Below are 123604 nucleotides of genomic sequence, written 5' to 3' on the forward strand. Positions count from 1 at the left end.
GTGTGAGCGAGTTAGAGTGTGAGTGAGTGAGTATGTGAGAGAGTGAGTGTGTGAGAATGAGTGAGAGTGCTTGTGTGTGTGTGTGAGTCAGTGAGTGAGTGTGCGAGTGAGTGAATGTGTGAGTATGCGAGTCAGTGACTGATTGAGTGTGTGAGTGAATGTGTGTGTGAGTGTGTGAGTAAGCGAGTGAGTGAGTGTGCGTGTGTGGGTGAGTGAGTCTGTGAGAATGAGTGAGTGAGATGTGTAAGCAAGTTAGAGTGTGAGTGAGTGTGTGTGTTAGAGAGTGTGTGAGAATGAGTGAGTGTGTGAGAATGAGTGAGAGTGCTAGTGTGTGTGTGTGTGTCAGACAGTGAGTGAGTGAGTGTGTGAGTGAGTGAATGTGTGAGTAAGCGAGTCAGTGAATGAGTGTGTGTGTGAGTGAGTGTGAGTGAGTCTGTGAGAATGAGTGAGTGAGATGTGTGAGAGAGTGAGAGTGAGTGAGTGTGTGTGAGAGTGAGTGTTTGAGGATGAGTGAGTGTGTGAGAATGAGTGTGTTAGGGAGAGTGCTAGTGTGTGAGTGTGTGATGTGTGAGAGAGTGAGAGTGTGAGCGAGTGAATGAGTGTGTGAGAATGCTAGTGTGAGTCAGTGAGTGAGTGTGCGAGTGAGTTGGTGTGAGTGAGTGAGTTTGTGTGTGTGTGTGTGAGTCTGTGAGAATGAGTGAGTGAGATGTGTGAGTTAGTGTGTGTGTGTGTGAGAGAGTGAGTGTGTGAGAATGAGTGAGTGTGTGAGTGAGAGTGCTAGTGTGTGAGAGAGAGGGGGTGTGCTAGTGTGTGAGAATGAGTAAGTGAGTTTGTAAGTGAGTGAGTGTGCGAGTGAATGTGTGAGAATGAGTGAGTGTGCGAGTGAGTGTTTGAGTGTGTGTGTGTGTGTGTGCGCGAGTGAGTGTTTGAGTGTGCAAGTGAGTGTTTGAGTGTGTGAGAATGAGTGAGAGTGCTAATGTGTGTGTGTGTGCAAGTGAGTGAATGTGAGTGAGTGTGTGAGATGTGTGAGCGAGTAAAAGTGTGAGAATGACTGAGTGTGTGAGAATGAGTGAGAGTGCTAGTGTGTCAGTCAGTGAGTGAGTGTGCGAGTGAGTGACTGAATGAGTGTGTGAGTGAGTGTGTGTGTGAGTGAGTGAGTGAGTGTGCGGGTGAGTGAGTCTGTGAGAATGAGTGAGAGATGTGTGAGCGAGTTAGAGTGTGAGTGAGTGAGTATGTGAGAGAGTGAGTGTGTGAGAATGAGTGAGAGTGCTAGTGTGTGTGTGTGTGTGTGTGTGTGTGTGTGTGTCAGTCAGTGAGTGAGTGTGCGAGTGAGTGACTGATTGAGTGTGTGAGTGAATGTGTGTGTGAGTGTGTGAGTAAGCGAGTGAGTGTGCGTGTGTGGGTGAGTGAGTCTGTGAGAATGAGTGAGTGAGATGTGTAAGCAAGTTAGAGTGTGAGTGAGTGTGTGTGTTAGAGAGTGTGTGAGAATGAGTGAGTGTGTGAGAATGAGTGAGAGTGCTAGTGTGTGTCAGACAGTGAGTGAGTGAGTGTGCGAGTGAGTGAATGTGTGAGTAAGCGAGTCAGTGAATGAGTGTGTGTGTGAGTGAGTGAGTCTGTGAGAATGAGTGAGTGAGATGTGTGAGAGAGTGAGAGTGAGTGAGTGTGTGTGAGAGTGAGTGTTTGAGGATGAGTGAGTGTGTGAGAATGAGTGTGTTAGGGAGAGTGCTAGTGTGTGATGTGTGAGAGAGTGAGAGTGAGAGTGTGAGCGAGTGAATGAGTGTGTGAGAATGCTAGTGTGAGTCAGTGAGTGAGTGTGCGAGTGAGTTGGTGTGAGTGAGTGAGTTTGTGTGTGTGTGTGTGAGTCTGTGAGAATGAGTGAGTGAGATGTGTGAGTTAGTGTGTGTGTGTGAGAGAGTGAGTGTGTGAGAATGAGTGAGTGTGTGAGTGAGAGTGCTAGTGTGTGAGAGAGAGGGGGTGTACTAGTGTGTGAGAATGAGTAAGTGAGTGTGTAAGTGAGTGAGTGTGCGAGTGAATGTGTGAGAATGAGTAAGTGTGCGAGTGAGTGTTTGAGTGTGTGTGTGTGTGTGCGCGAGTGAGTGTTTGAGTGTGCAAGTGAGTGTTTGAGTGTGTGAGTTAGTGTGTGTGTGAGAGAGTGAGTGTGTGAGAATGAGTGAGTGTGTGAGTGCTTGTGTGTGTGTGTGTGTGTGTGTGTGTGTGAGAGAGTGAGTGAGTGTGCTAGTGTGTGAGAATGAGTGAGTGAGTGCGCGAGTGAGAGTGAGTGTGCGAGTGAGTGTTTGAGTGTGTGTGCGAGTGAGTGTTTGAGTGCAAGTGAGTGTTTGATTGTGTGTGTGTGTGTCTGTGAGTGAGTGTTTGAGTGTGTGAGTATGAGTGCAAGTGAGTTAGTGAGTGTGCGAGTGAGTGTTTGAGTGAGTGAGCGAATAAGTGTGAGTGTGAATGAGTGTGTGAGTAAGTGTGTGTGTGAGTGAGTGAGCGAATAAGTGTGAGTGTGAATGAGTGTGTGAGTGAATGTTTGAGTGAGTAAGTGTGTGAGTGAGTGAGCGAATAAGTGTGAGTGTGAATGAGTGTGTGAGTGTTTGAGTGAGGTGACATGTAACCAAGTAGGGGTCACTCACTCAAACTGTAAATAATTGATCTTACAAAAGTAATTACAAAGCTAAATTATAAAATGATTTCGATTAGAAACAATCTACATATTTATTTGTTGTGAAGCTGTGTAGTAAGTGACTGTGGATTCTACAAAGACTGTATATTGTTCCTCACTTACATCGCTTTCAACTGACCAGTGCTTGTTTTATGATCCAGACAGGCCCTTCTCTCCAGTGAACACCTGTCTGTTTCCATTACACAGGTGTGTGTGCTTCAGAGGCTTCAGTGTGGTGTCTGATGTCCTCTAATGCTGTTTGATGTAACCATCTTTTCAGTCTCATTCATTTGAATTCAGGCAGTTGTGCAGCGTAAATACAATACTCCTACTAGGAATACATTCAAGCATTAAAAGTGCTATGGCACAGTGAAAAAAGGCAGACATTACCATTACAGTCACATCGCAGTCATGTTTCAGTGCTTCAGTACTGTTACAGCAGCTCCTGTGCAAAGCTGATTATGTTGTTTATACCATTTAGAACAACTGTGATCCACATTAAAGCCTTCACAGACCTTTTTGCTTCATGCAGTTTTAACCTGCTCTTTCTTTTTCACACAGCAGTGTGATATGGTTAAAAGCTTGCTGTTTTTAGTGATTTGTTTTTCTTACGAAATCACCTTTAGAGTCAGTGCAGTTTTTGAGGATTTCCCATGCAGCTGGGTATTAAAAGAATCTGTGCATAGTAAATAATTGAATCCACCATAGTGTGTGGTTCACAAGCTCTGTGTAGCATGAAGGCAAAAACAATTTCCACTAAATCTGGGTTTAAAAAGAAAAATCTGGTCTTTCTTTTATGATGAGCAGCAGAATGGCCAAAGCAAATAATGGTACAGTACTACATGCACTATTTTATGTACAATAGTATGCATTATTTATTGTAACAATATTCATTATCTCCATATATTTGCTTTAAAATGGCTTTGCACATCTGAAACAGCTGAAACAGGGCTGGAAATATTCTGGGGCCTGTGGCAAAAAATGTCACAAAAATGAACCAAAATGCCTCACAAATTCAAGGTAAAGGGGCAAAGATGCCCAAGTACAATTAAATTAAATATAATACTTGACCCTGGACCACAAAACCAGTCTTAAAGGGGTCATGATGTGATTTCAAATTTTTCTTTCTCTTTGGAGTGTTACAAGCTCTTGGTGAATAAAGAAGATCGGTGAAATTGTAAAGACTGAAGTCTTAAATCCAAAGAGATTCCGGATAAAATTTCCGTCTCAGGCTTGAGGCATTCAGCCAATCACAATGTGCTGGATAGCTGGCCAATCACTGCACACCTCACTTTTCAGACCGATGAGCCTTGTAAAAATCGACCTGAGGAGAAACAATAATGTACAGTCTGTGGAAGATAATCTGTTTTTTTTAATAAACCGTATAAACATATTTCATTACACCAAATACACTAAATAATGTTCTTTTTAGCAGCATCATATAACCCCTTTAAGTCTCTGGGGTATTTGTATATCAATAACCAAAAATATATTGTATGGGTCAAAATTATATTATATTATATGCCAAAAATCACTAGGATATTAAGTAAAGATCATGTTCAATGAAGATATTTTGTTAATTCCCTACCATAAATACATCAAAACTTTTTTTTTTGATTAGTAATATGCATTGCTAATAACTTTTTTCTCAATATTTAGATTTATTTATTTTTTTGCACCCTCAGATTCCAGATTTTCAAGTATCTCAGCCAAATATTGCCAGATCCTAACAAATCATCTATAAATGGAAAATTTATTCAGCTTTTTTTAATTTATTCACCCTATTCTGAGGACGTATAAATCAAAATTGTGAACAATTTTCACTTAAGACTTTTTTTTTGTTCAAAGGTTTTGTGGTCCAGGGCCACATATGGCTGTTGTGATGTAAAAAAAAAAAAGGGGGGAAAATGTATGAAAAGTGTCAGGACTTCCCGTCAGGGATCGAATAAAGAAATGGACACCAACACCAACCTAAATGTCTATACCTCTCATTCAGCAGCTGCCAGGAAGGGCAAATAATAAGGCTGCAGATCGTTGTCTATAATTAATGAAAGGTCTCTAATCAATCTACCAAGCTGCTAAAGAACTGAGACAAATGGAAAGCCAATTTTCCAGTGGTCAATGCTGTAATGAATCCTCTTCAGTGACCGGAGTATGCTAAAGGATTCAGCAGGAAGAAATAAGCATTAGTCTAAACTATATATGAATCTGGATGGAACCGAAAGGAGATTTGAAGCTGGACACGCAGTGCACAAAAATGCTGAATGAGTCTGGAATCATCTCGAGTCTTTCTGCAGGCTGCGTTGATATGCCAATAGTTGGCGATAAGTATATTTAGTTAGTAATTGAATCATGAATCATCGCTGAAAACACTGATTCATTAAGGAATCAAACACAGCACTACTATGTCCAATTCCAAGATGCAATGGGTATGACATTCTACACAGCTATGGCTTTTTCATTGACTGAGCAAAACAGTAAGTAGCTAACAATTTTATGTCAAAAAATTCAGTTACATTTTAGACTTTGTTTATTTAACTGCTGAAATAAAAGCAGGTGCATTTTTTTTAGCCTTTCACATGCCCTGTAATGAAATGTGTCCCCATATTTCTAGGCCTTTACTCCTTTTTTTGATACTATTATGGATGGATATAAAATGTCTTTATGTGCAGTTAGTCATTCAGAAGGTGCAATGAAGAGATGCATTGTTGCCAACAACTGAGAGATTGGCAGGTTTTGTTTGCGATGGATTGCAGGTAAATATCCCATTATTATTTCGGTAGCAAATGATCCAGTGTGTAAGATTTTTTCTAACTGTACTCTCCTGTTTGAATGAATCAAACTACATGATTTCAGACCTTTTTTTACATACCCGTTTGACTGATTAAATCAAAAGAATGATTCATTCACGATCTTGCATCGCTAAATCTGATTCTATACAGATGACAGAAAACACACATGATATGAATACAGAAATACACACAGACTCCTGTATATATCACCTTTGATATCATCAAAATAATAAGCCTATTTAACGATAGTAAGAGTAATTTCCAAACACAAGCATTCAAATAACATTTGAAAAGGTAAAAGTACAGTTTCATCATTGGTTCTCATTTATTTTTTAAAATAATTTTGTAATATGGTTTAGAAACCACATGCTATGGTTACAATTAACAATTTGCACAGTGTGATTTTTGGTCGAATGAATTAAAACCACACCGAAAATAATAATCATCAAACTAAACAATAATTCATTGCAATAACAGTATATGGGACCCTTAACAATTGAAAAACAAAAACTTTCAAAAAGGTCTATAGTCTTTTAATTCAACAAGATTTGAATGATACTTTGACCACTGAAATAGGAAAATGCTTTCCATTTCAGAAATCTGGTCACCTTATCCACGTCATTCGCATTTAGCATTTTATCTCTACAAAAACAATCCATTAGGCTGCATGATATTACAAACTGCCATTTGGTGTCATATTAGTTTTAAGTTATTTTAGTAATCATAAACACACTCTGGTTAGAAGCACAAATAGTGTTACGGTCTATTTTTTCCAGTCATTTACCTATAGCATACATTAATAGAAAATATGCTTGCTTTTACATTGCAAAATAGGTTGGATACGATAAAGATCAGATAAGTCAGATAAAGATTTATCAGTAATATTCAGGTAACATGAAATGCCCCTGTATACTGAACAGGCAATTAAAAACTGCAACAGTTTTGGCACAAATATACAAGAAAAAAAATAATGTTTTTGACAATTACAACAACTAAGGACTGTTGCTAGGTGCTTGTACCCACCCACTTAAGAGCACTGGACCCTCATGACCAGCAGTGGGCACTCCTGCATCAGCACTGCCGCTCCATGGCTAGAGCGACGTCATACGACGCAAAAAACCACACATCCATGAATCATAGTAGGGTCTGGAGGTGACACTGCAAATATGTAGAGTTCAAAACGCTTGTTTAAAATAGCTTTATTTGTTTTAAAATATACATCAGTTTACAAATTCAGAAAATAAAATTAATCCAGTCATAAGAATTTAGTTTTTAGGGGAAAAATATGTGCATGGTACATCTACACAACCATGGAAGCTTTACCTGATCAAGTAAAAGTCAAAATAAATTATTTTTAACCATGGTGAAAATGACAAAACTAATGTATGACAAGGGAAAAAGCACCATGTTGCTACAGTTGTAAGACATGTAAGACTGGCAGACAATGTGTGCATCAGAAACCTGTTTGAGGAATTATGGACAAATTCAGAAGACAAGAAGCATCAGGACCGTAAGATCAAGTATCACAAAACTTAAACTTCAACAATTTAAACATAAAAACAATGCAGCGGTTTAACAAAATAAAGTCAATGAATCACAACCAACAAAGCAGTATCCAGGTTTTTTTCAAAGAATGGCAAGGACTAACTCATTTTACTTGCATGATGTTACACATTTTCAAGAAAAACAGGATATACAACGACAAAAATTAGGGCAGAACTTCATTTTGCCATTCAGGAATTGATTGGGTCGACAGGGTTGCCAGGTTTTCACAGCAAAACCTGCCCAATTTCTACTCAAAGCTAGCCCAAAACTAGCCCAATCGCTTTTCATGGACGAACCCCGGTAAAAAAAATTGCATTCCAGGGGTAAAATATTAATTGTTTGGTGTTCCTCCCCTGGTAAAAATCACGTTCCAGGTGCTAAATATCACGTTATTGGGGTCACTTCAACCCACGGACAAGATAAAAAACATCCCGTGGCAACAGTGTTAAAGTAGCCCAATCCCACGGGAAAACCTGGCAACACTGTGGGTCGAGAATAGTCATTCCATACCAGAATGAAACCTGAATGCATGTTTGGTTAACAATGGCTACTGGTTAATATTAATGTCAGTGGAAAAAGGAAAGTCAGTGTAAAGTGGGAGTGAGTTAATTATGTTTTGATGAAAGATTTCCGTGACAGTAAAACCAGGAATGTATATTAAAGTAAACGGGGTCAATTATTCACTTTAATACAAGTGCATTAGTCTATAACAATGGATAATTTAAGATTTTTCATTTTGTTGATGACTACATGACAGTTGGCCTACCGATGAATAAAAATGTTCATATCAGATCAAAGGAAAAGGAGCACAGATTACGCTCCGTCAAGAAGGTTAAAAAGAAGATAACATGAATTGAATACACTTTTCCATCATAGAGACGTCAGCTTTAGGTAGAAGACAGATTGGAGTGTTGGTTGGAGGATAACCTTGACATTTTTTTTTATTCTCTATGATTTCAGCATGACTTGTGTGCACAGCCTGCCAGAGGGTCACCTTGGATTACAGAAGATGTGCACGTCTCTTATGCGTACGATTAAATTTGAGTTATTAAAGTTGCATGAGAGCAGAGGAGAAAGGCTTATTTATGCACTCGGTGTATTGCACATCCTGACCATTGTCGTGTCTTTTTTGTATTTATTTGCATGACCCAGGGTCCATGTAACATCTGACAAGACTGAAATATTTAAGAGAGTCCATTTCGTCATGTGAGACCCCCACGGGTGTACTCTGCCACTTTAAAGCATCACAGAACTATTTTAGAACATGATAAAATATTAATTATTCAGCATGGTGGGTAGTTACACTTCAATTAATCATGGGATATTAATGGTAGTCCAATATATTGGAGAGCAAGACCAATAACTACATACGAAGACCACAGAAGAGGAATTGTAGACTTCGATCGCACACTCTGTCCTTCACTGAGTTACATATAGCTGAATTATTCAAGGCAAGGAGTGCTGTGGCAGACCAGCTATGAGGTGAATATATATACAGCAAGCATTTTACAAAAGTCTGATGTCCTTCCTGGAATACCGTTAAAAAGTAATACATGCTGCTGTACCTTCCGATTCGATGATATGCTCATGAATAACAGACAAACCCTAAAAATCATACTCTCTCATATGTGTATCACCAGTAGGGCAAATGTCAGTATGGGTGGAGAGAATGGTGAGTCCACTTACTAAAAAATACACTGATTTTTAAAAGTACACTACTGCATGAAATACTTGACCCAGGGTGGGACATCTGGATAATGACTGGTCAACAGACTAAAACTAATTAGAAATAAAAAAGAACACAAAGCAAGCACTTAAAAAGGCAACACAGAGTTTAATCGTCTCTAAAATATATTCATCAAAAAAAAAGAAAAAAGAAAATGAGGATGCTTGTAGTTGTTGCATTTGAAACTCAATGTTTGAAAAAATCTGATAAATGTTAAAATGCTATTTGAACAAGACTTGAAATGAAATGACTGACAAAGAAAAACTAAACTTGTAGATTGTATCTTCTGGACAGACTGATCATCCCTAACCATGAGAAATTAGATTTCCACACAAAAATACAAACAGCAAAATGAACCAAATGATGCACATTTACCTTAAAATACATACAACAGTACGATCGGCTAAAGAATAATAAGGAATCGCTGAAAATAGATGCGGCATAAAGATGATTACATTCGTTCAGATCAAAACATGGCTTTTCTTAAAATCAGGGTTTAAACAGAAATCATGTAAATAATGTGTTCTTGTCAGTGCCGCTCTCCAAAAAAGGCATGTTTCTGGCTGAAGTCTCGGCTTTTTAGCTCGTTTTTATTTATTTTTTAAGAAGTCAGTAATGTAATCATAACAGACAGAAAACTTCGCCAAGTTTTTGTGGTGATTTTATACAGTACTATATGCATAGTTTTTGAAATGTTAATATGCCCTGCCAGCCGTCAGCAGCGAGGGGACACATTAACACCACTCTAAATTGGAGGACATGAAATACCAATGACACACATAAATGTTTTAGAATTACTTATAGATTATTTTTGCTCCTAAATACTGATATATATATATATATATATATATATATATATATATACCTTTTCCAGATTAATATTTAAAATGCCAATACAGCACTGGTTGCATTTCTGTTGTAGTACTGTGTAACAACTACTGTGTAAAAATGTACGGGATTGAATACCATGTATATAATTTCATGACAGGATTCAGTAACCTGAGCACTTCTTATACACTTCTGCAAGTGCTTAACTGCTTTGAGGGAAGTAATGGGACACTTTAGACCAGCAAAAGAGAAATAAATACAGACAAAAAACTCTAGATATTTACTTAAAATCAGTTTTAACTACCATTAGTAAAACAGGTGAGAATGAAAATCAGGAAATACATCCAAGTTCTTGATCATTAAAACATATACTGAATACATCAAAATCAAAATTATTTCATAATTCAAATTAAGTATAAAAGCGGTCTTTAGGTTGGGTGTTGAAATACAATGGTAGATCAATAAAGAGAGGTAACTGAAAAATTGAGGTGAAGGATCCCCTCAGTTTATGATGACAAAATGTTCTTTTAAAGGGTGATGGAGATCTCCCTCTGTCAGAGCAAGGGTTAGGCACTGATAATTGACAAGAGAGTATCTTTGAACCTGTGGCCATTTGGTGCCATCCCAATTTCAACAAAGGACTTGTACTGGGATACTGGAAAGATGTCATTATCTGGGTAGAAAACTCCTACCCGAGGGCAAAAGCAAATGTCAAAACATCCATTACGCGTTATGTTCCATGTCCGCACAGTGCCACAAGGATCAATCCTAATGCTGCTCAATCCTGTTGCCTCTGAAGAACTCTTTCTTCTTCAGAAGTGTGATTGTATGGTTATATCGTGCTGTTGCCCACTCAATCAAGTCACATCAAACAGAATAAAGTCATGTACTGGTGAAAATCACCTTAATTCAGACTATGACATTCTTTTACGATCTCTGAAGCACCATCCACTCAAAGCCAGACTGACTGAAGTTGCAGCTGGCACTTCGCCACAGTTTCCATCAATACTATAGGTTCCACAGATAAAAGAGCTCCATGTCTCAGAGAGAGGACAGAAGAGTTACAATGATGCCCCAGCAACAGCAGCATGATCAGGGATAACTACAGCAATGCTGATCCGATCCCTTCCACTTGTTGGTTGTGTGCTGCTATGCCAAGTGATTGCTAGCAAGACGAAGAGCACTCAAGGTCAAACAAACAAAAAACAAGAGAAGAATAAGCCTGGAAGTCTCAGTCCAGCAAGTTTCCATGCTCTTGAGCTCTGGTAAGGCTGTCTTTGCGGTGTAAATGATGAACCCCCATTCTCTTGGGGCTCTTCAGAGGTCGTGAGTAGCCAGTCAGAGGGGGCTGGTCTGCATAATCCTCAAGGGCAGCTAGGACCCTTGAGCCAATTGCAGGAAAGTCCTGGGGTAGGATATCTCGCTCCTCAGCTGAACTTCCTGCTGAGCCAGAATCTTCAGCAATCTCTTGACACTTAGCAGAGGCTGGACTGCTCTCAATGGTGACCATAGTATCACCACTAGCACCATCATTCTCAAGTGGATCAAGGGCCATCAATAGGTGTTCACCCTCTTCCTGGAAAAAGTCACCACCATATTGTGTCTTTTTTGCCCGAAGGTCTGCCATGCTGCTGGTGTCTGTATCCAAACTGGACTCTCTACTTGCTGTCCAGCTCTGGGCTGAGGATCCCTCCTCACCATCAGAGTAAGCACCTCTCAGAGCCCCTACTCCTGATTTTCCATTGTGACTTCTTTGGAGATCTTTTACCGTCTCACTGCTGAAGGACGTGCGGTTGACAAGGCAGCCTTCTGTCGATGGTGCCATTTTTTCTACTAACATGCGCTGCCAGTTGGTCAGTAGGTCTTCCTCAGAACTACCAGAGCTTGCAAAGGCGCTTGGGGGCTGAGGGGGGCTGCTAAAGGGACTTGAATGACTGGAGAGGGTGTCCGTAGCATCCATCTGTGGAAGCGTGTGCTGGTGAGAAGCATGTCCTCCACCAGAAGATGAGGAGGTCCCAGAGCGCCAACCCCCATCAGATACAGCAGGGCTACTAGGCACAGTGCGCTGCCGATCGGCTGCCTCTTCTTCGTTCTGTACAAGACTGAGAGAAATGGCCTGACGAGTAGCATAGGTGCAATTGGGCAGTGGGCTGTTTTTGGGAATCTTGACTTTGTCATCAGAAGAGAACTCAATCACTTTGCGACCAGGGTATAGCGGGTTTGGTGGTGGAGGTGCTGGGTAAGGATTCAACTTTTCAAAAGAAGGGGCTGCCCCATCTTCTCCATTTGGACCATCCAGGCTGCCCTGGCTTCGACACATGCCGTTTACATGCTGTTGATCAGAGCCAGGTCCCACAGGAGACCTGGCATGAACAGGGCCCCCATTTTCACGGCCTCCATTATCGTCGTGGGGTCCAGTCATGTCCACGTGTACAAACACATCTTCAGCCACTGGCCGACCTGCACTGGTGCTAGACTGGGCTGAGTTGAGCACCAGGGGCTCCGGTTTCTCAAGAACACGAGCGATCACCGAAGTGGGCACTACATCTGCAGGAGTCAAGCTTAGAGTGTCAGGATCCTGGGCTTGAGCTCCCTGAGAGCCCTGAGTCTTGTTAGGCAAGCTGCTCTTCATGTGCTTGTTCACCATGTCCTGTAGCTCATATGGCAACTGCAAAACATTATGTAGAAAATAAACACAGACAAATGTGAAAGTGTTTTTTTTTTTTTTTTTCGGCAGTAGAGTTTTTGAAATTCAAAAAACTATTATGTATAAAAAAAAATGAAAATGAAATGTTATCCATCAACCTGAAAAAATCCTGGATAATGAGAAATGTATTGTAACCAGCAACAGGCATTCAAATGGCTTTATTTGAATAGATAATCGGGGTTAATTTATTTTCTAGGCATAAGACTTTTTGCAGACCAGCATTAAAATATGAATGCATAATTCTTACATCAAGTAATTTGGAGTCAAGCTCCAAAAAGGATAAAAAAAGTCCATAAAATTTTCTGCTCCCAAGAAAGTACGTTTGGAATAGGTTTGGAATAACATCAAGGTAATTAAACGATCTCAATCTTTTTTTTTTTTTTTGGGACAACATTTGTTGTTATGAAATCAATGTAGCTTGCAAATTTTGTGGATGAATAATTTTTTGCAAGTATTCTTAAAAGGTGCAATTTCACTAAAATGCACTGGGATATAAATAGGATGTTTAATGAAAGCTATCGGCCATGCTGCCCGAATAAAGGTTATCTCAGTCTTGATCATGAAAAGCAGAAAATAGTGTTTTTTCATTTAACACCATCCAATGTCTGCCCTCCCTGATGTGGGAAAGAAGAATAAAGAGTAAGAACCTCACCTTAAATTAGATTATTATTGAGGGGTGAGACAGACAGAGAAAGAGAGAGAGAAAGACTAAAAGAAAAGAGGCAGATGACGAGGCCTTTATTTCATTCTGTAGTGTGACACAATTTAACGAAGCCAGGCCAAGTCATTGATTTGTGGAAAAAAGGTCCTGTGGGGCAGCAATTACCCACCAAGCCCTAACTTCCTCTGATCGTGGGGCATGGGAGAATTGATCTGTCCAGACCACACTACCAAACATGAACCCCTCATGGCCTTCTAGTTTAGAAATCCACATGATGCTCCCTAAATTAATTGTTCCAGGAGGCAGAGTGCATTTGTATCCCATGAGCACAGCAGCATCACATGCTAGTGTGGAAAGTCAGATGTTACACAAAGTGCTGCAATACTCCAGTTAGAGCTTAGATCGGGCCCAACAAATCAAGCCCGACCCTACCCGAGCCCGAGCACGTTGTGTCCGAGCCCGGCCCGACACGTTCACTGTAATTATGAGCCCGATTTAAACCTGACCATTTGTAATATGTGGTCCGTTATAACCAGGGGCGGCGCCAGATTTTTTTTTTTTTTTTTTTTTTACCGCAGGTGCTGCTGTGCTAGATCATTTAGGCTACGGGGGAGCTGCGCAGTTGCGTGCCGCATTTAATGCACGAGACAAAGCCAACACATATGTTGTCACTCCCCACGACTAGTTTAAAATGTTTCCATACCTCCGATTTTCCTCCAGACTTGCTCAAAGTTAATTCCCGTTTTAATTTTTTTCTTTGCTTCTTCAAGCTCCATGTTGCACTTATTCTACTGAATAGTACAGCACGCACAGCAGGTGTGATGCATCACGCATGCGAGACTGCGAGTGGACGAGACGCTGCGCATGACACGTGACGTGCTTTATCAAGGGCCTGACCCGGCCCGAGGACGGTGGCGGGAAATATCGGCCCGGCCCGCGGGTCGGGTCGGGCTCGGGCTCGGGGTTTGGGCAGAGAATCTAAGCTCTAACTCCAGTCACCAAGGTACGTAAAACAAGACTTCTTTCTCCCACAGAAAATGAGGTTGTGCATGTGTGACCTAAGTGTACAATTTACACATTGTTAAAAATCCGTCTGCGTGCATATCTCTGTATGCATACTCTTCCATACACAAAAACTTAAGCATACTTTCAATCAAACACGTGGTTCTTGGCCAGAATAATCTTCAATATGGACTGGACTTTATCCTGTATGTCAAAAGCCTGACTACATGAGACTTTATACAAGCTCAGCTGTATTACGTTTAGGTCTACTAGCTTAGTCCTCTTCAGCTAGTGGCATGCTAGTTGTCATCTTTCTAAGCTACCGTAACAAAGAAAAGCCATCTTTAGCTAAAGATAGAGAATTGCTACATGAGAGCCACTATAATAACTCTCAGTTTCCCCAACACTAGACTGAAGCATAATGGCTCTCATGTTCTCAAAGCATTTCTAAAGCTGTGACAGAATACACAAGTGGCCTGTTTGATGCATATGCATTTCGAGAGCAGATTAGTTTGACATACATTTAAAGAATTTTCCAAATTATGTTTCACAAGTGGATATTTTACAACAGTGACATTATGTTAGCAGTACCAACATGCTTTTGGTTAAAATAATCAAAGAAATAGTCTGTGGTCTCTGCATACAGAGAAATGAATTACAGAGTTCACGAGAGCGGGGCAAGAGGATAATCTGGACAGTGAATCAAATATCTTCTAAAAATACCATGGTTCCAGTAAGCTCACTGTATCACTATAGTTCTCCTAGAGAAATTATTCTACAGATTAGTCACTGCTGTCAATTCAATAAATTAAAAAGGAGGAAGAAAGATCCTTTGTTAATTAATTGCTGCCAAGAAGGAAGATCCAGTGCCCACACTCACTCACTCACTCAGCCAATATGAATTTAATGCCATCTTTCTCCGCATAACCAAAACGTTTGGACAAACATAACGGAATTTCTCATGATCTTCAAAACCCGTTTTCATTTTAAGAATCCTGCTAAAATGTGAAAACTAGTTTAGAAAAGACTAATACAAACTGTGTCTGTTAATGTCTTTAAAAACCTAAAATTGTAATAAATAAATGCACATTTTAAATGTACAAGTTGGATCCGTAAAGGAAAAGTGGGAAACAACCGTCCCAATTTCAATATTGCTCGACTTGGCTGAGAGAATGATCATTTCAATTTTATACCTCTAGAAAAAAATTGAATAAAAGTAACTAAATATATAAAAATGTGCCTAAAGTTAATGTATTTAAAACAAGAGCTAAATAGCAAATATGCAAAAAGTGTTGCCCTCGGGTTTGATAAGGACTTAATGCTGTTTGCAGAATAAAACAACAGGGCAGACAGAGTGATAGATAGATTTAATGTACAGTAGATCGCAGGCCACAGGTGATAATGTCCCGATGTGTTCAAAACCCATATGCCTATGAGGTCAAGCTGTCTTATCATACGTCTCTGTTCTTGTACCCACAGCCTGAAATCTGTACTATTTTCCCCCACGGACAGACACAAAGGCCAAACAGACGGTTGTGTCTGGAGTTTGGCACCTTGTCAATATGGTGCCTTTTCTCTGCCAGCGAGATCGTCCGTATCCAAAGACCAACCATGTCTCGCAGCACGACTGCCCTAACAGACACTCTCCATGCTAAACACTGTCATAAAGCACATCCTGCGGACATGGCTAATTATTCATTTTTGTCAGTTAGTTGTGTTGCATAAATACTCATTGACTTTTTGGTTTGGGTGTGTTTCTCACACAAATGGCTTCAGAAGATTATAGAGTACAGATAAATGGACTTCAATGGTAATTCTGTTTTTGGTTTGTTTTTGGAGCATGGAAACTATAAAAGTAATCAGTTTTCGTTGAACAGAAAAGTGATGCTCAGACAATGTGCTTAACATAACCTGCTGTTCTTTACAAAAGTCTGAGAGGGTGAGTAAATTACAGAATTAGAATTTGGTGAACGGTTCCTAAAAATGTTGGGGGGGGGGGGGGGTTGATTTACATATGAGAAACAGATTCTACTACTTACATCAGCAAACTTGTGGTTCCTGAAATGCGATTTATTGCACTTCAACAGCTGCACAGCCAAATTGCAATCTTGCCGATACCGCTCCTGCATGAGGAGAGGAAATTGATATAAGAACAGGCCTAAGGGAAACAGATATGAGAATACATCAAATAAAGAAAAGAGTTATCATCATCCACTGTTTGGAATGACACTTTCCTTACATTCATCTGAAATCATCATTTATGAAAGAAGAACAGCAAATACACACAGAGTCTATGTTTGGACATACATATGCTTCACAAGATCCTTACAAATCTGCTGAATTAAAGGCTTATTTTTTTAAATCTAGTATGCAGTTTGAAATCTAGTATGCATGTTGTCACGGTTCGTGAATACACCGTCTCCAGCTGTAGTCATGTTATGTCATGTTGATTGGTTCATGTGGGTTCATTGGTTCTCATTCCAACCGCCTATTTAACGCCCTGTCTTTCGTCTCCTGTTTGTCAGATCGTTGTTTGAGGTCCTTGTGTTGATGTCAGTTCGTGTTCCTGTCCTTGCCTTGTTTCCTGTTTCGGTCTCCTTTGGATTATCACAGTCACTCACGGATTATCACCACGGATCACCAATCTACCACCACCGTCATCGCTACCAACGCACTCAAATCACCTACTCACCTGTCTGTGCTGCCATCGTGGTTCCTGCGTCACTCACCAGCATTCATCCATCACAACTCCTGTCAATAAACCTTCTTTACTTGCATCTGCCTCCTGTCCTCCATTGTTAGCGTCACAGAACGATCTGACCCAACATGGAGGCAGCGAGTAATCAATCTTCCTCCCTCGAAGAATTCCTCAGCGCCAGTGTTCGGAGGATGGACTCCCAGGAGCGGACTCTTAACGACACTGGTCGCGCGGTTCAGGCTTTAGTGATGCAGGTGTCCGAGCTCACCCAACAGTTCCAGCTATTACGAGCTCCCACTGCGCCACTCACACCGCCTGTTCCACCAGCACCATCGGAGGCCCCCTCCCAGCCGGAACCACGCCTCCCGATTCCGGAAGCGTACTCGGGTGAGCCCGACTATTGTAGAGCTTTCCTTAACCGTTGTGATATGCATTTTGCCCTCCAGCCTAGAACTTTCGCCAGTAAGAGGGCCAAGGTGGCCTTTGTTCTGACCCTGCTCTCTGGGAGGGCGGCATTGTGGGGAACAGCGGTGTGGGAGAACCAGGACCCATGCTGCGCCTCGTTCCAGGCGCTCTCCACCGAGATGAGACGGGTCTTTGATCAGGCCGCCGCAGGACGGGAGGCGGCCAGGAGGCTGGCGGAGTTACGCCAGCACGAGAGATCCGTCTCGGATCTTCCCCTGTCGCTCAATGGACTTATTGAGCTGGCCCTTCGGGTCGATGCACGTCTGACACGGATGGAGAGGAGGGGGCTACTCAACACCCCATCCAGGGGACCGGCAGACGTGCGGTTCAGCGGCGGGGACCTGGCCAGCCCCGTCTACAATCACGAGCCCATGCAGGTAGGGCAAGCTCGGCTTTCCCGGGAGGAGAAGGAGAGGCGGATGTCCCTGGGCCTTTGCCTTTACTGCGGGGGAGCCGGACATCAAGCCCACGCCTGTCCGGTAAAAGGCCAGGCCCGGTAGTACGTATGAGGCTACTATCGGGTGGGATCTCCGCCGAGAAGACCTCATCATCATCATCACCATCATCTTCTACGCTCCTCTCGGTATGGCTGCGGTGGTCAGCAGACACATCACTGTCAGGCACTACTGGATTCCGGGGCAGAAGGTAACTTCATGGACAGCACATTAGCCCACAAGCTCCACATTCCCCTCAGACCTCTTCCGCACCACATCACGGTTCACGCCCTCACTGGTCAGCAACTTCCCACCATATCATACATCACTGAAGACATTACACTGATCACCTCTGGCAATCACTCCGAGACCATCTCTTTTCACATCCTTGACTCTCCCCTGGCACCCATTGTCCTCGGACACCCTTGGCTCCTCCTCCACAACCCTAGCATTGACTGGCTCTCTAACTCCATTTTGTCTTGGTGTAAAAGGTGTCATGAGTCTTGTCTAGTGTCTGCCTGTCCGTCTGTGTCTGTGTTGCAGGAGGAGGCGGTGGATTTGTCTAACGTGCCCGCTGAGTACCTCCATCTAAAGGAAGTGTTCAGTAAGTCTCGGGCTGCTTCTCTTCCTCCTCATCGTCCTTACGACTGTGCCATAGATTTACTATCAGGTAAGTCTCCGCCTAAGGGCAAACTCTATTCACTTTCTGTTCCAGAGAGGGAGGCTATGGAGAAATATATTTCTGATTCTCTAGCTTCTAAATTCATCCGCCCTTCCTCTTCTCCTGCGGGGGCTGGGTTCTTTTTTGTGGGAAAGGACGGATCTCTGCAACCTTGTATTGATTACCGGGGACTGAACAACATCACGGTAAAGAATACTTAACCTTTGCCGTTGATGTCTTCGGCCTTTGAGAGGTTGCAGGGAGCGTCAATTTTCACAAAACTGGACTTACGCAATGCGTATCATTTGGTTCGGATCAGGGAGGGGGATGAATGGAAGACCGCTTTTAACACCCCCAGAGGGCACTTTGAATACTTGGTTATGCCCTTCGGGCTCTCCAACTCCCCAGCGGTCTTCCAGGCACTCGTCAACGACGTGCTGCGAGATATGATCGATCAGTTCATTTATGTCTACCTGGACGACATATTGATTTTTTCTTCTTCTCTCCAGGAACATTTGCAGCACGTCCAACGAGTGCTTCTAGCAACTTTTTGTCAAGGCGGAGAAATGCGAATTTCATGCACAGTCAATTCCATTTTTGGGGTATATCGTGTCGACTGAGGGAATACGCATGGATCCAGAGAAGGTTAAGGCTGTGGTAGAATGGCCAAGCCCAGATTCCCGTAAGGCCCTACAGAGGTTTCTGGGGTTCGCTAACTTCTACCGGCGTTTCATTCGCAACTTCAGCCAACTAGCCGCACCTCTGACCGCCTTGACCCCTGCCAAGACTGCGTTCAGGTGGTCAGACACAGCTGAGGCTGTGTTTGCCAAACTGAAGAGCCGTTTCATTTCAGCCCCTATTCTGATTACCCCTGACCCTACACGTCAGTTCGTGGTGGAGGTCGACGCATCAGAGGTGGGGGTAGGAGCGGTGTTATCTCAACGTTCTCCCTTAGACAACAAGGTCCACCCTTGTGGGTATTTTTCATATCGTTTATCTCCGGCAGAACGAAATTACGATATTGGTAACCGAGAATTGTTGGCAGTTAAGATGGCATTGGAGGAATGGCGACACTGGTTAGAGAGATCGGGGGTTCCTTTTATAGTATGGACTGACCACAAGAATTTAGAGTACATTAGCACCGCCAAGAGGTTGAACTCCAGGCAGGCTCGGTGGGCACTTTTTTTTCGGACGTTTTGACTTTACTATCTCGTACCGCCCGGGTTCCAAAAATATCAAACCCGATTCTTTGTCGCGTATTTTTGACCATTCCGAACGCCCGTCCACTCCCGAGTGTATTTTTCCTGAGACATTAGTGGTCTCCACTCTCACATGGGAGATCGAATCGAAGCTCAGAACGGCCTTAGAAGGGGTAACGCCTCCGCCCGGGTGCCCACCGAACCGTTTATTTGTGCCGGAGGGATTAAGGTCCAACGTTATCCAGTGGGGACATTGCTCGAATGTAGCTTGCCATCCAGGGGTTAACCGTACTAGATTTTTAGTCAAGCAACGATTCTGGTGGCCACTTATGGCTCGCGACATTCACAGTTTTGTTTTGGCTTGCTTGGTTTGTGCCACTGGTAAGACTTCCAATCGGCCCCCTGATGGGTTACTCCAACCGCTGCAGGTTCCTTCGAGACCCTGGTCCCACATCGCTCTAGATTTTATTACCGCCCTCCCGCCCTCCCAGGGCAACACGGTAGTTTTAACCGTGGTGGACCGGTTCTCGAAGGCGGCCCACTTTATTCCCTTGCCCAAATTACCCTCAGCCAAGGAGACAGCGTTGACCGTCGTAGACCACGTCTTTCGTTTACATGGCCTCCCGATAGATGTGGACAGGGGACCCCAATTTGTGGCAAAATTTTGGCGAGAATTCTGTAGACTACTGGGAGCGACTGTAAGTCTGTCCTCAGTGTTTCACCCCCAGAGCAATGGTCAAACCGAGAGAGCCAACCAAGATTTGTAAAGGGTGTTGCGTTGTTTGGTCTCCAAGAATCCTTCCTCCTGGAGCCAACAATTGTCTATGGTGGAGTACGCCCACAATACCTTACCAGTATCAGCTACGGGCCTATCTCCTTTTGAGTGTAGTGTAGGTTACCAGCCACCTATTTTTCCCAGTATGGAATCCAAAGTTGCGGTCCCCTGCGCTCACGCCTTCGTCCAGAGGTGCCACCGCACTTGGACCAGAGCCCGTGCGACTCTACTCCCAAGTGGGGGCGCGCACCAAGGCCAAGGCCGATCGCCACCGGTCTAGGCCTCCCGTATACGTCGTGGGTCAAAAGGTGTGGCTTTCAACCAAGAATATTCCTCTCCGGTCCGTATCTAATAAATTGGCTCCCAAATTTATTGGCCCGTTTACTGTCACCAAAATCATTAGTCCGGTGGCAGTCTGCCTTAAACTCCCTCCTACGTACAGGAGAATTCATCCCGCCTTTCATGTGTCCAAAATTAAGCCCGTATTTCATTCTCCCATTAATCCGCCTACCCCGGTCCCTCCCCCGCCGCGTCTCGTAGATGGGGAGACCACCTATTTGGTAAATCGAATTCTGGACTCTAGAAGGAGGGGACGCGGATTTCAGTACTTGGTGGACTGGGAGGGTTACGGTCCGGAGGAGAGAAGTTGGGTACCTGCTAGGTACATCCTGGATCACTCTCTTATCGATGATTACAATCGACAGGTAAGAGATTCTGGGGACGCCAGGAGGCGTCCTTAGGAGGAGGGGTACTGTCACGGTTCGTGAATACACCGTCTCCAGCTGTAGTCATGTTATGTCATGTTGATTGGTTCATGTGGGTGTTGCCACTGATCGCCTGATCAGCGGCAGGTGCATCTCATTCCAACTGCCTATTTAACGCCCTGTCTTTCGTCTCCTGTTTGTCAGATCGTTGTTTGAGGTCCTTGTGTTGATGTCAGTTCGTGCTCCTGTGTTCCTGTCCTTGCCTTGTTTCCTGTTTCGGTCTCCTTTGGATTATCACAGTCACTCACGGATTATCACCACGGATCACCGATCTACCACCACCGTCATCGCTACCAACGCACTCAAATCACCTACTCACCTATCTGTGCTGCCATCGTGGTTCCTGCGTCACTCACCAGCATTCATCCATCACAACTCCTGTCAATAAACCTTCTTTACTTGCATCTGCCTCCTGTCCTCCATTGTTAGCGTCACACATGTGAACTCCAACACGGTTTAAAACGCATCCCAGGATGTTGATTGAGCAGAGTATAGACAAAGAATAATTCCGATACTGATTAATATTTTATTGACTTACTGTTACTCTAAAATGTAAATGTAACTGAAATAAAGATTAGAATTAAAACAACTGAATTTATACAATCCCAGAAGTTTAAGGAGCTTAATATTCTTCCTACACTTTTTAACCAATGAATGAACCAGTCTTCCAGTTGTTTGTGAAAGTATTTCAACCAAATAAAATCTTTTACAGCTTGGCATACCTAGTAAAATATAGATTTGTTTTATAAAAATGCCCATAACATTTTAAGATTCTATTATTTTACATAACTTTTCCAGGTCTTACAAAATTAAATAATAATAGCAATTAAAAATTATATATATTATTTTCAATCATTAGAAGTCACCTTGAGGTCCCCTTAAAAGTTTGCTGAGACCCCTAGTGGGCTCTGGACCCCTGGTTATGAACCACTGCTCTAATACGTTGAAAAAAAATGTATGAGTAGTTCGATCCAAACCTTTGACTGACACTTTATAACTAAAACAAGAAAAATGGCACCCAAGGTAGCAGTCTTTAGGATTAATAACTAAAAAGCCCATAAAACGGGTTAAAAAAAATGGTCCTAACATCAACCTCAGAGGAAAGAGTTATGATTGATCAATGCTCTATCTGTCTACGGAGATGAAGCGCTCTCTTTAAACACAGCTAACAGATGGCTATCAGTTTCTTCACTGCTATAATTAGTTCCCCGTGGCACTGTTTCATACATGTGGTGTAATAAAGGCACATTTCAGAACAACCTGCATTCTGGTGCTTTGTTATTCCTTGTGGAGTTACGCAAAATCTTAAAAAAAAAGGCATTGTTAGAATATGAATCTGTCTACTTATTTACACTCATGTGTCACTTGAATGCGAAGAGAAGAATACAATGTTTATATAAATCAAATTTCTCATTATGAATAAAAGGCTTCCTCATGCAAATAGTCCCACAAATTATTTAAAAGGCTGTTTTTCCTTCTAAAAATGCTAGCCTTGTGGGAAGTGTGTGTTGAGTGTTGCTGTTTATGTGCTGTTGACTCAAGATTGAATCTTAAAATGAGAAGTAAATTAATAAGGAGACTTCCCCTTGTTCTGCAGTAAAGCTCCAAAAGCCAGATATCATTTCTGGAATCTGACAGTAGACTTCAGTGAAATCTCAGCACAGATCCTCCTCATGCAACTTTCAATTTTAAGCACCAGTAGTTATCAATCCCTGTAACACTGCAGCACTGACAACCCGGATCCAAGACGTGCTTCAAACACACACACACACACACACACACACACACACACACACACACACACACACACACACACACACAGCTCTGATATCACACGTACATTCAGTTCCTCCAGCTTGTCGATAGTGTTTTTGGCATCCACGAGTTTATTTGTGAGCTCCACTATCTCTTGATCCATGGTTTTCTTGTCTCTTTCCACTTTACGGAGCTGTAAGGAGAAAAAAAAAAAACATTCATATAAACTTTAACGTGAAAGGTCTCAGATGAGGTTCAACCTCTCTCAACAACAGTTCAGTCCTTCAGTCCTAATTTCATTGCTGACATGGCACCAGCTGCAAAGAAAAAGTCATCCAAAGAGCCTGGGAATGTGGCTGAGGCAGAGCCCATGAGGAAAACAAATAAAGCAGGTAAGGAATCAGTTTGACAATCTCATTGCAAATAAGCATCACTCTCTCTTGACATGTCTCCTTCTCTGTATCTCCAACATTTCTGTCCAATTAGGTCTGTCTTTGATAAACCCAACTTTACTAAATGAAAAACTTCAGTCAGTTTTTCCATACAGCAACAACATATTCCTTCAGAGGACCTGAAACGGTGCACACATCAGATAGAACATTTTTATGCTACTTTTACTATTTTCTTTGGTCCTCAGCAATAGTTAGTATGAGCTGTTGTCCTTTGCGTTGTGTGGAAAGAACAAAAGCATCAGACAGCCAGTGAATGTGGGCTGTCCGACTGAGGCCGAGACTACTCCAGCTACATCTATACACTTAAAACACCTTCTGTCTGTCTTCCTGTCCAAGATCAGGGTTTTTCTAATTGAGGAGTGAAGGAGTCTGAAGACACTTCACTCCTGATGTGATGGCAAAGTCACAAATGTCTTTGCACTAAAATGACTGAACAAAAGCTCTTGGAAGAACTTTAAAGAGGACAAACTTAACAGAAGCTTTGATACTTAAGACACACTTCAGCCCTGCCGGCTATTGGTTTAAATGGAGACAGAGAGATACAAAGAGAGACACTGTGACCCTTAATCTGAAGCTTGGCATGTCCATAACAAAGCGTTTATCTTTATAGTCAGTGTTTGACTGAAGTGGACAATGTGGACCGACAAAAGAGAGATAAGGAGGGGGCAGCCTTTCAACACAATGCAGAGTCCACATGTAATAACAGCAATGCAACAGCCAGTAGAATGCACAGCACATCTGAAGGAAACAGGGATAGAAAGAAACTGTTTTTATCAGTTTAACAGTGGGATTCACACCATCCACAGTTGTAGTCAAGCGGTCAAAATGCCAACACATGTCAGCACTTTGTTGCTACTCTAAAAGGCTTTGTTAATGTTTTATGTCTTCATTTGATTACCGCTCTTTTTATAATAAATTAGCATTAAATCATGAATCCTGAAAATTTTAAACAGACAACAAAATATTTCTAAATTAAAAAAAATAAATAAAAATTTCAGGGCCCTATTATTGTTCAGTTAATAATAATAATATAATAATAATAATAAAAACCAAAATACAAAAATTTTATAAAAAATTTAATAAAACTATTAAATAGTTCATTTAAGCTTTATGAATTTTATTGATTAGAGATATTTGATTATTAAAATTGTAGCTATTTATTAGAAGTACAGAACATTTAAACCGAAAACATGGAATTTAGAAAAAAGAAAAAAGATTTCCTCGGGCGAAAGGTGACTAGACTAGAGGTTTGGTTTCTTTAAATGAAAGTGGGTGGTCTGACTGTTGAGCTTTGCCATTATTGGCTGATCTCTCTTCAGGATTATGGGTAATGTAGTGTGTGTCCATTCTTACAGAAGACTTCACTAATGGTCTTACAGAAGAGATTTTTTATTTGCTCACTTTCACAAAAAATGGCCTTATATAGTGTTTCTATCTCACAGTGGCCTTAAATTGTGTAGAAATATAATTTGTAATTCACAGTTTTTAATGAACATTTTCTTTTCTTACCGTGTTTGCAAAGTGCTGCTGTGCATTTTAACCACTGTGGTAAACATTTCGACTGCAATCTATTGCGTGACATCTATCCCAGAGTCCCTGTCCACACACACACACACACACACACACAATCAGGCATGGCCATAGCTATATCCAGCCATCTACTGCAGGAAGAGAGGAGAGGAGACAGGAAGGAGATGCAATGAGTCATGGGAATGATATCCATGGCGATACTTATTGGGAGAGCAGACACAGACAGACAGAAGGAACTAGATTAATAGTAAAAGACTGAGAACGCAACTGCATAGACCCAAGTTTGACTGATGGCAGCCTGATGACGATGAAGATGATGGTGATGATGGTGAAATACCCCAAGTCACAAGGCAGCATGAGGGGAGAGGAAAGAAAGAAAGGCAGAGAAAGATTTAATTTTGCACTTATTCTTATGTTTTCATTAAACTATGTCTACAAGTATATAAAGACAATCAAATAAAGAGGACAGAAAGATAGAAGCTAGTCAAGATATATAGAGCAACACCTTCAGCTGTGACAATATTCACAATATACCATGGCCTCTGGCGCCTAATTTCAGTTTCACGGTTTCATCTGTATAGCCATATTTACAATGCAAAAGAACAAAAACAAATTGTGCACTTAATTTCAAACAAAAGTTTAATCACAGAGAAGTTTCAATCATTGTTGAAGACCGTATTAACCAATCAGCAACAGATCATTTTATAACACTGAAAATGTTGTAAACATACAGTGAAAACACATTTTCCCATTATTGCTGCCTGCCGGTTGTATTTGGAGAGATGATTTCACTGAAGCAGCACAAAGAGTGAGCTTGTGTCCCGAAAGCAGCTACGGTAAGAAACGATGGGCCCTTCACGAGGTGAAACAGGTCGGCATGGGATAATCCCTGTCTCCTGAGCAGAACGCCACCTGTTTCACCTGTGACTGGCAAAGCTCTATGCAGAAGTCATGGATATGACGTGCAGAACTAAGATTTAATTGAAAATGAACATAAATCATCGAGAGCTAATGCTGTCCTTATACACGCATGGAGTCTTCAGACGTGATTAAGAGCGAGCGGCTCAATCTGAAATCTCCCAGTCATGTTAAATTACTCTAGAGATAATTTTGCCAAGCACCTAAAAGTGATAAAAGATTCCTAAAATAACTTATTATAGATGCATGTTTGATTAAATTTTCATTTGAGCGAAACTGGAAAAAGGCAGTCTGGGAAAAATGTAGATTCATATTGGCTTTAATAAAACATGAAATCCTTTAAGAATTTATTACAACCATCAACAGCAGTTTCCAACGATATGTCCTGTGTTCAGAATGCATCATACTGAACACAGGACGCATGGTTCCTGTGATGCATAATCACATTCAAATAATCCTAAAACAGCATTCATCCTAACTGAAAAACATTGTAGGAGGACGACTGCAGTCTGGGACAGTTATGATGTATTACAAGATCTAGTGGGAATTGTTTTATACTTACTAAAGAAAAAGAGGCTTAGGAACAAATTTGTACATTTATTCAATCTTTAGCTTTTGATGTTGTTCATTTTCTCTCTCTCTCTCTCTCTCTCTCTCTCTCTCGGTTGTTCTCAGACAATTAATTTGTCTTTGTTTGAGCACTAAAGCACAAAATAAAATTCATCCAAACAAAGCTTTTATGAAAAAAAAGCATGCAAAAACATGCTGAATTCTGTCTGCTACCGCATCGCCTGACTGATCCATCAGCACGGCCTTAACTGTGACTATTTTGACCACAACCAGGTCATTCGGGGCTCTCTGCATTTGTTGTTCTTTTTTTTCCATCAACATCAATGGCAAATCAATCATTTTTAAAGGGAGCAGAATTTGCTTTGATTTCTTGAGAATTTTAAACCGTACTAGAGAGGCCAATAGATGACAACACGTCAACACTGAACTATAATGGGTATTTTCCTGCAGAAATGTTTTATAGCCTATGCAATGAAAAAAATTATACATTTAACATCAATGCTTGAAAATCTTTAAAGGGACCCAAAAGTCACCCAAAAAAGTAAATTCTCATCATTCTCAAACGCTCATGTCAATCCAAACCTGCATGACTTTATTTTCTGTGCAACATAAAAGGTGAATTATTTATAAAATCCTAGTTATTTTTCTAATTTATGTAAATGAAGGGCTGAAAAGCTGGTATAAATGATATTAAATTCTAATTCTAACACATTGAAAATATTAGTACAGACAAAATAAGTGGTCGACGGATATATCACCAAGGCTGATATATATATAAAAATTGTTATATCTCATATTGGTAAGAGGAGGGACTTTTATTTCAAGGGCACGTGAATAGAAAATAAATAATGATGTGCATGAATTGTATAATCTATACAAAAAGTAAGAACTGTCCATTCTGATTTCATTTAAATTGTGTGATATGAACAGCTGAAGTTTTTAGGAAAACCTTGACAACAGTTTTAAGCAGTGGGAAGTGGCTATGATCATCCATGGCATGATTATTTGCCCATCACAGCTCAACTATAAAGGCAGGGTCCAAAGTGAACATCCAGAAAGAGCCAAAAGTGAGTCAGAATAGGCTTTACGCTTGGCGAGTAAACAAAACTCACAGTTGGTTTGAAGCAGAACTGCACCGATTTAAAACACAATGCAAAAATAACGGCGTTTTGATCTCGTGCGAATCAAAGCAACACAATCACTGTTGCTCGTCTTCCAACAACAATTTTCCCAGTGGAAAACTAACTTCCAGCATGCATGAGTGGCATGAGCAATACTGTTACTTGTTTGCTAGCCCCAGGAGAATGAAACAAAGCAAAAGGTTCCTACTCAACTACAGTTCATAATACTTATGACGAACTGACTGAGAGTGGCATCATTAGGGCACAAGGAACAATTAAACAGCAATAAAAGACATCAGTGTTTAAGATAAAGGACTTTAGAAAGGGAAAGTGAAGTGTAAAGGTTACCAGGGCGTGAAGTTTCTCCTCCAGGTCTTGATTAGCTCTCTGAGACGCCGTGTAGCTGTTCTGAAGTCTGTGGGGGAACAAAACAAATGTATGTCACTGTCAAGGTATAAAACTATATCCAGATCTTATATGATATATCCTGGTGCGGTGTGGGATTGAGATGGACATCAAACAACACATACAGGATCACAGGATTTTATATCACCAATTTAAGAATGTGTATAATTCTGTTTAAACTTAAAATAAAGTAGCACATAAACAATATATGCAGTCTGTTACGCTCACCTAGGCTGAATTTATTTGCAGTACAAACAGCAATATTGGGGAAATATTATTATAATTTATAATTAAAGTTTTTTGAATATATTTTAAAATGTTCCTGTGATCAAATCTGAATTTTCAGCATCATTACTCCAGTCTTCAAAAATCATTCTAATATACTGATTTTCTGCTATTATCAAATATTGAAAATACTTGCACTGCTTTTTTTTTTTTGATGGATAGAACTCTGCCCTATATATTTTTTTTCTTTGTTGATAATGTTATACGTCACAATAAGGATGAAAAGATCTGAAGCTACTAATGCAGAGAATCCATGCAGAAACCATCACTGTGCCCAAAACTGCCCGAAAGTGTGAAAACATCATGTTCAACAGTATTTGAACACAACTCAACAGAACACAACAGTACACACAACACACAACAGTATTTAAGACACAACTCATTTTTTGGATATTTTGTAGTAAAGAATGGGAACACAAATTAAAAGGGGTGGTTGATTGTGATTTCACTTTTTTTTTACGTTAGTTAGTTTGTAATGTTGCTGTTTGAGCATAAACAATATCTGCAAAGTTGAAGCGCTGAAAGTTCAATGCAAACGGAGATATCATCTTTTAAAATTCTGTCAGTTTAATGCCTACAAAAACGTCTGGTGAGGGACTACAATAAGCTTTTTCCCAGGTCCATTACGTTATGAACCCAGATAAACCCCGACCCCAGGAACACACAACAAAGGGGGCGGAGCCATGTTGTGCTGCTTTAGAGAAGAGGAAGAGAAAACTAGGGGTGCATGTAAAAATCTGTTCATATATGAATCACGATTCTGTCTTCTAACAGTTCTAATGATTCACAAGTTTCAAAACCAATCTTCTAGAGCAGCGGTTCTCAATCCTGTTCCTCACGTCTCCCTGCTCTGCATTTCTCTCTCTCTCTCTCTCATTCCGATCGTCAGATCAGCTCCAACAAACTGTTTTATTTATACACTTATTTTCACAGTAGCAATGAGAAGCATTACACATGGATGCACGCACATTTGCTATGCTGCATTAAAGCTTTAATCAGAATAAAATAATTTATTAAAAGCTAACAAAAGCAGTTGCATTTACAAACAACAGCGTATCTAAAAGTATGAGATAACAACAAACAAACATACCATTAAGAGCCGTGCTTGCACAGGTTCTGCGCGACCCCCTTCATTAATATTCTCAATCGGGCTCAAATTGATAAGCAATATAGAGGACGTTATTGTTTACAATACATCCAGAGCACATTCTGAACTTGAGAGAGGCGGGATGTTCAGACGCGCTCGAGATGGTTTAGCCAATCACAACACACCGAGCCAGCTGACCAATCTCAGCCTATCGTGTATTTCTGAGGGAGGGGCTTCATAATAACAGGAAATAAATCAAGCGGTGTGGAATAAAGGTAAATTATGTGAAAAATAATGCATTTTTTTAAAAAACGAAGCATGAACATGTTAGACTGCACCCCATAAACAATCAAGCATTGAAAAAAAAAAAAAAAAAAAAAAAAAAAAGTAAACCATCCCTTTAATAGTTCACACAAAATGAAAATCTCTGTTTCTGAAAACTATCCTGGCCATTCTTTTTTTCATATAATTGAAGTGAATAGGCATTATGATACCAAGAGATACCAATAGCAGCCAGGATAGCCATATGGGATTAAAACTATTCTTTTAAAAATTTAGATAGTACTTAATATGTTTAATATTAATTCAATTTTAATAATTTACACAGTAGATTTTCAGAGGTTAAAAAGTATTAGACCAAACACATCTAAGAAATGAAGGGTGGGCTACATGAAGTGTTGCTGATCCCTTTTGATTTCATATCTTCATTGAATCAACACTGAATTCATGAAATTAGATTCAGCACAAGGTGCCAAGGCTTCCGTTTATAAAACTTTTAGAAGAAAGCATAAAAAAAATACAGAATTTGTGCTTGCAAAGACCATCAGGCCTTATTGCCACATTATCTCCAAGTTCTGCCTTTCTGTTTACAGCGCAAACCTCCATCTCAATCACTCTTTCCCTCTCGTGGATCAATACTGTTTCGGTGCCCGGCAGATCATAAGGGACTTTCACTGTCTGGCTTCATAATTAGAATCGAATCAATTAATTTTAGCAAGCACTGGTGATTTGCGTCGAGCACAGTCATAAACTCTAGCAGCAGCTCATAGCTGCAGATGGCATGTGCTGATGGAATGCAATAATTACTCCTGTCTGAGAAGCTAAGTAAATTCAATAAAAATGCACCGAATAAACAAGTAATTAAGTAAACCAACATCTATAACAATACCTCTCATTCGAGGGTTCCCAGAGCCTCCAACACCTGGTGCAAATCGCCACAGCACATGTGGCAATATTACGGCGTTAGATCAGAGATGGCATTCAAACGCCTACGCTGCAGAATCTCTAACCACTTTCAATCCAATTAGGCTATTATCTGCGGAGAACTGGCATGCAGGTTTAGGATGTGGCAGGCGGGGAAATGGAGGAGCAAATGTGAGCACCACACTTCTCTGATGGAAAGAATGCTGGGTAATTCAATCGCTCTGCCGTCTGAAAGCATATAAGCCTGAGATGCATCCTGATTGGAGATAAAGTGGCATGATTGCAGCCAAATTACACACCGACTCAATCACAAAGCACTGCACTCAGAGCGCCAGGGGCATATCAGGCCGATCCGAGCCCATGATTAAATCTGCACTCATATCTGCTGATCTAAAGCTAAACTTATAACACTGATTCCGAACAAAGTGTGTAGTGAAGTTTATTGCGACAATACATTTTTTTGTCCATCTTGAAAGCCATAAAGCTACATGAAAGAGACAAATCACAGCTAGGGTTGGGAATTAAGAACAGGTTCTTATTCAGAACTTATTTAAGAGCTTATTAAGTTTCGGTTCCGAAAACTGTTTTGATGCGACACGTGACCAAACATTGTGAGCAGCCTTGCACCGTTGTTCTGATGATTCGGCATTTCCAAATCAAATAACAGAAATGCCGCCCTGCCTCTTTAATTACTGAGCACATTTCAATGAAGCGCATTCCACAGATGCGCCGCGTTGCATCTTTAACTGCAGAGCACTTTTCTCACAACTGTGCGTGCACTCGCACCTTTGATAACTGTGCACGTCGTTTTGTCTGACTGTACATGTACAGGCAGCGCTCAGAACCTGCCGCCACTAAATTACATTATATTTGTCCCATATTATCATTAATATACATACTTCAACTTGGACCACTAAATAAATAGACTGCTATTGTTATGCAAGTACGAGGGTTAGATTATTTAGTGTACAGGTCAAGCGTGATAGAAAATATTTATTTTCAGGCATTTTAAATGTTTAAAAATGTGGAAACCACTCATTGCATCACACCATCTCCAGACTGCATTATTATTTGTAAAATAGGGGCTTAATGGAGAGTGTGTATACAAGTATAACAGTTAACAGTTTATATTTCATTATTTAGGGAAATTAAGTGTCTCAGCCCTCAAGGGACTATTTGGCCAACAAGCTTATTCCTGCTTGAAAAGCAAAATGTTATTGATAGTGTAAAAACATCAACTTTGAAACACATGCTGATTGATGGACTAGAATTACACAACATTACTTACTACCTTCCAGCAACACTACATTCAATGAAGGTAAAATAGTAAAAAAACATAATAATAGTTAATTTAAATGGAAACAGAACTAGAAAAAAAATTAAATTATATACACACATACATACATACACACACACACACACACACATACATACACACTATATTCCGCTTCTGTTCATACAACCTGTGTAAACAGAAAAGCAGCAAACAACAAAACAACCTGTCTGCATGTCAGAGGCAAGTTACACAGATTAACTGCTAAGCTCTTACACAAATAGCACAGCCTCACAGCGAGCTCACTCATTAAAATCAGCCACAATCTTCCTGCTGTTCTCCTCCCTTACCTGTAATAAAAGTAACACATTATGGCTCTCAAATGCAGTTCTTAATTAGCTGGCAAAAACACAAGGCATTTGTCAAACAATAGAGCTGCTTGACGTTCTGTTAAACATTTTTTATTTATTTCCAGAAGACTAGGCTGTCAAGCACATTTTTTTTAAATAGCACAAATGAAACATCAGAGTCAATTTAAATGACACTACTGTAATAATTCAAACCATTTTTTTTTATTACATCGTTATTCTGATTAGAAATTACACTGAATGAATGAACGAATGACTGAATGAAATAACTTGAACATGACTCGAATGAACACTGCTGTGGTGTATTAGATCCAAACTGATCAAGAGTTATAAATTCAGAACTGGTTCCATTTCTATGAAATTCCGTGACCAAATGTTTTTTATTTTTTTTGACATTTGGTTTTGTTAAAGATTCTTTAAAATGTCTCCACCATGCTAAAGTACTGTTTCCTGTGCTGCCACTGATTCTACAGCACAATGAGAACATTACGTTTTATACGAATTGTGAAATTGTCTGAATTGAGTGTAATGAGAGAGAAAAAGTAAAAATGATTAAATCATGATAAGAAAGGTCTTCCAGATGTTTTATATGTGGTTATTGTCTAGACAAGTTTGCAGTCCCCTTGTCTTCTTCTGGACTGTCGTCTGCCCAGCATGCTTTGCACTGCTGATCTTGCGGTGCTTTGTAATGCGGTCTGCAGCAGGGGTCCACAGCTGATGGTGAGCGGGATTAAAGTGAACGCTGCCAGCTTCATATAACTACAAAGAGCTCATTAATTTGGCTGCTTTGATCATAATCATTCAAATGAATTGCAGGGGTATGTGTTATCTCCCTCCCTCATCCACGCCTGCAACTTCAGTAAAAAAATGTGCTGCATCCACCTCTTTCCTCAAAGACTCTTGTCATTTTGCGGTCAGAGATTTTGATTAAACGTTTTTGTCCTATGATTTTCACAATGCAGAAAAGCTGATGGATTTATAGAATCCAGTCAAACAAACTGAATTCACAGTATAACGCAGAATGTCACAGAATCAAAGGTAGGGCTGTACAATCAATCAAAATCACAATAACGACTAATGTCTGTGAATATTAAACTGCAAAAATCCTTGACATTTAAATGTGTCTGTTGGTTGCTCTGCGTGTTTCTGTGTGTGCACAGTTTCGTTAACTACACACACAAACATGCGTGACGCTTGTAGTTTTTTCTGCATTTGTTGTCACTATATGAGGACATGAACACACCAACTTCAATCTCCAGAGCTGGTCTGAGTCACTTATCCTGCATTTCACCTTATACAACATATCAGCTACACAAACTCAAAGGTCTTCTTAACAAACCCTCAAAATAAAAGCTTGTTTTAAGAAATTCTGACTTTATTCTCAGAATTGCGAGTTTATATTTCACAATTATGACTTTTTTTTTTACTCGCAATTGCAAGTTTATATCACGCAATTCTGAAAAAAAAAAAAACTGAATCGCGAGATAAAAAGTCGCAATTACCTTTTTTATTTTTTGTGGCGGAAACGGACTTCCATATAAACCATTGGACACCAAAAATAAAAATACATTTTTTTCATTTTTCATTTGATTATATTTTAAATTAAATTAATAAATGTAATTAAATCAACATGTTCCATGCCTTCGTTTGATAAATTTAAGTTTCATGATTTCAGTTAATTAAATGTACTTTTTGATTTGCTGCTCAAAAAACATTTCTTATTATCAGTGTTGAAAAAAGTCTTCAAAAACTTTATACTTCAAAAACTGTATTTGGAATAGACTATTTTTTGTACCAATATACAAGTCTATACTGTCACTTTTGATCTATTTAATGCATCCTTACTTAATAAGAGTAACTAACCTTCTGAACTTGTCTCTCATTTTCTCCAGGTCGTCTCTGGTTCGACCCAGCTCTGCCTGCATGTAATGTCGACCGGTTTCAAACTCCGTCTCCATTGCCTCCATCTTATGAGTGGTCTGGGAGAGCCGGCGACGGAGGTCTTCATTTTGCTGCTGCAGGATCCTGAGAAAAATGAAAAATGCATCACTGACATGAGTAACTGTTTGTCAAATCGAGTTCACACTATTGTAGAGGTAAAGGGCAACACTTTAAAGCATTCTCATGTATTTCCATTTTCATTTTACTACAGTAGCATAAAATACTCTTTAATATGAATACCAAAGTCTGTTCATCATTCCCTTCATGCCTGGAAAAGCATTAATGCACACATTCCTGATGCACATCTGTGCAAGCTCACATTTCCACTCAACACATAAAGCATTCATTTAATAGCTCTCTGTCATGTTTGGTATCATTTTACAGCTCTTATTCTGAACAGAACTGCAATAAAGAGAAGGTTGTGATACTTAAAGAAAAGGCTGTTGGTGTCTCTCCCACATCATGAGCATCTTAAAAAGTGTGTGCAATGCACCAGGTTTGACATCAATGAATCCAAAAGGCAGTAAAATGTGGCATGTGTCAGAACAGTTTGCATCATGCATGATTCATATGGGGTACTTTAAATGACAATTTAATGGCGTTTTTTGGACCTCAGCACCATCCATCTCCCTTTTAGTGTGACATTTCAACTGCTTTTTAAAAATAATTTCACATAAGTGTTGAAGGCTAATCCCCAAAGTCTCTTGTTTATCCTGTCCTCTTCTCATGGAAGTCACAGCTTCTACGGTTCAACGTTTTATACATTAATGCAATCTGAACCTTTGGGTTAAATCCTGTTTCCAGTGAACGCTCAAAGAAAATCGTTTTCTGTTGGACAAGACATTATATATTAACAACAACTTTATTCGAGTCAGATTAAATTTAAATGAGCCAGATATATAAAATAATGCATGCCATTGTTCAGCTGCTTTTTGTCTAGAGTATTCATTCAAAACATCAGCTGTAATTTCAAGTCCATCATCATGTAGGCTTTGACTTCACTATTTTTTTTTTACCTATAAAACCCCACTTTGAGCACCATTTATGTCTAGTTTACTTTATGATCTTTTATTTAAAACCATTTTGGATTTAAATTGTCTTAATTTGATATATTCGTGCGTGTGTTTCACATTTACTTTTATACAATTACAAAAAATCTTTAACCCTTTAAGTTCCACGTCCCATTTTTAAATATAGATGTGAAAGTGCATTATTCAGACTTAAATTGTTAAAATTCATGGACGCTTTGGAATACAGACTAGGGCTGCAACTAACGATGATTTTGATAATCGATTAATCTGTCGATTATTTTTACGATTAATCGATTAATCTTTATGTACTTATATTTTAGTTTTGCCCATTTTTTCCAATTCGTTTATTAACAAAGGGTCTTTATCATTCAACATAGACTTTTAGAGATTAACCATTTTGCATTGTCATATCCTCATCAAAAATATACCTGGAGTTTTGTTTTATTATGTGTTAGTAATTCTTTGTCAAACTCTTCTGCAATCAAAACACTGACCCATACTCTAGCAAATTTCACAAGATTTCAAATAATGTTTTCACCATAGCAGTCCTTAGGGCTCCTAAAGTAGTTTAACATCCCAAACAAAGCTTATTAAAGAATCTTTCAGAAAATATTTTCACGAAGAATACGAATAAACAGAATAAATTTGCAGTACATTTAATTTTATTATTTTTTTCCTGTAAACACACAACTTATACCTGGAAAACAGCTTTATAGCTTATGCTGTGAAATTGTAAACAATCCTTCCAATAAAGTGCCAATGGCATGAAACCTGAATGGAACTCACATTTTAAAGTAAAATCCATCAGAAGGTTGTCCAGAAAAAAAAATAATTTGACACACAAAAAACCTGCTGTGTGAAAAAGAGCAGTGAATGCTTAGAAAAAAAGTGCATTTCAAATACATTTAAACATTTACCTCTCTCATTCAGTCATAATTAGGCTGCAAGACTGAATTATGAACTGGTAAATGACAAACTGATCACAGAACATGTTTGTAAATCTTTAAATGTTAACTGTTAAAAAGCAATGTTATCAACTTTAACGACTAAACATTTGCAAACAACATTGTACTGGAGAATCTGCACAAATAAAAGTCTTAAACAGTTAGTTCAGTAGTGCAGAGTTTACAGGTTACTATTCTTTTTTTGAAGGCTCAAAGTAAAGTTCTCCCACATTTTGGATGACTTCGTTCGATTAGTTTTATCTTCCACTTTTTTCTTTTTCTTTCTCTAGCTCACTCCACTGCCGTCTGTCTCCACCATCTCGCTGAATGCAGCAGACGCAGTTAGAGAAGCACGTGACCTAAAACGAGGCCAGCTATTGGCTATTCGCTACTTCTCCTGCTGTACTGGCTGAATAAAACCTGCGGTGGCTCATTACTGCCACACTTTGGTCATCGCAGATTTAAAATATGCACAAAATGAGGCGCTTACGGCAAATAAAAGTTTTTTAGCAACTAATCGATGACTAAATTAGTTGACAACTATTTTAATAATCGATTTTAATCGATTAAATCGATTAGTTGTTTCAGCTCTAATACAGACCTACGGTTGGACTCTTAAAAAAAAAAAAAAGATAATCTGCAGATTATTGCAGAAATTGAATCATTTCAAAATATTAAAGTATCAAAAAAATTAAATGTTTAAATTTACTCTTAAGAAAATGCACTATACCATTTTTATTTTAACAATTATTCTTTTCTAAATATTTTTGAATTCAAAATGGCTATAAAACGAAAGCCTTATGTCTAAATAATGTCCCAAATTTGAAGTTGATATAAAAAAATGGAGGTTCTTGAGAGATTTTATTTAGGGCGTTATTCCACAAACAGCCATCAAAACTCCATTGAAATTTTTAAAAGCATTTGTCAAGAGACCACCTGACTCCACCCACTAAGGGGAAGGGACTGCCAAAAGATATTAAAGTACCATTTCCATGGTAACACAATGTCCGATTTCAAAATGGTTTTCAAAGGATGAATTTTGAGGTTTTAATTTTGAGGGCCGGTGGCACTTAAAAGGTTTAAATAAATGCTGTTCTTTTAAACTTTCCATTCACATATGTGCATGCCTCTCACTCTTCACTGGTTGCTATTTGATCACGTCATATGCGGTACAATTTATTATGTCTTTTCGCTTATTTGGCCAAACACCACTTTGGTTGCCGAACATTTGGTGCATTCCTAATATTATTTCATTGATAACATAATGTGGCTGCATGCAGATGAAATATTCCGAAGAAATATAAAAATTAACAAATATAAATATTCAAGCAAATATATTAGAAAAAAAGGAGGATGTGTTATATATTTTATGACTTGACACGACTTAATTTAAAAAGTAAGACACTTTCTATAGATATGTTTCTCCTGTCTGTGTGTTCAGTATTCACTGAGTTTTGGTTTATTTTTGTGACACGTTTCAGAAAGAAGTACACGAAGACAGAGACTGCAGAAAGTGCACGATGTTTCTTTACTTTACAAAAACACAGCGTTCTGTTGTTATGATGAGTGTATACAAATAAAAGTAGACCCCTTACAGATTTGAATGATGTATTGCTTTCATCTGTACAATCGAAAATGACAGAATAATATAGTTAATGTTGGCGTTATCAGGGAAATAATGCCACAAACCGAGCCAGTTCGCTCGACCTCAGAGGGCTAAATATATAATTAACAAAAATAAATGCAAAAATACAGTTTCATGGTCTGTACAACATATTTATGCCTGATAAATGTTCTTAAGTCTCAGACCTTATATACTCTGTAATCTTAACAGTCATGCCAATAAAGCACCTTGGACTAAGAAATAACAACAGTGCAAAACTAAGAGGACAGCCAGTAAACAAAACACCCTATAGACTATCATAGGACTGGAGGTGGACCTCAGCTACAAGAGCTTTCACAGCCTACATACAATTTACACGGAGAAGGTGTCAAACACATAATGATGCCTCAGCCTACACCCCGGCCAAGAGTCCTGAAAGCTGCCAATTACTCCAAAGAAAACCACATCCACAATACTTTCAAGCAACCAGAAGGTAATGAAATGGGGACTGGTGAGGCTGAGGCATGGTTTCCAAACCTGATGCACAAACTACATGTGTGCAAAACACTGAACGATTCTGAGCCCCATGATTAAAAGGCTCTCTGCAGTACAACATTAGGCTAAATGTTGTGCATACAGAGAGCGAGTTAAGTGTTAGTCATGCAGGTGTGTGAAAGTGTGATCAGGAGCTGTGTGTGTGTGTGTGTGTGTGTGTGTGTGTGTGTGTGTGAGAAGAGAGCAGCTGGCTCTGTGGTGAGCTGAATGGGCAACTGCAGGTTTGGGGGTGGATTTCAATTTATATGTCAAGCATCAATCTTTTGGATAAACATATGAATGACAAAGGGAAGTCTGGAACTAGCCTATATAGTGCAGACTGTCTTGTTTCCCTCACTGAATCAATAGTTGAGTTATTCAGAGTAATAATAGAACTAATCTGTACAATTTATTTTACATTTCATGTGCTGATATAATTCCACAGATTTCCCCTAATACGTTATCACCATTAAGTCATCATTAAACTTACATTTTTAATTGTATACAGTATAATAAACACGAAAAGAGGCAGAACCTACAACAACATTTTAAATCAATGTAGTACTACATACAAAATTTTAAGAGTTTCTGTGGAATTCTGCAGGCAGTAAAACAATTCATTCAAAAAACGTTTTGATTTTATTTAAGCTTCCTGACAACTGGGTCATTAGAGTAGATTCAAAATCCCAAAAAGACCTTCTTAGTCTGTGAAAGTTTGCTTTAGTTTGGCTAATTTAATGAGTTTGATTCATTTCTTTCAGTCAGTTCCATGTCTCCATTTCAGTGAGCTAACTCAAAACTGATTCATTTGTAATAACTATGTCCCAGTATGTCATTTTAATACATTAAATAATACATTGTAATTCACTTTGGAGAAAAGCATCTGCCAAATGAATAAATGTAAATGTAATACTTTTTATAAAAATGATTTTTGTTAAAACCGCAGTTTATTACGTTGACCTGATATCCTGCATAAAAAATTACAATGGATAAATACGGCTTGTTCTTGCCTTCATTTAGGGAAAAACAGTGTAAAACATGCCTTAATTTACTTTAATCAGACTTTGTATGGCATTTTTTACTTTACATTAACCTACTTGATGTAATATAATGTCTCTATCTAAAAATATCTAAGACATATGAAAGAAACCGCATAATTCAGTTTAATTCAGCTTAATTCAGCTTTACTCAAGCTAGCTCTTGTTTAAAGGTAATCTGGCAGCATCTGCGATCAAATTCAGTTGGTTAATTATTATACAAAAGAAAAGCACAAAACTAGATAGCAGTCTATTTTTTGTTTTTTTGGAAACAGAGTAAAATAAACCATGTAGCTGATCACATCTTCACGTCTTACAGTTAAACCTGTTCTCATAACAATTCTATCAAGTGCTTCAAACTTAATGAAGAATCTTATCAGGAACAGCGAAAGCCTGAGCAGGAGGCATTTACACTTCCTGATGCCTGAAGCACAAAAGAGTAATTAAACTCTGGTGTAACGATGGGAGTTTAGACACGCTCCACCATTCAGGGAAGATTAGATTTTATTCATTATCACATGGGTTTATGCATAAACGTACCCAATCTCAAAAGTATTCAAGCTATCCCATTACTTTATTTCACTTTTTTCTTTTAATGTCATGAAGGGCTCAAATATTATTAATTTTTGCTCCTTTTGGACTTCATAAACACACTTAACATAAAGGTAGTGAGAATTTGATTCAGTTCAGAATTCAGACCATTGACTCCTCTATTCAATTCAGTCTAATTTGCAGACCAATTTTACGGATTAATTAATAAGAACTGAGCAAGTGACAGTACATTGTGCTTCATGTTCGTTTTTGCATGATCTCAGTGTTTAAAATGCAACAGAAAGCTGTGCTAACTAATTATTTAAGATATATGCATTATGCAACTGATAATATTTATATATATAAAAGCAAAAATAATGACTTTCAATGACTTTCATGACTATCAATGTTGGTTAATTAGCGCTTCTCTGATAATGTGTTTTGATTCCAGTGTCTATTAAGTGCACACATTTACAACAGGTAAGCATGTAAGCCAACTTTTATTATCAGTTTTCAGCTAAATAAAAACAGATTCAGGTGCTTCATTTGGGTGCATCATTACAAGATAAAGTTCTTCATTATGTCTTTCATTTTCAGCCAAAAGAAAAGAAAGGCATTGATAATGCTAAAAGTGACAGCTGATGAAACGGTTGAATGTTTTTGAAGAGAAAAGAGGAAACACAACAAGTGGTGGCAAAAAAAAGAGGGCGCCTGTTCCAAATCTCCATCACGGTGTTATCAGACAAGGAGTGATGGCAGACAGACTCCTGGGAATCGAATTCCACACAGCAGCTCAAGCGCTATATAACACACAGAAATCCCATTTGACAGAAATCAAATATTTCATTGACAGGCTGCCGAGATTCCTAAGAATATGCAACAGCTTTTCCTTTTCTGTGTTTTTCCAGTTTCTCTCACAGTTCAGAGTGAAAGTAGTACAGAGAGAGGCACTCAAAACACACATCCAGACCAATCCTCATACACTTGCCAATGAGACACCGCTTAAAGCAACAGGAACGTCAATGATTCATGCTAGAGACCTAGATGCGGGCAAGGGTTTGAAGCTATAAATACACCAATTTAACTCTTTTTAGTGGCAAATCGCCTGCTCGCATAGCCACGTTTAGAGCACAAATGGAGCAAAACAAAAGAACAGATAAATGTAAAAAGCAAAGAGAAAGTGGGCTTGTGCTTTTAAGAGACATACCCCTAAGCACTTCTGAACCCCCCAAAAAAACGTAAAATCATGCAGCCTACTAAGACCGTCTTATTTTTTTATTTTTCATCTGACATAAAAGATGCTAAATGAAATGAAAAAACTGCAAAACCCTAACAGCTGTTTAGAAAATCCCCCACTTCATTGAATTGATAACCCTCACACATACAGTTTTCAATTGACTGTCACACTTTTCTGATTGTGCATACAGTCTGCTGCTTTCAGGCATGTAGAAAAGCGGCTTTATCTGTTGATAAAGTGAAACTGGAGAATGTTTATATGGAGTGTTCACATACAATCCAATATGCTTGTAAATGGCTCAGAGAATCCTCAAATGAATAGATTTATCAGCATTGGTTGGCAGGAACTATGAGTGAGTGGAACATGGCTGTTTTTTGACATTATTCATCTCAATACAAATCACATGAATCTTGCAAAGGAGATGTGCAAAGCTTCATTTCGCTCCCACATTACCAATACGTGTCTCTCTTTTGAAAACAATAGAAAACTGCTTATAAGTTCACTATTATAAATCAATACAATTTTGATTCATAGTTATTGACTGTCAGTCTTACGAAAATGATCAACAATAATATAAATATACATGCATTTATATCAGTGCATCCCTTAAAATTATAAATGTACATGCAATATACAACAGTTCCAAATGGCCAGAAAAAGCCTTTTCAAATCACATGCAGACTGGGCTTAACGTTTGTTAGACTTGGACTAGAAGTTCCTCTTGTTTTGCTTCCCCAGGAAGGCAAATATTCCATCACTGAATCAGGAAAATTATGCCGCACTGTTCCATGCAAGCTAAAAAGTGGACTTAAATCTTTTGACCTGTTCCAAAACCTAGTGAGCTACATCCATAGGCAGCAACTTCCAAATGGAAGATTGTTGGCCAAATATCACACATATCCATTTCGGCAAAGTCAATATCAGAGTTCATTGTGAGGAGCCCAGTGAAGAGAAAAAATATACAAAATTCTATACAAGATGGCAGACAAAATGAAAGAACGGTCAACTAGAAACATCTCATTCAACATTTAAAATAGTATTTTTTTTTTCAATTCACTACACAAGATCAGTGAATGGTATAGCAACATGCTAATATCAAACTCTACTGAAATCAATCACAAATCGGTGCAAAGCATTAGTTGTGTGCTGTACTTAAGGGGAAGTCGTGGCCTAATGGTTAGAGAGTCGGACTCCCAATCGAAAGGTTGTGAGTTCGAGTCCCGGGCCGGCAGGAATTGTGGGTGGGGGGAGTGAATGTACAGTTCTCTCTCCACCCTCAATACCACGACTTAGGTGCCCTTGAGCAAGGCACTGAACCCCCAACTGCTCCCGGGCGCTGCAGCATAAATGGCTGCCCACTGCTCCAGGTGTGTGCTCACAGTGTGTGTGTGTGTGTGTTCACTGCTCTGTGTGTGTGCATTTCGGATGGATTAAATGCAGAGCACAAATTCTGAGTATGGGTCACCATACTTGGCTGAATGTCACTTCACTTTCACTTTCACTTACAATGTTGCAGCTTCAGTAATAGCAGTCACTTTTGAGTGTCGATTAATCTAAAATCCAAAGTATACTTCAGATTTGATGCAAATACTAATGTATGTGAACAGCCCAGTAGATAGCCTTTCCAAAAAAAAGCTAAAATAAATAACATATTTGCACTAGAGTTAAACTAGTTAAAATATAGTCGCAAGTAACTCTTAATGCACTGTTACCATCTCCAGTAGTTTGTTGTTTTGTAATAAACAAATAATTCATGCCACATGTGAAAGCTAAACATACAAAGAATGCATGGATATTATAATCTGGCTGCATGGGTATAGTATGCACAAATTATGGTGATGACGAAATTTGTGTGACACGCACATCTAGTGTACATAAAAACCAAAGTATAATTGGGGCTTAAGTGGGCAGTAGACAATGAGGCAGCTCACTAGGTTCTGAACAGAGTCAATGTGTGATGAAGAGAGATCAGCTGAAGTATAAAGAGCTCATTGTACAGTAACTGTTTATCAATGGTCTCTCAGAGTGGTCAAATCCACAGGCAATCTCTTGTGTGTCAGTAGAGTACATTAGGAAATGCTGAAAGGGAAATACTGAGGGAGTTGGAAACACATGATGGAGAAACCCATCTTCAGACCACATCCACCATCCAGCTCTCTCCAGCCATCAAAACAGACAACTAGGTCAATCAATACAGCCGCCTGCCTGACCGTGTCCTGCACGCTTCCACTTGGCATCACATGAGCGGAATGGTGAAGGGAACACCAAGTCAGACTCAGCTCTGTTAGGCTCCTGTCAATCCAACAAGCGACTAATCTGGGATGGATTGCAATAGTTTAATTGAACATACTTTTACTGTGCCTTAACTTTTAGACAGTTTACAGGGTTGGTTTGAAACACTGTCTGAAAATTTTGGACTCCAAATCATCAATTTTAATGTACTGTGACCGTATCACATAAAAAAAAGTGCTTTACTCTATTGAAATCAGTGTTGTTGGTTAAACCAGGTTAAGCCAGCCAAATTAAACAAGGATTTCTTCCAATTAGTCAAAAAATCATTTAGTTTGGCATCAAAAGCCTTGCAGTTGAAGGTGATCCAAATGTGTGATACTTGAGGTACTTTTCAGTCCCTTCCCACTGTCTCCTACAAATTTAGTTTAGTATTCTCACAAGCACCACCTGTGTGTTGATGTCGAAGTGTGGCAACTTGAAGAAAAGGTTACAAAAATGAGAATAACTTTAAAGCTATACCAGATCTAAAGTGCAGACTTTATAGCGTTGGCTAGTGGGAGAAAAGCAGCAACAAAGGCAACACCGAGCAGGAAGAGAACATGAAAGCTAATGCAGTGCATGATAAAATGGCAGGCCTTGTGTTGAAAGCAGAACCTCAGTCACTAGTTAAGGTGCACCTGCTGGTTGGTTTTGAAGCCTAGGAATCCCTATAAACCTGGATAGGCGGCAAGATGTCTCTGATCAAAGTAAAATCGACCTTATTCCCCCAGTGAGCACCTGAGATGTAGTGGGTAGAAGAGAGGATGTCTGATATCATTAAAAGGTGGGCACTTTTTCTAATTACAAAACCACACGGCTTGTCATTCTGACAGTCGCCCAGCTTCTGACTGCTCATAAGCCCGAGACTCTCCCTTTCCTTCTGGAGCTTCTAGGCTAATCAGCTGGTGATCTCTTACAGGCGTCCCCTAATTGGATCTTAGACAGCTATGCCATACAATGGCAAGAGGCAATGAATAATCAGCTTCAGGGTCAGATTAGATGGCTAATGCCACCTAACACGTTAACACTTCAGTGCATGTCATTAATAATACAACAAATCTAAGTTTTGAAAAAGAAACCAAACACTGCCAATCCATTTCAGCAACATTTGTGAAGGCAAAAAATTCAAAACATCACAATGGAGAGACTAAAATCAACTTACTTGATCCTGTCGGCATCTGATAAGGACTCCTGTAAGAAACAACATTCCTTTAAGTATATGCAAACTGAATATCATCTTGGACATAAATATTGGAAGAATCAGAGAGTTGTATATTATATACAATAAATAGTTGTATATACAATAAATATTTCACATTTCCTTAATACCCACAGTGCTGTATATTTGTCTTTTATTCCAAGAGGGCAATCATAACATTTCCTCAAGACTTGAATCTGTTCTGATTTTACAGTATGTGTGGCTGAAAAAAAATAATAATTTATAAATGTCAGAGCAACCTAAAACACTGTTTTTCCACATCTCACTAGTGATAAAGCAGTTTCATATTACTGCACACATAGGAAAAAGTTGTTTTGATTAATAGACTTTTGTGACTTCTAAATGTTAAGCAGACATTAAATCAATAACCTCTTAGACCTACATTATGACATGTATCAATGAAATATTACAGATTTATAAATTACCTGTATTTAATTTTTTATAATTGCTATAGGGACACGGGTCAAATGCACATGCCTAGTGAAGCTATAAAATCGGCCTGACAGGCTGTATTTTTTATGCCATCAAAATAGCCACTATATCCCACAGAGCAGAAAATGTAAATGTCCAGAAAACGTCAATTTTTTTTTAGTTAGTATTATTATTATTTTACATTTGTCTAATGTAGAGAAAGCTTGTAAACAACTTTGTTTAAACATTATGTATTTGGTTGTTGATGGACGAAAATCTGTTATCCAAATAAAACCAGATGAAGTTTATGAAAAACTGTTACAGAAGCGACAATTGGTGATCATTAAACTTCAGTAAATGCTCATGTTTAGGGCAAAATATCCTCAGCAAACACCAGAACAGTGACATGAGGATAACTGTCATGTTATTGATACAATATAGAAAAGGATTACCCAAAAATTCTTGATCATAGTCTACTATTAAGTCATTCGAACCTTCATGACTTTCTACTGTGGATTACAAAATAAGACATTCTGAAGACTCTCTACAAGCAATCTATACTACTCATGCACTATTCCAAGTGTTTGAAGTCACACTCTGATAAATCACTTTAGCTCTCAAATCTCATTTGCTTAAGCCAATATTCAAACCTTCCGCATGGAAATGTCAAATGAGGTTTCATTCATTCAATCTGATGTATATCCTAACTGAACACAGCATGGCAAGTTATTTTCCATGCAACTACAAACAGCATTTTAGAAGTACACTAATTATTGTATGACATCAGAACATTTGGAAATACAGTGCACAAATCATGCATCATATGGACTACTTTTACTTCAGACAAACAGTGTCAACATTCTTCAAAATGCATCAGGGAAGTAAGTCCATGGATCAATGTGAGGATGATAAACTGATAATTCCTACAATATTTAGTTATTCTCTGAAAGAATATTGCAATAGTAGTCAGGCACACTTGTTTTAAAGGCATTAAGTATAGTAGATAGATTCTTCAATGCAAGAGTGGATTGCAAATGAGGAAGGGGTAAAGTAAAAAATGTTGTCAATGACATACCTTGATCTGTGATAATATGGAAAAAGCAGTCACTTGTAATAATGGTGTTTTCTCCTCCTCCACACGAATGGTGGGAATCTCACCCAGACCTGATTTATCTATATTGTCTTTTTGCAGGGCTCTGCTTTCTATATGGGACCACTGGTGGGCTTGAGGCTGATGTTGCACTCCCCATAGAGTCCTGTCGCCCCATTTGGAATCATCACTGCCCCCCACCCCACTGTAAATCGGGCCTTCGGCTTTGGGACGGGCCCCTTCGCGATGAGAATCTACATGTTGCCTTTCTGACACTCTCTCTTGACTGCCTGCTGAGATGTGCCATGTCTTGGGTCTTGCCTCCCTTGATTTCCTGCTGGCTGTGCTATGCTGGGTGGCCCATTTGTCCCAAGGTTGGCTCCTCTCTTGCTTTTTGTCATGATGCTCCTTGAATTCAAGTTGTTGGGGATTGCTGTGCTGCTTGATTTGGCTCCCTTTTGAAGATACAGCTGGATCTGGAAGATTCCCACGCAGCATCTTTAGACTAGCTGGGCTCAGGACCCGGTAGGTGATTTCATCCAGAAATTGAGAAAATTTGATCTTTTCCTCAAGAAGCTGCATCTTCCAATCCGGTGGCATAGAGCTGGGAGATGTGGATGATGTGGAAGTGGCACGTCCCGTGGGAGAGACTCGTACACCCTTCTCCCTGTCCAAGGACATACTTTTGGGCTTCCTACTGCGTCCACGACGTCGCGTCTGGCCTAACATCTCTGCTGACTTAGACTTGCGCAGACTGTCGGTAGAGTACACTCCCAGCTGATGAGACTGCTTGAGGATGCCCTTTGGTGGATGGGCATGCATTAGAGGCGCTGCATGTGGTGGAAACTGCTCTTCTTTGGGTGCAAGTATCTCCGCTTTCTCTTTGAAAACCAAGGTGCGCTCCGTACTCCTGCTGGAGTGTGACGGGGAGTTGCCTCGGATGCACTGCTGTGAGCTTTCCGAGGAGGTGAGATCATTGTCAGAATAGACTGCCAGTAGGTCATCGCTACGACTTATAAAGCGGTTCATTCTTTGTTGCCGGTGATCCTTTGGAGGTAGTCTCACACCAAAAGAACCATGGCCAAAGATCTGTGGTGGGGGGAGGACATTGAGCTCCAAGCTAGACAGGCTTGAGACATCCAGCTCGCTGTCAGACGCTTGCGACCACACAGGTCTCTCAGGGGACTGTGTATAAGGGCCTGTAAACTGGGTACGCTGCAAAATAGATGCATGATTTCGGGGGAAAATTACCTGGCAGGGGTCAGGCTGGGCTGACGGCGCAGGGTTAGCGGATGGCAAGGCACTCCCACTAGCATCCTCTCGAAATACTGGCACAGTGTGGCGCGTCTCGCGGTGCTGCGGAGGTGCCTTTCGGTACGGTTTCCGGGCAGGAGCAGCACTCGTCATTCTGGGAGATCAGTGTGGTTACAGACACCATCCGTTAGTCCTGCCGAGAGAGAAGCATGAGAAACAACAGTAGCAGTAGCCTTCAGCCCTGTTCTGGGCAAAAATATTTGTCCCTTTCCTCTGTCTCGCTCTCCCCTGTGCCACCCGGCTTCTTTCACTCTAAGTGGCAATCAATAGACATTGATGAGAGCTTCACCACTGGGCGGTTAACAACTCAACAACCAATAAAAAACAGCTATGGCTGTAACAGACAGCTGGAGCTGATAGAGGGAAAAAGAGGGGCAAAGAAGACTCCTTAACCACCAAACATCAGTATACATTTCTACTCTGATGTGGGGTGCTATTTAAATATGTGAGGTAAATTGAGGAAAGATGAGAATGGGTGAGGAAAGACAAAGAGAGATACCGGATACAGGGTCTAATAGTCACAAATATAGAGGCACAAGGGAAAAAGAGGAATCGCTTTAAAGCGGGTGATTGATTACATGTTGAAGTTAGTTTCCAATAGACAAATTGTTAAACCACTGCCTGCATGACTCTTATTGATCACGGGAAGCTATGTTTTGGATGGTAAAAAGTGGGTGTGCTGTTGGGATCCAATCACTTACAGAGGCACCTGGGGCTGACCCACAGTATCTTCATTGTCAATCAAAATATACTCAAAAGTTCATTTTAAACAGAAGAGTTTTCTCTATGAAAGTTAGGTTAACCTGTAATTTAAATCCTATTCGAATCAAACAAGTTTTGGATTTCTCAAGTTATTGAAATAATTACCTACTGTTTTTCAGCTAACTCGGGGTTCTCTGAGAAATGCTATCTCAGGCTGCTAGAAATGTCTAAGAATGCAGTACATCATTTTTCACCTCATTTATTGACAATGCCAGAATACCACAAACGAAGCTAAATTTTGCACTCCCTGGTGAATCTTTAGGGATCTAAACAACTTTATGTAAAACAGAAGTATATATTTAACTGATTTTTTTTATAATAGTTAAAGGCCACTGTCATCCCATGTTAATATTTGTAAATGTTGTTTAGAAATCTAATCCTGTTCAAACGTTCAAAAGTTTTCCAGCAACACCATTGGATTGTAAGATGAACCCACTTGCGTCTGTTAATGCACAGAGCTGCCAAACACAACTGCTGCAAAATAACATCCTGTTTAAGCACTTGCAAGTAACTAGGTTAACCCTCAACCTGTTGATACAATATTCACATATTTGACCATTCGATTTAATCTTGACATGTGGTTGCTTGAGGCACTATTCACAAAACTATTCACTTTATGGCAGAGTAAGTTTGAGTCAGTGAAAGAAAATAAAGTTTCAGATGACTCCATTTTGCTGAAATACTTCAACTGGTGCATAACGCACAATAGCAGGTCATGGTTAGCACTCATATTCTCTCCACTTTTTCCTGGGTCACACCTTCCCCTGCAGGACAGCAACTTTCTTCAATGGTGTGGCTATTTTTATAGTTCCTGACTGTTAAAATGGGAAAAAATGAAGAGGGAATTGGCTGGTGTGTCCCAGTGTGGTGCCAATAAGAAATCAATGGTGTCCCCTGTGCATGCTGCTAATGTGCTGCGGGTCACAGGCTGGGACACACATACACACGTGAGGGGGTCACTGCCAAAATGTGCCACAAACTGATTTTCCCTCCTGAAGTCATTCTCTACCCAAAATACACACCAGGCCTAAACAATGATAGACAGCAAGTAGAACTAAATGCGTTCGTAAATGCCGCTTACAAATTGATGTCGACTTTAAGCAGATACACCATCTGAACTGATAATGTCACACAGAGTTCAACAAGATATTTTAACCTCTATCTGACTAGATCTCATCATTCACTGTGAACCTTTGGTCTCAAGTTCAAAATCTTCCTACACCAACAATGATGTAAACATCTTTCTATCTATTAGATATTAAACATGATGGTTGGGTACATACATCGGTTTTGAAGTCATGGTACATTTTCGGTATAGCAGGGGAGGAAAAACTAAAAATGTATTATTTTTTCCATGTCTTTAAATAAATATAATAATTGTTTTTATATTCCTAAATTTTCAAAACATACATTAAAGACATCATCAGTGCTGTAAAAATTAGCGTTAAAGCGGTCAATGAATTTTTTTCAGTATAACGCATTAATGCAGGGGTGGAGGTAGGGCCACCCCACTCACAACTGCTGCTGGGACTCTTTTTTTTTTTGACAAGAATTGTTTATATAGATGGAGAACATCTTTACAAACACATCAAACAGACTTTCAGAGGCACACACCAACTTCACCTCAGTGCCAGGCACTAGTAAAATGAGCATGGAAAAGTTATACTGTGCTCGTCACACATGCTCTTCAATTGCACACACAAACGCGACAGTGTGTGCTGTAGCCGGTGTCATCTTATACCAAAGTGTGAAAGTAACTACGAGCATTGCAGTGTTCTAGTTATGTCGTCAGTTAATTCATTAAGTTACCAAAAAGGCAATTTAAGCTGCCTTAAAACTGTGCTAGATGTAAGATGTCACATTTAAGAATATGTCTACTGAAATGGTTTTCAAAATTGTCCTAGAGCAGCCCAGCAGATGAGCCCAATCTACCTCATCTAACACAACCGATTCTACTCCTCTGCTTATTAGTTGCAGTGAATACCTTTAAACTGACACTAGTTTTACTTAAATAAAATGGTAAAATGCTTGTGAAGTGACTCAGAACAGGTCTGGCGATGTTGTTCATGTATTTATGTCCTCATTGAGACGGCAGATGGTGAAAATTGATTTGATTAATTTATGCTAACTTTGACAAATTCCATGACTGTCCATATTAAAATGTAAGTTTCATTTTCATGACTGGATTTTGAGATTCCGTCCGCGTTTTCTGCTTTGCGGAAATCATAGCGATGTATGCGTCAAGAACCGGGTTGACCATGTCATCGGCAGTGGTGGAGGAAGTACTTAAGTTTAGTACTTAAGTAAAAGTACAACTACCCTGCAAAATATATACTTAAGTAAAAGTATAATTACTACATCAACATCTTACTTAAGTAAAAGTCATAAGTACATACTTTTAAATTTAAAGTATTTTTTTAAGTAAAAGTACAATCAGTTGTCTCAATGTCTGGGCTGTTCAATTGTAACAATCACAAACAATATCTATTGTGTACTGGAAAGAGTTGTTGTGCAATACTGACATAGTAAAAATCTGGTTATTTACTTATTACTCATTAAATAATAATTAAGCTAAGCCAATTATGACATACAATTTATTTTATTTTTACTATACTATTAAGAGCAGTAAAAAAACTCAAAAGTAGCCTACACAGGTGAGTGTTATTCTGAACACTTTAATCAAATTTGTAAGACCAGTTTATTCTGCTCAACAACAGTTGCTTTAGTCCTTTACCTTGGCCTGCATGGGGAAAACGTAGCTAGAACTGCATTTGAGGCTTATACTCCATTGATTACAGAAAATCCAAAAGCATTAGGCTAATAATGTATAACACATTAGAATGAGAAAAAAATAAGCACCAAACAAAATTTGACAAGGGTGAGTGCTTCTCTTAAAACATGCAAGCAATATTGCTATTTAGAACTCTGATCAACCTAACATTAACAGGACAAAAAAAAAACAGAACCTATGTGAAAAACAATGAAGTCAATATAAAGGCAAATGTTACGATTGATGAGCAGAAGAAACTTCTGTCAAAAACATTAAAAATAGTAATGTGTCCAAACTTTTGGCCTGCACTGTATATATATCTATATATATATATATATATATCTATATATATATCTATATATATATATATATATATATATATATCTATATATATATATATATATATATATATCTATATATATATATATCTATATATATATATATATATATATATATATCTATATATATATATATCTATATATATATCTATATATATATATATATATATATATATATCTATATATATATATATATATATATATATATCTATATATATATATATATATATATATATATATATATATATATATATATATATATATATATATATATATATATATATATATATATATACATACATATATATACATATATATATACATATATATATATATATACATATATACATACATATATAGATACATATACATACATATATAGATACATACACATATATATAAACATATATACATACACATATATATAAACATATATACATATATATACATACATATATACATACATATACATACATATATACATATATACATATATATACATACATATATACATATATATACATACATATATACATATATATACATACATATATATATACATACATACATATATATATACATACATACATATATACATACATATATATACATACATATATACATATATATATATATACATACATATATACATATATATATATACATACATATATATATATACATACATATATACATATATATACATATATCTATATATATATATATATACATATATACATATATATATATACATACATATATACATATATCTATATATATATATATATATATATATATATATATATATATATATATGTTTGCAAATTCTAAAAAATGTCATGATATTGACGAAAAACAACTGTCATAGTGCAAAATTGTTCACAATCGAATCAAACCAAGATATAGTTTTGCCTGCATGCTTACTTGTGAATGTCAACTAAATACCCAATGTTGAATGGTAAAGAAGCTAGGGGCCGACGCCGTATAAAAAGTTTGAACATTTTTTCATCAAGTCAAAACTAACAGCTATTTTAGCCAACTACGAATGTACAGATATAGCAGTAGTTTGCTCATCTCCAAAAATGTAACGTACTAGCAAGCTATCGTCCCTGCTGTGCTAATAACCAGCTAAAGTTGTTGCCCTGTTAGGGTACCACTAACTTACGTCAAACAAATATTATACTGGTGTGATATTTTTGTTATGTTGACATCCGTTTTTCTATAACAGTCATAGCACCATGTCATAGCAAGTTTGTAACTTAAATATTAATAACTAGCATTGCATGTCTTACCTCTATATGTTTCTTCAAATTTGAAGGGGAGTTTTTAAACGCCAACAGTTCTTTGCGTTGAGGTAGGCACTTGACACAGTGAAAACGCCAGGAGTCATTCTTTGAACCTTTAAATTCAAATAACTTGCTTAAATAAGGCCAGGGATGTCTCTCAGAATCAGAGCTGCAGGGCACAGGCTCAAGCTCAGTCGACGTTGTTGGCTCTTCGTCCATGTTTGATATTTGGTGTCCACCGTGTCCTTTTCTTCGATTTACATCAGTTCCGCTTGTGTTGTTTCAAAACGCGCACTGAGCGCGTGAGTTCTTTGACCAATCAGATCTCCGATCTGTTTCAACGTGCATTGGCCAGCAACGCCAAAACGTCAGTCGACCAAAATTTTTTTTATGCAAGATTCGGAAGGATGTAAAGACACGCATTTTAATAATGTAGTGGAGTACAAAGTACAGATAATTGCTGAAAAATCTACTTGAGTAAAAGTACAAGTATGCATTATTTTTTTTACTTACGTATAGATACGTAAAAATTTACTTAAGTACAGTTACGAAGTACAAATACTTCGTTACATTCCACCACTGGTCATCGGTACCACTAACTTAAAGAAACCTGGTACCATGACATTTTCATTTTTTAAGTACCGACTTCGTAACAAAGTACCGGGTCTTTTGACAACACTACTATACCTATGTTTTGCGAGAACTTAATCTTGTCCTTTTTATAACAGATGTATGTTTCCTTGTACAGTACATTCAACATTTTATAAATGTCTTGGGCAAAAGGCCTAATGCTTTTAATAAGTCACATAAGGGGCGAAAAGCAAAGGATCCTGAAAGATCTAGTGTGAAATTTCTGAGGGGCGAATAATTTTACTTTCAGGATACCTCACCTCAAAAGAGTCAGCAGTATCTGTTCTAACATGCTGTAACTTAAAATGTATGTTGAATCGTTCACACCATTTGATTGTGCTTTAGAAGGTGTCTGTTGTTGGCTAGTGATTCCAGCTCTATCAGGACTTAATTCTGGATTTCTGACACTTTTAAACACTGCATACCCTAAAAAGCATTCCAGCTAAGCCTTATATTTGTCATGACAGAACTAATGACTGTGGGTGAGGGTTACAGCTCTATGAGAACAGAAGGGATGAAATTACAGTACATACTGACCTTCACACCATCACATGCCTACACAGATGTTGCATAGTGTCATTTCAGAGGAATCTGACATTGTACACTTAATTAAACTGCTCTAGTCAAACCTTCCTGTGCTCCAAAGATAAATCAGGCCTCCCAGTTAGATGCACTCCAATATCGTGATCAAAATTGCAAGTGTTAAAGGTGTAGCTCACCCAAAAATGAACATTTTGTCATCATTATCTCACCCCACAAGTTGTTTCAAACCTGTACAATACTCTGTCTTCTGCTGAACACAAAAATGATATTTTGAATAAATGTATGTAACCAAACAGTTCGTTTTCCCCACTGCCTTTCATAGAATTTTTACATACAAGTCAATGGCTACCGTCAACTGTTTGAGTATCCACATTCTTCAAAATATCTTCTTTTGTGTTCATTGAAAAAAAAAAGAAAAACTTTAAACTAAACAGGTTTAGAACAACCTGAGAGTGATTAAACTTTGGCAATTTCCATTTTTGGGTGAAAGGTCCCTTTAAAAAGACAGAATACCTAACATCACAAACAGAACTGGGCAGTATAATGAATAACAATAAAATGTGTCTGGCGATGAGGTAAAATTGGCATCCATTCTAAATCACAAGACACCTCCTGCTCTCTCTTGTGAAACCATCACGGAGGTGACTAAAACTGCATCATCGACTGTCCGCTTAATGCAGGCTGCAAAAGGGAGTCAATCCCATAGACTCCCCATGATAAAATACCCAACTCCACAGCAGAAAAAAATTAACTTTTTCACCCTGGTGCAAAAAATAATTTGTCTAAATAGCTAATTTTGCCCTTCATGACAACTGTGAGGGGGGTGCACTTTTTATAACTCATCCGTTTAAATTATAATAAGCCTTAAAGTTCAGCATAATTAAGGGCGTGGCCACTTGAGTGACAGGTGGTTTGCCACTGCTGACAGTGTCATTTTCGATTGTCCGGGAGAGTCGCGCGGTGACGCACTGCCAAGATGGCAACGGCCCGCTCTACACACTTTAAGCTTCAAAAACACACTTCAGGAGTCTACGGGTGACGTCACGGACACTACATTCATGTGTTTATACAGTCTATGGTCTAGATGTGCAAAGTTAGTAGAGACCGAGACAAATTCCAACAGACTAAAGGTTGTAATTAAAGCTAAAGGTGGTTCAACAAAATACTGACACAAGGGGGTGATCCTTTTTTCAAACTCAGTGATTCAGTTTTTTCTCTTTTCTTTTTTTCCCCCTGACATGTTGGTGTTATATCTTTCACTTGTAAATACAGCTGGATAATACAAAAACTGTGTCCATCTTCATTTCCGACTGCAAAGCAACAAAATGTGATTATTTTAAAGGGGAGTGATTATTTTCTATACATGTTGCTAAATTAAAACCAGAATAATCCTTACTAGCTAAATCCATTCTGGCTTTGTTAAAGACACAGACCATAATAACTATGTTCCAGTAAATACATTATGATGCAACTCAGACTGTGAGCTGATTTTGTATGTAGTTTAACCCATATTTAGTAAAAATAAGTATTGGTTTTTTTTTTATTACTTTAAAAAAAAACTAAAAAAACTTTATGGATACCAAAAAGTAAAGGGGAAGTTGTGGCCTAATGGTTAGAGAGTCGGACTCACAATCGAAAGGTTGTGAGTTCGAGTCTCGGGCCGGCAGGAATTGTGGGTGGGGGGAGTGCATGTACAGTTCTCTCTACACCTTCAATACCACGAATTAGGTGCCCTTGAGCAAGGCATCGAACCCCCAACTGCTCCCCCGCAGCATAAATGGCTGCCCACTGCTCCGGGTGTGTGCTCACAGTGTGTGTGGGTGTGTGTTCACTGCTCTGTGTGTGTGCACTTTGAATGGGTTAAAAGCAGAGCACGAATTCTGAGTATGGGTCACCATACTTGGCTGAATGTAACAAAATGTGGCTTTTCACATATTTGGACAGTATCTGTCATGCTTAAAAACAACAGAGTTTAATATTTCCCAGAAAGTGTAAGTGTACTGCATAAGTTTGGATACTCAGTAAGACAACAGGAAATTCTGAATTAGCAGTCTGCATTTTTTGTTATGTGGCCACTGAGCCAATGTGACGGCCATTCCTGCACGGCCCCCCACACACTTCCTCTCCCGGCTACAGACAGAGATCATTCTCATTTCCCCTCTGACCTGCATATCTGATGATACAAGTCTAGGAAAACAGCCTGGTTAAATCTAGCTATTTAGAGAGGACAAGCAGAAAGTGTCACCCCGAGCTCTTTGAGTTGTGTTGGGACTTGGTCTTGAAATGGTCCTTTTAATTCTGTTGCAACTGAACAATATTAAAATAGTAATTTATACTATTAATCTACATTAATAACAATTTCAAGTAATAGTACTAAATTAATAGTTATTTTAATTGATTTTAATTTTTAAAAGTGATTAAATAAGATTGATTGCATAATTATTCTTATTCAGCTACAATATAACTGTTTAAATAAAACAAGTATGTTTAAGTATGTTTAAAGGGACAATGATTAAACATTAAAAGGATTAAAATAATCTAATCTCAATACTGCTACTTAAAAATCAAAACCAAGTGTTTAATTTAATAAGCTGTGCAATGAGACTATGAATGACAGAATGCAATGACAGAAGACAGTCAGATAGGAGTTCATGGGAAAATGAAAAACATCATCATCAATCAACAGAAAAAAAAGAAAAGATCATTCTAGAACAGCCAAATGTCAACTAATCTCTTTCATCATGCCTGAACTGAATATGACTGTATGAGAACATCAAGCGACACAACTTTGTATCACAAAAGAGCTCAGTAGAGGCATGCTGCGCGAGACAAGGGTGCACAAACACAACGTATCATTTTCATACCTGAAACTGAAGTAGGTTTCAGCGGGGTCCTCATTCACAGGTCCTCAGGCCCCAAGCGCTCTGGAAAACACATTTACTTGGATTACGAAAATGTGATTTTAGGTTAAAATAAATATCAGCAACTAAAACTTCCAGGACAAGAAGTGAATCTAATCCAGGTCATCTGGTAAGAAAATCCTGACATGCATGTTAATATTAAAGTCAAATTTATTTATACCCCAAGGGGGTAATACAGAAAGAAAGAAAGAAAAAAAAACAATATGCAAGGAAAAACTGACAACAGAACGTTAAAATATAAATGAAGAATGCAAAACTAGTAGAGTGACTGTTGCAAATATACAATTATATCTCAATTTGTATGTAATTGCTTTTTAAATGAATAAAGATTTTTGTTTTTCTTCAGTCATGTGAACCATATATCAACCAAACAGCCCATCCAGCCAATTAAACTGAAAACATTTATTGCAAAAAAGTTAAAAAGCAAATTTTCCACAATGTTTTCTCTCAAAAACATTAAAGGATAGCATTTATATTCTTGCATGCATTAACTGAATTTTTTTTTTTTATGCACCAATACACAGTAAAAAAGTACTCTGTAAAATATATTTACTCAAACATCAAAAATGGACAATAACGTCACACTGGTAATGTTTTGTGTGACAAGATAAAGTACAGTTTTATTACTGTGATTAAATCACAGTTTTACACTGGTTCATTGAAAGTCAATGAACACACTTGACAGAAATGAATCTCTAATTGCGTAATTTGGTACTGAGGTTTACATCAGAAGCACCATTTAAAACATTTGCATGCTCATAACCTGAAACAATGAAGATTCCTGAAAAATAATGCATCGGGATGGTATAATGTAAAACATCACATTAGCATCTGGTTTATGAATTCACTCTGTCTGTATAAACTCCAAGTGAACTCCTGTTTTGTTTTGTTTTTGTCTACCATGAGACACACTTAAGTTATATTAATATTAATAATATCAGTCACCACATTCACACACTGACACGGTCTTCTCGAAAATCACCTCTTTCAGTCACAACTCAAAGCAATTGTTCTTCCTGTGCCAAATTAACACAGAGCATGTGACAGGTTTCCTCCCTCACAGTTACCACAGCACTGCAGACACACACTGTGACATTCTACCCATTACAATCAATGACTGTATGGAGTGTCAGGGCCCTGAAACAGGGGGATTTTGTTTTTTTATTAAAGAAGGTAAAGTCGACTGTAGTTTGAATGATATCTGGTAAGTTTTCAGGGTAATAATCAGTAAGATAAGATTAGATAAAAGGACACACTGCACCATAGTACAAAATAAACTATTTTAAGCGTTATCAAATGTCACAACAAAGGTATGCACAAAAGGAATTCAAGCAATGTGCACTGTTCTTCAGAAAAATCCTTCAGGTCCCACAAATTCTTTGGTTTTCCAGCATATTTTGCTTATTTGAACCCTTTCCAAAAATAAGATTTTAAGATCCATCTTTGCACACTGAGGACAACTGAGGGACTCATACACAACTATTACAGAAGATTCAAACGCTCACTGATGCTCCAGAAGGAAAAACAGTGCATTAAGACACTGGAGGTGAAAACTTTTGAATGGAATGAAGATACATTTTTCTTAAATTGCCAAAATATATATTTTTATTTAGTACTGCCATTCAGAAGCTACACAGGATACTTACATGTTTCCCAGAAGACAATATAAGTTCAATTTACCCTGATCTTCAAATTCTAAAAGTTTTCTCACACTGATAGATCAGTGTGCCACACTCAAACGCTCCTTTAAGTATTAATGTGGACTGATAGGATACATGAAGGAATTTTTTTGTGTGTGGGGAAATGGCACGTCATATTCTTAACATTCTTCACGTTGGTTATTTTAGCAGCATGAAAAACAAAACGGATATTCAAATACTGATTAAATCATAGCGAAAACGAGAAAGAATGTTCCCCATCACTTGAAGCTGATTTTTTGATTCTTGACAAGTCTGCCAATCCTTGTTGGCAGGATAAAACCCTCAACACATGAGTCAAGGATTCAGCGACATCCTCACCACCACTGTGCAAACAACAGGAAACATGGATAGAAGATAAAATGATTCAGGGATCGTTTATCAGGCCAGCAGACATTATTATTCATTTTGGATTGCAAAAACTGTATTCTTTCTTTGCAAACATGTGTTCATCGACTGCTGCAATCCTCAGTACTGAATTTAAGAATTTAACTAGCCTGAAAAAAATAAATAAATAAAAAACATTGGCTTACTTTCACCAAAAATAACTACAGAAGTACTTATTCTAAAATGACAAAATGTACTGCAGAGCATTATGGTGTAGCATATGACTGTGGGCTATCCAGGCTACTAACAATATAGCTTATAATTGGCAAAGTGAAGGCTCAAGACAATGCAAGAAAGGATGACAGCCAGAATCACAAACGATCCAAGTCTGTTAAAAGTAGGGCTGGGATAAACGATTATTTTTTAAACTATTAATCTAGCGATTATTTTTTCGATGCATCGATTAATCTAACGATTAATTTACCGGTTCGATTTCGGTTATCTCCCCATTAATTGACTACTAACAATTTATACATGTTGATTTACATATCTGAAAGAAAAAAAACATGAATTCCTTAACATTGCAATATATGTTTATTGCTCTTAAAATTACAAAATAAAAGACTAAGAATGCATTACTTTGCACTTGTATAGAGATAGCATTCAATAAAACCTGGAAGCCTTGAAAACACATAGCTTACTGAAACAAGCTTACTGAACACATAGGGCCTAGCTTACTGAAAAAAAGTTCTTCTTTCAGATGAAAATAACAACTTGATGTCTAGCATTCAATAAAAAAGGTCACCCAAAATACTTGTTTAGAGCAATTGAAAGAATACAGTAACCAATGTAAACTTGAGGGCTTTAAGCTAATACAGAGTGCTTTTCCAAAAAAAAAAAAAAATTAACAGTGGGAGCCAGCAGCCTGTCATGGAGAAAAAAAAAATCTCTGAATGCTCCACATGAAACTTTGGCGTTCCACCCTTTTTCTATCGTGTCTAATGATTTTGGTTAATATGCACGAGGGAGAGAGAGAGCAAGAAGCGCTCGTGTTGTTTGAAGACTGCGCGCGCAGCCGGGGCTCTCTCTTGTACGCGCCCTGTCAGGCGCAGCACAGTCATTCTATTCTAAATCACTCACCGATCAAATAAGGCTTTGACAAGCCGCCAAACAAAATCAATGCAGAAAAACCCCTGGATTGGTTATATAACTTTGGCCAGAATGTTGATCCAGCCATTGCGTATATTCAGTGCACATAAGGTAAACGTTTTGCAAACGTTTTTTAGAGAAATAAAAACAGGTCGACGAATCGATGCGCATATTTTGCGTCGACGTCATCTATCACCTCGAACGCGTTGTCCCAGCCCTAGTTAAAAGTATAGTAGAAGTAAAGTGATTATCTGGCAATATCTGTGAATTGATTGGGTCTACTCATATTAGACACAATAGGTCTATATGTAAACTCTAATTAATTCCATATGCAATTGTAAAATGACAAGATGCGCATACATCCATCTCGCGAATGTACAGTCTTCTACCTATCTTCACCCATTAGCCGCTTTTCCACTGGCCAGTGCGAGCCGGGGCTAACAGCGAGCCGGGCAAGGCTAATAGCCTCGGACCTCGAGCACAGAGGCCGAAATCATGCCGCGTCATGCCAGTATCCTCGCATCACTCCTGTAAAACCTGCCCTAAACATACCTACACTGGACTACGTCACACAATACAAAGTTCCACCAGCGAGAGAGAGATGAATAAAAATAAATAAATAAAAAAAAAAAAAAATCGCAAAAAAAAAATATATCAGAAGCTGTTGTTTAGTCTTTATTTCCTAACATGGACACCACACGCAGCTAATGACTTACCACGAACAGGAAATGTAAATTATTTGCTGCATCTTTGATTTATTTATGTCTTGCGTTTTTTTTTCAGTTTTTTTTAACAATTAAATTTTGGGCTAAAAGTATGTTGTAACACCAGCGTTACTGAACATTTAAAGAGTAAAATATTACTGAAAATTGATTAGTAATGCCCTACACTACTGCGTTACAGAAAAAAATAATATGTTACTGTAATGCATAACTTTTGCAATGTGTTACTCCCAACACTGTTGGATTGTATAATTGAAAGATTTAAAGTAAAAACAGAAAGGTCCGATTTTAGATTTGTGAATGAGACGCAGATGTCACTTTGACAGCAGGTGGCACTAATGGAACACCAGGTATTTAAAGGCTGCTGCCCCTTTAAGACCGGATGCACGGATCCAATATAATAATGGGGAGGAGATTGCTTTCTCCAATGTATACGTTCACTTAAGACTTAACATACTTGCAGAGATAATTATTTTGAGATCATTTTGTGTTCATTCAGAAGCAAGGATACGCAAAAGAGGAATCAATTCTGAGTAAGTGCATTGTCTGAAACACGGCTCTTTGTGTGTGCTTTGAATGAGTGTGCGCAAGCTCCGAATGTATGCGAATGATTTAAAACACCTGAATCGGCAAGACTTAAAAACAAGTGCAAACGATCAACTACGTTCTGTTTCACCCCTACGTCGAGCTAGCGATTTTGCGAGCCCTGTACCTCAGATATATCCACTTTGTGAACCATTGGTTTCCACACTGGTTTCGTTAAACAAAATAAATTATTCTTTTAAAAGATTGACTCAAGAGAATCATCTGTTCATGAATCGGATCATGAACTTGCATTAACGAGCCAAAGATGATCCATTCTTGAACATTTCGAATAAATAAAGACTTAAAGTTCATCTGTAAATCACATAAAGCTATCGTTTGACTTTATAAACTTTTATTTCATTCATGATTCACATGGATCTGTTAATTGAATGCAAAGTGTGAATTCTAGGATAATTTGTGTCGTGATGAGAATGCACGTTCACTAGGAGTTGCTAAATGAACAGGCTGCTGCATGCAGTTTTTTATTTTTTTCAACGGAGAATCAGTTACCGTATTGGTTTAAATCCCCAAATTAAATTACTTACTAAATTAAAGTACTTTTCAGATGTACAGTAACTGTAATCTGATTACCCCTTATTTAAATGTAATTATAACGAAATACAGTTACTCATATTTTGTATTTTAAATGCGTAACGCCGTTACATGTATTTCGTTACTCCCCAGCCCTGACGGTTTTAGAGAACTTAACCTTTCATTGCAAAAACACTTGAACAAGTGTTCAAACAAGTCTCTGCTTTTCTAACAAAGAACAACCTTTCAAAAGTGGACATTTGACCGAGACTGCCTTGCTCTCAGTTACTGAGCCCTAAGACTGGCAAGAGTGGCTGCCAAATCTTCTATACTTGTCTTGCTGGATCTGTCCGCTGCTTTTGATATGGTGAACCACCAGATTCTCCTGTCAACCCTATTGGAAAATGGCATTTCAGGAGTCGCATGCCAGTGGTTTGAGTCTTAACTCTCAGATAGGTCCTTCAAGGTATCTTCGAGGGGTGAGGTGTCCAAGTAGCAACATTTAGCTACTGGGGTGCCTCAGGGCTCAGTTCTTGGACCACTTCTCTTCTATGTCTACATGGCATAACTAGGTTCTGTCATTCAGAAACATGGCTTCTCATATCACTGCTATGCTGATGACACTCAACTCTACCTCTCATTCCATCCTAATGATCCGATGATAGCTGCTTGCATCTCAGCATGTCTAAGAGAAATTTCTTGTTGGATGATCGACCATCACCTTCAACTCAACCTGCCCAAGACAGAACAGCTTGTGGTTTCAACAAACCCATCACTTTATCAAAATGGCACCATCCAGTTAGGCTCATCAACCATAACTCCTTCAAAAACTGTTAGAAACCTTGGATTCGTGATCAACAATAAACTGACTTTCTCAGACCACATTGCTAAAACTGCCAGGTTCTGCAGACTTGCTTTATACAACATTAGGAAGATCAGGCCCTTTCTTTCGGAACATGCTTCACATCTCTGATCAAGCTCTTGTTCTGCCTAGGCTGGACTACTGCAATGCTCACTTGGCAGGTCTTCCAGCCAGTTCTATCAAACCTTTACAACTGATCCAAAATTCCACTGCAAGATTAATCTTTAATGAGCCAAAAAGAAAGTACGTCACACCTCTGTTAATCAATTAGCACTGGCTACCAGCAGCTGCTACTTTTTCATTAACTGTTCCTTCCTTGTGGAATGACCTGCTGAACTCACTCCAAATCCTTAGTCATCTTCAAGAAATGACTAAACACATCTGTTCCATCTTTATTTGACCCTCTAACTCTAACACTTTCATCTCTATTTTAATTCTACTTTATCTTATTTTTATTAAAAAAAAAACAAGCTTGCTTTTTTTTAATTCTATCTACTTGTTTATCTTTGTGTATGTGTGTGTATATATATATATATATGCGTGTGTGTTTGTGTGTATAAATACCTTGCTACATGTACTGTGTTAGACTAACCGAGACTTGTCATTTGCACTTACATATTGTTGCTCTTTTGTTAGTTTTGACTGCTTCTATTGTCCTCATCTGTAGGTCGCTTTGGATAAAAGCGTCTATTAAATGACTACATTTAAATTTAAATGTAAATGTATAGAAGGGAAAAATAGGAATTTGCCTTGTATCCCAAATTTCAAGGGTGCTGAAAGCGATGGTGTCGGAGAAATGATAAGAGGTTCTATAACAATACCCTGAATTGCATTCTCTGTGCTGACTTTGAGAGGAAATCTGTGGAAATGGATTTAAATTGGTAAAATATATGAGATTGGTCATAGTACTACAATTCTATGTGCTGAAATCAAATTAACCAAAATATTAAAGTCAACCCAACAAAAATTAAAAATAAAAGGTTTTATGCAGTTAAGTTTCAATACGATTTAGTATCAATACTGAGAAACCAGAGCTCCAGAATACAGAATAACAGGTCTTCCCAATCAGAGCAGTCTGTCATTTGGGGGGGAAAGGGAAAAAAAAAAAAATTAATGCTCTGAGGGGCTTTATCATTACCACCTTTATATATTTAACATGCGAAAGCTGATTCAAAATCCATCACCTTCAGCCCACTTTCCAGATGATTGGTGCAAAAAATGTTGGTATTCAGTGTTTAGAACGACCCATCTCCTAATGTCTGCACACTCTCATCATTCACAGCATGGAGTATTTTTCTTGGAACATGGATTGCGGACAACAGATGTTGTTCTTTGGACTGGGTTTCTTGGCTTGGTGCCTCCTGTTTCATGAGTGGCAAAGATGATGAATCAATCAGGTCTAGACAAGCAGAGTATGCTACAATGATCTCCTATTCCTGTTCTTTCAATGCGCTAGCCACACTAAATCTCTAACAAATGTCTATAAACACTTGGGTAGTGGTGGGAATACTTTGGCATCTAACATTTCCGGAATCGGATTCCAAAGCTGATCCTCAATGCTTATCAATATTTCAGTGTTTTAATGGCTTGTTGTTTAATTCTGTGTGAAGATTCAAAGAATCCACACAAACATGTCTGCTCTGATGTGCCAAAAGAAACAGAAAAAATATATATATATTATCAGAAGAGGCAATGCCACTTTAGTTCAGAAGACACTGCACAATTGCATAAATGAGTGTGTCACAGAACATTGAATCATTTCTCTTTCCCGACCCCAGTATGGGGCAAATCTGGTTACAGACAACAGTCCCAAATGTGTCATTAAAATCTAGGAAGACTTATAAAAATCTACTACACCAGTGGCCTCAAACTAGCAGGCCTCTTAAGTGTAGTTTATCCTTTAATCATGGTCCACAAAAACCTGGTGACTTTATTCATGCTGGTTTAGTCTGTAATGTTATCTTACAGTTTCCTTATAAAAAAAAAAAAGCAACAAAAAGTGAGTTAAATTATTAACTTAAGAGGAAAAACACAAATGCAAGAGCTTTAAACTGGAAATAACTGTTCTTATACAGAACACAGCTCATGAATGGAGGTAAAAGAGTGTCACTAATGATATGGAGAGACATACACTGGGTAAATGATATGGTTCATCGTTTGTATCATATTCAGTAGTTAGTATTTCATGTCATATTCTGTTGCTATAAATATGGTTGTTTATTTGTGTTCTCTTTTGTCTGAAACTGAGCTGTAATTGAACACTGACTTTGAGTTATAAATAGACCATTCAGCTCAAATATTCCCCTCATCAGCAATACTATTGCTTTAATCTACTTAATGTCCATGAACCTGTAAAATGTGCTTATTATCGGAGAAGTAGAATATATCTAACATGATAAAAAAAAATTATCTAAACTAAATATGACAATCAAACCAATAAACACAGCTATCAAAGCAGATTTTATTTAGCGATTCACAGGAAAATGTCTTCAGCTTTATTTTCTAGTACTTAATAATTTAAGGTAAATATTTTAAATCTTGCTGTTCCACTATAATGCATAAAATTTAAGTTTCTTAAAAATAATATTAAATATTGATTATTATGGTAAAGTGTAATATTCAAGGAATTAGTCCATATTAGTTTATAGGTTCATATGTGATTCAGTTTACCTGTCACTGCCATTCAGAGAGCATCGAGTAAGGGAATAAACAAAAAAATAACCTTCCAGAGAGGCTTGACAATACTTCATTATTAACAAGCAACTGAGCTGAGCGTTCAGTTCTTCTGGCCCATGCTCACGTCTGTTAAGGGCTGGAGTTACACAGCAACACAACACAGCAAAGGTTCATGTATCTATTTTTCTGCAAAAAATTTTTTAAAAAATCATTTATTTTCCAGGTTAATATAATAACTTGGCTCATTATAGCATATGGCACTTAGCTCAAGATTCATTCTCACACACTTCATACAGAATAATACACAATTATATATAGAAAATACAGAAAAGTCGGCCTTTTGACAAAGTTCATGTTTACTACTTGACCATGTATATTACTAGGGAGCATATATATTAAATAAAAAAGAAAAAAAAGTTAGAATTTTGTGTGTATACAAACACACACACACACACACACATATACTACATATAAATTGTTATATTATTATGTTTTAAAAAAAATTCTTTTTCTGCAGTATTGGTAGTAAGAGACACAAATTTGAAACCTGTGCTGTCTGACTAAATGCATATAATTCTAATGATTTGTGTGCTCACACTTTGCGAATATGTCTATGTGCATGAACTTTCAAAATGTCATCAATATCTTTCTGTGAGGTTTGTCTAAAGTGACTGGGGGTCATATGATGCTTTTTTTAAAGATCATTATTTTGTGTATTTGGTTTAACAGAATATGTTAATATGCTTTAAATGTTCAAAAAACACATTATTTTTCAAATACTGTACATAGGTCCTCTATGACCTGCCTCTTTCAAACACGTTCCTTTCTACAAAGTCCCTCCCTTCCAACAAGCACAGTCTGCTCTGATTGGCCAACTGACCCAGTGCATTGTGATTGTCCGAACACCACAAGCACTCGTCGAAAATGTAATGCCCATTTCCATAATCGCAACTTCATCTTTAAAAATAAATATAAGACAGTTAATAATGTCCTTTGTTCCCCATTTGATCTTGAACTGATGGTAAAACGGAGTCGAGTGACAGACACAGTGAAGCTCGTATGTGTTTGCAGTACACAAGCCACAGACAGTTAAGACAGCTGACTCCACTGTGTGACCATCTCTCTCTCATTCACGCACACAGACGCGCAAAACTCTGCATTTGAACAATCAATAGCAAATACTTAAACTAATAACAAAAAATACTTACAGTAGCTGATTCAGAAACGCCAGATTGTCGTAGCAAAGTCAGAATGAACTCCTCTCCTAGGTTCACAAAACTGTCATTCATAAAATGCGTAGCTGGTTCTGTCTTAAGTAATCTTAAAGATTCCTAAATGCATTTAATTTTGGAAGGCAAAATAAAGTGCTTTTTCTTTTGCCTAGATACACAGCATCTCCCGGACATGACTGCTTCAACACTAACTGCGTTTACTGAAACCACTCCTTTGTGTGAACATTTGGGCGGCATTACACAGATATTACCACATAGTGACATAGACATGTGGGGACGTGTTTGAATGAGGTGTTTTAGGGGGGTGTGGCAGAGTCTTAACTTTGATAAAGAATATCTCTTTGGATTTGAGACTTCAGTCTTTGCAACTTCACAGATCTTCTTCATGCACCAAGAGCTTGTAACACTCCAAAGAGAAATATTTTTTATTTTTAAAATCGCATCATGTGACCCCTTTAACATTTCATTGTTTTAATTCAATTTATTAACTTTCATTTTCAATATAGTTTGTTCAATAGCAAATTAGTTCTTGCTGTAAAAATGTCACTGCCATTGGTATAAACTACTGAAAATTTAGTAAAATGACAACCCTAGTTTTCAATAGAGGTCGAAGAAAACCAGCCAACCACTAGAAACTGTTCAAGGCAAATTAGTAAAAAAACAACAACAACACAATTATTACCATCAGAGCAAATGGCCGATTCATTATGCAAAAGACAGAATTGTAAAACATTTAAATGAGGAACACTACAAACTAAATTATATAAATAAATCCCAGCTCATAAAAGATTACCATTTTTCAGTAAGAGCTTGAGATTAAGTGCAAACTATTTATTTCCAGAAAAATATCTGACTGAATTCCACCTGTCTGGCGAGATCTGCCACAGGAAACATAGCCACGGTGACCATCACAAGAGACACAGAAAGTTACAGAATACAGCATCAAAATACTGCATGGCATCGCCCCTCACCTCAACTGTGCATGCTGCATTCTCCAGAGTCATCGCCCCAAATGGGTCCCTCCGGTCGCCAAGGAAACTCAATCTAGCTCACGTCTCGCTCCTCTTCCTCCCGCTCCTCCTCCACCATTCAGCATGTGAACCTCAAGGCTATCAATGACCTGAAACAAAAGCAGGTGGATGGAAAAACACGACCGTCATTGGCGCCAGAGCAGCTCACTGCCAATCATTCAGACCTGGGATTAAGTGTCAGCGAAGACGCGGCAGGGCCCTTGGGACAACCAGAGCGTTTCTCAAATGAACGTCTGCCTGACTGCTTTGCATTCACACTCACTGATTCGCTCACTATAACGCCGACCCCTTGCGGTCCCCATGGGCCATGGCAGAGACGAAGGTATAAAGCAGTTAGATGCTAATTAAGGTGTGATTCATCCGAAAAAAAGTGGCTTGATTAATGGATGTGAGGGACAGCTCTGCGGAAAGCTGGATATTCCCCTGACACTGCACACCAAACAAACTGCCTGGCACACAACGAGACTCCATGATGCTTGGGGGGAAAAAATCTGCAAGAATAAGAGTGAGAGCTTAAACGTATGTGATGGCGACTCAAGACCAATATTAAAGTGTTTCTTTGCCAGCCAGTTCTTGTCTAAGCAGATCCATCCTAAAGATTAACCTGCAGAGTTTGATTGATAAAAAGATTGAAAATAAAAAACAGATTATTGTCTGGTTCAATTTTATTCCTAAAATTCTTCCAGCTTGACATGTATGAATAATATATATAAAATAAAAGCCCCAGTCATTACTTTCTCCCACTCATGCCTTTACAAACTTGGATGCCATTTGTTTTTCCAAGGAACACAAAAAGAGAAGTATAAAATGACAGAATCTTCCATTTTTGGATAAAGTAATCCTTAGTACAGCCAAAACAAAATACAAATTCTGTCATCAGTTACTCACCCCTGCATCATTTCAAATCATAAGACTTATTTATGGTTAAAGGGGAGCTCAAAAGTGCTTGCTTGATGCACTGATGAATGTTTTATATGTGAATGAAAGCATAAAGTGGATGGTTCACCCAAAATTTTTAATTATCCCATAATTTACTCAACCTCAAGCCATCCTAGGTGTGTATGCCTCTCTTATTTCAGATAAACAAAATCAGAGTTACATTAAATAATACTCTGGCTCTTTTCCATCTTTAAAGTGGGCAGGAGCATGTGCTGGACATGTACTTATAATCACAGGAGCGTTTTTACTGACGAGATGAGCATGAAAATCGCATTCGTTTTTTTGCACAGCCCTAGCGTCTAGTTAACAAAGCTAAACAGCGTTGCCCTTTGTGTAAGAAGTTACAGAAACTGTTAAACACACCAACTTAAACAATACACTTACCAGTTGTGGTCCATAAACAACGCCTTCTCCAGACAAAGAGGGAACTGCTCCATCTTTCAAGAATAATCTTTGTGTGAATCCGGCATTAAACTGATTGAGATTGAGAAAGTTGTCCTCAGCAATATGTGCTGCACATAGTTTTACATGTGGATTATAATTTTCAGGAACTGAGTTAAACATAAATTGTAACCATTAATCTCCAAGTACAGCCTCCCTGGGAAGGCCAAACAAAGGTGATTGGACTCAGAGATTAAATTAACAGCGTTTCGACGACACAAACGCAGATCTTCCTCTTTTCCGTCTGAGCGCAACAAGGCCACGCCCCCCTTTTTGTGAATTCATGTGGGCAGAGGTTAAAAAAAACCTTTTAGTTACGTCATTACTGCAGGAACTAGAGGGATGTAGTCCAAACGGGTCTTTTTTGTAGGCGAATTCTGTTAAATAAAATATCTCGCTTGGCATTGAACTTTGAGCTTTAGAATTTTACAGATATTATTTATACTCTAACAACAACACTACACACTAACTAAAGTTTAAAACATAGGATCACGAAGAACGGGGCCTTTAAGATGGATACTAATATAAAACCAAAAGTATAGCCAAAACAACTCACTCCAAAGAGAGGCATCAATTTTTTACCTTAGCTTCTGCTACGCCTACGTCCAACATCAATACTCGACTCTCTGGAGAATGTGCGTACAGCAGCTGCCGAAGGCCAGCAAAGATAGTTTATAAAGTTTTAAACATGGATATTTTTTCTTATAAAAACCCATCACTCCACTTCAGATGGCATTCATTCACCCCTGGAGTCTTATAGATTACTTCTAGCATGGATACTTTTACCATGCACTTTTTGGAGCTTAAACTAGGGCATCGAGTCAGGATATTATTTAATAGAACTGATTGTGATCATCTGAAAGAAGAAAAGCATATACTTCTCTCAGCTAAGAAGCTGGACCAGAAACAAAAATGACCGGAATCGGTCCATGAGCCGGAATAGAACTCTTGCCTCCTGCATGAGCACCAAAGCTTTACACACAGCTCAGATTTAACATTAAAAAGTTTTAAAAGGTTAAATCTTTTAAATATGCATGAAATTACAATAACAAACAGCGAATGTAATCTAATTCACTTACTCTACTTAGAGTGGAGAATCCGGATGACCAGTGAGCACACTGAACAAAATGCTGCAAGAGCAATAAAAGCCAAAGGAAATCAATTACATGGCTGTTTTAGCAAAGCAAGACTGCAGTTCTGTATTCCTGGATAGCTCCATCGGAAAACAAGATAAGGAGAAACAATAAGCAGATGTCGCAGCTAGTGAGTCTCAAAGACAGCAGCCGGTTTCCCAGGCCCATCAGCGTGATTGATGTCAATGAAGACACAATGATTGTAGAAGTGCAACACTTTAATCAAGAATGTACAAAACAAACAAAAGGCCAAGATTTAGCCCAGCCACACATGATTTAGCACTGGCTGAAGAAATCTTAAGTTACTTAAGAGCTGTAATGCTCAAAGCTCAAAAGGCCTTTCAAGACTCTTCCCATTCGTCACTAAAAGACCAGACACCCATGCTGGGTAGGCTTGCACTTTGGCTAATGGTGTCTGGCTTTTGACTAGCATGAAAGCACTGTAATCAGATTAAGGCGTAAAACTTGCCATTATGTATTGAAGACCACTGCACAGCAGGATGTAACATGATGGGAACTTCTCTAGCATTATTAGGGAATCATACTGACAAACTGATAGAAATATGTTTTCTAGGGCTGTCAGTTTAATGTGTTGATTCACTGTGACTACTCAGAGAAAGTAAGTAATTTATTCAATTAATCATGTCCCCTGATGCATACATAAATTCCATAAAGAATGCTCCAACTATCAGACCAAATCAAGCTAGAAATGTGGAAATGGCAAAGCACAGCATCTGTACAAGGTGCTTTAGGCATCTGTGAATAAGACTCGCTTTGAAAGCCCTGCTAGAGTTGTGTTTGATTACGTGAACTATGAACACCAAAGTGACAGCAAGACGTTGGAGCAGCAGATGAAGGGGACATTTAATAACGCTGCATTGAGAGGTGGAAGTCTTTTGATTGTGTCATGCCTCTGCATCATCAGCCGCCACGTCATTTTGCATCTAGAAAAACCCATATGGAAATTGAATAGATCAGTTGAGCATATGGGCATGTAGCTTCATGCAAAAAGTGAACGCCCAGAACATTTAAGGCAAAGAGCAAATTCAGAATGCCATCATCATCCTGCATTATGCTGCCAAGGGTTCAAGCCTTTCATCTTTCAACTTTTTTTTTCTGTCGACTGCCTTTGTCGACTGCTAATGCAAAACCTGAAAAGGCTGAGTTTTCATGTCAGTAAGAAACATGCAAGCAAACTCACTTGCTGGAACCTGCAATCTCACCGTAATGAAGTGGAGCTGTAAGTGAACATTTGACAAATCAAATTTGCAGTAATCATATGATCTAAAGAGCAAATTCAGGGGAAGTTATCAATTGAAATCTGAGGCACATTTCAGAGTGTTAAACATGACAAAATAATGTTCTTCTAAAAGTTGAAAGCAGAACTCTTTTCTATAAAGGTAGAATAACAGAAAAGAACAGGAAAAGGTACAGTGGTGAGGTATGAAGGTTATTGTATACAGTATATTTTCATATAGGTACTTTTAACTTTTAGCATTAAAGCATGGTCCACATTATAGCTTATTCTGGTCAATCTTTAAAGTGATTAATTTATTCGGTTTATATTTCCTTTAGAGTAGAGTTTTATCTGAAAAAGTTGAGACTGACTCAATAATAAAAATAAATAAATAAATAATAATTTTTCATGGCAAAGAAGGACTATGCAATTCACTCTTCATAACATTCTGCAGTATATGCAAATTGCTATTATAAAAACTTAAGCAGCAACTTTTCCAATTTCCAATATTTATGTAATTCTCAAAACTTTTGGCCACGACTGTACAATTTTCATAGTCATGAAAATAAAGAAAACTCTTTGAATGAGAAGTTGTGTCCAAACTTTTGTTCTGTACTAATATATATATATAGCAGTGTTGCTCCAGAACAACACAGAATTAGCAGAAATGTCTGTAGACCTTGTGATAAGAATCTAAGACCTTCCAAAAGTAATAGGTGGGTAAATGACAAATAAAAGTGTTATAACAGCATGGTTATAGTTAGCGGAACTACTTCTGGTTTTCTGAAGCCCTGTCTAGAGTGCATTAGTACCCACCCACTTTTTCAGCAGTGCTGGTTCTGGAAGTATTTGTCCATTCATTAATCAAATATATATATTGCAGAGCATCGCGGCAAATTTAGTTCTTTAACCCCTAATTCCAAAGTAGTAAACATGATTATTTTAAAAACAAGCTGAATTAATGTGAACGGATGGGAAAAGACTTAAACTCTGAAGATTTGCCACTAACCTTGGCACAACTTTGGCAACTCCAGAGATTAGATCTTCCTCAAGAGCGTTTTTTTTTTTTTTAACAGCATCGTTGTCGTTTCCATGTAAACACCCGATAGGGGAATCTTTGAAAATGGTAACGTCATGAGCGTGCGTAGTTCGTGTTAGGTATGTAGACATGCTCAGTATGTGTTGATTTTATAGGCAAGTGTGAACTAACATGCACAACAATGGAGTACATGGTAACGTTACTGTTGTTGCTGTTTAAAGAGTAACTAAACCCTAAACCAACTTTTTTTAGTTAATGATCTGTAAGATTGGGGCTTTATTAGAGCTGTTCATTGATTCGAGTAACTTTTTTGACATGAGTATAAAGTGTTTTAATTCTACAATATATGGTATAAAAACGTCTGAGTGCTCCGGTTGAACGGTGGCTACTGCAGTTGATTTTTCCTATTGGATGTTGTGATGGCAAGTGACGTAAGCGGTGGCAGGTGACGTAAGCAGTTTCCAGCTCACCACGCCCCTTGGTACGAGCTACCATGCCCTTGGCAGTATAAAAACCATCTTGTTCCGTCAAAATCACTGTAGTGGTTTACCAACCGCCATTAAAACAACAGAAGAAGAAGAAATCACTGTAGTGAGTCAGGAGTTGGAATTGCGAGTATTCAAAACGACCAAGATAGACTATTATTGCATCTATTTAGCATAGCACTTATATAGTAATTTAGATTATTTCGTGTAGCCTATTTAGTTAATTAGCATAGTTGTTAGTGTAACGTTAGTATTGTTTGAAGCATAGTCAGTTAGTAGCATAGTATTGCATCAGTTAAGATAGCTTCAAGTTGGCGTAGATTTATCTGTATTTAGTACAGTGGTCAGGATGGTTAGTAGGTGTAGTGTTGCTTGTTGCAAAAGCACTGCATAGTTTTCCAGCAGACTTTAAAATTAGGCGCCAAGTGATTGCATGCACTTGGCCTGGAAGACTGCGAGTTCCCGCCTATTGCTTGAGTGTGCAAACTGCATTTTACGCGGGATTGCTTCTCCAATGCAATGGAGGTGGAAATGGGCTTCTCCACACAGCTCGCGCTTAAAAGCGACGCGGTGTGGGAGTTAAGACCGCAGTTTGAGCCAGCGGCTCGAATTGATATGAACAGACACCTCGACATCCTCCACTTCAGGTGAAGGTGGGGGAGAAAAGTCCTCTACTTCAAATGAACGCTCTGTTGCAAAGCTACTTGCGTCACTACAGTCACTCTCCATTTTAGCGACTCTGACAGCAGCTGTCAATCAATCCGTCACTGCTACGCCCACTTTTCAGCATTTTTCAAATATTGCCAGTGGGTGGAGTCAGGCTCTGACCAGGGGTTTAGTTACCCTTTAAGAGTTTCTTAAAGGGTACTTCTTCAGTCAAGTGTGGATTTACTTCAATATTACAACCAACGGCAGAGATGCATCATATACAACATATAATCGTTACTTCCCTACAGGTACTGTATACTAACAAGGGGACAGTGCCAACTACTGGCCTGGCATATGTAATACAGTGTTTTTGGCTGTTTTCAAGTATGTGTAAACACGAATTGTTTTGAAAAGATTGTCGTGTATGCGTGAAACATTTCTGTTTTTGACTACATCAACGTAACCTTAGAAAAGAGCTGGCCAATCAGCTTGGAAATTGTGAATTTTAGAAAGCCCTTCCCAGTTTTAGTGTGTAACACGCATCAGAGAGTAAATAAATGGACCACAGCAGATTTCTGTTAAAAAAGTAATCTAGAATCAACAGTGATGCGGTCTTCTTTTGGTCTTCTGTGTATCTGTGAAAATTGTCAACACAAAGACAGCTTCCCCCACAAAGGACTAAATCCTGCTCTGTTGATCACCATGAAATCCCATCAGCCCCTCTGCTCCTCGGATGCTGGCAAACACGGCACTGGTCACGTGGGCTCAGGGTCAGAGATGAATGGAGGGCACACACACACACACACACACACAGAGCAGAGGAAGGGATGGGCTGAGTCACAGACGTAGCTGTCGTTTGTGCGACAGATTGAGTCGAGTCAGGGGCTGGGTCTGGAAGCTGTCAGCTCAATGTGTAACAGACGTTTGATCCCCAGGTTGCTCTTGCTGGCCTGTCCATTGAGCATGTGGCAATGGCCAGCTGTCTCTGAACAGCATCTACCAAAACAACTCGGTCATCATGACGTTTCCATTGTAACCTCAGCTCACCTATTCTTACCTGTACACTCATGTAGCTTTCCTGAGGTTTCTTGACTGAATTACAAACCATCAGAATTTCATCGAATTTTTTGGCCAAATAGAGTATGAACTCCATATTTTCCTATTTTATACAATATGAACCCTAAAAGTATATGAGCCTGATGTATCAAATAATAATAAAACGCACACACACACACACACACACACACATGGTAAAACTAATGTCTAAAAATGTTCAATAAACTGTTCCATTTCAAGAGTAAAAATAACGTGTACGTGACATTTAACATTCAAATAAATAACCAAAAATTTGCAAAAAAGTACCATAGTATTATCCTGTTTGTCGTGTACTACAGTATAAGCAAGACTTGTTGTGCAAGTAATGCCACAGAACTGTGAAGTCATGTAAATTACATTGTGCATGCTTAATATTGAAATCATTCAGTGCAATGGTATATTAAATAAATACACACACATTTATAGAGTTTATACATGTATATCTGTGTGTAGTGAACTGTGTACCTCAACAGTAAAATGTCCTACAGTGGTGAAAACCACCAACTGTGTAGTATCAGCTTTGGCAGATCCACAGTATTTAATAGTTTGTTTTTCTGTGAATGGCAAAAGTCACCAAAGCGAAATCTAACTACAACAGAAACAGTTACTAATATTTTCACACACATATCTAGTGTTTGTCATGTTGAAATGAAAAACCTAATCCAAAAGGCACAAACATATAGTGTTGCAATGACTCAAAAAGAGATTACCATGGAAACTACCACAGAGACAGCTTTATTTAATTAATTTGGTCTGATTAATTTTGTACAGAGGAAATTAAATGAAACTTTAAAGCAGTTTGCAGTTCACAAAGTTATTTTGATAAGCGTGTCATGCATTTACATCCCAATGCAAATATTCTCTTTGTGTTGTTCATCTGCTTGAGCTCCAGTCTCATATATCTGCACAAGATGACAACAGTTTATTTGTTTAATGAATGATTTGGAGCAGCAAAACAACTCAAATAACAAATTTCTAGCTATTGCATGTGCAAGTTTTCACATTCTAAGACAAAACTGTCGATCCCTGGCAACCGAGGTGGTAATGGACCAACTACCGCTGGTGGTGTGTGTGTGTGTGTGTGTATATATATATATATATATATATATATATATATATACACCAATAATAATAAATGAGGCTCAAGCATCTATTAACAAACATGCATGTTTATTTTAGCCCTTTCATTAGTGAATAAGCAGCCTGCAAAACACTAAAATAAATAATCAAAGAAATAATACATTTAAACAAGAAAGTAGCCTAAATAAGAATGTTAAATACAACACGTCTACAGGATGCAAGAAGTATGGCATGACAAAATACTATAGACAGGGGTGCACATACATTTTTCAGCCTGGTTTTCATCAGAGAACCTGGAGATTTGGTTTGGTCTTAACACTGCATATAGCTTAGCCAATTAAATAGAACTATAACATTTAATTAATAATAGTTATAATATTATTGCTCTTTACTTATTATTTTTTTATCAAATAATAAACTAAATAATAATGTGATAATACTATTTAAAATTAAAAGGTAGGCCCAGTATTTAATACAAATAATTATTTTATTTTAAGTAAACTTGAAAATAAAATGCTGATATTTACAACTACTTTCTTTGTTTGCCTCTTTAAGAAGAATCGTTTTATGTATTCCCCAATTGTAAGTCGATTTGGATAAAAGTGTCTAAAAAAAGTAAATAAAATGCGGACCACTTATGTGCACCCCTAACTATAGAACTCATTAGACAGGGATGCACATAAGTGGTCCGCATTTGCGACCAAAATAAAAAATGCGCTGTAAAAATAAGTACTGACAGAGCATTTGCGTACCGACATGGTTGGCAACTGTTAATGCACAATTACCAACTGTACTATATAAGATATCTATTCAATCAAAGTGGGAAGTCGTGGCCTAGTGGTTAGAGAGTTTGACTCCTAACCCTAGGGTTGTGGGTTCGAATCTCAGGCCGGCAATACCATGAATTAGGTGACCATACATGCACCGATAGTGCTGTTAGAGCCTGGAACATAAGATTAAATCACACCAGACATAAGCAGGGCAGATGTTTACAGGATACACCTGAAGATTTTTTTATTTTTTGCAACAAACTGAAAATGTTCTTTTAGCTTTGGCAAATGGACAGAGTCTGCACCATCTACACAGTAAAACACTGCATGATTTAGGTACCAGTGCAGGTGCCTGCTTCGATGCCCCAATCTTTTTCAAGCATTTCCAATGAATATCATCAAACCAAGAACCAGACAAAATATGTCACTCTATTGTGTCGCTGATTCCTTGGCAAGACCAAACAGTCTTCCATCTATTCACTACATCTAGAGATTTTAACATCAGCAGTGAGGAGCAGTGATAATTATGGCTGACTATATTAAAGCCTAATTAAAATGCATTCAGAGACATATTCCTTACCTTTATTCAAATAGTGTGTTATCCAGTATCTGGGGAGCACAGGACTCTCAAGCGTCGGCAGCACTTGACCTTGGCATTATCATTTATTCTAATAATAAATCAAACACTGAATAAGGAATTTCTGCATAATTTACAATTTTTCTTTTAAAGGTCAATGAAAGTCTGACAACCAAACCGGTTGTCATCACCACCTCAATTTCAGAGATGTTTTTTCTGCACTCTCTCTTTAATGAGCTAGGCTATATGCATGCAAATTTAAGTGAGCAGTCTGAAGTTTGAGTGAAAAAAACACAGAGACTTATTTGTTGTGCTTCTTATTTTTTCACCTTTAAACAATTTGAAGTAAATTGTGTCATTACCATGAATTTCCCTTCACTGTATGTCAAATGCTTCATTATGGATTAGCCCTGCATTTCCATAAAAACAGTATTGTGTGTGAATCTCACTTAGAATTTTTTTTTCCAGTAGTAAAATTATTTTCAATTCGTTTTTTGAAGATTCGTCCATTCACACGGAAAGGTCTAAAAACATGATTTTACCCTGGTACTTTTATTATAAGTATATGTCCAAGTGTTAGTAAAACACATACTGGCAAACCATTATCCACCTTACCAAAACAGAAGTTATTTTCTCTGAAAGTGTAAGACTTGAAGAAGCCACACACATTCAAATACAAATGTAAAAAATGCTTGCATCAAAGTGTGTCTGTGTGTGATGGCTCTCAGGTCCCCGTCAGCTAATGAAACTGAAGGGGTCTAATTAAATGAGTAACACCCTCTATTAATTTAGATCTTGCTCTTCACACTCACCTGAACAATACAAAGCACTTAGAGCGCTCATCACCTCTGCCAAGTGCTCTTACAAAGCTTCACCAGAGCAAAACACAGCCACACTTCACTAAAACAATATATTCAATGACACGTCCCCAAACCAACCCAAAAGCACAAATTACACGTTAGAAAAACCAAACACTATTTTGAGGGGAATACAGCTAAATCGCTTTTCAGAAAAACTGAAATATTGTATTATACTACACTGATCAGGCACAACATTAAAGTGATAGTTCAGAGTTTCCTGTGGTATCTGGTGCCAAGACATTAGCAGCAGATCCTTTGAGTCCTGCCAGTTTTCGAGGAGCAGCCCTCTTGGACTCAGTCTGTAGGTCCAGCACATCCTATAGATGCTCAATTAGAGATCTAAAGAATTTGGAGGCCAGGGCAACACCTTGAACTTTGTCATGCTCCTTAAACCATTCCTGAACCATTTTTGCAGTGTGACGGTGCATTATCCTGCTGAAAGAGGCCACTGCCATCAGGGAAAACCATTGCCATGAAGGGGGGTACGTGGTCTAATACAATTTTTAGGAAGGTGGTACGTGTCAAAGTAATATCCACATGAATGCCAGGACCAAAGGTTTTACAGCAGATCATAACATTGCTTTCACAGGCCCACCTTCTTCCAATAGTGCATCCTGCTGTCATCACTTCCCCAGAAAAACAATGCACACAGCCACCCACCTGATCTACAAGAAAACATGATTCATCAGACAAGGCAACCTTCTTCTATTGCTCCATGGTCCAGTTCTGGCACTTACGTGCCCATTGTGGGTGCTTTTCTAGGCCATGTAATTCACTTCACCTATCAGTGGTTTTAATGTTGTGGCTGATCAGAGCATACAGTGGAGTCTAAAAGTCTATAAACACACTCGACCTCAATCACAGTCAGTCAACAGTTCCTGTCTTTAACCATACCTCTGCTTTCACAGACTCATATCAAAGGCTGTTTGCATTGCACCTCGGACAATTGTCTTCTATTTGTCCCAGCAGGGCGCATGAGTGGGTCGTGCAATTACACAGCAGGGGAAGACATTATAAATAGCTGAAAGACATAGAGCCAAAAAGAAAAGGGGAAAAAAAATCCCATTTTAATTTCAGTTAGCTCGAGACCAAACTGCTTTCACATGCGCTGTCTTTATACATGCCTCAGTAGTGTTGTCAAAAGACCCGGTACTTCGGTACTAAAAAAAAATTTATGTGACGGTACCAGGTTTCTTTAAGTACCGGTAGTACCGAGGTCCCGTTCAAACCCGGTTCAGCGCTATGATTTCCGCGCTATGTGTTCTGCGCGTCTCTGTGTGAATTAATGAATGGCAGAGACGTGCGGGTTTGTTTACTACATAGACTGAAGCGCATGACGCTTGCATTAATTTCAGCATCTGAGCTTCAGAGTTCTCTCTCCATCAAGCGATCTGAACTTTTCAGTTCATCTCAATGGACGCACAGCGCACCTGTATTTGATGCTCTGTAAACTCTTTGTGAAGACGCACGACTCACCGTCGCTTTGCTGATAGCGCTGTTTCTCACACATGCAAAGAGAGAGAGCGCGAGAGTCTTACCACGCTGAATCGACACGCTATATGTAAACTATTCTTTGTTGTCTTCTCCAGTCAAAATAATGGAGTTCATATAGAATTATTCAGATTTATTTTCGAACAAGCAGAAGACATACCGGTTTCTCCGGTAGTGGGCGGAGCTAATGCGCAAATGGCAATTTCATTGGCTGGCGCTGATTTCTTACCGTCCCTGTTTTGATTTCAGCAAATCATTTTGACCGAACGCAGACAACGTGATTAATATTCATGAACCCAGCAGCTCATCAATTCATAGTGCATTGTATATACATTGGTATGATCGTAGAATTAGTAGTAGTATTGTCTTTTAATAATAATTAATATGATCTATTACTATTTTTTTACAGAAACCCTCAATGACCAAAAATATCTTAAGCATCACCACCAGTCTTAAGTTCAGTTAAAATGACAAATATGCATTCATTAGCTAGGCCTAAAAGTTAATTTTTACATCAAGGCATTGTGCTAGAAATATTACTATTATTCAGTAAAATGTATGTGATACTGCTACTACTGTTGAAAAAAATAATAATACTTTATTTTTTAAAGAAATAAATCACAATATTTCTTCCATGTTTTAATTTTAATAGCAAATCCCCTTTATTTACCAAAAATAAAATGTGTTTAAATTTCAAAAAAATAAAAGACAATTAAATTTGGGTGAAACTTGTTTACTGTTTTTCATAATTATATAACTTGTAGAAAAACTTTAAACACAGTTGTAAATAAGTATAAAGAATGGCATTGGTTTTATTTTTATTGCTAAAAAGTTATTTTTATTTTTAATTAGCATATTTTTGTGTTTTGCTTTGGTACCGAAATTGGTACCGAGAACCGTGGATTTTCACTGGTATCGGTACCGAATACTGAAATTTTGGTACCGTGACAACACTATGCCTCAGGAAACAAAAGTACAGACTGGGAACCACCGGCAACAATGAGATGGATTCAGATCCAGGGAGTGGAAAAACGTGCTGGAAAGAGAAGAAACCAGCAAGGGAAAGTGAAATATACTAAATCAGTGAGCTGATAAAGGCTTGTCTCTGAAAGACATGAGAAAAACTGTCTGCGTATGTTTGTTACTTCTTCAATTTTGGCGCTTTTCCACTGCATGGTACAGCATGGTACAGTTCGGTATGGTTCAGTACAGTTCACTTTTGGGGGGGGGGGGGGGGGGGGGAGTTCCACTGGGTACAGTACCTGGTACATTTTTAAGTACCACCACAGTTGAGGTTCCAAGTGAATCGTACCATTACAAAAACTTGAAGTGTAAACTCTGCTGATCACAGATTGGCCGGAGACAATCGTCACTACTGGAGTCACTGAGCTTAAGACAAACACAACAGAACTGCTAGATTAAAATAAGCACAGCCAGCAAAGGATTGAACGCAACAGTTTTAAACGAGTGCACCTTTTTTAACAACCAAAAAATGTCTCTTTCATTGTCTGCTGAGGAAGTACAAACGTTCCTTTTGTTGATAGCAGAGGAGCAGATCCAGCGAGAGCTTGATGGGGCGACATGGAATGAAGAAGTTTTTCACAAGTTGCAGCAGTAGAGGCGGCGCAACTATAATGACATGTGAACAATACCGCCCACTCTAAAGCGCTACTAAACTGCAGAGGAAACGCAAACTGAGCCGAGTCGAGCCATGCAGTACCATACTGAGCCATACCAAGTCGAGTCACACCACACAGTGGAAAAGTCCAATTTGACGTCTGTGGCACTAACCTGGACTCCATGAACCTCAAGTGACATTTCAAGTCAAGTGTTGAGACTTCATAAACGGTGAAAGTAAAACACTGTTCAGTTCATCAAATACAGGGAATATAATTACTAATATATGTGGGGGAGTCATGGCCTAATGATTAGAGCGTCAGTTCAATGGTGGGGGGAGTGAATGTACAATGTTCTCTTCCACCCTCAATACACTGACTGAGGTGAGACTTGGGTTGGGTACTGAACTCTGTACTTTTAAGGGTACCGACCAAATTGCATTGGTACTACAGGGTACCGATTCACGTTAAATAAATCGGTGCTAAATTTCGGTACCTGAAAATGCATCTTGCCGCATATGCTACACAGAGAAAGAGAGACCCTGTGACGTGATGTCACCCCTGCAGCTCCTTCAAGCAACACACAAGGTAAGCCGAAATGTTCTGAAGTGTCATTACATTTCTAGGGCCATATGGTTTCTGCAAAAATGCAGACGGGTCCACGGAGTCCATTCATAAGAACGTAATTTACTCTATATCACGGAATGCCACGTAATGCGTACATTTTGGACAATTAATCAAAAGTAGGTCTGCCACTTCATTTGAATGTTGATATGAACTAGTGTCTATGAATATTAAAATGCAAAAAGTCGGTTTAAATATGAATCCTGCTTGTTCCACTTCCATTTGTATGTGTGAATGGCGGAAACACAGGTTCATTTACTACACAAATACTGAAGCACGCCTGACACTTGCGGTGTTTTTCGGCCTCTGCATCTCACTATATTATGGCATGAACACAAAAACTTCGGGCCCTATTTTAACAATCTAAATGCAAAGTGTAAAGCACACTGTGCAGGTGCAAATCCACTTTTGCTATTTTAACGACAGAAAAATGGTCTGTGCGCCTGGGTGCATTTCTGGAATGGGTTGTCCCTATTCTCTTAATAAATAATGGGCGTAACGTTCAAAACACCAATCAGAGTGTCATCTCCCATTCCCTTTAAGACCGAGATGTGCTTGCACCAGGGCAGATCGCTATTTACATGGCGGAATTTGTTGGCAGAAAAGCTTAATGCTTCAAGCGAAGAAACCGATATGCTCGTGCCAAAGTTAAAGCGCGTGAGCAGATCATCTATGGGACAAGCAAGAATCCACCAAAGCTCCGCGCGATGAGTCAGTTAATATATTTGTGAGTGTATTGGCACGATTGTTCAATTAATTTGCCAATTTCATTCATCATTATAAGTAGTAATAGGCTGAATTGCAAATAGGTAGCCTAATTCTAATACACACAATGACTATCCATCATTAAATTTTTTTTTACATTACATTACATTTATGTACCCTACACAATAATATTATTTTACACCGTTATCCATTTGTTTTTAATATTTGGCATGTTTGTGTGATGCATCCCTGTGTGTAGTAAGCAAAGTCAACGTGCACTGTGGACCCGCCCAGAGGCGTATTTTCTACCAACTCACTCTTTAAATAAAAAAATATTGCACCATTGACTTTAGACTAGGTTTGAGTTGGTCTATGGCGCAGTCTATTTTAAGCTCCTTAAAATAGCAATGTGCCTGAACACACCTCTTTTTTTAGGCCAGCACGCCCATGGGTGCACAAATGGGCGCAAATGCATTTGCTAATTAAACGACATGGCGCTGGACGGGAAAATGCGAACGGCGCTGGACTGAAACTAGCAACCACACTTGCGCTGTGCCTTGTGTCACATTGCGCCGGGTGTATGATAGGGCCCTTAATCTCCGGAGCTGCTGTGAGTCACTTCATGAGAACTTTACATTTTAATTTGAGAAAACTAGCATCATCATACTGTATAAACACAGAAACTTCATGGCAACCTTTCAAAATAAAAGTACGATTGAACATATAACAGAAATAAAATTACTTTTGTGCAGTATTATGTACATATTTACATTTTTTTTTTAATCAAATTTAAATACAACAACTGAATGATAAAAGTTTATATTACAACCAGATTAATCACTTTAAGAAAAAAAAGAATACAATTATTAGCCTATTAATTTTTTTTTTTAAGGAATATTTTTTATTGGAATTTAATTTGAATTTTTCTTCCATGTATTAATTTCAACAGTAAACCTCAGTTTGTTTGCCAAAAAATAAAACGGTTTAATTTTCATTTGATTTTAAATAAATATTTAACACCTTCATTTGATTTTCAGAAAAATTTAAACAAGAATTTCTGGGGGAAAAGAAAGAAAGAAAAAGTTTGTAGGGCCCTGTTTGAAATGTTGAAATTTGTACTTATGGACTTATTTTTTCACTGAAATAAATGTTTTTGCAATTGAACAGAGTAAAGTACCAAAAAAAAGGTATCATTGGGTACCGGCATCTAAATTCAGGTACCGATACCGGTACCGTACCGGTTTAAATTTGAACGGTACCCAACCCTAGGTGAGACCCCTGAGCAAGGTACAGAACCCCCAACCGCTCCCCGGGCACCACAGCATTAGCTGCCAACTGCTCCAGGAGTGTGTTCACTGTGTGTGTGTTCACTACTGTGTGTGTGCACTTGGATTAGCTAAATGCAGAGCACAAATTCCGAGTATGGACACCATACTTGGCTACACGTCACTTTTATTTAATTTGTTTTATATATGTTGGGCAGTTATGGGATACACTGGTATTCAAATTTGGATCAATATTGATAAAATTATTATTATTTTCATGTTATAACCAATATGAAAATTGTATAACATTTAAATAAATAGAAAATAAATCACTAAAAACGCTAGTAAGTGCTAGTAAGTTAATTTAGGCATCACAACATTAGAGGTGGACGATATGACCAAAATCTTATTTTACGGTATGAGAAATTTTTGGTTAAAAAGTAAACTATTTATTATAGTTTGGATTGTGTCCATTATACAGAGAAAAATCCTGGAATGTTTTATTCAAAAACCTTAATTTCTTTGCAAATGAAGACATGAACATCTTGGATGACATGGGGGTGAGTAAATTATCAGGAATTTCTTATTCTGGAAGTGAACTAATCCTTTAACAATTTAGAGTTTAAAGCCGTTTAGTTTGTGGTTTATAGTATGTTTAAGACAGATAGAGTGCTCATTACAGCACAAGTTTTTTTCAGGGCAATTCAAGGGAGTACAGAGTAGGGCTGTCGCGATAACCGCAATATTGTAATACCGCGCTATTGACAAGCAAACCGTAGAGAAAAGATAGCAACCGCAGCAACCGCTAGGGCTGTGATGGTGGCTGATTTTTACCACCGCGGTAGTCATGGACCAACAACCGCCGGTGGCGCGGTGTTTGAAAAAAAAAAAAAAAAAAAAATTATATATATATATATATATATATTAGTGTCAAAATTTGCTCGTTAACCAAGGCGATAATTTTTTTCCAGTTTAACTTATTCAAATTATTTTACGTAGGGGCGGGGATGGCCTCCCACTCACAACTGCTGCTTTGTCACTTTTTCTCATGACAAGAAGTGAATTTATTCAGTCGCAGACTCGCAGAATGACTGAACAGGAAACGTTTCAGACACGCGCACTTCCTTTGTGCGTATCCTTTCATATCAAACTGTGAAATAAACTATGTGCAAGCAGTGTCGTGGTCAGTTAATTCATGGAATTACCAAAAAAGGTGATTAAAGCTGACTTAAACTGTGCATGCATGTGATATATTTTATATATATTATATACAGGATATATTTATATGCACGTCTAGAAATCAGCCCAGCACTGTCTCACTCATCTAACACATCCTATTTAACTTGTCAGTTCGTGTTTATTTGAGCACTTCTGTCAGTGAACGCTGCCTGCAAAACACTAAAATAAATAAAGAAATAATGTTTATTTAGGCTACAAGAAAGTAGCCTAAATAAGAAAGTTAAATACACCCTAACGGACGCGAGCGACGCAACACGAGAAAATACTCATTATAATCAGTGATGCTACACTGGATGCAGCACAACACGACATGATAAATCCCCGTCCGGTCTATGATGTAGGCTACTGACACAGAGTTCAAATGTCCTGTATAGATACTAGACAGACTAAACCTGTCGCAACGCGGTTGTTGCGTCTGGTTTACTTTTCCGCCACCAAGCAAGCTCAGTAACTCCTCATCTGCACGTGCTCTCTTTGAAATAGGAATCGTTGCCATATTTCTTGTTACCATCTTTTATTTATCGCTGTCTCGTTTGTATTTGGCCAGTTTGGAGAAATCCTCACCAAACCTTACCAGCCAGCGTTTGCGATCACGAGAACTTGTGTAAACGCTGATGGGTGACATGAATGCAGATGACTCCAGATCGGTGAGGTGGTATTTGCTTTCCCAACAAGATCCATCGCCCAACACTAAATTAATTTGTTGAATGTATAAACTGTATTTTCCCGCGCTCAAATCTGCCAATCTAAAGGAAACGCTGTGTTTGAGGTAATTTGTTAATTACCATAGACTTAGAATTTGCAACTATTACAGTTATTACACTTATATACAAAACTTTGTATTATGTTTGTGACGTCACGTGCACTACCGCCGGTGGCAGTAGACAACCGCGGTAGCAACCGACCACCGCGGTGACGCGGTTGTCACGGCAACCGTCACAGCCCTAGCAACCGCAGTGTTCAGGTTTTTTTTTTTTTATATGAGGCTGTAGCCTTCTTGTTTTTTCAATTTGTCACTGTGCATTCAATGTTAAATAAATTAATGATACAATATGGTTACGACTGTCATTTTCTCGCGAGCCATTGTAGCTTTATGGTGCTTCGTTTGTTTTCGAATAGGCCGGCTGAAACGATGGGAGGCGCTCGATCTCGTCCCAAAACCTAATGTCACGTCGCCAGTTTGGGAACATTTTGGCTGTCAACCCAATGACAAGGCCGAGCCAGCGAATTTAGATGAGCAGATCTGCAAAATTTGCGGCAAAAAGGTTCCTGTGACGCGGCAATACATCTAATTTGAGGTCATCTGGACATTCTAAAACGCTTAACGTGGTTTAATGTACTAATACAGTGATATTAACAGACCAAATTCACTAAACATCATTTTAATAAAGTATACTATTTACAAAAAATCTAATGATCCCTGAATATGAATTCAACGCGTTTAATAACACGTTAAGCCTTTTCCTCCCATAGAAAACCATCATAAGGCTTAACGTGTTATTAAACGACTTTCATTCATATTCAGGACTCACCGTTTTTTTTGTTTTTACATGGTATACTTTATTAGTATAATGTATAGTGAGTTTGGTTTTTAAAAATAACTGTCTTAGTACATTAAGCCACTAACAGTTTTCTTATAACGGTTTTCTATGGGAGGAAAAGGCTTAACGTGTTATTAAAGAGTTGCATTCATATTCATATTCAGGGCTCATCTGATTTTCTATAGATAGTATACTTAGTATGATTTTTAGTGCATTTGGTCTGTTAATATCACTGTCTTGGTACATTAAGCCATGTTAAGCGTTTTTTACAGTAAGCGTTTTAGAGTGTCCCCTGTCATCCAGCGCAGCTGCCCCCTCAAGCATCAGGTCGCGGAGCAACATCAAAAAGAACAGCTGAGACCGGCCGACAGTTAAGAGTAGCTGAAGCCTTTGCGAAATCTGTAAAATACAGCCGTGAAAGTAACAGGCATACCTGCTGAAGTCACGGACAACCTCCGCGTCAGTGCCCATACCCAAGAGAGCGTGAGCAGATAACGAGCTCACACACGCTATCTGCATGAGGAGTGCATTGACTCCAACGCGAATCCACTGTCCTGGTGGGCCAGTGCCGCGATAATCCACTGCTGTCCAAAGTCGCACGCAAATACATGTGTAATACGTGTTAGAACTCTTGGATTTCTTTTTTTCTTTCTCTTGATCTGTCAGTTAAAAAAGCAACAATATATGCTACATAACTCAACGATAAAGCTTTGTATGCAGCAAAATCAGGATAAATTAGGTATGTTAAAAAAAAACCCGGCGGTAATACCACATATCGCGCTATTGAGCCACCCATAATAACCGCAGGGGAAATTTCTTAACCGCGACAGCCCTAGTACAGAGCATGGGAAATGTGTGACGAGATCCCACCGGGGAGAACACAGGAGAGGATAAACTGTACTGCCTTGCTAGAATAGAATAGTGAAGCGGATATGTCAGTGTAAAGTGTAGAGACAAAACAGATGAGACTCCCATGCAAATGTGAAGACCTACTTATATTAGCTTGCCTAACTTACAAACTTCAGAGCTTTCCCTCCTCATCTGCCTCTCTGCACCACTGGGCTCTTCAGAGGAGAAACGTTGAGGCAGAGACGATCAGTTTCAAGGAGCTATTTAACGGTCTGCATCTCAAAGACACTGCAAGCAATGAGAGGAAACATAGGACAAGCCACATACAGCATTAGCCTACTCGTTTAATTAGAAAGAGCTCTCAGTGAGCTCAAAGCAAGACACAAACATACTGAGAATTATTACTGCGCTGGAAAAAATAGTAGAAAAGCAAGAAGAAAAGGGAGGGAACAAGGAATTTAAGACATGGAATAAACAGAAAACAAACAAACTGTTTTCTGAGTTCACGCACCATCAGTCAGGAACAAGACAGCTGCAGTGTGGTTTGTTAAGAGAGTTTCAGGAAAAATCCACCATGAGAGACCACAGAACCTAGAGACACTGAGCTATGTGAAGCAAAGCTGCAAAGAGACCACTTCCATTGAACGGTCAGTTCTTAGCTTTTCAACTTCTTCTCTCCTCGAGCTAGAAGCCCACTATCAGATTTTTCCACCCATTTTTACCCATTAGCTTCATCTACTTAAAAATCCAAAGAACCGTGACATTGGGGATCATAAAAAAAACTGAACATTAACAGTTGAATCAGCAGTTCAATCATTACATGAGAAATCTTTTATCTTTTGACATATAAGGGCCTGTTTACACTTCAAATAAAACGAACTCTGGTGTGAATGCTCTGTTAGTGAGGTTTGTTTGATTAAGTCTGAATAACCATTGGTATTTCACTGAAAAGAAGACCATGTTCTTGTTTCTGTATGAGAAGTGGTTTTATTTAATTTTAAGATACAAGGCATGTTTTGCGTCACAGTCTCTCTGGGAGGAAAGTTGGAACGAGGAAACGCTGGAGTTAGCACAAACAATAGTCTGATGTAATAATCCAATGGGGAGACAGAGCACAAGGAAGACTTTCAACAAACAAGACCCAACAAAACCAAACTGAACAGACTGGGGCTTTAAACAAAGGACAATCAGGGGAACACAGGTCCATGGAATGAGTCAATCAAAACAAGAACAGGAAAGACCATATATGGAAAACCAGGAACAACGACAAGGGTAAAACAAGAGAAAACAAGTCCAAAACACTGACACACAGCAGTTAAATGTGTGTCTATATTGAATGTTCAAACCTTAATATCATTCATATTAAGAGGTTAATAGATGTTTTATTCAGGAGTGTATAAAGATTAATAAAAGAAACTCTTAATAAATGCATTACATTAGATTTTGGTTGACTAATCCTACTGTAGATTTAGTCTACTAAATTCTAAGGATATTTAGTCGACTAAAATTAGACAAACCAAAACAATTCAGATGACTAAAATATGGTTTAAATATAAATGGCATTTTCGTCAAAAGACTACGACTAAAACAAAATGAAAATGTTCTATCAAAATTAACACTGACATCTACAAATGAATGAAATCACTGCATCTGAATGTCGCACCCTAGGCCCCGCCCACTAGTATTAACTCTCTTAATAACAGACATCTGCACTGCATTGTGTCAAAAGCAAATAGAACCCATTATAATCATTGCCGCTGTCTGAATACAGTATACAGATACACATTCAGTTTCTGACGTACTCCTCGTGCTTGACTCTGCTGACAACAGGACAAATGGGAGAGTTAAAAGATATTGACGCATCCAGTTTAAACAGAGCACACAAATATTGGATAATAGTTTATTTTAATTATATGTTCCATCTTGGATGGATTGAGCATGTCAAATTGCATTCTGGGACAGCTTTCTCAGCCAATTACCAATTCGATGTTAAGAATTTGGTTAGCTTAGAAGTGAGCTTCCTTAGTGAATGGCAACATGTCTGCATTTCCCAGAAGGTATATTGATTTATATACAGGTCTATTTACAAAAAGCCTTTCAGCGCATGTGATCACTAGAGAAGACATGCTTTAAGGATGATGGAAAGTGCTTTGCAATGAAAAATGTTTCATGACAGACATGGATCTCTCCGCTAGATTAGAGAGGTTAACCCTCTGGAGTCTAAGGGTATTTTTGGGGCCTGGAGAAGTTTTGTCATGCCCTGACATTTGTGCTTTTTTCAGTTTCTTATAAATATCTAAATGGGTAAAGTCTAATCTCACTGTAATCAGCACAAACTGGGCTATAATAATATAAGAAATGCATGTATGTACATGATTGTGTTTTTGAGAAAAAAAATATTATGCGTGGTTAGTGAAAAACTAAAAATGTTAAAACACTTGAATAAGGCAAAAAAACACATAAAGAACAATGGTTCCCGGGATTTTTGAGAACTGGAGCTTGTAGCCTAGAATTTTTCTTTCTAAATGATGTGAAAATCATCTTGTTTACTCACTCACAGAGAACAATGTATTGATTTAAATTTTCTAAGACACTTTTTGTTGGTAAAAGTCATATGCGAGTAGGCGTCAACTACCATGAATATCATTGTGATTTACACCTGAGAAGACAAAGGCCTGCATAATGAGCTGCATAATGAGCCATTCAGTCATCTGTGCCACTGTGAGTGAGGAGTTACAAGAGAGAATGTGAGAACAAAATAAATCTATATAATTTTATGTTTGTAGTTTATTTAGAATATATTTAATTATCCCACAACATAATTTAATATCCACTTGGGGGTGCAGTTAAACAGTTTATTAGAAACAATCAAAGCTGACTTTCAAACAAATTGTTTGGCATCCTTACTCCAGTCACACAATCCTTCAGAATCCTTTTAACAATCTTATTTTCTACAAAAAAAACATTTATTGTTATTATTATTATCATTATTATTAATGTTGAAAAGAGCTGAGAATATTTTTCTGGGTTTTTAGGGGGAATAAATTGAAAGAAAAGCATGTTTTTACATTTGTGACAGTTATCTATTTGTTACATTTATATTATTTACATCAAGCTTTTGAATGGTATAGTATTGTATATTGTTATTGAAACTTCATAATGTTTCACTTGATTACTATACATTTAGTCAGGAATTATAGTTTGGAAAAAGTATTTGGAAAAAGTCTAACTAGTAAAATGTTTACACGTTATGTGAAAACTAGTACAAGTATATAAATAAATAAAAAGAGACTTACTCATGTTTATGATCTCTGCTGAATAAAGTGCTGCATTCTTTTTTTCTGAGGAAATCCATTTCTCAAATCCTCAACCACATGACATCTTTTTGGGGTGAATTATGTCTTATTCCTCACATCGCGAAGCAAACAGTAAAATAAACACTTGAAGAACAGGCTCGCTGCTTTTTCTTCTGTTATGTATTCAAGCCGCGCGCTTCAGTTTGAATCTGAATAGCGCATTCAGCGCGGGGGCGTGGTCACATTAGATATAATGAAGGGAGACTTGAAAAACAGACATCGCGTTGTTTTCATATGGATTACTTTATCACAGAATATCTGTTTTCAGCGGCACTTGTTTAGTTTAAAAATAGACATGTCAAGCTTTCTATAGATATCTCCCCCATGTATTTTCGTTGAGTATTCACGGAGTTACAGTTCATTTTAATGACTTGTTTGTAAATGAAGATAAGCGCAGACAAAGGCTGCAGACAGCACACCTTGTTTGTTATCTTTATTTTATAAGTGCACAAAGTTTTGTTGTTATTATGTCTGTATCCAAAAAAAAGTAGACCCTTTACAGATTCGATTGATGTATTGCTCTTATCTGTACGATTAAAACTGAAAGTGTAATTTAAGGTCTTTTCGGGGTTATCAGGAGAAAATGACTCAAAACGCGTATCCGCGTTAATCGACTCGAAAGGGTTAAACTCGGTTGGACTTTATTATGAACTTCCTGACTCTGGGAGTAGTCAGAGCTGAGGGCAGGCATCCCGAGTCACCGCTGCTTCCTTGTGGCAGCAAGCCCCTCCTGCAAATGCTTTATAGCAGAAGGGGCGTTCATTTGTCACTGCTGGGACTATCCAAACATGTTTTAATGGAAGGAAACAGATGAAGTGTGTAATTTATGTGCCATTCACAGAAACAAGCGGAAATGCAATCTGTTCGTTTGAGTGGACCAACTGTGCTGGACGTAATAACATTAGCAGTTAACATTAGCGGACTACATTAACAGTTACTGCTTAATATTACTGTAAAAAGTTGATTTTGAAAAGGTCGTTTTTCACACACCAACTCCTGAAAATCAATTCTAACATACTTTCTCTTCCTACAGTCTTGTACATGATGTTTCTTCCAATCACTGTTAATGCTCTGATTCTTCATGATGGAAAACAGCAGAGGAAGAGGGACACCGTCAAATCTGGACATTTTCAGTCCATGTCATGTCAGAGATGAAGTCCCAGAAGAGCTCCATGTATGAATGCAGACAGAGCTTGGGGGGAAAGTATGAGTGGTTTCCTGTGTCTAAATCAAGCTTCTTCTGGAGTGGGAGGGAGATTCAGTCTTAAAGCAACTCTCTCACACTCTGGGAGGCTCAAGGGAATTCTGTGCTAAGGCATGTAAATACAAATCCCATGACGGGAGCCGCAGACCTGACTACACTGACCCTCTTTCATCAGCACTACAATATCGCCAGCCAACCCCAGGAGTCATGGGGGAAATTTACCATCGCCTCATAAGAATCACCTCTGAAAATACCTGAGAGACTACCGAGAATATTGGACATGGAAACTTCTTATCCAGAATGGGGCTCTTTCATTTTTTGCTTTTAGATGGTTTCGTTTATCTCCATACCTGCAGACCGAAGTTAGGACATTACCCACAGTAAAACTCTCTCCAAGGTCATTCAGTGTTCTCATTATTATACCTGATTTGTAGAAAAATGTCTATGATTTGGCATAAAAGGACTTAATCTTGTTGGAGTTTGTTGTTCCTAAATCATTAACTTGCTACTCGGGTGTCTGTTACAGCAAAACACGGGACTAGAAAAGCCATAGCCATAGGGAAAATGTGTGAAACATGGGAGAAGAGAACATGAACATATGCACTTCTGTCCTATAGTCTGAACTGATGCCCATGCGCGCGCAGAGCAGACAGTCGGGTCTGTTTTACCCAATTACAGAAGTAGTAATATATAGTCTATAATATATAGTATAAATAGTTTTAACACAAACAGTAACTGAAATTTTAAACTGTTAATCCAAAAGGCTCAACAAATTGTTGCACAGATACAATGCACTACATATCATCAATATCTCTTCCCTTTCTGCTTTGAAGTTTTTAATGCAAATATAAATATTGTTTTCATGAATACATTTTACAACAATACAAATAGCAAAGTGTAACATTTTACCAGATTTAGTGCTACACTTTTATTTGTTCCTAATCCCAACTGAACGTTATTGATAAAATTATTATGCATTGATTTTTCTAGAAGAACTTTTGCTGCTGAATTATCCACTAACCTAGTTTATATTATATATATATATATATATATATATATATATATATATATATATATATATATATATATATATATATATATATATATATATATTAGTCGTAGATCGTGAATATTTGTTTTTTTTTATTTATAATGAAGTAGTCTGTAGTCTGAAATTCTACATAGTAAAAAAAAAAACACACACTTTACTTGTACATGGGTGAACAAAGTACAGTCGTGGCCAAAAGTTGAGAATTACATAAATATTAGTTTTCAAAAAGTTTGCTGCTAAACTGCTTTTAGATCTTTGTTTCAGTTGTTTCTGTGATGTACTGAAATATAATTACAAGCACTTCATACGTTTCAAAGGGCTTTTGCATAAATGTCATGTAATTGTCGATAAGAGTCAGTATTTGCAGTGTTGGCCCTTCTTTTTCAGGACCTCTGCAATTTGACTGGGCATGCTCTCAATCAACTTCTGGGCCAAATCCTGACTGATAGCAACCCATTCTTTCATAATCACTTCTTGGAGTTTGTCAGAATTAGTGGGTTTTTGTTTGTCCACCCGCCTCTTGAGGATTGACCACAAGTTCTCAATGGGATTAAGATCTGGGGAGTTTCCAGGCCATGGACCCAAAATTTCAACATTCTGGTCCCCGAGCCACTTAGTTATCACTTTTGCCTTATGGCACGGTGCTTTATCGTGCTGGAAAATGCATTGTTCTTCACCAAACTGTTGTTGGATTGTTGGAAGAAGTTGCTGTTGGAGGGTGTTTTGGTACCATTCTTTATTCATGGCTGTGTTTTTGGGCAGAATTGTGAGTGAGCCCACTCCCTTGGATGAGAAGCAACCCCACACATGAATGGTGTCAGGATGCTTTACTGTTGGCAGTGCTCACCTTTTCTTTTCCGGACAAGCCTTTTTCCAGATGCCCCAAACAATCGGAAAGGGGCTTCATCGGAGAATATGACTTTGCCCCAGTCCTCAGCAGTCCATTCACTATACTTTCTGCAGAAGATCAATCTGTCCCTGATGTTTTTTTTGGAGAGAAGTGGCTTCTTTGCTGCCCTTCTTGACACCAGGCCATCTTCCAAAAGTCTTGGCCTCACTGTGCGTGCAGATGCGCTCACACCTGCCTGCTGTCATTCCTGAGCAAGCTCTGCACTGGTGGCACTCCGATCCCGCAGCTGAATCCTCTTTAGGAGACGATCCTGGTGCTTGCTGGATTTTCTTGGACGCCCTGAAGCCTTCTTTACAAGAATTGAACCTCTTTCCTTGAAGTTCTTGATGATCCTATAAATTGCTGATTTAGGTGCAATCTTAGTAGCCACAATATCCTTGCCTGTGAAGCCATTTTTATGCAACGCAATGATGGCTGCACGCGTTTCTTTGCAGGTCACCATGGTTAACAATGGAAGAACAATGATTTCAAGCATCACCCTTCTTTTAACATGTCAAGTCTGCCATTCTAACCCAATCAGCCTGACATAATGATCTCCAGCCTTGTGCTCGTCAACATTCTCACCTGACTTAACAAGACGATTACTGAAATGATCTCAGCAGGTCCTTTAATAACAGCAATGAAATGCAGTGGAAAGGTTTTTTTGGGATTAAGTTAATTTTCATGGCAAAGAAGGACTATGCAATTCATCTGATCACTCTTCATAACATTCTGGAGTATATGCAAATTGCTATTATAAAAACTTAAGCAGCAACTTTTCCAAGTTCCAATATTTATGTAATTCTCAAAACTTTTGGCCACGACTGTATACTAGAGTTTCAGGCGCACACCTTAATGGTCAAAAATTTGTCAAAATGTCAGTCTTTGCAAATATTCACATTAAGACAGTTAGTTATGATTTCCAAAATTGGGAATAGCGCAATTCAGAAGATTTATTTTGGGAAGATCAGCGACTCCTAGTCTAAAGATGAAATTATCTATCATATACTACATCTCCTCTGCCTAAAATCTGCAGGCTGCTTAACAATTAAATATTCTTCAATATCAAAATTCCTATATCCTCCGATATAGTACCAATTGATGTATTATGCATCACAACAAAACCTTAAAGCTTAGTTATAAACACGCTTTTCCTTCACAAGCACGATAATACCAAAAACTAGACAAGTTACACACTGTTTAAACACACTGTTTGATAAGTATTCTTAAAAGGGAAAAAAGTAATGTAGGTTGCTCATCTGAAAAACCACCAGTTTACATCGTGTTGGTAGGAGGTCAGATTATAGCTGAGGTGGCTCTTTCAGTTGAGTGATTTCATTTTCAGCTGCTCCAGGATGGGGGTGTGTCCACACAAGAATAATATCCAATAAGCACAACCGCCAGGAACCACTCAAGCCTGAATCAACCTTGAAAATGTTCCTAATAATGAAACTACAGGCAAATCGAATGAAAGGGTACGTTTACTCAGAAATTATAGATTTTTTTCTTTCATCAAATTTAATAGGATAAATTTGCGAGGAATGTTCTAGCTGTTGTTATCCATTCAATGAAAATTGATACAATTTATTTATTTTTTGCTGTCAGACAATTTCATATGCAGTACTTTCAGTGAAAAAAAAATAGGGCTTGAACATTATTCAAAAGATCTATTTTTTGGAGTCTACCAAAAAAGGAGGACAATCATGGTTTGGAAAGGAGTGAGAGTGAGCATAATGAAAATTTCCATATTCAAGTGTACTATTCCTTTAAACACAAATTTTGACACCGATTTAGATTGTACTTGGTGCAGGTGTCAGCTTCACACGTTTCCTCATAGGGAGAGAAAATAGAAGACTGTCGTGCTAATGGAAATGCCAATACTCAACGGTGTCAAGTGGATAACTTAAGACGTCTACTGCACCTGTAACACAAGCTCCAGGGCAACATTGACAGAAATAGGCCATTCTGTTCATGTGAACTTAATACGATCTCATATAAAGGTATCCAAGCCACTATGACCTTTCAGTGAACAACAGGGCTTATAAAACCCAGCACCTAAAGGGTAATTTGTAATTCTCAGAGATATTAATTATATCGCCACGAAAATGTCCAATGGGAACAAAAAAGTAGAAGTGCTGACGTCAGGAGGAAAAACTGAGTGGGATACTGAGGAAGTGACAGGAAGAGCAAGGCAAAGATATGAGTCAATGAACAGCCTGCTGTGAGCTGGCAGCTTATAGAGGTGACATCCCCAATAGCACAAAAGCAACTGGCACGTCACAGTTTGGGTCTTTTACATGCTACGGATGAAGTTCTATTAAAGCAACACTTCCTCCCAAATTTTTTTTAATCTGCATTAGTCACTCATCCTAATGCCACTCCAAACCTGTCAAACTTCCTTTATGCTCTATTTCATCAGTGGAAGTAGACTGGGGTTGTCAAGATAAAAAAAATTAATAATAATAATAATACATACATACATAAAAAATAAAGAGCACCATAAAGTTCAGGATATTCTTGTAATTTTGGAGCTTGACAGCCCCAGGCGTTCTGGTTATAAAGTACCTTCACTGTTCCAAAGCATGTACTTTTAAATTAATGTCAGTTATGTCGAAAAACAATTATTCTCTGATAAAGAAATACATATGAAACCAACACAAGTTCCAGTTTTTCCCATCTGAGCTCATTATCTGTAATGTGATCAGCGTGCGTTATTCATACGGCAATCATCCATGGGAGACGCACGAACCTGTAAACGTCCAAGGTTCATTAAGTTCAACTCGGACACCTTTCGTTACTGGAAGACACGCTGAGAGGAATCAACCTTGTAATTAACTCAGAAGAAGAACGCGATCCAATTGGTGGCTTGATCCAGTGGAGGAGATCATTTGGATCCGGATTCGGAAGTCATTTATTCTTACTTATATTAGTGTTATATACTAGTTGGACTTTTCCCAAAATGCCAGACTAAAATATGTGAAATCAAGCATGCAACATTTTGAATTATGATTTGTGATTTCATTGCATCCAAATTTTGTACAACTCGTCTGCATTTTAGCTCAAATTCTGGGGAGATTTTTAAAGTGCATACTGATGCGCAAAACATAAATTAAAATGCAATTACTTCATATTTGTTCTTAACACTGCATTTGTAACTCAAGTAACAATTGAATTGACTGTGTAATGCATTATACCCAACTCTGTTCACTACCCAGTAGTGTTGTTTTTGGCGGCCTGTTTTAATTTTAGTTTTAGTCTAGTCTTTGTGTCAAGCTGTCATTTTAGTTTTTATTAGTTTTAGTCACGTTAATACTCTTTTTAGTCTAGTCTAGTTTTAGTCGACTAAAAGTCTGAGCATTTTAGTCTTATTTTAGTCAGAATTATTCATGACTATTTTCGTCTAGTTTTAGTCGACGAAAACTGATGACATTTTTAGTCAAGTTTTAGTCAATGAAAATTGTATTTTAGCCTCTTTTTAGTAATGCAATTCTATTTAACCCAGTCAATAAAGTGTAAGTACCTAGTAGTATAGACGAAACCAAAATTTTTTTTTTAGGAACTAAGAACCCACTTTACACTCTCTCACATAAACACACACACACACACACTCACAAACAAATATACACACACACACGCTAGCCACACACGTTTGTCTCAGTCGTTTTCAGCTCCAGTGGCTAACGTCTAAAGCTAACGTTAAAATGAGACACATTAACCACAGCCTCATGAGTTGGCTTGGCATGAGCTTTCTAATATAGAAAGTTACGTTATGTTAATGTCTTTTGACTTACCTCAATTTCATTATGGAATGCCTTGAGATGTCTCTTAAGGTTTGTGGTGTTTTTTCCTGTGATTTTGTGGCCGCATTTCTCCCCATCTTTTTTCACAACACATTCCGTTTTCTTTTCCACTTTTATGTAATGAAAGTTTTCCCAAATGTTGTTTCTTCTTTTTCTTCCAAAGATGAACCCCGGCTGGCCGGCCATCGGACCCTTTCTCTCTGTCAGACTAATAGACTTAACTTTGTTGTCGTTTACATACACTAACCATGACACTCACCGCAGTCTAAATATCTAAATAATGCCGCGAGTGAGGCTTGAGGAAGTGACGTCGCCTGCGTCTGCGCAGTGCAACCTGATGCAGCCTCCCGAAAGGGAGACACAGCAGGAAACAGAAATTACTGCAAAAATACTACGACTAAACAAGACGAAATAAGGTTAACATCTCGTCTCGTTTTGGTCAACGAAAATGAAGAGACATTTTAGCATAGTTTTTATTTTGTAAACCACATTAAGTCTCGTTTTTATTCGTCAACGATAATGCATTGTATATTTAATTATAGTTATCGTCACATGATCAGCATTTACGTTGCGTCTCGTCTTCGTCACGTGATAAAGGTTCGTTGACGACGATATTTAGTCATAATTTTCGTTGACGAAAGCAACACTACTACCCAGCCCTAGTAAATGATGAAAGATATTTACTGATTATACTGGTGAACGGTCCCTTTAACAGTGCATAATCATGAAGCTGGAAGACATGTAATGCAGTACACAAGCAAACAGTGCTGAATTATGGAGTAGAAGTCGACCGATATATCGGTCGGCCGATATTTGTCATTTTTTATTATATCAGCATCGGCCGATATCCATGTTTAGTAGTGCCGATATAAAGTCAGGCACGTCGGCGGGCATCCCCGTGTTATTGGCATGGTGGATAGTGCTGCTTCCGAATGTGAAGCACCCCAAGCCAAAAATTTTGGAAGATTCATCAACAGTCCTGGGATATAAAGGTAGTCAGAGAATTTCACTCTGTAAATGTGGTGGAGGAGTTGGCAGCTCTTACAAACACTGCAGCGTGATTGAGGGCTCCGTTACTCCGCCCCGCTCACAGACAGCACCGTGCTCGGAGAGACAGCTGTCCTGGAGCTGCCCAGATCGGTGAATCACATTTGTTCAGAAGCATGGTTTGATGCATACTATAGCCAGGTTTCCATCCAACTCATTTGTATTTAGGGATGTCAATATTCGATAATTTCCATGATCGATCGTAGTTTAAATTTACGATCAATTAATAACCTTAATGCTGCAAAATGCGTGCATTATTATTATTATGTGCAAAAGCCACTTGGAAAAAAAGCTTTCTCATCCGAATTAAAGGGGTTTTAGTCTGAATAAAATGCTAGTAGCAGGACTGTAAAATTAATAGATGTGATTATGATCATTTGATAAAATGAAGAGAGCGCGCCATACGTTTTAGATCATGTTACTTTGTTGACTGTTTCCCGTCAAGGAGGCTGAACGTGCCTCTTTAAATGGTTTCGTACACTCAGTGGTCATGGCGAGCGGAGGAACGGAGGAGCTTGAACGCCCCGTGCATTTTGGCTTCCCTGTCAGATATAATGATGAAGAAAAGAGGTTAGAGTGTAAAACCGTGACGGTGCGTAGAACCATGACATCCCGTCGCGCACCAACTTCAGCGAAAAGATTGTGCCAGATCTTTATGAACAGGAGAAGAAAAAAGTTGTGGATGAACTATCCCGAGCATCTTCTGTTGCGCTCACGACAGAAGGGTGGACGTCCAGGGGGACGGAGAGCTACGTGACGATAACTGCTCACCATCACAGCAGACTGGGAGATGAGAAGTCCGGTTATTATGTTAAAAAGATGATATTATGCCATGTGCACTTTAAGTTGATTTAATATATTTTAATTTAATAATTGAATGTTAATAAAAAAAAGACAAAACGTATGTTTATTTGTCTTGGCCTTTTTGTTTTTGCTGATCCAAAAAATTATCCGATCCATACGAGGACGAGCGAGCGCGGGTTTGACTAGATGTATTTGGAGGTTATTGCTCACGTCTCGTTCTGCACATATGCAAATGATTCCATATTAGCAATGTATCTGAATGTTAAACTATAATATTTTTTATTTTTTTTTATGTAAACTAGACGGAAAAGATCATCCTCTTCACATGAGCAAAAACGTGCATAACAGCAGAGTGGACTGGTATACTACGGTCTGTTTAAACTGACAAGTGTAACCTTTTATATGTCTGGTTGACTGTACTTTATTTTAATTATGAACAGACTGTGATGTAAGTTTGAAATTAGAATGCATTTTAGATGTTCTGTGTCATTTATACCGAACACAAATGTTGCTGGTTGCTAGTGTTTGATGCACTACTGTTATTTATTTTTTATATATTCAATTTTTTATATTTTTCAGTGTAATTGATTTTTATTTCTAAAATTGTATTTATTTAAATGTATATTTAAGTTTACATTTATGTTCCAACAAACTTGAAAAATTCTGCTCGATAAACGCTCTAAAACTTTTATGTAAATGATTGACATATATATATATATATATATATATATATATATATTACCTGTTTTATATATTTAATACTTGGTCAGTTTATTGATTTGTTTGGTTAACTTTGGATAAATTTTTTATTTTAATTCCATGCAGTGCACAAAATTAAGATTCGAGAGATGATTCAGATGATGAAGTCAGTGCTCAATAAATGATGATAAGTTTAGAAATGTTGTGCATCCACTTATTATTAGTGTGACATTTTAGCATGCAAATGAAGGGGAAAACCTCAAGATATCGGCCCTAAAAATCGGCAGCACATATAGGCCATCGGCTGACCCTGACCTCTAAACATCGGCTATAGAAAAACCCATATCGGTCGTTCTCTATTATGGAGCGTTATGAAATGTCCTTGATGACCAGCATCACTCTTCAGATGAAATGGTACGATGTTCCAAAGGAAGTGCAGGAAAAGACGATTATAATAAGTAGATCAGCTTGGACCTAATGTTGTCTGAAGACCTGAGGTCTACGGGACACTTTATGGCCCTAGTGTGGAAGCAGTGGACTACAGCCACCTGCCATTGTGAGATCTAGAGCGCTAAGCTCTTTATAGCAGCTGGTGTGTGTGAAGTCAGGCCTCATGTGTGCTGAGGATTACCACTCCTGGCTTCTCTTGATACCGCGGGCAAAAACAAGTGCAGGTAAAAGAGGAAACAAGCGATGAAGAAGAGGAACATGGTGGAGACTTGAGCTCCCTGGAAAGGCAGTTGTGCTCATAAAGAGCAGTCAAACGTCCAAGTGGCTTCTGATAGCGGCAGGAATGGAAGATGATGTAGTTTGAAGCCACAGAATGTGTTCTTCCTAAAATAAAAATGCAATTCTGTTTAGGACCAACAATGCTCCTAATGACTTAACAATACAATAGAAATGGGGATGTGAACGGTTTATTTAACAAGGATTTCATTATGATTCTTTAATAAATGCAATGCATCATGAAATAATGTCACAATTTTATTAAATTAAGTTTGAATCATTACAAAATAAAAATGCTGATAAAATATGCTTTTCAAAAGCGATCTTAAATATTATGTGTATTTTAATATTATATTTTCAAAAATATCTATAAAAATATACCATAAGAAAAAGTACAAGTGTTTATTAAAAATAAATAAATATATATATTATATATATATATATATATATATATATATATATATATATATATATATATATATATATATATATATATATTTTTTTTTTTTTTTTTTTTTTTTTTTAAATCATAAATGAAAGTAAATTAATATTACTGTTAGAAAATTCAAATAAATTCTGTAATCAATGTTTTTTTTTAATTGTCAGACAAATTTACACCACTAGAAATGAATGCTGGCTTTGACATAAAAATGATATTTAATATTGTACTGTGTAAGATATTACGTTTTTAAAAAAAAAAAATCATAAAACATATATTCAATTATAAAGTAACAATCAAAAGCCTTTTTATAACCAGTTTTTTTTTTACACCCCTAGATATATGTGTTGGCTTTGACATCAAAAACAAAGATTAATATTATAATGTGAACAATATTATATTTTAAAAAATCTATAAAAAAAAAGTTTCTACATAAGGTGCAAGTTGTTTATAAAAAAAATTTAATGTAAGAATTATATTTTGGATCATAAATGAAAGTTATACTTGGCATAGTATTACTGTAATTAATATCGATAAATCTCTGTAAATAGTGTCTTTTCACTGTCAGATGCTTTTTACACCCCTAGAAATGTACCACAACACCAACAGTAAAAAACGAATCTTTTAAAGGCAGGGTAGGTAAAAAATGTATAAACAACTTTCTTCCAAATTTGTTTAAACTTTCTATATATATCAATGCATAATTAAAATGTAAGTACTCTGATAAAAAGAGTATAAAAATCAAGTGACTCTAGACCGTTTAATCTGTATTAAACACAGCTCATTATTTCCATTCGGGACGAAACATAGGATTGGCTTAAGCGACTGTCACTCTCTCGCAACCATGGCAACCACCTTTTTGCCACACATGACCTGCCCACTTTCGCACGCACATTTGATTTGAGGAATTCAAGAGGCACGGATCCTAGGAATACCAAAACAATGGCAGAGAAACAGCAAGCAAAATTCACAGTACCGGCCTATGCAGTTAGTGAAGGCAAACCAGGCAAAAAAAGGAAGACAGTAACAGTACAAGAAAAGGAAATGAACAAAAAGTCTTTGGATAAACAAAGAAATAAAAGAAATAAGAAATAAAACGCGAGTTAATATCGGCGTGACTCCTTGATGGCTTTATTTCTGCTGGACAGCTAAATCTTTCTTTTTGTATTTTGATCATACATATTTTTTTGTTTATTTTTTCATGAAGCATGTGTCATTAGCACACGTAGCTGCGTAATATAGCTAACATAACATTACTTAGCGAGCCGTAGTAGAGACGATAAATAATCTATAGGAGCCCAGAAGGGAGGGGGTGGAGTGAATGGATATAATGAGCTGTCTTTAAAACAGTCGTGAGAGGTCTACGGACACTCGATTTTTATACTTTCTAATAAAGGTTAAACAAATTTGGAAAAAAAGTTTTTTATACATTTTTTACCTACCCTGCCTTTAAGGTTTAGCAGGTACAGAAAAAGCTAAGTTAAGGCAGAGGACTTTTCATGTCAGTGTGAATTTCGGAAATGAATAAATGCACACATTCTCCCTTCTCTAAATTGCTGACCTTCATGAGACATTTCAACTGCTTATTTGGTGATTACAGGCAAATGGGTGATTTCATTACCTTTAAGCAAGAATCTCCAAGCACTGCTTGAAAACTGATGAAGGTAGAGAACAGAAAGTGCTTTGAAAGAGACTGATGGAGGAAAGAATCAGTAACCTGTGTCTATAGCGCTGAGAAAAGGTCCAGGCTATGTTGCGGGTCATGGATAATTGGATTCAAGCAACAAACATAAAAACAGACTTGACAGGCTGACAATGGGAGCAAGCAAGCGGTGGGTAAATTTGCACAAGAACTGAATGGTGGTTACTGAGGACAGTTTCACCAGAATGGGAGCCCAGCCTAGCAAAGGAATGTTTCCACACAATCCTCACGACTCTCGCTCCCTCCCGCTCAAAAACCAGATTTGATTTGAATTCCAGAGGAGCTTCCAAAACACTGCAACATGTAGGTCACACAAAAAGTCCTTGCAGTCTATTCACCTCTAGCAAAATGTAAGCTTGAAAATATTACAAATATTTCTAAGGAAAACTTGCATTCAAGGGCACTGGAGCTTCACAACCTGGTAACAAAAGTACTCCAAAGTAGTACAAAGAAGGACATGGTACTACCATGACTTTTATCTTCAACGCTATTATTGTGAAAACCAAAACCTAAAAATTTTATGCAGTCTAAAAATTTTCAGTAGTAAAATGTTTCTGTTGAAATTCACAGGTTCATCTTTCCAATACCATCCCATACAGTCAAAACAACTGTTGAATTTATCTTAATAAAACCATTAAAATGGCTGCCTGAAAAAAGATGAAGGCCATGTAATGTGTGGGCAAACTGATGAATACAGTGTATCTGAAATTCTAAACCAATTTCGACTGCCAAGGTCATTTTCAACAGCCCTTCTTTGTGCTGTATTTAAAGCAACAGAAAAAACCTTGATTCCTGCACTGAGTCGAGTATGTGTGTTGAAGGTTACAATCAAACATTGGTGATTTGAACTGCAATATGAGAATCATTTTACATCTCATACTGCTGCTGCTTAGATATAAGGGCAAAAAAGACATACAATCACACACTGAAAGAGATGTTTCATGGAACTCCAGTTAAATTTACAACTGTTTTTTAAACAGAGACTGAATATTAAAAATAAAAATATTATTATTATTATTACAATTACCATAATAATATGCATTATTAATATGATAATCATGTACCTTGGGCTTTTGTTATGCACCAACACATTTCTCAAAATATTGATATTTTTGAAGCATCTAAAAATTCTGATTTGAGAAAGAAAAAAAAAATCCAGGCTTGCTTTGTTTGATTGGAGGCCTCCAGAATACAACCAAAATTGTGTGATTATATATCATATGGATATAAAATAACTGTCAAATTGCAATACTTAGTCATACAATTTATCTTAATTTCTGTGTCAAATACTAATTCATCACTTTTATTTTGAATTGATTTTTTGCCCTTAAAGTGCTTCTCAGTTGCACATTAATGTGACCCAAAATCTGAGGAGACGTGAAAATGAAGTTCATATTGAGTAGCATTTACTGTGAAATGAGCCCGCTGATGAATATTTTATTAAAATCACATAATTTGCTGTATTCTTTATTTATTTTGATTAATCATGCAGCCCTATCTGTAATCATCTGCAAATTGTCTTCAGCATATTTGACAAAAGACAAAATTATGAATTGTACTGCCAATCTCATTTGTGACCAAATCTGCATTTGATGCATTTTAGTAAAGAACAGTAATCAAAGCTGAAAAACCAGAAATGACTGTTAATAATTCTACACTTCTTTCTCCTAACAGAACAAACAAAACCTGACGGAAACAGCAGAAAGTCTCAGATTATTAGACCTTACTTAATGGAAGAAGACTGAACAGCATCAATCGTCCAACAATTACTCTCAACCACCTTTTCCCAATTAAACCCTCCAGGCTACACACAAGCCCTCTCTCTTCAGCTAAGCCCAGCTACACACAGCGGCACTTGACAGAGTAATCTTTCAACAAATCCCTCCCCAAACATTTTCACATGACACCACCTAGCACAAATCCACAAGTCTCCAGCAGCCTTAAAGAGTCACATACAGCAGCGCTATGTGTGTGGGGCGCTAACAGAGCCCCCAGTTCAGCATTCGGAGCCGGAAGAGAGAGAATGCAGAATGCTGCTTAGACCCAGAGGCTGTTTTTAAGTGAACCAACAACACATGAGCGAGTAGAGGTCACTGAACTTTCACCCCTGTATTTACAGCATCAGGCCATCCTTAAAAATATTCTTGTTTGCCGTAACCCGACCGACCCTGTCTATTTAGGACCGACTCAATTTATTTTATTTTTTTTGCTTTTAGTCCGACCAATAAATTTGTCGAGATCAACCTTTTTTTTTTACTCTTCAAACAACTAATACAAAAGCAAAAAAAAAACTATTAATTATATTTAAGTATTGTAAATATATAGAGGTGGGTAGAGTACCCAAAAACTGTACTCAAGTAAAAGTAAAAGTACTAGTCTGAATAGTTACTTGAGTAAGAGTAAAAGAGTATTGGATAAAAAATCTACTCAAGTAGTTAGTTACTAGTTACTTTGGGTCATATACTGAGCCTATTTTTATTTAGATATATAGATAAAAGGTATGTAATGTGTGTGTGTGTGTGTGTGTGTGTGTGTGTGTATAAATGTATATATTTCATCAGCCTTTACTCCAATTTATGTAATTTATTATAAAACCCTGTCTGTTTAAGTAACAGATATAGGTGTCGTGTAGGGCTGCACGATATTGGGAAAAAATGACATTGCGATATTTTATTTTTCTGCGATATATATTGCGATATTTTTTCTCACAAACAAAAATGGGGTGAGCACACTTACATTCTCATTTTAAATGATTTAAACATCGACACCATCGTGTCAATTGATTAATATGCGCGAGGGATAGAGAGCAAGACAGCGCTCGTGTTGTTTGAAAACGTCTCGCTCTCTCTTGGTCTCTCTCTCTCTCTCTCTCTCAATTCAATTCATATTGCTTTATTGGCATGACATAAAAAGGTACATATTGCCAAAGCATTGTACATAGCAGAATAGAAACAAACAAAACAAAAATACATATATATTCATAAGAAAAAAAAATTACATGCAAAATAAATCCATATACATTTCTATAAACATTGATGGTACTTCTAATGTACTCTCTGTCTGTCTCTCTCGCGCGCTCTCTCTCTCTCTCTCTGTCTCTCTCGGTCTCTCTCGCGCGCCTTCTCTCTCTGCCCTATTAAACTTGCATGTGGTTTTCAGTCCTGTCAATTATAAACTTTCACTCTATGATGGTTAAGCTTTGCAATTAATCCGCGAATCACATTCGTCAAGGGCAGGGGAGTAGCTGGCCCGTACAGTTAATGAATAACGGATCAACTACGACAGCCTACATCGCACATCCTGCAATGTGACTATCGTGGATTCGTACATCGCGATATCGATGCTTAAACGACACATCGTGCAGCCCTAGTGTCATGCCATAAAATATTTTTAATACGACTGACTTTATATTAAATGTGAATTTAACATTGAAAGTTAATGTGATATAAAAATTGCTACTAATCTTTCATTATTCAGAAAGAGAGCAAATAACATTTACATTATATCAAAGATCATTTTCACTGACAGTCTAGAGTTCAATCACTCTCAGAAACTCCCATTAAAATCACTGAAACTTTTAACACTGTGAAATCAATATCTTAATTATAGATTCGTACACACATCTGCACTTTGTTGTTTCTGAGGAGAGAATTCGCCAGAAAGAGGTATTCAGTCAGCGAGCGAGTGAAGGAAGCACCGGCATTTTAGCGATGACTCATCTGAACGCCTCTGATTGGTCATTGCATTCAAAAGCTCAACAGAATCGTGTGTGATTGGTTATAATGCTCAGTGCTGTAAAAACACATCTATCTCTGGCTCAGCGCCAGCAAGCAATCACAGATCTGAATTTAGCAGCTGATGATATGACTCTCTGAGTTCTCACGCTGGTGTGATTGTATTAAAATTAATAATATCTTAATTGGCTATTTTTTGTCTTTTGGAAGCTGTATTCAACTTGACTCCCCTCTGTTATAAGCCACATACGTACAACAAACTAATGTCACAGTGGTATCGTGTGCTGTAATCGAATGTAGCCCAAGTTATTACCTGTTAAACAGTAGACAGCACACGCGGTGTTCATCTAATAAGGATCTCCATCGCATGCAAATAATAGCCTTTGCAGATTTGCTTTCAATTCAGTGCAGTTCCAGTTTTTTTTCCCCCAAAAATTTACTCAAGTAAGAGTAAAAGTACCCATCTTTAAATATACTCCAAAAAGTATTAGTTACCCCAAAAAATTACTCAAGTAAATGTAACGGAGTAAATGTAACTCGTTACTACCCACCTCTGTAAATATATAAATTGCCTAGGCCTACATACAAATGAAGGCTATCTTCTTTAATTTAAAAAAACCCATGACGTCATCTATGTTTACACTATTGGTTAACAGATGTCACACTATGGCCTGTGCGTTCGCTTCGTCTCATTCACTTTCAGTGTCAACGGTTCGCGCTTGGTAATGATGGCTGCGGCTGCAGTAAACTAAATGTTGGCGGTCACTGTTCAAAGTCATACGGGTTCGGGCACCATAATACATCTAAAACATTCATTAAAACAGCTCGACACCACTTTAAATTGGCACGAAGTTCTGGAAAAACTGTGCCCAGATCTTTTCCCATCCCTTCTCCCGTCTAGTCTAAAACCGTGACCGTGTCGACTGTCACTTTATGTTCGAAAATCTATTACACGAATAGACCAACACAAATTCTGAAAATATCAATTTCCTATTTTAGTTAACAACCTCCTCTCGGAGATATTTTCCATCACGCGAAAAGATCGCGACACTCGTTAAAGGTGATTCATACTGCTCGCCTGTATGTTGCTCTGCATAAAATTGAACGATATTCAGCACAGTAATGATTTTATAGATAAAATAAAATCTATACAAACCTGTATTTTAACGACGAATGCGTCAATTCGATGGCACTAAGAACTGCTCTCTCCAGAAGAGATTAAGCAAATCCCCGCGATAAATAACTCAAACGCTGGGTTAAGTCTGACCCAGGATCTGATTAATACAAAAACTACCTAAACATTGGGTTGTTACGTTTGACCCAGGAGCTGCAAAACAACCCAAACACTGAAAAAATAACCTCAAAAAATTAACCAAAAGGCTCAACCCATCATTTGGGTTAAAAAAATAACCCCGGATTTTTTTTGAGTGTAACAGCAAATAATACTTCTGCACAATGTTTCTCTTTTTACAACAGAAATGTGCTGTCAAAATAGCTTAAAAACTAAATTCAAATTTTTTTACTTCAATATGATCAAAATTCGAATTGTACATTGTATTAAAATGCATAATTTCAGTTAGGGTTAAGAAAAGGGTTAAGAAAAGCTTTTTGCTTCTCTTCTGAGGCCTCAAGATAGCTGCAAGATATTACTGCACGTTTATTCAAAGCATTAGAATACATGACTGTGAAAAAACAACATAATATTTCTAATAATGTTTATGAACCAATTATTTTTAATTAAGTTGCTTAAAGAACTATAAACAAAACAGCGTCATGTATGCATACATTGTTAAATAAATAAAAAGGGCGGAAAACCAGTCACACAGAATACATTTTTTCGTTTAAAAACACAGAGATGCAGTGGGATGGGGAACAAAAACCCAACATAAAGTCTCGAGATATTTTTAGAAAATTAAATTAAATACATAAATTTTAAATGTCTTTCTAAGCATGCGGCTCTCTTGTGCGAGACGCGAGTCCAACGGTGTCCATCTAGAAAATGCGCGAAATATGCGTTCTGTGTGAATGGCTTGGTTTCAGTTTTGATGTAAACAAGATATTCTCCACAATGATGTTCTCTCCTTTTTTTTTTTTTTTTTTTTGTAGTGGCTTCAACTGGATAGGCTAACATAACCTTATAACGCAATGCCACATACATCGTCATCACATCTCGTGCGCCACTGATAAAGATCAAGTATACTTCGGCCGTCCGCACACTGTCTGCATTATGTCCTTTTCATCATCCGCGTGCGGGTATTTTTTGAGACCGCGCGGACGGTGAGCGTACATGAGGTGAAAGATGAGACAGCAGATACTGCGTGTCGAGCTCGTCTGCCTTTGGAAGCTGTGTAGACACGGCTGTGCGCACGGCGAGATGGAATGGAACACGGACTGTGAAGTACCGGGGCTCATTAGGCAGCTTCCTTAATGCACACCTAAAATTCGAATGCAACGTTTTTGCATTCTAATATGGATTTTTATTTTAAATTCGATGAATATTCGAAAAACAATTTTTTTGACAGCCCTAGAATCGCCTATGCGATTTTTTTATGTTGTTGAAATTTCTAATCGTAAACACAGCCATGTTGAAGCCTGCAGTAAATGTTTTGCATTATGGCAGTCCACTCTGCTTATTGTTTTTTGAAAATGTTGCACTTCTGTTTGTCATTGTGCACGTAACTTCACACCAATAAATCATCAGAAATATTGGTCTTTACTGATATATTGAATCTTTACATTCGTCCTGCCTGTTGTCCGTGGATTTACCTATATTTGGTGTTATTTGCCATATAAAACTTATTTAGACATGCAAAATCGATTTTACAATCGATTCAATGAACACTTGTCACTCAAATCAAACAGGATTTTTTTCACAAAAGTGACAACCCAAGAAAGCAAAGTAAACGGTCTCTCATTCGTAGGTTGCATTGATACCTAGCGTTGGATGCAAGTAAAACAGTATAACAGTACCTCATTTTTTTTCTTCTCACCTGAAATTCATGCAATAAACATGTTTTTGACAAAGATTTTAATGTGTATGTGGTCTATATAGCCTGCATCAAAATGAGGTTTGCAATGATGCGCCCGAAGGCACGGGTTGAAGACCCAGTCAGTGACGTCACGATATGCTAATTTGTTTACATTTATACCCATGTCATCACCATCACAAAAATTTCCTTTTTTTTTTACATTGAAACTTGAAAAAAAATATATAGACAGACCTACCGACCCTTTTTTTTTTTTTTTATTACTGTTACTGCAAACCAAAATATTTTTAAAGGATGGTCTCAGCACATTTGAGTTTATGGAATAGCCCACGACTGTCCAATCAGACATCAGCAAACACCTGCTATTCAACATCAGCTGCTGTAACTAGTAAAGCAAAAAAATTAGAACCAGCAACCAAAATAAGCAACCAAAAATATTCATAAAAAAAAAAAACATTTTCAGTTCCAGCATAAACAGAAAGAACTTTACTACAAGTTTTTCACCTGTCAGTGAACAATGGCTTCGTGTAGTAAATACTGCTCCACATGAAATCATGCACGTATATTTTTTCATTTTAATTTTTTCGGCTAAATGAAAACTTTATTAATAACTATCAGTACAGGCCAAGCCAAAGCACAGGCCATTCACACCAACGATGATAACAATAAAGATAACTTTATAATCTCCACACAAACAAACCGTTTATATTATTAGTAGGGGTGTGCACGGATAGTCGAACATTCGAATATTCGTTCTGCTCTAATTATTCGATAAATAAAAATGATATTTAAATTTTGCAAAAAAAAAACAAACAAAAATAAAAAAAAAAGTTTACAATAAAACCTAATTCGGTCACTTTCTGTGATTCTCCACGGCACATTTGAAGATGTATGCAAGCAAAAAATAATTAATGAATGAATAAGAACTGCGGTCTTCTACAGTACTTCAAATATGCCGTGGAGAGTCACAGAAAGTGACTGAATTCAAGAACATTGTTGCGGCATCTCTCAAGCAACCAATAAACACCGCTAACTTGGAGAATGCAGTGAAAACTCCTCTTCTCGTGTCTGCCCTAGACACAAACATCTCAGGTTTAAAAAAAAAAAACTATTTTGAACATTATCAGAACATTTTCCTTGATGCGAGTGGTGCGGATGCAGCCGCCGCCACCAACGATGAAGAGGATGCAATGCCCACTCGTCGGAAAAGGCTGAGCCAGCTCTTCAGCGATGATTACAGAGTCCAGCCGAGACGAGTGGGAACAGTTCTTGCTGGAGCCATGTATTCCAGCAGATGAGGATCCCATTCAGTGGTGAAACGAAAACACGAAGCGCTTCACAAAACGTATTCGCTTAGCACACTATGGCTGGACGATTAATTGAAAAGTAATCGAAACCGAAATTCAGAACCTCTAATCGACGTAATTTTCCCATGTCGGTTATTTCGTTTTTTTAATCCTGTTAATACTTCCCCCCTTAAAAGCTTAAAAGAGATGTGATGACAATATAAAAGTGTCATTGCATTAGAATGTTTTTGTTAACCTATACAGTTGAAGAAACTAGATGCAGCGCTGCTGCGATGTTCTTTCAAAATATTGCGGAAAAAGAGAACATCAATGTGGAGAAGATCTTGTTTACGTCAAAACTGAAACCAAGCCATTCACACAGAACGCATATTTCACGCATTTCTAGAGGGACATCTTCTGTTACCCTTGCACTGGTGTCTCACACAACAGAGCCACATGTTTAGAAAGCAATGTAAAATTAAGGTGGGTTCAATTTTTTTCAAAAACATATCTTGAGACTTTATGGTGGGTTTTCCCCATCCTACTGCATCTTGTGTTTAAATTAAAAATGTACTCTGTGTTATTGGCTTTCACCCCTTTGAATTAAACTATGCATGCACACCTGATGCTGTTTTGTTTATAATTCTTAAAGCTACTTAATTATAATTGGTTTATAAACATTATTTTAAATATTATGCACTTTTTTCAGTCATATTTTCTTATGCTTTGAATAAACGTGCATTAGTAATATTTTGCTCAATGCGCCCTCTTATGGCCTCAGAAAAGAAGCCAAAAGCTTTTCTTCACCCTAACTAAAATTATGCATTTTAAATTTGAATATAATTCAAATTTTGATGATATTTATCACTAAAGTAGCTTAGAATCTCAAAACTTATTATAGCATATTTTTCTACATTTGAAGGAACTAGGCTATTTACAACCCACAGCTTCACAATAATATAGAGACGGTATGACTAATTCACACACGCAATCACTCGTACTGGTACTGTGCTAATTTATATTTATCTGATCTTTATTTATCTCTTACACCGAGCAATAATCTGTAAGAAATGCTACGAACATAGATAAAATAACTGCTTATAGTGAGCTATGATATCGCTTTTTCAATAGGAAAAAATATCTCACCTTTAATAGTCAATCATATTTACAGTACAAACCTTGTCAGTAAACTATGAGGGCAAAAAAACAAAACAGAAACAAAATAAACGTTCATTAATCGTAATCGAGGTAAAATGTTCAATTAATCGAAGTTTTAATTTTAGGCCATAATCGTCCAGCCCTATAGCACACCTTTATTTGTGTGTCCCACCAACGTCTGTGCCGTCAGAGCGCGTTTTCTCCATGCCCGGCCTTATTGTTAACAGAGCCGACTTTCCCCCATCATGTTTACATGCCCGTATTTCTTAACAAGAACATGTAAAACAATAGAAAAAAAGAAAAAAAGATTTGCTGACAGTTTAAAAGTTTCAAAGTTAAGTGTAGGCTACGTTCTACAATAGCCTAATTGCTGCAGACTGCTTTACTTTTTTTCTGTGTTCACTTTTTTTTTTTTTGCTTGTAATCTGTACTTTTGTTTTTTTGCATGCATTGTTAAAGTTTTTCAGCTACAAAACACGATGTGTAATGTTCAAGCTTATTGTGTGTTCAAAAATGACGGAAACAATAAATGTTGCTGAAAAATAACGTCTGTCTCATTAAACTTAATTTAAATAAACGAATATTCGAATATTAGTTTTTTCTGTGAGCTCAAATATTTGAATGTGATATTTGCGGAAAACCCCCATCCCTAATTCTAAGTGTGTGCGAAGTTTTGTCGCCTGCTGCTTCAATGTTTGAGCTCTTTTGAAGTTGGATTCTGATTGGCTGTCAATGTTTTTAGCGTTAAAAATATTTTGAAAGTGATTCTAACAAAGCGTTGTTATCATGACAGTTGTGGCGTGAACATACCTATTCACGTAGAGTTAGAGTTTTAAACCTGTATCTTTTATCATTATTGTTATAGTTATTATCCCTGGTGTAAACAGGCCTTAACTCAGGATTAACCAGATAACATTTGCAATAAAAATAATCTCTTTGTATAAACTGAACTGTCAAAACAATATTTCGGTTTCAGTTTTCATTTAAATGTAAACTTTAATTTAGGTTTTGATTTTAAAAAATAATAATGTTTGTGCGTCACATGCTGTAACACCTATATTTTCCTCCTGAAATTAATATTTTGGAGTCCTAACTCCAATAATCAATAACTCTGTACCAACTAGCAGAAAATGTATCTCTTTGTTACTTACAAAGACCAAATGCTTAGCCTAGGGCTGTGCAAAAAATCGAATGCGATTTTCATGCGCATCTCGTAAGTAAAGGCGCTTCTGTGATTATAAGTACATCTCCAGGGTTGCCAGGTTTTCAAAACAAACCCTACCAACTTGCTTCTCAAAACTAGTCCAAAACTAGCCCAATCGTGTTTCCAGGAGGTTCCCCAATAAAAATTACGTCCCAGAGTTAAAAAAAATACATGTTTTTTGGCACGGTTGCCTTGGTAAAATTCGCATTTTAGGGGCTAAATATCACATTATTGGTATTGGGGTCGCTTCAACCCGCGGACATGAAAAACAACCGCAGACTTGGCAACACTGTTTCAGGTGGAGCGGCATTTACTACACAGATCCATAGTCCACCGACAAGCTACACAAAATCGCTTTCAAAATCGACAAAGAATCGCCTCCGATTTTTAAATCGATTTTGTGGAGCTTGTCAATGAACTACGATTCTGTGTAGTAAAGGCCAACCTGATGTTTTAGCAAATTTTAGCGAATTTTACCAAGGGAACCCCGCCAAAAAAAAAATTATTTTATCGCTCGGAACGAAATGCGATTGGGCTAGTTTTGAGAAGAAATTGGGCAGGTTTTGTTTTGAAAACCTGGCAATCCTGATCTGAACGCACATACTGGAGATATACTACTAATCACAGGAGCGCCTTTACTGACAAGACGCGCATGAAAATCGCATTCGATTTTTTGACAGCCCTAGCTTAGCCCCAATTGGCAACATGTTCAGCTCTTGACAAACTGCACTTTAAATCTGTTTATCAGCATTAATGGCTGAGACATGCATGACTTATCAACTCACTTTAAGTGCATTCAATAAAAAGGGAGGTGGTATGGGATCAGCTAGACTGTCATATCAAGCAAGCACTGCACCCTAAAACACTGCGGTTTATTACACCTCCACTGAGAGACATTTAACACAGAGTCTTCGTCTCAAACTAGTGAGCTGCCTACACTAACAATAGAGGACCGAAGGGTACCATGTTCTCTGAAGTATGAGTACTATGCAAAAAGACATGTCCTGCCCATTTACTTCTGAGCTTGGTGAATTACCAAGATACAACCCTATAATGACCCAAAAATGCTGTCTGGGTAGGCAGCTCACAAAGGTTTTAAAACACAGCCATAGAAGTCAATGACTGATATACTTTACACAGAGCTGGATTAGGGATGCTACACTGTAGATACTGAAATAGGGTCGTGCATTTTGTTGCAAGCTGCAAGTGACTTAAAGTGGAAACTGAACATTATAATTGCATACAAGGGACATCTAAAAACTATTCCTTTATTGGAGATCCACTAGTTAACTGCACATAAATCGGTTTCATTTCACATTCAAATCAGAAAGGACGCTGATACAACTTGACCATTTGATTTTTGGGGGGTTTAATACTTTTTAATAAATAAAAAAAAACTTCAATTTGATTGTTTAAATGACACCAATTTTTAAACCTACTTTTAGGAGTAATAATATTTAAAGATACTCTGATTAAAAATTAACAGTTTGACATTACATCGCCATTGGTTTGATTAGGGTTTTGTTTTGAGATTTGAGATTTTTCGGGCTTATTCTACACTACAAATTGTATTCACACACTCATTTTTCTGAATAGTGTTCCCGTGTAAATAAGCTATCCATTTCAGTTTCGCTGTCTTTTTTTAGTTTCTGAAGGCTATAATGTGCCATGTGTAAATCAAACAAATAAAAACAGCTACTTTTGCTGCGGTTCGCATCACATTCAAACGCAGTGTGAACGCACAGCGCTCCGGTTTCACTCTACTTTAATGTTCGCGCAAAGGAAACATTCTTTGGACTTTATAGTTCGGACTTGCTGACACGTCAAAGTGAGAAAAAGAGAAATATTATTAACCCTTACCCGTGTTAGAACTTAAAAAAATAATTATTTATAGCATTCACCTGAGCAATAGTATTTGTTGACAAAAACCTGAAATCATAGAATGTATATCCTTATGCTGCAAGTTGCACAAAAACAAACACGTAATTCTGAATCGTAATTATTTGTATGATAATTAATTATTCGCTGCAGATCGTGACAGTCGGAGATCCGACACACGACCGCAGTCAGGTTTCTCAAGCGTTAGTTACCTGCTGACTGAGAGCATGATTGTCCATTAGAGGACAGTTTCCGTCGAAATATCGCATCGCTTTTTCTTCCCAGTAGCATTCCACGAAGTTATACTATTTCACGTTAAGACACGTGAATTAAAATGTTAATCCCCATCGCTTTAGGACATCATCATCATCTACTGTAGATCAATCCGCTAAACAGCCAAAGAAGTCCGTGTTACAGGATCGGTTGCACAACCGGATCTTGGTAATAAATAAATAAGCATTAACGTGAGCATATCTCTGATCAGGAGAACAAAAAAAGATTAAAGAATTACATATATGCATTTTAAATCACGAACAGATTCCACTGCCGAAGGTATTTTATTTTTATGGCCATGATGACCGACTCCAGCGAATAAATACGCCTAAAACACCTGACATCGACACTTTTAAGATTAGTAACATTCTCTAATCTGCTATCTAATCAGTGCCTCTGGGATATGATGATAATAGAGAAGCATTTCACAGGTCTGATTACATGTTTAGGTTTCATACAACACCGCAGGGTGTGTTTATCGGTTCATCTGAACGGTGGCTGGCCGCGTTAATATCAATAATATGTGAACCTGGATTTGATAGTAACGTTACACTTCTAAAAGGGACTAACGCTGGTGTGCATTTCTGAACTTCTTACCTGTCTCTAGTGATTTTCCCGCAGTTAAACCCAGAGCCTGGTGTAGATCAGTCTTGACTCTTGCTCAAACTGAATAAACTTTGCCCGCTTCTTCTCCTCCTCCTCCTCCTCTTCTTCTTCTTCTTCTTCTTCTTCTTCTTCTCCTCGCTGGCTAACACAGACTCGCTGGCGGTGCTGAAGTCTCTCCGCTCGCGCCTTCAGGAGCGACGGCGGATCCCGCGTCCTCGCGCCGCTATCTCTCCGTGAGGAGCTAACGGCGTCACCACGGATCACAGGTGTAGATAACCGCTGCTCCTGATTTCAGATAAAGTTTATCTCCCGTCCAACGCCATCTTTCCCGCGGGGCACGCCGGGTAATCCTCAGGAATCCTGACGTGACGCGACGCGTTCGCTGCTGTAATGATGCGATGAGACGGACAGCGCGAGAGGAGCGCGATGAAACTCGCCTCTAGCGTCAGAGAACATGCGCGCACCTCGCGTCTAGATGATGGTCTCATTTTCAGAAATTGATCAGAAAAAGCATTAGTAAAAATATTATGGAGTACAATCATCAAAAGATTTGAAATAAATGCTATTCATTAAATAATATTTAAAAGTGCATCATGGTTGTCACAAAATTAAACTGCAAAAACATCACTGATCATGAGAAATGTTTCTTGAGCAGCAAATCAGCATATCAAACTGATTTCTCAAGGACACTGAAGACTGAAGAAAATTCAGATGTGCATCACAGGAATAAATTACTTTGTATAGTATATTAAAATAGAAAATAGGTATCTTAAATTGTAATAATATTTTGCAATATTACTGTATTTAATAAACACAGCTTTGCCCGTGTATATCCTTATTCAACTGGAAAGGGGAAAACATTCAAACAGGGGCCTCAATGCAATATGTCCTGGAGAGAAAACTCAGCACCAGATGGCAGTCAAGGGTGCAAGTATATGCCTTCTGCATGCCGAATGTTTGTGTTGTTAATTGTGTCATATTTGTGTTTAATGAACAGAAAATTAACCGTTTAATTTCCCCTCCTCCTTTTTATTCCCCATCCTCCCCATGTAAGACTCATATCTGCAATCAGACCTTGTCTTCTTCCTCTCACCTTAGAGGAGTGGTGAACGGAGCAGATAAATAAAACAACGTTTTCCCACACTGTCTGGGTCTAACAGAGCATTTAAAGGAAGAGTCGTTTCACTGAAGAAACACATCCATACGCGAGGTGCTGTTGTCTTAGCTGTCTTCCCCAGAAGTGAGGCCCTTCATCTGACAGGTATAGCGTCAGGTGAATGCTAATGCTGAACCGGTCTGTCACCAAAGCAGACAGCTGACCTCAGAACAGCCGGCACAAAGCATGTGCTTTAAAAGAGGTTATGGTCTGCTTGACCCAGACCTCCTGCTGGCTTGTATCGAAGAGCTGGGGAAGCAAACATTTGCATTTGTATGACTTCAAACCACCAGCCCTGGATGATTCATTTCTAGAACACCTGCGGACTTGTGTGGTCATGAAGCGGTCAGAGAGAGCCAACACAAATAAAAGCATATCCCTCCAAATCCACACAAACAGAACTAGCATGCATGCATGCCTGTGTGTAGACAAAGAAAGGTGACTCTAATCTATCTCGCTGATGTCTCCAGCAGGAATTTATATAAAAGCAGGCAGAATCTGAGAAGGCAAATTATTCTAAGTAGATTGCAAGGTTTGCAAATAGGAAATATATTTTCCCTGGTGGAGAGAGTGTAGTGATGAAGTCATATAAACATCTCAGGTTTCATGCAATGAAGTGCAGAGTTACTCAGGGCATTATCAGCTCAGAGCACTTGAACACTTAACCCCTGTGCAGAGCATGCAGTGTCATGAGGGGCTTTGGGTGACACTAATAGGAAAAAGGACTTTTTCTGCTCTTTACTGTAAGATGTTGTGGTATGCACATCTATTCCTTATGTAAGCAGTAAGGCTGTGCTGTATTGTAAATATAGTCACTGCTGTTATACAGCCTTGAGCATTTAAAAAATCCAAAAATTAAAAGACATAAATATGCACATTCACCGTCAACATAAATTGTCATTAATCTAAGAAAAAAAAATGTATATATATATATATATATATATATATATATATATATATATATATATATATTACAGTGATGCGAATAAAATTATACTTACACTCTTTTAAAAAAATCTGCAAAAATAGGGATAAATGTACTATTAATATTTAGAAATTTTATGTATTATTTTTGTTCCATATTTTTTATTGATATATACTGTATATAGTGACGGGGTGAAGAAGTACATGACACGAGGATCAAGGTGAGTTCCCCGAAGGGTGGATTTTTGACAAACGTGAGGGGAAAGTAGCCAACGTGAGGGGTTTCCGGTGCTCGGTGCTCGGCCTTCTTCTCCCTTTCTCTCTCTCTCGGTGCGCAGTGCTGTGTGGGTCTGTGTAGTCCGTGTCTGAACAACAGAGAAATATTAGCCGAGCCTTTGGAGACATCTCTCACCTCTCACCTGTTCGTCGGTGCAGCTTATAAAGCCCGTCCTTGATGCCCCGTCCAGGTGTGACCGCTCAGCCCGTAACGAGCAGGTGCAGGTGTGCCTGCTCCATTTCCAGGGCGACGCTGATGAGAGCTCGGGACACGAGTTACACCCCCCCCCCCCCCCAAGCATTGTCCTGTCCCTGTGGAGAATCGGGGAGTGGAGCCTGACAGACCTGCGAAAGCTGACCAAAACCTCGAGAGACCATCGGCGTTCGCGTCCCTGCCCGGTGTTTTACGGTGAAGTGGAAGTCCTGGAGCGTGAGGAACCACCGAGTCACCCTGGCATTGGTGTCCTTCGCCCGGGCCATCCACTGCAGAGGGGCGTGGTCTGTAATCAGGGTGAATTGGTGGCGGTCCTTCCCATCGGCGACCCTCACTTGGGCCCAGCAGTGTTTGAGGCGGTCATCCTCATGCTGCTCACGGGCGAAGGCCCCAGCCCCAGTCACCTGCTGGATGAGGTCATAGTAGAGGTTAGGGTTATGATTGGAAGACTCACCCTCTCTGGGGCTGTCTGAGGCCAGCAGCACAGGGTGCCATCAGGGCTTCGTGGTCGTCCCAGGCTGGGGGCGGTTCCCGGCGGGGCTGACAGGCTGGCTAGAGGAGGCAAACAGACTGTCAAATCCCGGCCAATCCCTGCCGAGGAGGACCGGAACTGGCAGATCCTTGACGATCCCGACTTCTACCAGCTAGGCGCCAGTGGGTGCGGTGATAGTGACGCGCCACGCCAGCACTTCCCTGGTATCGCCATGGATGCAGGTGATGGGCAGTCTGGCTTTGGGTTCAGGCCGTGGAGGAAGGACAGTCGGCCGGACAAGGGTGACCGCGCTGCCAGAATCGAAGAGGGCGAGGACCGGTCAGCCATTTATCTTCACTTCCACCTGTGGGGCCTACTTTGGAGTTTCCGCGTGTACGGCACAGCCTGCCAAGCGCGTCCAGGGGAGTGGGGAGCTTCGGTAGGCATGGGCTTTTCCTGTGGCCCGGGAACCGCCGACCTACCAACTGGTCGCTGGGTGCCCTCTGGCGTGCGTCGCTCCTGAGGTCTGGACCACCTTTAGAGGGAAAGGGCTGCGCTCGCTCCCCAGCCTTCCGGTGTTGGGTGGCCTCCGCCAGCTCGATGGCCTCCACCAGCTCGTCGATGTCGGTGGGGTTCCGCATACCGGCATCATGCGCCGTCATTTTGGAGATGAGCTGGGTAGCCTGGGCTCAGGGGTCAGGTAGCGGAGTTCGCGAGGCGGTGGCCATGCGGAGGGTGGCGAGCTCTCGTTCCTTGTCGGGAGGCCATGTGCTCCATGATCTGTTGCTGGCGAATGCTCACCTCGGTGAGGTGCTACAGCACATCTTCCATCGCTGGGGGAGGAGCGCCACCTGGGGAAACAGGAAGGGGACGTGAGCAAAACAACCCGGAAAAAAAACATCCCTCAACAAGCCAAGTAAGGTGACAATGGATGTGTTGGGATCCTGGTCGGTAACTTCTTCACTGCAATGCCCGCATTCTCCACCAGTGTGACGGGGTGAAGAAGTACACGACACGAGGATCAAGGTGAGCTCCCCGAAGGGTGGATTTTAATTGACAAACGAGAGGGGAAAGTAGCCAACGTGAGGGGTTTCCGGTGCTCTGCCTTCTTCTCCCTTTCTCTCGCTCTTGGTGAGCAGTGCTGTGTGGGTCCGTGTAGTCCGTGTCTGTCGAGGGCTGGCGGTCACACGCTGCTGTCTGGAGGGCAACAACAGAGAAATATTAGCCAAATCTTTGGAGACATCTCTCACCTCTCTGTTCGTGCCTGCTCCGTTTCCAGGGCGACGCTGATGAGAGCTCGAGACACGAGTCACAATATATATATATATATATATATATATATATATATATATATATACAGTACAGACCAAAAGTTTGGACACACCTTCTTATTCAAAGAGTTTTCTTTATTTTCATAACTATGAAAATTGTAAAGTCACACTGAAGGCATCAAGGGCTATTTGACCAAGAGGGAGAGTGATGGGGTGCTGCGTCAGATGACCTGGCCTCCACAGTCACCGGACCTGAACCCAATCGAGATGGTTTATGGGTGAGCTGGACCGCAGACAGAAGGCAAAAGGGCCAACAAGTGCTAAGCATCTCTCGGAGAACTCCTTCAAGACTGTTGGAAGACCATTTCAGGTGACTACCTCTTGAAGCTCATCAAGAGAATGCCAAGAGTGTGCAAAGCAGTAATCAAAGCAAAAGGTGGCTACTTTGAAGAACCTAGAATATGACATATTTTCAGTTGTTTCACACTTTTTTGTTATGTATATAATTCCATATATAATTCCACATGTGTTAATTCATAGTTTTGATGCCTTCAGTGTGAATCTACAATTTTCATAGTCATGAAAATAAAGAAAACTCTTTGAATGAGAAGGTGTGTCCAAACTTTTGGTCTGTACTGTATATATATATATATATATATACACACACACACACACATATACAAGAGGGGTTTAACATTATTTTATCCTGTATAAATGTTTGGGGCCAGAATGTTTTTTTAGGATGCATCAGGGTTTTCACAAAATAATGTTTCTTGAGCAGCAAATCAGTATATTAGAATGATTTCTGAAGGATCATGTGACACTGAAGACTGGAGAAATGATCATCGGAATAAATTATATTTTAAAATGGAAAACAGTCTGTAATACTTCACAATGCTATTGTTTTTGGTTTTTGTTGTTGTTGTTGTTTTAATCAAATAAACACACACTTTTGATGTATACATTTTTGTTGAGATGCTAACTGACAGATATTAAATGTGACTGCAGCATCAACAAACCATTTAACCAGCAGCAGTCAAAAGGATACTTTGAGAGTCTGGTTTGTTTAGGGTAAAAAGTGCATAATAGTGGTTGAAACTCTGTTTGTTTCTAGTGTAACCAGATGCGTTTGGCAAAACACAAAACAATGGTGGTGATTATACATGATGTCAACAGTTATTATGACAGTACAGAGTAAAAGTGTCAGAAGTGACACTGAAGAAAGTAATTATATATTCAGATTGTCTGACGTTTTGTTATAAGAGAAACCAATAAGGTTTCACAGAGGGCCTTTGGCTGTTTGTTTTCCACAGTTGGATTGGGTTCTGGGCTGTTGGAAAACCCATTTGTGGCACAACTGGAAAACCTGCCTCTCCCACTAATGCATGGAGAAGCACAGTCAAGCTCTCAGCTAGTGGGAATCAGGAAGGATGATGCAGTCCGACCGTTTGTCTTCAGGCCTGCAAAAGACTGTCATAAAACTTTCTTGCAAAAAATGTCCTCCGTTACTGGTGAGCTCTCTTACACAGAGCAGATGTTTTACTACACACTTATGTAACTGCTACAATTCAAGGGCTCGGAATAATGTCAATCTGGCGCCCTGGTTAGACAGCGAATGAGAAGGGCTAACACACAAACCACGCCAATAAAGTCATATGTAACAGCACACAGTCACACGTGAGATTTACACAGCAAGGGCAAATAGCAAGTTTAAATACCGGTGTAACACTTCAAAATAACCCCACACATTAAGGAATAATGGTAAAACTAAATTGGTTTGATCAGTACAAAAGCCCTAAAACCAATTCACATATAACCAATTAAAAATAAAACCCAGACGAGCAGCCAGTATACTCCTAGACCGAGAGAAGGTTACATAAGCAAAACATCACAATTATATTATGCATGGAGCGGAGTTTCATCGACACAGTTCACAGTCTAGTCACTCACGACCCCGCCCACTTGGCGCTTGCAGTGCAAAGGGAAGAGGCGCTAGAGGTGAGGTGATGGCAGCGACCCACACACGAAAATCCCAGCTCCAACGACTCCCAGGATTCGGTGACCAACGGGAGAAACCGGAACTGTAGGGCCGAGCTGAGAGACAATGGGAGGGCAATCAGACCCAAATAAACACACGTCAGTGCCCACTCTTTCGTAAACGATCAGAATTACCACTTCCCTTAGTATAAGTAAATAGCGCGCGTTGATTATTCTCGTGGGCCTCTCGCTGTCAGGAGTCAGTCGCGTTTCGTTGTCACTGCGTGGAGTCAAATATCCAACACATCGGCACAAAGGCAGTCGAGCTTGTCTCGTTACGGTCTCTCTCACGGTCCAAGAACGCCCCCAAAGGACTGCATGCTGGTTCTTATATTCAGTGGATCTACCAATCGCGTTGTACCACTGGCTCATCAGTAACATTGAACACACCTGCAACCACAGACTTACAAATACACATGTACACCTGGTAGACATTAACCCACCCTCACACGGTGTCAGACAGTCAGTGTTATACTACCGTTACATTTTCCCCCAGCCTTTAATAATGGTCGCCCCGAACATAGTCCATAAGAGTCAATCGGCCAATGCCATGGAGTGTCCAGACAGTTAGAGTATGTAGCGCGCAGGTGTTTTGCCACGGGTAGCACGCAGGGGATATCGACGAGAGTCCTGATCGTCGATGACTGCAACAAACTCTAGGGCTGGGTCGTGACTCATAACTACGGGAGGTAATACTACAGGGTCAAGCTCAGGGGCTTCATGAGTTTGTGTGGCTGATGCATAAGGAAGGGAAGTACTAGCAGCCAAGTCCACTGGTTCACAGCGAAGACTTGGAGGGTCAGTCTGGTGTTGGGGGGCAAGAGGAAGTGAAACTAGAGGAGTAAAGGGCCAGTGGTATTGTCCGAGGCTGCGTCGGTTGGGGCACTGACTTCCACTAGAACAATCCTCTTCATTGCGGCTGGTCGCTTGTTGGTCCCCAGGACACGGCCGCAAGTTATTGCGGTGAATTGTTCGAATGGGACCCTCTTTCGTCTCGGGCCGAATGCTAAAGACGGGTTGATCCCTGCGTGGCTGGGCCACAACTACAAAGGGTGTAGGAAGCCATTGTGGAGCTAGTTTTCCTTTGGCTCTACGGCGGAAGTTCCTTAACAGTACCCTTTCCCCCGGTAGAAGTGGCAGGGTTCTAGCATGCCTGTCGTAGCTAGTTTGGTTCCACTGCTGACAACGTTCAACACTGTTGCGTACAGTGGCATAAGCTTGAAGGAGAGTTCGATGGTGGTCCCTAACCCAACCTTCCACATCACCCCGATACTGTGGCGGTGTGACTTCATGGAGCACATCCACGGGCAGTCTGGCATGGCGGCCAAAAAGCACATAATGAGGAGTCATCCCAGTGCTTGAGTGAGTAGTGTTGTTGTAGGCTTGCAAAAGGGCCGGCAACTAACTGGGCCATTTAGCGTGCAAGTCTGCATCCATGGTGCTCAGGAGGGAAAGGAGAGTACGGTTGAACCGTTCACAAGCTCCATTCCCCTGTGGGTGGTATGGCGTAGTGCGACTTTTCTTACAACCATACACAGCACAAAGCTGGTACATCAGGTCTGACTCAAAAGCTCCCCCTTGGTCGCTAAGAATACGCTCTGGGCAGCCAAATGGGAGAATGAGTGCTGTCCATAAAGCCTTGGCAGTAGTGGGAGCAGATTGATCT

General features: G+C 38.6%; 1 protein-coding gene across 5 annotated transcripts; it reads right to left on the reverse strand.

The window, feature by feature from the left end:
- Positions 1-10140: 10140 nt before the first annotated feature.
- On the reverse strand, positions 10141-116033 carry LOC132110941 (tight junction-associated protein 1-like). 5 transcript variants are annotated; one of them, XM_059518068.1, is made up of 12 exons: positions 115738-116033; positions 115580-115701; positions 67052-67200; positions 56243-56302; positions 46987-47182; positions 44178-44206; positions 33750-33911; positions 27614-27680; positions 24925-24954; positions 22760-22867; positions 15963-16046; positions 10141-12221 (listed from the first exon to the last, which is right to left on the reverse strand). In XM_059518068.1, exons 5-12 carry the CDS (start codon positions 47140-47142, stop codon positions 10785-10787), a joined length of 2073 nt encoding a protein of 690 aa, XP_059374051.1. In that variant the 5' UTR covers positions 47143-47182; positions 56243-56302; positions 67052-67200; positions 115580-115701; positions 115738-116033; the 3' UTR covers positions 10141-10784. The 5 variants fall into 5 exon arrangements, with proteins under 5 accessions (XP_059374051.1, XP_059374050.1, XP_059374049.1 ...); XM_059518067.1 differs by having other exon boundaries at positions 115580-115704; XM_059518066.1 differs by having other exon boundaries at positions 115580-115707.
- Positions 116034-123604: the final 7571 nt, after the last annotated feature.

Source organism: Carassius carassius, chromosome 30, assembly GCF_963082965.1.
Source record: "Carassius carassius chromosome 30, fCarCar2.1, whole genome shotgun sequence".
Lineage (NCBI taxonomy): Eukaryota > Metazoa > Chordata > Actinopteri > Cypriniformes > Cyprinidae > Carassius > Carassius carassius.

Coding starts and splice junctions, on each gene's coding strand:
- LOC132110941 (XM_059518068.1), bottom strand. CDS start 47,142: ATGACGAGTGCTGCTCCTGCCCGGAAACCGTACCGAAAGGCACCTCCG. Junction 24,955..27,613: donor AGGAGAAACTTCACGCCCTG/GTAACCTTTACA, acceptor CATCGTCATCAG/GCTGCCATCAGTCAAACTTG. Junction 16,047..22,759: donor ACAAGCTGGAGGAACTGAAT/GTACGTGTGATA, acceptor CTCCTCATGCAG/GAGCGGTATCGGCAAGATTG.